Raw genomic sequence first — 144,179 nt, 5'->3', positions numbered from 1 at the left:
TAAAGTCTTGCTGTTAATAAGAAACAAATAATTATTAATAGTAAAAGAAATAAACAAACATTTGAATTTCAGAATAAAAAGAATGTTAATAGTAAAAGTTACTTACAAAGGTCTTCCTAGACTTTTCATCAACAAACTGGCCAGTATCCTTTCAGATATGGGTTTGTTGAACTAATTTCGGATCTGGGTTAGTAGACCTGGAATAGAAAGAAATAATTTTCAATGTTGATAATGAACCAACTCTTCCTTGCTAATTTCTGAATTTTGTTTAAATAGTTTTCTTTGTTATTGAAAAATTTGAAAAATAAACTATTTAAAACACACATAGTGTAAATAGAATATTCACATATACCTGATTTTTTAGATAACAAAATATCTTTATAAACAACTTTTTTGGTAAAATTTTCATCTTATCCTTCAAGGTGTCCCTCTTTAATAAGAATTTTTGTTGAAGCTTAAGAAACACTTTTTGATAATGTAACATATAATTGACCATGAGAGGTACATATAATTGATCACATAAGGAACTTTCGTGTTGTACATATTAACGTTGGCCTTGAGGGGTGCGTTTGGTGGCGGTACGATCGAAAAAGACGATGAAATCCTTAACGATGTGGTGTTCGGAGTAATCGAAGTGATCTTCATTGTCTGAAGCGTTCGCGAGAATCATGGGATCATAACTTCCACCTGTGCATCTAAGCACCAACAACGATGTGTGATCTTCATTGTTTTTTTTTTCTCTCTCTAGATTTTTTTTCTCTCACTCCCTCTGAAAAAAAAAACTCAGTAAAAGTTCAAAGAGAATATATCAAAAACAAAAAATTACACAAAATATTCAGATGTATACTCGCATGATATTGACAAGAAAACAAACATAGGGAGAATGAAAAAGAGAGGGAAAAAAGTGCACAAAAATACGAAAGAACAAATGTGCAAAGAAAAGAAGAAAAAATTTGCAGAGAAAAGAGAGGAGAAATGAGAGACGAATAAATATAATGATAAATAATATATAATCATAAAAAGTGTAACAAAGAAGTTGGGTAAAGTGAAGAAGAAAATGTGCATACCTAAGAAGAATGAAAGAGTTCTTTTTGTTGAATGCATAAAACTTTCTTATTCTTTTTTCCTTCATCGTTACACACTATTACACTTTTGGAAAAAATGGTTCACTTCTTAGATCCAACTTTAATTGAGAAAGTTACATGTTTAATGACATTGCGGAGAGAGGTTCTTGGATGATGTAAGTGGTTTTTCTCAACCATAAAAAAAGAAAGGGAGAAGAATGGGGTTTGAAGGAAAATGTTTGGTTGAATAAGTGAAAAAATGAGTAACTCAAAACATTTTGAATTATGTTTACAATTACTCCATAATTCATAATTCAAAATTTAAAATTCAAAGTTCAAAATTTAGTTTTTAAAAATAAAGAAGTTACAAAATGACAAATATCTCCTCTCATATATTTTTAAAATAATAAAATAAAATATAAGGATAAGGATAAAATTGAAATAAAATAAAATGGAAGTTAAAAGAGAAATCTCTTTATATATAGGTATAGATTATTAATATAATTTATATTATTAAAATAATTAATAATATTAATAATATTAATATTGTTAATATCATTTATATTATTAATATTATTAAATATTGTTAATATTATTAAATATTGTTAATATTATTAAATATTGTTAATATTATTAAATATTAATATTATTAAATATTTTTAGTATTATTAAATATTTTTAGTATTATTAAATATTTTTAACATTATTAATATTATTAAATATTAATATTATTAATATAATTTATATCATTAATATTATTAATATCGTTAATATAATTTATGTCATTAATATAATTAATATAATTAATATTGTTAATATTATTAAATATTTTTAATATTATTAAAATTGTAAATATTATTAATATTATAAAAATTATTAATATTATTAAGTATTATTAATATTATAAAAATTATTAATATTATTAAATATTATTAATATTATAAAAAATATTAATATTATAAAGATTATAAATATTATTAATATTAATAATATTAAAATTTTTATTAATATTAATAATATTATTAAATATTGTTGATATTATTAAGTATTGTTAATATTATTAAATATTATAATAATAATAATTATTATTATTAATATCATCATTAATATTACTATTAATATTGATATGATTAATATTAATATCAATATTATTATTATTATAATTATTAAAAATATTAAGTATGTTATATTTTATGTGCGGACAATCCGTATATAATTATTCCCCCTTCATAAGCTTTATGCAACACTTAATTTTATTTTTAGTTTTTTAAAGAATTACAACTTACATGACCCAATTTGAAAAATGGTGTTATAATTATAATGAGATTTAGATGGAGAAAATCAATATGAAATATTATTATTGATATTAATATTATTTATTTATTTATTTATTTATTTATTTTAATATTATAAATTTTTCTTTAATTAAATTAAAAAATAATTAAACTCTAATTATTTTTCTAATTTAATTTTAACAACATAATAAATCTTAAAATTACTTCAATTCCCCATAACCTTCTTTTATATTTTCATTTTTTTTTTATTTTAGTTTGTTCATTACTTTGAACTCCCATAAAAAATTATATGAATCCAAATTCGTATGTAAAAATTTGTATGTAATGCTCACTTTACATGCGGATCTGGATCTGTATGTAAAAATCGATATGTAACACTTACTTTACATACGGATCTGGATCCGTATGTAATGCTCACTTTACATACAGATCAAAATTCGTATGTAATACTCACTTTATATATGAATCTGAATCCGTATGTAATAATCGGTATGTAAATAACAAATTTTTTGTAGTGATAAACATGCAATGTATTACAGTCATAGAACACAATTTCAAAAATCCTAACTTATTTACGGTTAACTCAACGCAATCAATATACCTTTGCTATTCTGTCACAATACGCAGGAAAATACGATCAACTTTCCAGACTTAACCAACTCACAATCAAACCATCACGGTCATGTCTAATTGTGTTTAAATATTTTCCCGCGAGATTTTAGTATGAGAAGACAATGCCAAAATAAAGAATGATAATGCCTAAATCAGGTTAGGACTGACAAATGTGGTGATTTTGACTGCGAAAATGAAGTGTGCACTGATGGTGTCACGACCTAGAAATCAAGGAAGAAGAAGAACGCAAAAATTTTAAAGTTCATGAATTTGGGAAAAGTGAAAACGAAATGTTCCAATGCTTGTCTTCTTGAACATATTAGTGATACGTCACTACGTCATGAAGAATAGAATCCAAGTCACCCAAGACAAAGGGAAAACGTGTTTATACATCAATATTTAATTTTTTTTATTTTTTAAAAATTGGGTATAATGCACGACAAATTGAATCCACATCACCAACAAAAATGAAAAACGTGTTTATATCTTTTTTTTAATTTTAAACATTTGGATCTATTGATAATACATTCTTCTCGACGAATTTATTTTCTTCGATAATATACCATCGGTAAATCCCAATTTTCTTATAGTGACTTTGGACATAATTATGAATGTTTTATCAAGATCAATGCTTTGTCAATAAAATTTTTGTTTTTGGTTTTTTTTTTATGTAATTTAGTCACATTTTATCATATATATATATATATGTTAGTTTTATTTCATCACCTAAGGTTCAAGAAATCAACATGAATTTTAGATAAAACCCAACATGAAAAAATATAAATATATTCCATATATAAGGTTCAAGAAAAAAGAGATTCATGACTTGTGTACTTAATTTTTCACCAACTTTTCTTTAATTCAACTTCCTTCTTTAATAACTTAGATGTGTGTGGTTCCACCACATATGTGAAAAGATATAATTGTAGAGGAAATTATAGTATGTGACCACATACATGTTATGTCCACATAAGTGACATAAATGTGAAAAGCACATGTATAGAAAATTACACCCAATATTCAATCAGTCATAAAATATGGAAAATGTACAAATAATATATGTTTAACTATAATAATGTAGTTGTGTCAATAAGAATAAGAAGGTGAGAAATATACTTACATAGAAATTTGCATCTAAGATTCAATTATAAAAAATGTAATTATATTCATAGAAATTTGTATCAAAAGTTAAACTATAAAAATCTAATTATATCCACTGCATATGTGTGAGATATTTTTATAACAAACTACATTAGAAGTTTCTTTTATATATATATATATATATATATATATATATATAATTAATCATGCACGACTTTTGATATTTTTTTTTTTGTCTACCCACGCTGTTAGAATAATTTCCTAGAAATTTTGTAATTGCTAGTTGGAAAATAAGCCTTCTTTTTTGAAACTAATATTCGTTTACCAAGACCAATGATGGAGCTTGACCAAAAACATTTACAACAGTGAAAATAATTAGTTTATAATATTAAAATTAAATATAATATTTTTTCTGAATATTACTTCTGACCAACAATATAAAATTTCAATAATATTATGCAACTATTAATTCTGTGTAAGATATTATCCTTTTTTTTTTTATCAATAACACTCTTTTTTTTTTAATGATCTTTATACCTTTTTTTGTTGCTAAATATAAAAGTTTTTGTTTATTTGTAAGATAAACTATGTTACTTTCTACATTTAAGAAGACACCTAAAACACTAAAATAGTTGTTAGACTTTTCAACAATTTAAGAAAATTGATAGAAAATGACAAAAGCTATATAGAAGACTCTGTATAAAATACTTATAAGAAAAAATTAAAAGCAAGAGAATTTTACAAGATGAAGTTAATTATATATAAACTTTTCTATGCAAAGGGATGTATAGAAGTCATGAAAAATAGTATGAAAGGAAGTTAATGAATAAAAAGTTATGTAAGAAAAGTATTACTTTATATATATATATATATATATATATATATATATATATATATATATATATATTATCTTCATCTTTCGAAGCTCCATCGTTATTTGTGAGAAGTTTCTGTCGGTGATGAATTTTCTCAAACCTAAAATTGTAAAGATTACTCAGTTTGGTCAAATGATTAATTATATATTTTCTTGTAGGGAAAAAAAAGTTATCACAGTCCTTTTAAAAATCACTTATTGATAACTAGACGTAGCACTGTCCCAATTTCTGATATATTTGTTATAAATTTTTAAGTTATTTTTCAATTAAATTATTTTATCTTTTAATAAATAAAAATAATTTTATACAGTTTTTTAAAAATGATTTTATAACTGTTAAAGCCATATTATTTTGATATAATTGAAATACGAATAGATGTGCATGCTTATTACTTTCTCTTTTAATTTTCTACATTTAATGTGCTTGTGTGTTTTGAAGTATAAATGTTGATATCTTTTTTTAGTTTCCGGTATAAATAATATAACAAATAAATTAAAAACAAGGTAATACATTTTCTAATTACAAAAATTAAAATAAAATAATGAAAATAAAAGTAGAAAATGAAAAAAAGTAAGAAGTTATTAAATAATATCCATATTTTGATTTAAATATAATATTACGAAAGTGGACTTTAAGCCTAACTCAACTCCATAAAACCGATTCATGAGGTTGAGGTTTGCACCCACTTATATACAATGAAAGACTCTAATCTCTAGTCGATGTGGGATCTCCAACATATAAATCATAAATTTCTATTTAATTTTATTTGATGTGAAATTAAACATGATTTTGTGGTATTCAGAAACTTTAGTTATTATACTTCTAGAAGTTAAGTCAAGCCTCTAAATGCATGAACTTCCTTGAAAGTATATGAGAATTTTAAGGATGCATTTTCTTTTGGAATAGTGACTTTCAATTAAAGACAAAAAGTTTATCTTCAGAAGGATGTTTTCATGTATTGCAAGCAGACGAGCCATTTGGGAAAAAGTCGAGACTAATAAATTAAGGTTTATGATTTTAGAATTTATTGCACGTAATATATATTTATTAATTTTTTTATCAGCAAGAAAATATATAATAAATGTGATTCACTTTATGGGTGATCCAACCTTCTTAATATATATATATCTCAAGAAAACTCTGACTGTCTATCTTGCCACAACTAACTAAAAACGACTTAAATTCAAAGATCAACTTCGTCACTCTATCAGCAACTATTAATTGAGTACATACATACCAGGGTTTCTAGGCACCAATCAAAAAACGAAAAACTCGCTGAAGAGACCTTTGATGAGATCTAAGACCAAATCTTAACTTATGCTAAGGAGAAGACTTCAAAATAGTCTATCACTCATCCGTTGAATAAACAATTATTCCTATGTCTCTAAATCTCGCTTACTAACGCAATCCAAACATTATCCAAAATAATATTAACTCAAGTAGTCTTATCAAGCATTTTAAACTACTTGAAAAGTGACTCAGGAGAGAGAATATTTAACGAACAAACTCCTAATCAAGCGTAACAAAGATTCCAAGCTAGTCAACCGACTTTGTAACCAAAGAACAAATGACTTGTCGACTCCTCTGACACCTTACACAAACAACAAAGATTACTCTCAACCTGAACCCCTTTTCTCTCCAGGTTGACTAAGTAACGTCAATCTTAAAAACTTTTAACCATAGAATATATCACTAAAAAAAATATTAAATAGAAAACAATTTTTAGAAAAAAATAATTAGTTTCTATATTAATTACATTATATATTATTTTATAGATTAATAAAATTATTGGTTTCTAACTTAATTTTTATTATTGATAAATTTTAAAATTGGTATATAATTGGTTACTAAAGTTTTTGCTACCAACTTTAAAATTTAAGGTAGCTAAAATCTTGGTAGATAGTTAGATAACACTTTAAAAATTATTTATCAATAATAGAAACTATTTTAGATTTAGTCTAAGTATAATATATAATTTAATCAATATAGTAACTAATTATTTTTTATTTTTAAAATTAATTTTTATTTAATAATTTTAGTAAGTGACGGAGTTAACAAATATGTTATCACTTGGGAAAATATTTGAATCTACTTCCTTAACTAGAAATCAAAAGAATATAAAAGACTTCGAAAAAGTTTGTAGAAAAATAATAAAGTGAATATGGCGAATCTAAAGTTAAGATACTTAGCCTTGTATAAATTTCTTTTTTTAACAACATAAAATTCTAACTTGAAATTCTCAACAAATAGTTAAGTGAATTGAAATTACAATAGAAAGAAGTCATTGAATTTTTATCTTAAGTAAAAAAAAAATGTCAATAGCATATATATGGTGCAAGACATGCAGATTTTACTCTGTTTAGGAGGTTTATAATAAGTTTGATTTATTAATTTCTAACATATATAATTTTCAAATTTAATGATTATTTCCTTATTATATTTTAGATGCCAAATTGATATATGTCAAAAACTATTCTACCATTTTTGTGATTTTTTCTACTCAACCAATTTGGTAATTTTGAACATTATAATTGAGTGACATTACCAGAAAATCATGAAATAAAGATCAATTTTTAGAGACAAATTATTTAGATTCCAAATTTGGTAGCAAAAACCTTGGTGGTTAATTAGACACCAGTTTAGAAACCATTTAACAATAATATAAACTAATTTAGAAATCAAATATTTTTTAATCTTCAAAATGGTCTCTAATTTAATCACTATAACTAGTTTCTAATGGATGATCTTCTTGTAGTTGTAGTGTGATTATTACAATTTCAAGTACTAATTGTTTTTTTTTATGGAAAAATTTATAAAATATTATTAAATAAATATTAAAATAATTTATTTTAATAGATCATGGATCCAAATTAATCAGGGTGAATCACCCCGTAATCATCCTCATAAGAGGCACCTATGAGAGTTAAACAAATATGGGTTAGGTCAACGGTTTTCCATTGCCTCATTCTTCTAGTTTTGTTGACTGGTTCTTATTTAATCATCCTTCAAATATTATTTCTTACTAAATTTCCCTTTTAATAATGATTGCAACCTTCAGGGAAGAAGACATGGAATTTTCCAAGAACTTAATGTCTAACTATAATGAATATTAATTAATAAATGAATAAATTAATTACTACTACTTAGATATGCTGAAGAACTATATATATATAATCATCACAGAACCTCTCCTTTTTCCTTAACTTACCTGTATATAAATCCAACAGTGGAAAATATATAAAACATTCGTGATGAATGTTCGTGGGGTACACTTGAGTGTAGATTGTGTTCTTATGATCATAGTGTTGCTGATAATATCCTTGCTAGGGTTTCTTTTCTGGCTAGAAAACAAGTTATCCAATCATAGTTCCAGTGAGAACAATGATTTCAAAGAACACATGCAGATCAATGATGATGAAAGAAGCAACTATCCATTCTGTGAACAGGATTCTGCACACTATGCTTGCTCCTTCTGTGGAAGATTAAGCAGCACAGTTACAGCATGTTCACGCTGCAAAACTGCCATATATTGGTAATGAACCCTCAAATTTTCATTCACCCTTTTGTTTTTACATGCATAGATGCTGTTACAAACATTTGTTAAATCATAAAACCACAAGCAAAATCAGTTTTCGATCCAATACACTTCAGAAAGCTGCAAAAAGAATACAACTATTAGTAGCATTTTTTGGCAAAAGTTTTGTTGCAGCTTTGTAAGATTCCCCCCAAAACATGGGATCATTACTGAATTCCCATGTTGTGTTTCATTACACTGTTTAACTCAATTGATTTTCATTTGTTTCTCTCTATATCTATCTATATATATATATATATATACATGCAGTTCAAAAGGAAACAACAAAGTTATCTCATTTTGATAACTTGCTGGTTTTCTGGTTTTGGAAATTCTTGCTTTAGAGTAGTCTAGTTAGTATTTTGTTAACTAGTGAGTTCTATAAAAGTTGTTTCATCTGATCCATATTTATTTAATCTCAATACAGATATATAAGTTTTGATATTTTGATTGGTTTTGATGGATTTCATTACTGATATGTTATCAGCTCAAACACATGCAATTTTAAGCACTGGGGGCTTGGCCATAAATATGAATGCATTGAGATTGAAGGGTCAGAAGATCAGCAAGAATCACCTTCTCATGGAAGCCATTGTCTTCTCATGGTGCTTCTGCTCAATTATTTTCAGTCCATGTTATAATATGTGGGGGTTTTTGAAGAAAACATCACAAGTTGTGGAGTGTATGTAAAGCAACCCTACCAAAAAAAATATTGGAAGGGAATGATTGGTTTGATTAAGATATTATAAACATGATGCCATACTCTTTTTTCTCTATAGTTTTTAGATAGCTGTGTTACAACTATGAATTATTTATTCACTTTCTCAATGACTAACTTTCTTAGAAAAACCTGGTCAACCATATTTAGTGGAGCCTCTCTTTCAACCCTATGTCAGATCTCAAATTTGAGATTTTTGTTTAGGAAAAATCAAAGAACTTATTATGTGTTCGAGTACTTGATTTAACTATCTGCAGGAATGTGTTGGATCCTTAGCTGATTGAGTGTTTGTTGGATCCTTAACTGATTGGGTGTCTGTTGGATCCTTAATTGATTGCGTGTTAGAAAATTGGAATTGAATATACTGAAGTGTCTCATTTTATTTTATTTATTTTTTATTGATAGAAAAAATTATGTGCAGGATAAATACTCATCAGATGAAGTTGAGGAGAGAATATATGAAGGAGATGTTTACTATATTGAAGGAGGAGAAAAGAGTGAAGAAAGATCATTGATGTGTGGAAATGGCATTGTGAATGGAAACGAAGGGTGTGCAGTGTGTGGTAATCCAAGCTCCAAAGTATGTTCAAGATGCAAAGCCATAAAATATTGGTGAGTTTCTTATTATCTAACCCTACTCTAAAGTCAACCTAACCAAACATCTCAAGTCAATGCTTTGTTTCCATGATTTTTTTAAGTTAATGTTTCATTCCTCTATGAGCTTAATATATGATGCATATCTTTCTTTTCTAAGCAAATATATATATAGTATTCATGCCACATTTCAATGTTCTTTAACAAATGTTTTAACACCAAGTCTTCGGATTCTTAACACTATCTTAATATATCTTAGGGCAAGTTAGTTAGGAAGATCACAAGTGTGAAGAAAGTTGTCTAAATCAAAGAAAACAAAAATTTAGATAGATTAACTATGTGTTGTTATTATAATTGAAATTTAGATACTACTTTATAAATTACAAAATTATTGGTATATAAAGTAGTTTTATTAAAGTAGTATATAAAATAGTTTCTAAATTGATATTTAACATTAATTATTAACATTTTAACTACTAAATATTTTAGATTCTAAATTAATATCTAATTCATAATTAAAGACTAATTTAAAATCTAAAGTAAGTAGTAACTAAAATTTTAGTAGTTAATGTTAGATACCAATTTAGAAACTACTTTGTAAATCTTTATTAATAATAAAAATTATTTTAAATATCAGTTGTTTTGTAGTTTATAAAATAGTATCTAACATTATAAAAAATTCATTGAATAAAAACCAATTTTTGAGGTAAAAAATAATTAGTTACTATATTGACTAAATTAGATATTATTTTAGAGACTAAAAAAATTATTGATATCTAGACTAATTTTTATTATTGATAAATAATTTTTAAATTGGTATCTAATTAGCTATCAATTTTAACATCTAAATAATTGGTATCTAAAAGCTCGATAGTTAATTAAATATAAATTTAGAGATTATTTATCAATAGAAACTAATTTAGATATCAATAATATTTTTAGTCTCTAAAACCGTATGTAATTTAATTAATATAACAAATAATTATTTTTTAATGACTAATTATTCTTAGTCACTATATTAGTTTCTATTTAATGATTTTTTGGTAGTATTTTATAAAATTTAAAATTCTTATTATATAAGAGGAAAAAAAGTCAAGATATATAGTTTACCTAAAAGAAGCACATACTTATTTCTTTTCAACGTTTCATAAGTGAGAAAATGTTTGATTGAACTATTCTTTAATTAAAAATTATTATTTGCTATGATTTTGTAAGTTATTGCGTAAACTGTAAAGTTAGTTAGAAAAGTCAATGCTTTATAATTTTCTCTGAAAGATATACAAAAATCTAAATAAAAGGGTTTTGACTAGTTGTTAGTTAAATGAGTGAAATAGTAAGCTGTTGTAAAAGTCAATATTTTTAAGAATTTTTTTTTTTTGTTCATTTTGTTTAACATTTGAAAACTCAACTCATATTTTTTTAACAACACACTGGTTTATGGTTTTCAAAAATCCAATTATTGCTATCTTCAATTAATATCTTTTTTTAATTTTAGTATTTATATATACATTTTTTGTGTTTACGCGTCATTTGTTAAAATTATTTATTCTTAATTGAGTGGTGTTGAAGAAAAATATTTATAAATTTAATACTGAAATTTGACACTTAGAGTTTTTTTTTTTCAGCATTATTTGACACTTACAGTATCATAGTAAACATTAGAGATCATTTTCATAAATCTTTTTGTTAATGTAACTTGGTATTAAAATAGAAGTTTTAACAAATATAAAATATAGAAATTATATTTAATAAATATAAAGGATCTTTTTTTAAATCTATAGCATGTATCATCAATTTGACTCACACAAATATAAAACCAATGATAAAGCATTCACTCTTTCTCACATCATATCGTTAATTAGTCTTAATTAAGGTAATATTACTTAAAATAATATTATAATTAGTTTGTAACTTTGTATCTTCATTTATCATAATACAATTCATTAAAAAAAAAAATCTCTAACCAAGAGAAATTGAAAAATAAATAAATCTGTTTATCATTAATTGAAATGCAAGTATTATTTCTTTTAAAACTAATTTACCTCCTAATCACTTGACTTATACATAATTTACCTCTATATATGTGAATGACGACTTAATATTTTAAATGCACAAAAACTATACAAGTTGCAACAATAATCCAAGTATATATTAGCATATATAATTTTTTTTTTCATCGGCAAAAAATAATATATTGAATGAAATTACTTGAAATACTCTAATTCTTTTACAAAATAAAATTACACAAATGAGATTTTTTTTTTTTTTAAAAAGGGTAGATTTAGAATTAACATCTTAATTAGTAAGTCAAACTTTTCACTATACTTCTATAGTATGACATGACTTCTTTTAAAACACTTTGTTTGGTTGAATATTAAGAACCATCGTATTCGTACAATTGATGATGGAAAAGTACATAACATAACTTTTATTTAGTATCTCTGTGTGTGAAATTATCATCAGTATGACTTTTCATACACTTTGATTCGAAAATTCAATAAATTTATATACTCTATAACTATATTATTAGGTTACATGTAACTTATTTTCTCTAATATTTTGTATAAATTAAAGAAAATATTAAAAAAAGAGAAAAAGTAATAAAAAATGATATTATTTGGATTCAAAAAAGAGTAAAAATGAATGAAAGTATTATAGGAAATGTGATTAATAAAATAAAATAAATTTGTATATATTAATATATTTAGAAAATAATTAATAAAATAAAATTGTTAAAATTTAAATTATTATTTTTATTTTACTTTTATTATTTGAATATTTTTATTTAATTATTAATCTAGACAGTTTAATTATGAATAAAAAAATCAATCTGTCTAATCAATTATATAGATACTTTTCTTCCAAATGTTTTTGAATCAACATTATTTTACCTTTTGGTGAATATTCAACTTCATTTTCTGTTTTCTACTCATTTTTTTTTCATATAGAATAAATCAACGTTTACTGGGTTTATTGTTTATGTCATCAACATTTTTATTATTGTTATTCTTTTTTATCAGCTCAAGAACATGCCAACATTTCGATTGGAGATCAGGGCATAAGTTTCAATGTCATGTTGAGAAGGAAAATTCAAATCAGGTAATTTTTTTATTCTCAGCAAATCCTAAAGAACCAATTAGAAAAACTGAATTTATTGATTTATAAGTTCATTATTCAAGGTACAAGCATTATAAATCAGTCAAATTATAAAATAAATATATATAATATCTATGTTAAGAATGTTAATTATTTTTTCTCTTCACAGGTTGTGAATCCTGAGAATTCATATGAACTGGAAGATAATGTTCATTCATCTAGTCCTCTTTGCTTGGAATTTTACTCAGGTCTGTAACATTTTATCCATCTTGGTCTTCTTCATAAGCTTTATCAATGTTCATTTGTTTTGTTTCATTCTCAACTTTCTGCTGATTTATCTGAAAATCTATATCAGGATTATAGTTAATTGTATTATGTTTTTGTTTGGTTGATATATGCAACAGGAAGCAGCAGTTCCAGGGCCCTGATTCCTACTTCTTTGTCTCAGGTGTGATTGGGAACTGAACTTTGATGCATGAAATGAAATGGTTATAGTTGTGATCTCATCTTCCATTGTAATGCAGGAAGAAACCAAGAATAGCAACCAGAAGGAGGTTGAAGAACAATTGAGAAGCCTGAAAGAAGAACTGACAAAGATTAAGTACAGTTGTAGCAATAGTTATATACAATTCTCAGTCACTTTTCAATATTTTTCCTTGAATACAAATGGAGAAACAAGTTTCATTTTGTTGTCTCTTATATTTTTGTCTTAGTTTGAAGCCTCACATCTGAATTCAACATGGTTGTGTAGGTATATATCTTTGAATTCTTAAGAAAATGTTCAATCCCATTTGAGTTTAGTGCATAATAGTATTAATTAGAAACAACACACAATAAAGTAGCCAAACACATTCAAGCTTTAGCATGTTGGGAAACTTATGTGTGATTAGATATTTCGTCGGTTGTCCCTTCACACTTACTCACATTTTCTGCAGTTGGTCAATTTAGATATGAGAAATATTTGGATTGCGGTGGTTAGTGTGATTAGAGTTTTTGATCTTTCTGATATATTTTTTTTGGCTTAAATGAATGTTTGGTCTTGGATCGTTTCTAGATTCTTCTCTGCTTGTGTTTTCTTTTTTTTGATTGGTGTCTTGATTATTTGATTTCTCTTTCTTCGCTTTAACATATTGACGATAGTTGTTTTTCGCAAGGTTGTTTTTAGAGTAGTTTTCTGGAAGAATTTGTGTTGTTAGGTTGTTCTTGTTTTTTTTATATGGGTTGGATAACCTCTAAAGTCATTCATATGTATATATTGTTTATTGCTGATAAATTTTTTTTAGTGGAACTTATGAACAGTGGTAATAAGTATTGATGTCAAAATATTTTATGGTTTTGTCAGGGACGAGAACAAATGGCTACAATCAGAGCGTGACGAATGGGAAGTGAGAACTAGGAATTCTATAGATAGACTTTACAGCTTCAGGAAAGAAAATGAACACCAGGTGATTGCATGACAATGCAAATTTGAAGTGAACTTGTGCAATTTGCAGTAATATTTTGATGATTTCATAACACTGTGTTCTCCATTTTCAGCTGTTTATTTTGAAGCATGAAAATGAGTTGATGTCAAATGCTGAGAAGAAAGCAACTCAAATGGTTAATAGTTTATCTCAGAGGGTACAGTGCTTGCAGATTGCAGTGGAAAGTGGAGTTGAAGAGAGGCAAAAACAAGAAGAATATATACATATGCTGCAGGTAATCTTCTTAATTGCAGCTCTTCAAAGGACTAATTGTTTGCAGGGAAAAATTACAGTGTAATTCTAAGGTTCTTTTCTTCAAGTAATTATTCAGTGACAATTGTATCTGCAGAATGATTGTGCTAAACTTAAGATAGAGCTACAAGAACAGAAAAAGTGTGTGAAAAGGCTTACATTGGAGCTTGATAAGACTAAACTTCCAGTGAGAGTAACAGAAGACACAAGGCAAAAGTTAGTCAATGCTTCCACTGAATTTGCAGCTGTTGAATCCAATGCTGCAGCTGCTGAGGTATTATATCAGATATCCTCCATCACTTCTATTAAAAAAAGAAAATGCTCGATTATATATATATTACAAGAAAATTATTAAATAAAAATTGATTTTAAAGATTAAAATAGTTATTTATTATTTGAGTAAATTAAAAATGTTATAAACTTAAAAACATTATTGATATTAAATGTAGTTTATATTATTAATACAAATTTTGAAAAATAGTTTTAAATAGTATTTAACTAGTTATAAAAATTTTAGTCATTAATTATTTTATATTTTAAATTAATCTCTATTTAATATTTTAGAGATTAATTTAGAATATAAAAATATTAGTAGTTAAAACTTTAGTATTAATTTAGATATTAATTTATAAATTATTTTAATTTTTTATTAATTATAAAAATTATTTTAAATATTAATGTTTTTTATTTTATAAAATAATATTCTGATAAATCAATATCATAATTAATTATTTTTTATTTTTAAATTTAATTGTTATTTAATGATTTTTTTTATTATAATGATTATATAAACTATGTTAATCCTTATCCTACTTACTTACTTTGGACTTGGAGGTTTTAGGTCTCTCATCTCTAAATTTTGCACAGGTGTCCCAGCCAATTAGTTTGAGCAGAAACCCAACCTTTACAAGACAGGTAATTAGAAAAAAATAAAATATATTTATATTTATAATAATAATAATAATAATAATAGAATTTTTTATCTTCATGTTCAAGGAAAAGAAATACTGTGAAAAACATAAACAATATATTTCAGAATCTAATTGAGAAAAAAATATATGATATTTTTTAATACAACATTCATCAGCTTCTTCACACAAGATTTATTCAACGTCTTTGTAACTTATTTCATGGTAGTTCTTGTACCAATTTAATATAATATTTTTCTGATATTTTTGCCATGGAAAGCTTACTCAAGAGAACTGAAGTTATTTCTAAACTAATTATGTAGGGTTGTATGATTTGCCTAGCCAATGAGAAGAACATGGCCTTTGGTTGTGGACACATGGTAAACTCCAAAAACACTATCATTTTCATGTTTTGTTTACATGCAATGATGATTGGTAAATGGTTCAAATGCAGACATGTTTTGAGTGTGGATCAAAAATTCGCAAGTGTCATATATGTCGAAGGAAGATTACCAATCGTATCAAGTTGTTTCCTGATTAATTGAGGGAAGAGTGCACCATCATTAGACATGTTTTTTGTTTTTTTCATTTCGGCTACATGTTTAGTAATAAGAGAAAATTTAGATTTTACAATGATAAGGGGAGATTATTGATCACATAAAGGTCATTTGGCCATGTGTATACATGTCTACGTATTTGTGTGCTCACAAGTGTATGTATATACGTATCGGTGTGAATATATCAAAAATTTTGTACAGTAATATTTTGTTGATATGAATTCTGAATAGCAAACCATGACAAGAGTTATAAGAGACTGGGTCATCAATGAAACTTGTGTATGTTATGCTCGATGTTGGTTTGAATTGTCATGTAGTTTTACTCACCAAATTCATTAGTAATAAGCGTCATTGGATAGTTGTGGTTCCAGGACAAATTTTGAGTGGGAGTGGTCTTTGGGGTGGAGAAGAAACCTTTTTTATTGGGAGCAGGTATAGCTAAAGAAGCTCCTTGAGGAAGTGCACAACTAGTGCCCTCTCTTGAAGAAAGCTGACAGGTGGATTTGGATAAAAGATTTAAGTCACGGGTCTCAGTTAGTTCGGCTTATAGGATTATGAGAGGTGGTCGAGGAGAGGAATGGTTTGTGATGTTTAATTTCTTTTGGAGGATTAAGGCTTTGCCCTCGGCCCAGTTGACCGCGTGGAGAGTGTTGGGAAATAAGATGGCAACCAAGGTTAATTTACTCAGGCGCGAGGTTGCGGTCAGAAACAGTTTGTGCAGTTTTTGCGGTGAAAAAGAGGAGGAATATTTCCATTTGTTTTTTTACTGTAGGTTATCTTGGTTGACGTGGAACCTTTGTTATGCATGGTTAGGTATTACGACGGTTGTTCCTTTTCATGCTTTTTCTCACTTTTTGCAGTTCAGGTCAAGTAATGCTCCGAAGCCGGTAAATCTTGGCTTGGGTAATATTTGGATAGCAATGGTCAGTGAAATCTGACGTCATAGAAATAAAATAGATTTTAATGAGGGAGTTCTAGACTTGTCTAGAATCTTTTCTTTGGCTCAGTTGAAGGTTTGAGCTTGGTTCACCTCTAAATTTCTCTCAGCTAGTTTTTCGTTTTCTGCTTGGTGTATTTCCCTTTTGGTTTGTTTGTATTTGCTTTAGTGGGATGTCGGAGGAAATTTCTGTCAGGTTTTGTTAGGTTTTGTTAGGAGGTGCTTTGTTTTTTAGATGGTTCAAAGGTGTTATGCAGTTAGACTGCTCATACCTTTTTGTATAAGGGTTGAATCACCCCTGAAGTGGTTCTTGTGTATATATATTCTTGATTGCTGATAAAAAAAATGTTTATAAAATTATTAGATAATTTCTAACATCACATTGAGTTTTTGAAAAAAAAAGTTTTTCTCAGTGTTTTATTAACTCTATTCAATAAAGCTAATATGTTTCTTCACTAAAATATATATGATTTGGGATATGAAATGATCAATTTTCTTGGATATGTGTTTAATGATAGGTTGAGAAAGTTAACTAGAGGTGAATGGTTGTTTGTTTTTAAGAGTAATCTCAAATTTGTATGATGCAATAACCTTTTTAATTAATTAAACAGTTTATTAGAATAAAACTTTCTATTTTGGTTCCTTGTTTTGGTTTTTTGGTTTTTTTTTTTTAAATTGCAACCAACCATACAAGTGTTTCTAATGCAACAATGAGAGAATCAGTTAAGTGATCCAAGTTCCCTTCCTTCCATTAACATCTTTTATTCAACCCTTGTGCCCTTAAAATTAGTATGCATTTCCTCTAGATGAATCACTTTTGTTATGGTAAAACTAAGAAAAAGAAGAGTTAACAATTGTATCAAGTCTCTCTACACTTTACGAAGGGAGGTCATTCACCCATAGAGGATGAGTCCATTACATAGGAAAGGAAAAATAGTGCGTCTCTGGGTTGTAGTGTGCGTCTCCAAGCCTTGGAACAAGTGTAAGGTTAGAATCTCTTAATCTTAAACTTAACAATTTAATCTCAGATAGTTGATAAGCGTCTAATTTCAGTAATATTTCATATTAAAATATATGCACTTGTGAATATTAATTTCTAAATTACATATAAAACAATCCCTAATTTATGAATTTATACATTTTTACATATTTTATGATCTTTATTTGAATAAGAACATTTTATTCCCAAATTTGGTGTTAATTTCAAGTTTTTAGGGAAGAATGAAGATGATTGGGCTAAAGAAGAATAATATAATCTAAAAGGAGAAAACTGGAAGGCCTAGAACGCACAAGTGCACAAAAAAACCTAATTGCGTCATGCAAGAAGTCACTTAACCCTAGTAAATTAGGTTAAATAGGGGACTTGAGGCACAACCCTAATGTGTAGGATTGAGAGGAAAACACCATTGAGTGACTTGTAACCCAATTGGGAGAATAAAAGGTGTTAGAAGATGTGTGGCTAATTCTACCATGTGGATTTGGGAGTAATCTGTTCAACCTCTTATGTATTGAGGTGATATATGAATATAATATTCTATTCTTGATTGATTATTGATATTATTTTTTTGCTTCTAATTCTTGATCTAGAATCTTAAATCTGTCTGGAAAGTATTTTTATGGTTCTAACCTAAGCAATAATACTTAACATATTTGAGTGTTAGGAATAGACTTGAAATGTTAATTGTTATCAACGTCTGAGCTAGATAGTAAGTTGTTTTTATAAATATGCAAGAAATTGATATTTAGGAAGCATCTTAATAATTTTATATGCGAGGAATTGATGTAAATGATTTTTATACGGGCATCAATATTAATCAAAGGTCATAATTTATCAAGACTAATCAAAATACAAAAGAGTGAGAAAGATGAAACTCAATTCCTATTTTTTCAATTGAAGCAACAAATCTTTGCTTTGTTTTCTTGTTAATCATTGTCATCCCAACAAACTTTTATTATTCTGTTTTATATTTAGCGAATCTTTTACTTGAATATTCAACTATTCCTTGTGGGTTTGATATCTGTCATGAGGAACACATTATTATTTCTGACAAAGCAGTGCACTTGCCGTAAAAAGTCATCAATAATGTTGTAAGGAACTGTAATAGGTTATTCTGGCTAAAAAACGAGAATTTTGAGGCTGTGAGGTTATGGAATTTGGGCATCGAGATGGGATTTACATTTGAAGGGGAGGAAGATATTGTTATTAAGAAGATAGGGCTGTTAGAGGTAAGGGATAAAAGTTTGTTTAATGATGAAGATAATTAGTATTAATATAAGGAGTCTAGGAGGAAGTGTAAAGCGTAAATATTTAAAGGACATTATTTGGAATGAGCAGACTGAAATGATGTGCATTTAGAAAACTAAAAGCAAGAATTTGGAGTTGGAAACACTTTCTCTGTTGTGGGGAACTAATGACATTGGGTGGGTGGAGAACGAGGCAATCCAAAGTGTTGGGGTATAGTAACTATGTGGAGATATAATTGTTTTGAAATGATCAGTTATATCAATGGAGCAAATTATAGTATTATTGAAGGTGTGTGGTGTATGAATCTGGTACCTTACTTGAGAAGTCAAAGGTTTGGCAAAAAATAATGGATGCCAGAGTAAACCAAGCTTCGAAACCATGATGTGTGTTGGTGGATTTTAACGTAATTCGGACGAGCGAGGAAAGAAGAGGTGTAGGTAATAAGACAACATATGGCTAAGAAATCACAAGGTTTAATGCATTTATTTTGCAAGCTGGGTTATTAGATATTCCCGTGATCGGGAGGAAGTACACTTGGTATAAACTGAATGGTACAACAAAGAGTAGAATTGACAGGATTTTGGTGTCGAGAGAATGGTTGGATTGTTGGTCGGGTTCTAAACAATATGTTTTGGAAAGAACGGTGTAAGATCACTGCACGTTGATTCTAAAAAATGTGAATGTTGACTGGAGGTCGAAGCTAACATATTTTATTCTATTTTTTTGTTTATATTTTATTTTATTAAATATGAGAGATTTTACGAGATTTTTTTTTAAATTACTCTCGTTAGCGTTGGCCAAACCAACATAATTTAAATTAATATTAAAAAGCCGATGATAAATTAAATAACTTTTACAGTAAAAAAAAATAATCTCAGTTAAGCCGACACTAAATTAAATAAATTTTATGGTTGATGCTAAATTAAATAAATTTTAAAATAAAAAATATTAGTGTTGGTCAAGCCAACACTACTTTAATTAAAAATTAGTGATAAATTAATATCGGTAAGTTGGTCTTCAAAATTCGACCCTATTAAATTAGCGTCAACAATTTTAAAATTACATGCACATATGACACAAATCCGATTCTATTAATTATTTAACATCGATTTTTACTTGTTATCGGAGAGTTTTAGTCGATACTAAACAATTATTTTCTTGTAGTATTTATAAACATTTTTTCCAAGAGAGATATATTGTTTGTTACCTTTCATTCATTTTTACTTTATTCTTTTAGGAGTTTCCTTAGTATATTTTTTAACACATTTTTTATTGATTTGATTCATTGACTTAAAGTACTTTATAATTAAGTTTTTAATTAGTTAATTAATTAATTGTCCTTTTTTTTTCATAAAATACAATTACCGTAATAAATATTAATTGATTCCTTTACATTACTGTCCTTAACACAATTGATTTATTTTAATTCTTATTTTGACTCATTCATAACTATGTCAATATTGAAAAACTAAAAGTATCTTAGTGAAAAAGCTTATAAATATTGCTAAGGAAATGGAGATTGTAAAAAGAATTAAATATGATAAGTACTAACATTCCTATAAACTACACAACAAATCATAACTAATCATGTAGATATTATAAGAATTATGCTTGTCTTGTTAAGAGTTTTTTCTAATCACAAAATCATTGAATAATCCAATGTAACTTTTGCTGATTTGAAAATTTCTCACACACTATTTATTGTTATGAATCATAGATTTTGTGATCATATCATTTAGCATGTTATATTCTCCACTCTAAGTTGGTTTTGTGGTCATGGATTTTCCCACTTGAACACTATGTCTCTCTTTGGTGCCTCTCTGCTAAATTTATCCCCTTCTGTGTACCCTTCTACACCTTCTTTGGTCACATACCAATCACAATGATGTGTGCACCTATCATTATCCCTTCTATTCTTGTAGATAACATAGGACCCTTCTCCCTCTGCCCATGAAAAGTGGCAAAAGAACAACGTTGTACCCCAGATGTTAGGTCGGAATCGCCACCTGAAACTTTGGTTGTTGTAAATGACATGATTCTGCAGATCATCGTTTTTGGATTTGCAGTGAAGACAGAGAGGTAGGTTGTCGCCAAGATTGTTGACAATACGCATATGCACGATGCTCATTCCAATGAGAGGGTGTTTTTGTTCTCCTAATCTTTGTGTGGTAGGGTTTGTGGATGTAGCGGGATCATAGGTAGCCATCAGAAAAAGCAGAAACAAAAGGGGTTTGCTAAAGGATCCCATGATGTTGTTATTCTCTTGGTGGAGATTCAAGAGAAAGACAACGTTGTGTGTTTATATAGGTTGCATGAGATTTTGAGTTCTTTGCATTGGTTTTCTTGTACCCTTTGCGTCCAAAACTGAAACCAATATAACAACTGAATTTGGAGTTTGGAAATGCTTTTGTTTGTGAAATGCAAAGTACATGCAAAACTAACATCAAGTAAAGTGGGAAGAAAGGTTTATCTTTCATAGTTTTTAGCATAAAAAACAATCATAAGAGAGTTCTGATACGTAGAGAACTGTAGAAAACCAATTAACATTTTTCGTGGCCCATATATTAGTATTTGATCTATAGTTTTATTTTTAACATAATCTAGTGTCGTTGTGTGGAGTAGATGGTTGAACCCCTTTCATGAAGAGTTCTTAAGGCCACCAGTCGTATAGTATCACTATCAATACATTACAAGAGAAGAGAATAGTTAAATTTTAGTCTTTAAAATAATAACTAATTTAATTAATATAGTAACTAAATATTATTTTTTTTTTAAATTGATTTTTATTTGATAATTTTCTTGTAGTGATATATAATTCACATTGACTATTGATCTGAGTGACTCCTTATGTTAAGGTAAGTCTAATACCCCAAAGTTTTAATTAATGCTTAAAATAGTCAAGTATAAAATATTATCACACTTCGTCTATAAGACGATAGTGCTATAAAAATAACATCATGTAAGACACAAGTGAAGGTTTTGTTCATCCTGCAGATAAGGATTCTTAGGATTTTTTCATTCTACCAATACCAAACAATTAAGTGATCACTTCATTCATCTATTTCAAAGGAGAGGAGATTGTTTTGTTTTCTCTCTCACTCAATCTTCAAGTCATCATTTGAGTTATAAAGACTATCACTTAAGCATCAATGTTGACACTTGAGAGATAGTGAATGGTGCATGTAATCATAATTCACTCCTTTGATGTCACTTGAGCCATAGTCAACCAATATTATTAAGGAAATAATAATTATCAAATTATATGCAATTATTGTATATAATATTTGACAATATTGTACCCAATTATATGCAATTAATTTAATAATTATAGAATCTCATGATTAGTATCCTACATAATTAGATTGTAATTTGGGGGAGAGAAACTCCCTATATATTTCCTATACATAAAGTGATGTAATATACACATAAGAGAATAAGAAACATATCTTCTTCTTACCATTTTTTATCATTTTCTTATATGTATCAGAGCACCGATCTTGGTGCCCTGACAGCCTCTCCATTTTTATCCCCTAAATAAAAAATCATGTCTGGCAAACAAGGCACCAGTAACGAGTCCGATAGAAACCTCGTATCAGTATCGAGCAAATTCAGCAATTGGCAAGGGCTAAAAGTGACACGTTTGTTAGCTCTGCAGGTTTGCTTGCCCATAACTCCTCTTCTAATTCTGCTTTTACGAAACCATGGATTTTGCATAGCGGAGCAACCGATCACATTGCATCTGATTCACAATTTTTCACACACACTTCATCATCATTTATTTCAAATGTTAATTTGCCCACAGGCTCAACTGCACCCATCTCATCTACAGGCACAATTAAATTCAATGACAAAATCACTCTTTGTGTTCCTTCTTTTAATTTAAATCTCATGTCCATTAGGAAGATAACCAATTCACTAAATTGTTGTGTCGTTTTTACTCCACATGGTTGCGTTTTACAGGACTTGGCTACGGGGAGGATGATTGGCTCGGGTAAACAACACGCAGGCTTATACTACATGTCCCCTCTTCCAAACCAAGCCCACGCATCTCAAATATCGATCGATCCTAATTTATGGCACAAGCGCCTTGGACATCCTTCTCCGGCGTGTCTACAACTTGTATCTTCCTTACTACCTATCCCTATCAGTAAAAATCTCATTCTCATTCATAATAATTGTACTATTTGTCCCAAAGCTAAACAGACAAGGCTACCCTTTCCTTTAAGCACAATAAAATCTCATTCTCCATTTAATCTATTGCATTGTGACATTTGGGGTCCTCATAAAATCCCAACTCATTTTGGAAAACGTTTTTTTCTCATTATAGTCGATAACTATACTAGATATACTTGGCTATTTCTTATGAATCACAAATCTGAAACCCAACATCTCTTAGAGTCATTCATTACATTTGCACAAAATCAATTCCAGGCATCTATTAAAACCATCCGTGTTGACAACGGACTGGAATTTATTTCAATGTATGATTTACACTCCTCAACAAAATGGAGTAGTAGAACGCAAACATAGACATGTTTTAAACACAGCACGAGCCCTCCTATTTCAGTCCAATTTACCATTAGAATTTTGGGGAGAATGCGTTTTAACCGCCACATATATCATTAATCGTCCATCACCTTTACTAAAAAATAAATCACCTTTTGAGCTACTATATAATCAACCACCTTCACTTTCTCACCTAAAAACTTTTGGTTGCCTCTGTTACGCAACTGTGGTTTCACCTAAACAAAAATTTGATCCGCGCACCCGACAATGCATCTTCATTGGTTATCCTCACTGTCAAAAAGCATACAAATTATTTGATATAGATGCAAACACTTTTTTTACAAGTCGGGATGTCATCTTCCATGAAAGTGTTTTCCCATTCTACCAACAGTCACAGACACAATCCTCACCTCCATTACAAGGTATTTTGCTCACTATTGACATTGACTTACCCACTCTTGTCCAACATTCACTCGATCAACCTTCTTTTCTTACTCATCACAATGCACCTGAACCTCCATCAAACCAACCTTCTTCTCCTACTCGTCACAATACACCTGAACCTCCATCAAACCAACTTTCTTCTCCTACTCGTCACAATGCACCTGAACCTCCATCAAACCAACCTTCTTCTCCTACTCGTCATAATACACCTGAACCTCTAGTAGACCAACCTTTTTCTCCCATGCCAAGAAGTTTAGCACCCATTACCAAACCTTCTCCAACCGATCTTCCTGTTTGACGATCCAGTCGCACATCAACCCAACCTTCCTGCCTTCAAGACTACGTAACGGGATCCCAAGCCAATCATTCGACCACTGCCCAAGACCGACCGAATGGAACCAGGTATCCTATGCATCATTTTCTTTCTAATTCACGATTTTCTTCTACACATAGTGCATATCTTGCTAACATCACAGCCACCAAAGAACCTCACACTTATGCTCAAGCTATCCTTGATCCAAATTGGCAAAAAGCAATGGACGAAGAGCTTTCCGCCTTGTAGCTAAATCAAACATGGACCTTGACACCGTTATCCGCTGGGCAGAAACTCATCGGATGCAAATGGGTCTATAAAATAAAGTACAACTCAGATGGTAGCGTCGACAGATAAAAGGCGCGCCTTGTCGCAAAGGGGTACACTCAGATTGAAGGTGTCGACTATTCTGAAACTTTTTCACCAATAGCAAAATTAACAACTTTGAGGTGTCTCCTCACCATTGCAGCAACCAGAAATTGGTTTACTCACCAGCTAGATGTTCAAAATGCCTTCTTACATGGTACATTGCATGAAATTATTTACATGGACTTGTCACCCGGGCATCATCGACAGGGGAGAACATTGTATGTCGACTCAACAAATCCCTTTATGATCTCAAACAAGCATCTCGAACATGGTTTTCAACATTTTCTCATGTGATTAAATCTGTAGGATTTCAACAGTCCAAGACAGATTACTCTCTATTCACAAGACAGAATAACTCATCATTTACTGTCCTTTTAATTTATGTGGATGATATTCTTTTGACAGGAAATGATTTGACAGAAATTCAGCGTGTTAAAGATTGTTTATTACAACAATTTCGCATTAAAGATCTTGGAGACCTAAAATATTTTCTAGGGATTGAATTTTCCCGTTCCAAAGCTGGTATTTACATGTCCCAAAGAAAATATGCGCTTGATATTTTGCAGGATACGGGACTCACAGGTGCTCGTCCAGACAAATTTCCAATGGAACAATACCTAAAACTCACACCAGACGATGGAGAGTTATTAAAGGATCCAGTCAAATATAGGTGACTCGTGGGACGACTGATATACCTCACGGTTACTCGGCCTGACATAGCATTTTCGGTTCAGACCCTAAGTCAATATATACAGGATCCACGGAAACCTCATTGGGATGCCGCAATTCGAGTACTAAAGTACATCAAAGGATCACTAAGACAAGGATTGCTATTGCCATCCGAAAACAATCTGACATTGACAGCTTATTGTGACTCAGACTGGGGAGGTTGTCAGACAACTCGGAGATCAGTATATAAGAAACAGCTCTGATATCATGTTAAGAAGTAGGCTTTAAGCCTAACTCAACCTCATAAAACCGGCTCAATGAGGTGAGGTTTGCACCCACTTATATACTATGAAAGACTCTAATCTCTAGTCGATGTGGGATTTCCAACACACCCCCTCACGTCGAGGCTACCAACTCGTGCGTGGAGATATATGTTATGGGTGGTCCGATAACGGCCCGATGGCGGGTGGTCTGATAAACCCAACAAAGACTCGAAATGGATCTGATACCATGTTAAGAAGTGGGCTTTAAACTTAACTCAACCTCATAAAACCAGCTCAATGAGGTGAGGTTTGCACCCACTTATATATTATGAAAGGCTCTAATCTCTAGTCGATGTGGGATTTCCAACAAATATCATTTTAGAAATAGATTTTACAAAAGAACACATGTAACATATATCAAAACACTACCAATTATCCCTTTCTTCTTACATTGAAACCCCATAATTCAGCAAAAATCACCATCTTAGCACACATCATGTAATTACTAAAAATGCACTTAGATTTCCAACAACAAAGCACACCCATGGATATTCATATTTCAATAGATACTTTACAAAAAAAAAAATCATGAAATAAAAACTAATTTTAGAGACAAAACACTACAAGAAAACAAGCTATTAGCTTCCAAATATTTGCGTGGGTCAGCAACGGACGCTAATATCGTCGGCTAAAATGATGCAAAACCCACGCAAAATAGCATTCGACGCAAAACGGACGCACTTGTGGATTTAATTTTTCTTTTAAAAAAAATCAGTTTGCGTCGGTCGCGACCCACGCATGTTTCACGTTCCCCACATTAATAATAATAATAAGTATAATACAAATCATATAATGACAAAAGAATTTGTTTGGTGAAGTAGTTAAAGTTTCTTTGTCACTAAGAGGACTTGGGTTTGAGTCTCACCCACCCGAGTTTGCGGCTAATATTAAATTTGCATTACATATGAATTTTTTTTTCATCCTTTATGCGTCGGCCTTGGCCCACGCAAAATTCGACGCATATGTGTCGTCCATTTTGCGTGGGCTTGGCCCACGCAACCTGCGTCCAACTCACTGGCCCACGCTATTGCTTCCAAGGTTTTTGCATCTGTTTTTGACTCACTCTAGATTCTTGTTTTCTTGTAGTAAAAAAATTGCTACCAAATTTAGAATCTAAATAAGCATAATCTATTTATAAGTATAATCTTTCCTTATGCAATTTTAGAATTTTCTACAATATATTTGATAATCCAATAATCAAATCCTATATATATCTTCTCTTAACCAAACATCCAAAGAAAAGAAGGAAAAATGTTGAATCCTTAAATAAGAAATTAATTACTTATTCAGACGAAGAGTCTAAACTTAATTATCCGACGTGCTACCTTCTCATATGTATTTTATCAATACAACAATGTTTTGGTTATCTTTAAAAGTTAGAGGTTTTAGAGACTAAGTTTTAAATAGATAAATTTTCTACTAAAATAAAAAAAGAAATGCTTATAACTTATTTACAATTTTTTTTATCTACTTAAAATTTATCTTTATTAAAACATTGAGTCTTCCTATTATTGTTGTTCTTGAACACATAATTAGTTAAAATATCTCTTATAATCACTACTAGAAAATTATTAAATAAAAACTAATTTTAGAGACAAAAAATAATTAATTAATACATTGACTAAATTAGATACTATTTTAGAGAAAAAAAAATTATTAATTTCTAAATAATTTCTATTATTAATAAATAATTTTTAAATTAGTATATAATTAACTTTAGAGATTCTAACTATCAAGGTTTTATATTATAAAATTGGTAGTTAAAATATTGATAGCTAATTAGATATGATTTAAAAATTACTTATTAATAATAAAAATTACTTTAAATATCAATAATTTTTTTAGTCTCTAAAATATTATCTAATTTAGTCCGTATAATAAGTATCTATTTTTTCTTTAAAATTAATTTATATTTAATTACTTTTTAAAGGCGCAAAATAAAAATTTTAACTCTTTAAAAAAAAAGTATAAGTACTAAAATAAAATTTACTAATTTTAGAAAAAAAAATATTTTAATAAGTCAAATTTTGAGGAATCCTATTCTAGCTTTTGCTCCTCTTAGGTTCTTAGGTGAACCATAGAATGGATCTTATTAAAGGTTCCTCACATCTTCGTTACAATTCTATACGACTCGTCACTCTCATTCTCCATATTCTCTTCTTTTTTTCATCTTTTCATTTTTTTTTCTTAATTACACTTAAAAAAAATAATAAAATAAAAACCAATTTTAGAGACAAAAAATAATTAGTTGTTATAGTAACTAAATTAAGATATCAATTTAAAAATCATTTAACAATAATATAAATTAATTTAGAAATCATTTTTTTTTAATTTATAAAATAGTCTCTAATTTAATTACTATTGCAACTAATTATTTTAGTATCTAAAAATTAGTTTATATTTGATTATTTTCTTGTAGTGTTACATCCAATTCGAGTAAACTAGCTCAATAAACTTTAAAAAATTAATAGAACTAATTTGTGGTTTGTAGCATGTAGTTCATTATTAAATCAATAATTTAAAATATTTTAATTAAACATACCAAATTATATATATATATATATATATATATATATTTAAATTGTAATAAAATGTCTTTATTTGTTTTAATTTAGTCAACAACTAATGAATATCCATGCCACAGTTTTATACTACATGTTTCTTTGAGAACCATGTTATTTAAACTACGTTTTTTATTGCATTTGTGAAAAATTATAAAAATGTGATGACAATTGTAGTCGTGAAATAATCGTGCAGATTTTCTACATTTACGTATAAGTATACATTTTTTTTTGCTAAATATATTCGAAGTTTTTCCCTTTCAAAAAAAAACTGACTTTTAGTTTTTTATAATTTTTTATTTTTTTTACTGAAAAAGGTATTTTTTTCTTGAAAATACGTATCATTAGTTCTTATCATATATTTTACAAATCGACTAATTCCTACATAAATAAATTTACGGTGTATTTGAACTAACTCATCCATATAAATACTTGAAAAAAAAAAAGAATTTGTTATCTCTATAAATCAAAATTAATTTATGTATAAATTAAAAATAATAATAGAAAAAAAAATTAAAATTTAAAATTAACTTATGAAAACACTAGTTTTAAGAGACAAATTTTTTTGTTGAAGTACTTGTGATTTGTCCAAATATATTCTAAAATAAAAGTAACTTTTTTTTTCAGAAGAAGAAAAAACGTAAATTTTTTAGAGAAAATGTATAATTATTCCTTTTTAGGTAAATAATTGAATTATACTGTGAACATATAATTGGTAAAGTGGGGAGAAAAATTATGTTATTCGAAAGGAATATAAGAGAGAAAAGGAGTTAAAAGGGAGAGTTAAAGATAGATACTCTTTGTCTGCCTCAACCATCATCTTCTAGGAACTTCATGCAAAAGAATATGATCAATGGTGTACCTCTTGGCTTAAAAATCACTTAGAGTAACACAAAATTGATTCTTCTATCTTCCAACTTTTTCATTAATGAAGGTCAAACTTATCTTTATTTTTTATTCAAAATACAAAAAAGTGTTAGATAATTTAATAAGAATTAATTAAGTTCTAAGTACTTTTATAAATTTTTGAGTATTTTTAATTGAGTTTTTATTACATTTTTTTTTTGTCTACTAGATACTCAATTTTTATATTGTCTAATATAGTTCATATAATTTAATTTATTCGTTAATTAGATAATACGATTATTTTTTCATATTATTTTGCTTATTTATCTCCGAAATAAGAGATTTTGTGAATAATACAAAATGATATTAAAAAAAATAAAGAAAAATAAATTAAATGACAACATTGAAATATGTAAAAAAAAATTAAATATTCAATAGAATAAAAAAATGATTAGAAATTCAATTGAAAATATCTAAGTTTATGAAAGAATTAAAATTTAATTAAGTCTTTTAGTAATATTAAATATTAATTTATCTTCAAACTCTTTGTAATTAACTAGTACTATACTTTAACACTACTACAAGAAAAAATGGTTTTAGTGGAATTTGTTTTTACATTATTAAAGGTTAAAAACTCTATTAAGTCATTTACTCAGGATCGTAGTTCCCCGCTAAATCATTTATGAGGAACATGTTTCTCGAGGGTTTTTTTATATTTCAGGAAAAGTCTTTCAGAACCTCTGTTAAATACCATGAGTTTAAAAACCTCGTAAAATAAACTTTTGGAATTTAACAAAGGTTAAAAAAACCTCCGTTATTTTGCTAAGATTTTAAAATAAACATTTAGAATTTAACAAAGGTTAAAAATAAACATTTAAATTTTGAAATTCAACGAAAGTTAAAAAAACCTATGTTATTTTGTCGAGGTTTTAGAATAACCTTTTTAAACTTAATGAAAGTTAAAAAAAGCCTCCATTAATTAAATCAATTCCTAGGATTATATTAACCTCCGCTAAATAATCTCCATTAAAATATTTTTCTTGTAATGTAAACTATTAATATTTTTTTTTGTAATATATGGTGTTTTTTTTAAGAGATGGTTTTAAAAGAATAAATGTCAAAATTTTAAATTATGTTTAAGAATATAAATTAGAACTTTAATTATTTATTTACTAATAATTTTAAAAATCTATCATTTTTTATATATTTTTTCTTTGTATTCTCTCTATGTTTAGAAAGTTGGCTGTCGTCCTTTTTCTTATCAGATCACACCAATTAGATGGAGAATGAGACTTCATCTAAACCAATCCTATCCGTTTATATAATTTGCTTTGAAGTAAGTATATAATTACATTAAATCCTTTCTTCATTTTCCTCTGTAGTTTTATTTGTGATTTTTACAAATTTAATCATTAAGAATGTTTTTTTTATTGGACTAATTTCTTATTATTATATTATTGCTTAGGTGGTGTAACTTAGGATTTTTGGAGATTTTGAGGGTTTCCATTTCTTCCTCTTAGTGTGGAGTTCTTATTTTGGGAAGGAAGCAACTGCTAGGTAAGGGAAGTTGGAACTTTGCTTAGAAATTGTTTGGAATGGTTTAAGATTATATGAATTTGTATGTTGTTTTTTTTTTTTTATAATTAATGGTTTATTTGAGTTTGAGTAATTGTTGGATATATTGTTTGGATGATTTTAAGAGTTGGTAGACCATATTTTAAATTAGTGATAGAAGTGGTTTTTTGTGGTACCAGTTGGTTAGAATTAAGTTTGTAAGTATAATTTATTCTATAAGGAAGGTTGAATGGAGCATGGACTCTTTTTTACAACAGATAAAGATAAATTATCTAATAATAGACTATTTAATCCGATCATCTATATAGCATAATCGTCTAGATAGACCGTCTAATAGATCGTTTAACAAGAAGAATAAAGAAAACAACAAAGAATGAGAAAGAACAAGAATAATGAGAGATCAACATATAATAATTTATTTTGGTTCACCCAAATTCAGGTTACATCTAGTCTCCTTAAGAAACTATTCAAGAGTTTTCACTAACCAACACACTTGGTTACGATGAGTATTCTCACCTCTCCAGGATATAACGAGTATTCTCACCTCTCCAAGTTACAACAAGTATTCGTTCTTCTCCATGTTGTACCTTCTTAACCTCTCCCTAAGAATAAGAAATCTCAATAAAACAAAGAACATTCTCAAAGAAAGTACAAAGAAAACTCACATGGGTATAACTTCACAATAAGAAGAATTACAATGGTTTACACCCAATCCAAAATACTAGATGTTCTAACAACTTGATTAGACGCTTAATATAATTCATGTATTTTCAGCAATATTACTTGAATAGCTTGACTTGCTCTTACTTTTGTTCTTCACCTTATATAGCTTTTCAAAGTTGTCATTTGATACTTGAATTGGTTATGTTTGGATTTTGTAATATCTTTATCTTTTTTGTATTACATGCTCAAAACAAAAAGCTTGGATTTGTAATCTTAAAATTTGTTTCACTTTGAATCTATTTAAGAAACTAATTTGAAAGTATTTATAATCTAATATAGATTAGTAAAAACAAATCAAAACATAATCTTAAGTCTTTTCATTCCAAGTAATACGTGATGCTAAAAACATAGTACTTGAAATTTTCAATTTTAAAATTCGTTTCTGTTTAAAAAAAATTTATAGATAATCGCAATATATCACATCTAATAAAATTTGTTTAAGTGAGATAATTATGAAAGAGATATTGTTTCCTAAAAACAAACTGTTAATATCATTTTAAAACTGGCTGATAAAATCTTCTTTTTATATAATATCTCTTTGGTTGAACGTGCTTATAGTATATATATGATTCAAAAGATTTTTTTAACTATTATAGTAAAAAGAATTGTTACTTGTTCAATACGTTTATCAAATTGTCTAGCATGAACAAAACAGTAGACCCTTAGAGGATTTATTGTATATTGCAACTTTCACTAGCCATTATTAGATAATTTACTACGAATGATGAAAGTAATAACTAAAGTGATATTACTATGATAAACATATAGGTATTAAGTTAGAGGATTTTATGAGATATCTACACAAATAGACAAAAGTATCATGTGGTGAGATTTGATAGAGGTTGTTGGCATCAATTTTGGTGGTGAAAAGTCAACAAGTCTATTATTTTAAAGACACTAAAGGTCCTAATTGGCTAGTGATAGTGGAAACAAAACCATGAGATTAGTATGATACGTTGAAGGAATCTATAAATGAGGTATGTCAAGATGAACACATTGACTCAATCTCATTTATATCTAATGTGGCAGATAATAAGCATGAATATTTATTGGATAGAAATTACATAGCCCAATCCACAACGAACAAAAATTTAACGATTCCTTAAGAAGTTATTGATGATGAAGAAAGTGATGATCAAAGTATTACTTTAACAATAAAGAAAACAATGATATTGGTAAAGATGATATAGCAATTATAATTAAATATTGCTTTAAGAGAGAAAAAGAGTGAAAGAGAGAAAGTTAGACGCTTTAAATTTTATATGTTAAATAAGAATTTAAATTTTAAATGAATATAAGTATAAATATATGAATAGATAGAAAATTTAATGTCTTAGAAAAATAAATATTGTAATTGTAAGATGACTTAGTGGAAGTAGAGTCTTGAATTGAAGGCCATGAAATAAAAAAGTAAATCAAAGTTTTTATTTTTTTAACAATTATTATTGATATAATAATAATGAAAATTAATATTATATGATTATTATTAATTTATAAATATCAAATAATTTGTTATTACTTATATTTTTATTGAAAAAATAATTATATCATATGATATTTTATATTGATGAGTAGTTATCTCTAAAATATATATTTTATCATTTCTAGTGATAAATTAAAAATTAATCGTAAACAATATAAAAATATTTATCATTATTAATTACATTATAAAAAATAAAAATAATGCTGAATTATTTAAAAAATCATAAATTCAAATTTAAAATAATACAAATTTGTGATGCATTATTATTGATCCAAGTAATTTAGTATTGCAATGATTAATAGTTTGTCACAAATAATAAATAAACATTAATTTATAAATATTTATTAAATTTTATATTAATTATATTCTTATTATGAGAAAATTAATTTTATTTATATAACACTTTTTAGTAATTATTTATTAATTTTTTAATATAATTATTGTGACATCTTTGAATTTTGTCCTTATTATAAATAATATTTATGATAAATATAAAAATTGTCACAAATAATACATAAAAATTAATAAAAAATTATATTTATTATTAATATTTTATCATAAAATTTATATTTCTTGTGGTGAGATATTAAATATTTTGAAGAAGTGTGTTAAGATTAGTTTTCAGAGAAAAGTAATGAGAGTTAAGAGATCCCAAAAAAAAGAAATAGAGGAAACACTATCATCAAAAATAGAGATGGAAAAAAAATACTCTCCAATAAAATCCGTCACAAATAGAAAATTAGTAGTTTTAACTTATAGGACCTATTACCATATATACTTTATATATAATAAAATGTCTTTTATTGAATTATAATTTTTGAAAATTAATCCTTTGATTGAAAGTTTCAATATATGTATAAAATCTTATATTAGTCTAAAATTGTTATTTAAAAAAAAAACAATCAAAATGAAAAAAAAAGTAAATATAAAAGAGTAAAACAAATTATTGTTATTATTCTATACATAAATGAGGCAGAGGAAATTTGATATGAAAATAAAATTAGAAGAATATAGTGCTTAATAGTGACGCAAAGAATGTTGTTTCTCTATCAAATTATTCCTTCGATTGAAAAAGAGATACACTATATTTTCTCTCACTTTAAATTCATATGTAAACTACACGAAGAAAACGCTTAATAGCGACGCAAAGAATGTTCTTCACACTCAAAAAGAAAAGGGTTGGAATATATATAAAAAAAATATTGAGATGTGATTCAATAATTTTTTTTACAAATACTTATAAGAAAAATAAAATAAAATATTTTTTAGAAGTTAATATTAGTTTATATACAAACTCAAAAGTAAATTTTTTTAAAAAAAAATATGAGAGAATTTCTACAAATTACTTAATATATAAATTGATTTTAACTTTAAAACTTCATTTTTTAATTCTTATAGAAATTTTGTCCAAATATATTTCATTTTTTATTGCTTAAAATGTTGGAGATTCCATATCCTTTAGAGATCAAGATATTTCATAATATACAAGTGGATGCAAACTAGGGGTAACAATGTGGGTTGACCCGCCCCGTATAGCTCCGTCCCGTATAAATCAGCCTCGCGTTTAACCCGCAAAATACGAGTCAGATTGGCCCGTACCATCAAGATATTTCATAGTATATAAGTGGATGCAAACTAAGGGTAACAATGCGGGTTGACCCACCCCGTATAGGTCTGCCCCACATAGGCCAACCCCGCGTTTAACCCGCAAAATACGGGTCGGGTTGGCTCGTACTTTACAAGGAGTGCAGACGCATTTTAGTAGTCCGTCCCACGTAAGAGGTAGCTCGCGGGCTGGTCCTTGTTAAAAAGAATATTTCTGCTACTGAAAAACATAAGCATAAGAAAAACATTTTTTTAAAAATTAAAACTTAATTATAAAAGAATATTTCTGCTACTGAAAAAATAAAGTTTCATCCTTGTTTTAGTTCTTTCAATTAAGATAAAAAAAAACTTATAAAGGTATTCAAGTACGAGGGTTGTTAGAAGGTTTGATTAAAAATAATTAAAGTTTTGTTTTACATATATTTTCCTTCTATATGTATGTAAATGTAATAGAGTATTTTATCAAAGTTTTGCTATAAAATATTTTAATGAAATCTCTTCTTTATATTATTTTCTATTAACAAATTTTAAATGTAAAACTTTACTTAAAACTAAATTCACTCTTATTTTTAATATTAACTTCTTTAGATGATTAAAATAAAACATACTTTTTTTATTTATTTATGCGGGCCAGCGAACCAGCGGGCCAACCCGCCCCGTCCAGCTTTGGCCTGTGTGGGCTGCAGGTTATGCAGGGCGGGCCTAAGCTGGTCAGCGGGTTAAATTAGTGAGTTCGTTCCGCGCTTTTTAGTAACGGACCGCCATCCAGCCCGCATGGCCCACCCGACATTGTCACTCCTAATGCAAACCTCACCTTATAAGCCGATTTTATAAGGTTGAGTTAGGCTTAAAGGGAACTTCTTAACATGGTATCGAAATCATTTAGAACATATCCTAGTAAGAATTTGTTGGATTTATTAGGTCACTAATTATCAGACCGTTATCAGACCACCAATAGATATATAGTCCTATGCACGAGTTGTCATTCTCGACGTGATGGGTGTGTGTTGGAGAACTTTAAAAAAAATTAATTTAATTTCTACATAAACTAATTTGTAAAAAATCTCTTATATTAAATTTTAAAAACTATTTTAATTAATTATATGTATATACATGCACACCAATTAATATATAATTAATGTTAACAAAATTCAATATTAAATCATCCACCAAAATTGTACAATGTTAGATTTAAGAACATATAGGAGAAAGTTCTTCTTGAAGTACAATATAATGAGACTTTTGTTTGCCATGCAAAGGCTTTATATAAACAATAGCTCTTTGGAGGAAGTAACCTTTGTATCAACTGCTCATCTCTAACAACCAATTCAAAACCCTACATTGCATACCAACTTGTAGTTAATTACATAAGTAAGGAAATTATTGGTTAAGGATTAAGTAAGATTTTGGTATCTCTCCATTTTTTTTTCATTTTTTTTATATCAATAATTTAATAAATATGTTAATCTAAAGTATGACAAGTTATTTTTGTTACTATTATATTAGGTAGACAGATTCATTTTGATACAATTATATCAATATATCTACCACTAGAATAATTATATGTCAATACCATTAATTAAAAGTAATAAATTACTCTCATAACTAAATTAATCTATTAATTAAATTTTGGGCATAAAAAAAGAACTATTCATTTAAATGAGATTAATTTGAAGGTTTATTTCACCTTAGATTATTAATTTTATTTATATATTTAAACAAGTTTTACCTTTTATTTGTATTACTTAAAATCATTTTCGTTCTTATATATGATATTTTTATTCTCTCTTTTTAGTTATAAATTTGGACATGTAAGAACTAAAAGAGATTGAAATTGATAAGTGCATAAATTAAAAGAAATTGAAACTATATATATGTATACTAAATAAAAATGAAATTATACATATAAACTAAAATAAATTATTTTTAACTATATAAACCAAAAAAAAAGTTATCTCTTTTAATTCTAATTCATATTATTTGTAATCTCTTTATGAATTAAAACGTCACATAATAAATAAGTCTCTTTTCTAGTCTTATTATTTAGATATTTTACTTAATTTGCTCTTATTATTAATAAAAAAAGTTTATCAATTTTTAATTAATTTTAAAATGCAATAATGTTTCATTAAAAGAGAGGCTTAATCAAATCTTAAAAGATCAAATTATTATATTTTAAAAACTAAAACACTTGATTAATTAAGTATTTTATTAATAAAATGATTAAATTGAACAAATTAAACAAACCATATAAACCAAAATATTAAAATTGTACTTATGAGAACTAAAAAAAACTAAAATGCATGTGATACTATAATAAATGCATAATTAAAAAGTAAAACTTGTGGAGTAAATAAGAAATTAAACCTTAATTATATATGATTATGATCCAAAAGGGTGATTGTACCTTGTGTGATGGAAGTAGCATTGATCATAGGACTATTATTCCTTTCTGGTTGAAGTGGTGATCTTTGTGGTGATGGCCTTTCTAGCTTCAAAGAAGCATCAAATTTCTTGTGATTACCTACACTTTCTCCATGGAGTACCATCAATGGCTTTGTGTCATAGATCTCTGACATGGGATCACTATCCATTGATGGTGGTGAAATCTGAACCTTGTTGTGATGATGATGATGGTGATGATCACCTTTGAAAGGGTCCTCTTCAGGGCTAATGCATGATGAAGTTGTTCCCAGATCTTGAAGCCTGAGATCATCACACCAGATCAATGGACTCTTCCCACTTCCACTGTAGGGGTAAAGCCTCTTCTTTCCCTCAAACACACCCTCATTGTTTGATCCCATAAACCCTTCAAGTTGCTCACCACCACCACCACCATACAAGTTAAGATCTTGAAAAGAAGGGTAGTTCATAGGACAAAAGTCTTTCATCACCCCCATCTCACTGCTTCCTTGAGCTCCTCCCATACCCTTCATGCTTGTGCCCATGTTTTCACCTGCAAGTGTGTGATAAGCCTTCTCCAATATGCTCTGCATGTACTTTCCTTGAGCCTCAATCCTCAGCTGAAGGTTTTTCTGAACCTGATCACAATTCATAAACCTATGTTAAACCTGTTATGGCTCAATTGAAGGTGTCTTCATCAATAGTTTGCACGTTTTCGATGAAAAATAAGTGATTTATTTTAAGTTGGTCAGGTGTTTGTTTAGTTATTTGTGAGAAAATATCGCTTTTATTGTGTTGAATTAAATGTTAGATGTTCAAGATGTATAAGGTTAGATCATACTGGAAGTGATTCAAATTTATTTATTTTTTTCTTACTGATAAAAAAAAACATGTTATCACAAACTTAGAAATATAAGCTTATTTCAAGGTTTAATATTTTTCTCTTCAAACTAATTGAAAAGTAAAACCTATTTAGAACTCAAATTTGTCTAAATTGATCAAACCTTAGGTTGAATACATTAAGTGTGTTCAAATCCTTGGTTTTTCAAAGTTTAAATATTACATTCAACATTAATACTATAAGAACATTATCCTGTTGAACAGCTTTAGCTAATTTTTAAGAAAAATCTAAAATTTATTTAAAAAGTGTGAGAAAGAAAAAAAAATGAACATAATCATTGGGGGAAGTAATTTTTATTCTTATGAAAATGTAAGATACTTACCTTTCATGTGATAGTAAGAAATTAAACAAGAATGAGTATATTTTTCGAGAAAATGTTTTAAAAACTAATATATAATACAAATATGAGAATGTGATATAATTATATATGCTCACTTTTTTTAAAAATGATTTATGATAAAGTAAAACAAGCACACAATTAAACAGTCATGTTTTACCTCTAATTGTTCATGCAGTCTTCTCTGCACTTCCATTTGCATCCTATGTATTGCATCCAAAAACCCAATTAAAAAAACAAAAGAAAAAATTAATGCATGTTATTTTGTAGAAACAATCTGCATATAAGAACTGCTTTTTCTTCTACATAAACACACACATAATGTATTAATAAACAAACAAAAATTATAAGGACATTGAAATAATAGAGAAGATGGTGGAAAACCAATTCTCTTGAAATAATAGAAGTGTGAAGTAAGCATACTCGTTCATGTTGCGACCAATCATGGCAGAAGAGGAGCCAATGTTTCTCTGAAGTTCTAAAGCAGAAGCTGCAAGTATAAAAAGATGTTATGAGTATAGCAGAAGAAACTCAATGAAAGTGATAAGCTAGAAAAAGAGTAAGCAACACCTCTCATGCCATCCTTAATAGAGTGTTCATTGAAATCCTTGTGGGGCTGCTTTCCAAGTCTGAATTTCTACGAATTTCAAAGAACAAATTAGCATAAAGGAAAAGGGAAAAAGGAAAAAAGAGATGCAACAAGATAGCCAGAGAAATCCAGTGTCACAAAAGTGTTCTAAATGAAAGCAAAAGTGCTGTGGAATTGAACAAGGCTTGTGTTCAAAACCTGAAGGTGGCTCTTTAGGTGGTAAAGGGTGAGACCCTTCACACCCATAACCCTCATGATTGTCTTAGGAGTGGCCTCTGCAAATCACACAACACAAAAGAGAGTAACTCAGTAAACAACGTATCAGCCTAACTGAAATGTCAAGTTGTATAGTGATGTCTAATATGAAAAAGAGACTCACTGAGTAAACATATCTATATACAACGTATCAACCTAGCTAAGATACCAAGTTGTATCGTGATATCTAACATGAAAGATTTAAAAATAACATGTCTATATACAAATAGAAAATCTTTGTTTGATTCCACCATGTATAAAAGCTTGTTACACCAGCAATCTTCATTATATATGAAGAGTAAAGTTGGAGAAAGTTGTGACAGTAGTTAATATGATTATAGTATGAATTGGAAGTAGAAATTGGGACATGAATGCAAAGAAGATAGGTTGCAGGAAAAGAGAGAAAAGAATCAAAAGGGGTGTTGAGAATAGTACTATCAGGTCCTCCAAGCTGAGCAACAGCATCAACAAAGCGTTCATGCAGTTCAACAGTCCAACGAAGACGTGGCTTAGGGTCTGTGGTGAGGACAAGCCCTGAGTCACCTTGAACACACATGGGTCTGTCATGGGAATTCATAGTTGAAGGCTTCTTAGGAGGGAACATTCTTTCCATCTCTCTCTCTCTTTCTCTGTGTGTGTGATGAGAAGATCAGCTAAAGAAATTGTGAAGAACAAATTCGATGATGCAAAGAGGGATGAATATGATTCAAGAGGAAATGAAGATGTGAAAGGCTTTGGCAATAGCTGCTGCTACCTCCTCTAAAGTGCAGAGAATAAGGGAAGAGCTACCCTTGCTTAAAAAGAATGTATTAAATAAAAAGATTTGTTTTTTTATGTTAAAAAAAGAATAAAGCATTCCTATTCTAACATGCAACCCTTCCTTTCAAAAAGTCACTCTCTTTCTATCTCATTCCATCCTTTGATTATTACTAAATGATTTCTCATACCAATCATATAATTATTCATTTTTTTATATCTTATAATATATATAGATAGATAGATTGATATGTAGAGAGAGAAAAAGAGTGTGGATTAGAGTTTAATCAAAATTCTTTATTAGGACAATTATTGATTAGTGATAGATTTTTTTGAGGAGAATATATGGAAGAAATTGACATCAATAAAGTATAAGTTAAACTTTTATATAGGATTGATATTATTTTTAATTCAAAATCTTAAGATAAGAGTTAGTTGGATGCATATATGTATATGATGAAAAAGTTAATTTTTTAAAATGTTCTGTTTCCATAAACTCATAAAATTTATAAACTTTAATTTATTTGTATTATGATTTCTAATTCATTTCATTGTATCGAGGAATATATATATATATATGGTAAGATTAGATATTTATAAATAATTCAATATAATATCCCTATAATATTCCTATAATAGACTTTAAAATGTTAAAATTCTATATTAATAAGTAAGTTTATATCTAACTTAATTTTTTAAAATTTGTTTGCGTGATTATATCTAATTTAACTTTTTAAAATTTGTTTGCGTAATTTTATTTCACTTATATATTATAATTTTTGTTTGCGTAATTTTATTTCACTTATATATTATAATTCAACTTTATTCATAGTTAATGTAGAATCTTCAAACGTATCATGCAAATTTTATATTACAATTATCAGTGTTGTGTTAAGTTTAAAATTCATTTTTTAAGATAATGTCATAAACTGTTCTAGCAAAATTTGTTAAGAACTATTATGTCACTCATTATTAATTACTCTTAAATATTTATTCTCATGATATATTCATTTTTTAATTAGCAAAATTTTACATATCATTACTTAAACTAGTATATTTAACTTTGTATTTTTTTTAGCATCAAATGTCAATAAAATTAAATGGGTCAACTTTAAAGGTAGTCCAATTCTTATACAGAAAATTTAACTTTGTATTCCTACTAATCATCCTAAAACAACTTGTAACTATTTATATTTTCTAAATGTCTTTCATATATATTCATTGATTATCTATTGATTATCTATGTATAAGAGTGTAAATAAAATCAATTTTAATATGCAAGTAGATGTACAAATTTCTTCTTAAAACTATATTAAATATAGATAATTCTCAAATTTTCTTATACCTTTGATGATGGACAATGTGTAATTCACTTTTTCGTCGTTTATGTTTGCATGGTGGTTTCGTGGTACGACAACCTTTTCAGCATAATGATTAGTATGAACCCATCAACGACCTCTTAGATACAATGGAAAATAACAGTTTTATATATGCATCTCATCTTTTAAGAATAACTAGTCAATATTTTTCTCTTTTATTCTATTAAAATGTGTTTTAAAAATAAAATGTTGGCTAATTTATGATTTATTCATAGATAATCCTTTTATTTGTATAATAGACTTTTATTTAGTTTGTTTTTAGAATTCTTTATTAATAAGTATAATCTACCTATGTATCGTTTTTGTATCGTTTTTGTTAACCTATAACTTTTGTTATAGTCTTTCCATATTTTTGTATTTATATATATATATATATATATATATATATTAATAATACGTTTTTCATGTAACAACAAATGATTGTTGTTACTTGAGGTGTCAGTCTAGTTGAGATGTCAAGTAGAAGTGATACTTAATATGAAAACTTTTTATAAAATAAAGTGAAATCTAATTAATGTTAAAGTAGAGGATTTTTAGTAAATTGATGAAGTTAAGATTAGAGATACACCATATAAAATATATGATTTTTTAAATAACATGAAAAAAAGTTTTGTGTTGATCTTTAACTGTACCCAGAAGAATCTTGTACCTAATTTAATTTTTCAATGTTCTTCCCATACTTTTCGGCTATTCAACATATTAAAATTTAATAGTTCTACTGGAATTTGTATTAAAGAAATTAAAATAATACTAAAATATATTATTTCATAATTTTCTGATGTTGAAAACTAATATAAAACACCAATTTATAACATTTTAATATTGAAAATACATTTAGAAGTTTAAATAAAACATGTATTTCCTATTTAAATTAAAATTCCAATAATATACATTAGTAATAGGAAAAAAAAACTACATGTGGAATAAAAAATATTTTAAATTGATTTTTTTAAAATGTTATTTAATAATTTCTTTTTATTGAAACCAGTTTTGTTCATTATTGTATCACAATTAAACCAGATAAAGGATGAGTTTCATTCAGATTTGACCGATTTAACTAATTGGTTTGATATAATTTTGAGAACCATATACAGATTACTAGTTATTATTAAAAAATTATTAAATAAAAAATAATTTTAAATATAAAAAATAATTAATTATTAATTAAAATTAAATACTTGATTATAAATTAAAAAATTATTAATATTTAAAATAATTTTAAATTTATAAACTAGTTTTTAAATTATTAGCACCAATGTTTTAGTTAATAATTTTAAAATTTATAGTAATTGGTAACTATTTTAAAAAAATTTTATCATAAAACTATACTAATATAATAATTAGTTATTTTTTATCTTTAATTTAGTATATATTTAATGATTTTTTTAGTGTATATAGTTGAGATAATCTATAATAGTTTCATATGATTAGGTTTTGGAGAAATTAGTATAATTACCACCAAAGTATAAGTAAACTAATGTCTCAATTAATGATTTTGAGTTGAAACTTTAGTGTTTAACTACATAAAATGTTTAGTAGAAAGATTATTTTCCTAGAATATTATGATGATTTGAGGACAAATTTTGAATTTATGCTATAATTGGTATTATTTGTAGATGTAAATGTCATTGCAATCATATGGAGGACCTTCTACATATAAAGTATTATAAGATTCAAAGCTTTTGTGTTCATGAAGTTTCTCTTCCATGCATCTTAAACCTTGAATACATATTATATAAATTTCAAATTCAATTTTCTTGCATTAAGAAATGATGATGGTGATAAATATTAAAAAGAAAACAGAAAGAAATAAAATGGGGTGATTCTTCCAAATCGAATGAGAATAAATGCTTTCTTTTTTGACAATCAAAGGAAGATTCCACTTCGAAATGTATAAAAGTTAATGCTTATATAATATTTTGGAAATCTTCTTTATAAAAATCGTTCCCACCTACGTGATTAGCATGTTTTCATTAGTTTTTTTTTTCTTTGCTGATAAAAAAAATAAGATAAAAAAATAAAATTGATTTATATTAGCACAATTGATTTTCTTTTGTGTTTTTCCCTTTTTTTTATTATTAACATCTCGGTATATCATTTTTTTTAAATATAGAAGTTTCATAATATTATCAGTATATTAACTCAATATTTATTTTAAATGGAGAAAAGAAATTGGTGGGAAAGTTAATTTTTTTTCACATTGTTTGAAAAGAAAAATGGAAAAGAAGCAATGCTAGAAAAAAAAAAGGCTTTAATAACAATTTTATGTGCAAATCATCGTTGTATATCGCTTATAACAAGGATTTTGATTATCAATTATAGTTATAAGTGTTATATACAACGACTATTTTTGTTAAAAAAATTAAGAAAATAAAAATTAAGGTATTAATTAGACGATGGTTTTAGTTAAAATTATGGTCGAATGTGTCATGTGATAATGGTGGTGGGTGTAATTGTTGTTGTATGCTATATTTTTTTAAAAATGTTCATTTGTTTTGTGATATTTATATCAATTTAACAACTTGTGTATATAAAAAAAATGTTAAACAAGTAGTTAAATTAACAATATCATATGGAAAACATAAATCATCAATATATAAATCAAAGAAAAAATAATATAATGAATGAAATGAAGTACATAAAAAAATTGTAAATAAGTATTGCAAATGTGAAGAATTTTAAAACATAAAAGGTACAAGTTTAAAGAAAATTCAAAAACAAACTTAAGAAACTATTCTAATATCTTTTGGTCTAATATGTTGTAGAAATTGGTAAGATAAGTTACCCGTGTTGATTTAATATAGCCAATAACACATGGATGTTCATTTCTCTTCTACCTGGTGTTAAAACAATTTGTTGTAAGTGGATGTTTAAAAATAAATATAATGTTAATGGATCGTTTCAAAGGTATAAAGCCAAACTCATAGCCAAAGAATTTTATCAGAAGGATTTGATTACTTTAAAAAATTTATTCTAATAATTAAACCCACCATTATTTGTATCATTCTTACTATTGCTTTGCCTCATCAATGGCCTATTAATCAGATTGACATCAAGAATGCTTTCTTGTTTGGGAATCTCGATGAAATCATTTACATGTTACAACCTCTAAGATTTAATGGGGACAATCATGCTTTTGTTTTTCAACCCCATAAAGATATATACAAACTCAAACAAACTCCCAAATCATGGTTTCAAAAGCTAAGTTCCACTCTTATATCCTTTAGTTTTTCCTCTACTAGAAGTGATTGTTCTTTATTTGTAAAATTTGATACTTCTATTGTATTATTCATTATAATTTATGTTGATGATATAATTATCACTTGTAACTTTTCTCATGTTTTTTTTTTATCGGCAATAAAAAATAAATAAATAAGAACCACTTCAGGGGTGGTTCAACCCTTATACACGGTACCCAACTACCGATTCCTGCCTAAAGCCTCTCAAACTAACAAAAACTTACCTTGCCCAAGTTATATCTAACACACTTACGTAATTAACCTCATGCACAACAAAGGTTCTAGACACCAATCGGAAAAGGAAAACGAGGCTGATCTGAAATTTAAAGAGACCCAAGACCAAACCCTTACTTGCACCAAAGAAAATACTTCGCACGCATCCGCTACTCCTCTTTTGAAAATTAAGCTATTCCTGTGATTCCATATTTTGCTAACCACCCCTACCCAGATTGTGTTCCAAACACTATTAACCGTCTCTGAAGCAGGGCACATCCTAAAATGGTCAAAGTTATTCTTCGGCTCAAAGTGTGACACGACTAGAACCCTAAGCCATCTATAACATAGACTCCAAACTTGCCGGGCAAAGTTGCAGTCGAAGAACAAATGTCTGCAAGTTTCTTCCTCCTTCCCACACAAACTACACATCGGATATCCACCAATACCCCTCTTCTACTCAAATTTACCTTAGTAGCAAGTTTGTTTTCCATCAACCTCCAAGCTAAAAGCATTGCAGAGGGCACTGCCTTGCACCTCCACAACTTTCAATAAATTGGCGAAAAGTTCACCTCCAAATCCTTCCTAACAAGATTGTAGGCAGAATTGACTCAAAAAGTATGAAAACTCCCCTCCTTCCAAATCCAACTATCCATCTCTCTCGAGGCTACCCAAGCCTTAAGCAAAAGCTGACTTAACTGATCCACCAACGACTTCTCCCACTCAAAAAAGGTCTTCTCCAAGCAAGCTGCCAAACCCAAACATCGTTCGACCAAAAACCAAGCTCCGCTAGCTTTGCGTCTTTGGTAAAACTAGTAGAGAACAACCTTGGAAAGACATTCTTCAAGGACTCGCCGTTCAGCCAACTGTCCTTCCAGAAATAAATATCCTTCCCGTGGCCAACTTTCCACTTGAAACCATCTTCAAAATTTCTCCCCCACCCCTCCGAAGACCACACCTCTTTCAAATCTTTCCACCAGAGGGAGCACCTCCTACCTTTTCCTTCCTCTCCCAAACTTCTCCACCCTTCATATTTAGAAAAAAGAATCTCTTTCCAGAGGCCGCCCTCCACCGATCCCAGCCTCCAAATCCACTTCCCCAATAAAGCTAGGTTGAACAACTTTAAATCTATGATCCCAAGCCCCCCATATTCGCGAGGCTTACAGACCATTCTCCAGGAAGCCCATGCAATCTTCCTTCCTTTTGCACCCCATCCCCAGAGAAAATTTCTTTGTATCCTAATCAGCTTTTTAGCCACACCCGAAGGCAGTTTGAATAAAGACATAAAGAAAAGCGGAATAAAAGAGAGCACGGACTTGATCAAACATATCCTCCCAGCCATCGTCAAACATCTTCCCTTCCACCTGCTTAATCTAGCCTGAACTTTCTCAATCACCCCATTCCAAAAGTCCCCTCGCTTATGACACCCACCTACTGGCATACCCAAGTAAATAAAAGGAGCAACCATCGTTTCGCAGTTCAGAATAGCTGCGAACTGCTGAAGCACCACCTGGTCCAACCCCATCCCGCCAATCCTACTCTTCACAAAATTAACCCTTAACCCGGAAGCGAGCTCAAAACATTGCAGAATCGCTTTAATGTTAAACACACTTTTGGTATTACCTTCGCAGAGGAACAAAGTATCGTCTGCATATTGTAACATATTTACCTTTACTTTATTTTTTCCAACCTCCAAACTGTCAATCAACTTCTTTTCTTCTGCTACCCTTGCCACCCCAGCTAGCCCTTCTGCCACGATGAGGAAGAGAAAAGGAGCAAGTGGATCACCCTGACAGAGACCCTTTCTAGGAAAGAACTCTCTGGTTGGACTCCCATTAACAAGGACTGAAACCGAAGCCGACTCTAAACAACCCTTTATCCACCGAATCCAACGTTCACAGAATCCCAACCTCTTAAACATATAAAAAATGAAATCCCAATTCACCGAGTCATAAGACTTCTCATAATCAACTTTGAAGAACACGCAACTCTTTCTCTTTCTCTTGTATTCTTCCAGAACCTCATTCGCAACAAGCACACTGTCCAATAAACCTCTTCCTTCTAGAAAAGTCGACTGTCTAGCATCTATTACTTTTCCGATCACCTTTTTCAAACGCAAGGAGAGCGCTTTAGAGATGATCTTGTACAAGCAACCTACTAATGAAATAGGTCTAAATTCCCCTAACTGTTGAGGATTTTCTACTTTTGGTATCAAACAAAGAAACGACGCATTCGAACCTCTCGGCCATTTGCCAGTATCTGCGAAATCCTTAACAGCCGCCACCACATCCCTCTCAAAGATGTCCCAACAAGATTTTATAAACCCAAAGTTAAAACCATCAGGATCGGGGCTCTTTGAACTATCACATCCCCAAATCGCAATTCTCACCTCTTCTTCCGAAAATTCACCAATTAGCATCTCGTTGTCGGATTCTGATAAGGAATTAAATTCCACCTTATCCAGTCTGACCTGACAAGCATCATTCCTAGCAAACCTCTCTTCAAAAAACTCACAAACCTTATTCTTTACCTCCTCCTTATTGTCACACCAAGTGTTATTGACAAAAAGCCCGTGCAACTGATTTCTTGCCCTCCTCCATTTTACCGAAGAATGGAAGAACTTTGTATTGAGGTCCCCCTGCTTAATCCAACTCTGTCTTGCTTTCTGAAATAAAATCGCCTCTTATTTAGACTTATACACTGAAAGCTTAGCAAAGAGGGATGTTCTCTCTTCCCTTTCTGACTCGTCTAGCCCATCTTCTTCATCTCGAAGGTCTAATTCGTCTAACCTCAGTTGTAATTCCTTGCTAGCCTGATTCACATCACCGAAGACTTCCTTGTTCCATACCTTTAAGTCTGCTTTTAACTTTTTTAGCTTTTCTTTAAACACAAAAATTCCTCTTCCCTCCACCTTGTAAGAACTCCAACTCGACCTCACAAACTCTTTAAACATGCTATCTTTTTGCCACACGTCCAAACACCTAAAAGGTTTTGGTCCCCAATCCACTGAAACTTCCTTCAGAATAATTGCACAATGATCCGAGACAGCCCTACTTAGAACAAACTGTTGGCTGTTAGGCCAGAAGTCCAACCATTCCTTAGACACTAACACCCTGTCTATTCTGCTTTTAACCAAACCATTGGGTTTGTACCATGTAAACTTCCTGCCCACCAAAGGAATATCTAACAATTCTGATCCTTCAATGAAATCATTGAACCCCTTTATTTCTCTAGAGTAGTCAGAAATCGAAATCTCACTCTTCCTTTCCTCCTTCCTTCTAATGGAATTAAAATCCCCAATAACACACCAAGCCTTTGAAAGTTGACCCTGTCTAAAACCACCTACCACGTTCCACATCTCTTTCTTTTCCCTTAAAGAGCCAGAACAGTAGATATTCACAATAGTTACATGTGCTCCATTGCCTCTCTTCCAAAACCCCTCTAACACAGTATAATTTCTCCCATTTACAAAACTGGATAAATGAAACGACTTATTACTCCACATCGTAAGCACTCCCCCTGCACTATTTATAGCTTTGTTTTCCACCCATTCTACTTCGTTGGTTCCCCAAAGTAGACACACCTTCTCCCTACTAAAATCCGAACACTTTGTCTCCTGTAAACACACCATATCCACTTGTTCTCTGCTAATCAAATCCCTTACATACTTCCTTTTTACGACACCTCCTACCCCTCTGATATTCAGACTAACTATCTTCATTGATAACCTTTCTCCTTTCCTTCCACATCTTTCTTGTGGTTACACCTCCCTGATTAGACAACGAACAAATACTATTTAAAACCATATCTTCTTGACCTGGGAACGAAAACCCAGCTTCTTTCCCTACTCCCCAAACACTGGAAGCCACATTCTTACCGGACCTCACCCAGAAAATTCTATTACAGTTCTCAATTGCACTGTCCAAAGTGAATAAAGAATTTGACTCACTACCTGCTTGATGAACCAAAAAACTTGGTCCACCGTAATTTGCTTTCCAGTATTGTTTCCGGCTAAAGCCGACATCCTTTCCTTCGAAGAGCCTCCTTTACCACCAACTTCCTCACACCTCTCCAAGTCCTCCCGCAAACCCGACTTCTCCCCTTGTGTCGAGGACGACCTCCCGCTCACCCTCATAGGTGGCTCCACCATCCTCTGAACTTTCTCCGCTTCTTCTAACTTATTACCTTTTGAAGACCCACTAACCGCCGATCCAGAGATTAATGTACCTGAGATCGGATGCTCTAACGCTCCCACTTCCTCCATCCTAACTCCATCATGTTCCGCTTCTTCCAATAACGGTCCAGACCTAAAAGAGTCTTCTACCCAACTCATACAACCCACATGATCCAATGTAAATTCATCTGCAAAAGCCTCGTAAATCTCATCACTTTGGTGGCAAAATGTCGCTGCCTTCCCATCTACCTCTTTAATTACCATCTGTTGTGCACCTTGTACCTCGTTAACTACCCCGCCAACTGCTTTCCCACTCACTTCTATTCTTTCCATGCATCCAATACGTGGATAACCATCCATTATCCCTTTAGAGTAAGAAGTGGGCCCACGGCCTGCATGTTCCCCAACAATATCCCCCTCCACGTGCACACCAACCCTTTCTTTAAACCTTCCATTTAATTCAACCTCTTCGCTCCTAACCCCACGTTCTTCAATGCCAACATTCACTGCTTCGATACTCCTCCCTTCCCTTTCACTTGCCTTATTGGGAATAAATAGTTCATCATTAAAAGTTGTTTTCACATTCTCCACCTTTGAAAATCCTAAGGAACCGTTCACATTCACTGCACCGTTTAATTGTTCTTGAGAATTGGTCTCGTCCATACCGAGGGGAATTGATTCCACCCTACCCTGGACCAACTCCTCGTTCTCCACTCTTCCTCCACCAACGACGCCTACCCTTCCACTTCCGGCCACCGCGAGCTCCGAATCCACTGAGTCACAAATGCTTGCTCCTAAGCTACCTTCCTCTGAACTTGCTTCAGTATCTACTTCTGAACCTCCTCCATCCCACCTGCCAAACAGATTTTTGAAAGCTAAGTCCGGGATGCACCCCTCTTCTTCAAAAGACACCTTAAACAAAACTCCATTGATACGAAAATCCTTCACCCTCCTGACTACACTGGTAACCGAGATTTTAACCCGAAAACGCGCAAACTCCGGAGTTTCTCTCTTCTCTGTTGCTTCGTCGATCTCCACCACCTCCCCCACCACAGCCCCAACTCTGGTAAAACACTGATTGCACCACAACTGAAGAGGGACGCCTCTGCAACGTATCCAAACTAGTCTTTCTTTCACTACGAAAGAATCATCCCAAGGAATGATCAACACGAACACTTCGTCGAACCAGGCTTTATTATCGACGATAATCTTACTCAACCCTTCTCCTTCATCGCATGAGAGCAAAACATACCTTTCCCCAAGGTACCTTAGTCTAACTCGGTTGAATCCTCCCATGATAAAGCTCTCCTTAATCGATTGCATGCAAGGAGCCTCCTTAAGACAACCAACATAACTCCCTTCTAGCCAGGAAAACTGCTCGGAATCCACTGTAAGCTGGATAACTTCGTCCCCCTGTGAACCACTAGCGTTCCCACTAGTCCCGCTCTGGGCTACTACACCCGAAACCACTTGAGCAAACGAGAGTTGCTCCGTCTGCTCCCCCTTCGGGTTCCAGACTCCCCTTGGTCGCGTCGCGCTCTTCTTAGAATTCCAGCCGAACCTAAGACCCTCGTTTCTCTGCGTCCTTGGAACCTCCTTCCTCTGATACTTTGGAAGGTTCACCTGCAGCTTCCAAGTACCAATCCAAATTGCATCTAACTCTCTTTCCAGAGAGATAACGTCGTTCACTCCCTGAAACCTTACAAATTCGAACTTACGATTCCTTGCGTTGAGCTTAGGGATGCCAAAGCAGGGCGGGCCGGCCCGCGACCCGCTGGTAAAAAATGCGGGGCGGGCTGACCTTTTCAACCCGTTAACCCGCATTAGCCCGCGGCCCGCGCGGGCCAGCAGCGATGCGGGGCGGGCTGACCCGCTAACCCGCAAGAAAAAAAAATGGATGAAAATTTTTCTAAAGCGGCATCCAATGTTATTGAAATGAAAGAATGTCAATAATGTTTATGTTTAATGTTTATGTTTATGTTTAATGTTTTGGAATTAGGTATTTTTAATGTTTTGGAAGTGGAAGAGTAGTGATATTTGATATTTATCTTAATGTTTAATGTTTTGATGTTTGAAAAGGAAGAAAACAAAGTTTAGGTTTGATAGTAACAAATATATAGTTTAATTTGACAATTTTTTAAGAACAAAATGTAAAAAAAAAAAAAAAGAACGCAGGCTGGCCCGCAAACCCGCAGGCCAGCTCTTATGCGGGGCGGGTCGGGAATTCTAGCCCGCAATAACTTTGCGGGACGGACCAACCCGCCCCGCATTTTTGTGGGCCAAGCGTGGGGCGGGCTGGCCCGCTTTGCCACCCCTAGTTGAGCTTTCTTGAGACGAAAACATCCAAGACTCTTCCCCACCTTTGAAAAACCCTCCAAAGATCTCTCTCTCGAAAATGTTCGGGAAAGTTAGTGAAGAAAAAAGAAGTGTCCGCCATCCTTACTTCTGTAAACAGAACCTTGTGTGGATACAAATCACTGTATCAGTCCCACAAACGTAGAGAAGAACCTAGGGTTCTTCCTCATAACCTCTTCTGCTCTCAGTGGCTTGCTGTGAACCTCAATACGACTGCATGTGCTTGTGAGAATCAATGCATGGATTCAATGCAAACACTTTCACGCCAATAGTTTCGCCAATGAGTGCAAGACTGCAAGATTCCAAGGCAATTTCTTCTTCTAACTTTTCTCATGTTACTCAACAACTTATTCATTCCCTTCGTAAACACTTTGGTTTAAAATATCTTGGCAAACAACACTACTTTCTAGGCATCAAAGTCTCATGGACAACTAATGGTCATCTTCATCTCTCTCAAACGATGTATATAATTGATCTCCTACACAAAGCAAATATGCATACTGTCAAACCTCAACCTACACCAATGGTTTTGTCTGTAGCACTTACGCATGATGGTTCTACCATCATTGAAGATCAAGCTCTCTACCACTCATTTGTAGGTTCTCACCAATATCTTCTCATCACACGACTAAACAGGTTGTAAATTATTATACTTTGGAAGTTTATGACAATTAAAGGATGCACATGACTGGAACATATTATAAGCAAAAGATTAAGCTAATCTAAGATAATTTAACTGATTAAAGTGAAGCAAAACTCAATAAGATTGAAAAGCACACAAAGAAACAACAAGAACCTAAGAAAAAAATTTGGATGGTTTAAGAAAAATAATGGAGTTTAAACTGAACAAAAGTGAAAAATCAACAAAAAAATCGATGGAATTACTTCAAAACATGTAAAAGAATATGTAAACAACACGAAAATGGAGAGGAAAATTTGTTTCCAGTGATGTACTTAGCTGGAACAGCAAGAACCATGCTCTGATCACTTGATGGAGACTTGCTTAGCCTTCATGCATTCTGTAGAGTTTGGATGAAGAATGGAGAATGATTTGCAACAAAAGAAATTTTGAAGAGATGCAATGGAGGATTGGCAGATGGATCCTTGATTGGAAGGTGAGCAATGAGAGGTTAGGCCAACTCCTACTCGGTGCCTAAGTAGCATTCTCTTGTAAGAGTTATCCTAAAAAAGAGACTCAAAGAGTAGATGATTTTAAAATTTGACAAAAATTCATTACATAATATTCAAGTCTGCATTGTCCAAGAAAATTAACCCAATTTATAACCTAGGAGACTTGCATGAGAAGTCTCTCAAACCTTAACCCTAACCCTAACTTGTGGAGCAAGCTTCTTAAAGAAGTAGCTTGCAACTCAAGCTTCAAGGCAAGCACAAACTTAGCGTCCAAGCTAGGTCATTTACCCTGTTGTGATGCTAACCTTCTCTCTTAGGGTTATATAACTTACCCTAAGTTATTCATGGCCAAAATACAAGGCCAAGATAATATTTTACTTTACTTAGTCCAAAATAATTGGCCCAAAAATTATCCTACACTAATTTTGTACAAATATTTACAAGACTTTGAAGAAAGAAGACTGGAGATTAGATGTTTTCCTCAATAATGTTTCATCTTCTCTGATCTTCTGAACTTATGATGTGGTGACTTGGATGAACCTTCATCATGACTAGTATCTAAAGTAGACATAATCATACCACTAAGAGTAGTCGACCATGAGCTGTTCATCCATAACATTCATGGTAGAAAATAAAAAGTTATTGGAATGAATGCGAAAAATTCACCTCCCATACCATATAAAGAAAAAAAGAAATAAAATAATTCATTGAATCAATATGTGTATATTTACATAAAAGAGAATACTATGTATATTAGTAAGCATACTAACAAGCTTAACTGAAAAAGGAAAATAACTAATTATATTTTATTATAATAAAATATAAACTTTCTAAAAGTAAAACAATTTAATTTACCGAAGATCGAACATCCTTGAACTCAATACTAATATGTTCAAACATTAACATAAACAACAATCATAATCTAGTCAAATTATGATTCAAAATTGAGAACATAATTAAAAACAATCACCAAATGCATAAGAATATTTAAAAAAAGTTAAAAGTAAGAGATAAACCAATTTCAATTGTCAAGCGATTGTCTATGGTGGTAGGAGGTGGTGATAGCAACAGTGAGTAGAGAAGATGCAAAGAAAAACAACATTGGAACAATAACAACACAAAGAGAAAATGAGAAAATATTAAAACATACCCATTTAAATTAGGGATATGACAACAATTTACATTCCATTTCTATTGTATAGTTACTAGAATTAAAAAAAATGTTATTGGTCAAACAATTACATTTTCTATGAAAATGTCATCAAATTTAATTGTGGGTTTAGTATTATTTTCATGAGACCATAGAAAATATTTTCCTTTTAAAGTGAAATAAAATGGGAAAAATTTAATTTTATAAATTTATGAAATATTCTTTTTAAAAAATAATCTTATGCTAAGAAGAAATTCTATTGAAAAAATATATTTTCAGTTATTATTTACTAATTCGTGTTGTTCTTACCAAAAATAAGTTAAATCGTTCGATGTAGATGAATGAGATGTTTAGGCGAGTTAACCTCTTCGTTGAAAGGTTGTATGATGAATAATAAGTGGTGATTCACCTGCTGAAGATTCTTCAATGCTCAAGTTAGTAAGAGCTTAAAGAGATATAATAATATTTAAGTGAGTATATAATATTGAGTATATACTTCCTAAAAAATAAAGTTATCTTTGTATGCTTTTTAACCTAGTAAAATATCCAATAAGGTGATTATCAAATATTGGAATGATTAGTCTATTATCAAATATTAGGTTATTTTTGTTGTAATAGAAATCAATTTTTAATTTGCAGACTGTGGGGCTCAACTATCTCAAAGGGTATTATATTCCTAATATTTTGATATTAGGTGTACATAGTGTACTTGTGCAATTCGTGGAAAATTATGACCTAGTAAATTTTATACAAGTATATTGAATTATTTTTCTTAAAAAAGAGTTATTAATATGTAAAAGAGATATTAATATTATCATTACTTTATTTTTCATAGTACAATCACTACAACATTTTTTACTTTAAGTAACACTAAAATAGGCCACGAGTACAAAAATTGTTTCCTAAACATAGTAAAGACCATGGTCATAAAAATTTTGATACTTTAGGTCATCGTTATAAATGCGTTAACACTTTAAGCCACAATTATTTATTTGTGGCCTTTTGGGTTAAAAAAATCTAAAATAAAATATAAACAAAATTCAATTTTGTGGGAATTTTTTTTCTTTTTCCGTCTCTCGTGATTGAAAAAACACACCTTTAATTTAATTGGTCTCCCTCTCACTTCTTAGAGTGCTTCTTACTAACTTCTTAGAAATTTTATACTCTTTGAGAGATATTTGACTTTGAAGCTTTCAAATTTCCTACAACCCGCTAATAACTCTGATCTCTTATAATGTCTATCAAAATTAGTGCCTCGTATTTCAAACTTAATATGATACATGGAAGAAATTGAACCTTTGCCACCAACATAATTTGATAGCCAAATTAATTTAATAGTGATTGGTAGGTTTGGGAATTTCTTTCTATGCATTTGGATCATAGAATGGACACTAGTTTTAAAGTGACACATAATTCCTCAATTTTTTGGTTTTATCTTGTTTTTGTAAATTGTCTTTTACTGATTATATTAAAAGTTATTTGATTGATCAATTTTTAAATAAAGTATTTTTTATGCTTTAGGTGACGGCTTTTATGTTTTAAGTCACAATTTTTATGTTTTAAGTCATAATTTAGACATCAAATTTTAAATGATAATATGTATAAAGAAAAATTACATATACTTTATTTGTGATAAATGTAAAAACTGAAAAATAAAACCATTAAAAATCAAATTACCTAACTTACTCATGATTAAAGTCAAATTTAAAAAATAAAACCATAAATAAATCTATTTTATTTCTCCCTTGTTTTTTTTGTTCCTATTTGTTTTCTCTCTGTTTCACTTTAAATTTTCCCCTATTGATAAATTCTTATGTTTTTTTTTTTTCATTTTTATGTGAAACAAAGATGCAACACAAATCCCTTTAAAATGGAGAAAGCACTATATCAATAATTTGCATATATTTCATTTGGAAACTTAATGTGTATTGTCTTGTCCGAAAGGTTGAGTGAAAGGTAAAAAATAAATAAATAATATTAAATTAACTATTGTATCAAAGCTCACAAAATAGGCTCAAATGTGTAGGTGTGTGTTTAATAATTATTAGGTACAAAAAGAAAAGACTCAAACAGGTTCTGAACCCAATAAGAGAGCATTATAAATAGATGGTCAACCCAAGAGATAAGTAGAGTAAATTTATCTAATGATTAACTGATACCAATTTTGATTTTGGTATCGAAGCACCTTGCAGGTACACACACCCATCCATGAGAGGAGATCGAGACCGAAAACCGAGAGATCCCGTTGATCTAGCCCAGAGAAACGAGAGTCCTCAAATCATCCAAATCCAAAATAGAAAGTATGAAACCTAAAGCCGAAAGCCCAAACCGAGATCTCGCAGGAAGAAAGAAGACCAAGAAATTAATCAATCAAGGAAGAAAAAGTTTGCTTATAGGACTTCCAAGAACATAATACAAACATTATTTAAGAATCACATGTGCAGCATATCTTATATCTTTTTAAGGGTTTGTAACTAAAAGAAACTTTAAGAAAGAAGCCATGACTTCAAAACTTGAGATGATTAAAGGTTAGTAATTAATCTGTAATTGGTTATTACTATCTAATGTTGCTAAATGCATTAGACTACATGAAGGAATAAGGGAGAAATTTTTAATGTATATGTAAATAAGAATGGAAAATGGAAAATGGCAATTATACAATTATATATTAACACTACAATAAAATTATCAAATTACAATTACTTTTAGAGAACAAAATAATTAGTTATTATTAGATTAAATTAGAAACTATTTTAAAGACTAAAAAAATTATTGGCATCTAAAGTAATTTTTATTACTACTACAAATTTATAAAGTAGTTTTTAAATTGGTATCTAACCATTAGTTACCAAGGTTTTATCTACTAATATTTTAAATTCTAAATTACTCTCTAAAAGACTAATTGAGACCAATTTAGAAGCTAAAATATTAATAGTTAAAACCTTGGTAGCTAATTTAGATACCAATTTAGAAATCATTTTATAATTTTTTATTAATAATAGAAACCACTTTAGATACTAATAATATTTCCGTCTCTAAAATAATATCTAATTTACTAAATATAGTGACTAATTCTTTTTAGTTTCTAAATTTAGTTGTTATAAAATAGTATCTAATTTAGTTAATATAGTGACTAATTCTTTTTTTTTCTAAATTTAGTTGTTATTTAATGAATTTTTTGTAGTGTAATTTTAATGGTATAATTAATAGTTTTAGCAAAAATAAATTTTAATACTTTTTATAAGATCAAGTGGTTAATATTAATTACAAATATAGATTGATATAATTAAAAATTAATATCATGTCTCTTAAATATGTAACCATATAAAACATCTTTTTGCAATTAAAAAAAATCTTATTATAGATTCGATTTCCAATTTTGTATATATGAAAAAGCATACAAACATTTTTGAGAGATACTTCCTTCAATGGATTTTCAAGTTTTAAGTCACTAAACTTCACAGTACCCTAAAGTTTATCTAAAAAATTGTTAATATTAATTATCACACATTTTACACTTTCCCTCAATAATATAAACGTCAGTATATATATGTATAAAATGTATAGACTAGTTTATGTGAATTTTAATTAGTTTGTATATATATATATATATATAATTTATTTGTTCAATTTATATGCAACTCATATTTTCTAATTAAGGATTGTTTCGATAAGAAGACTTCAATATATAGAAAAAATAAGAATTTTTTTAACATAAATTAAAAAAATTAGTTTATATTAAATTAAAAAAATTATATAACACTACGAGAAAATCATAAAATAGAAATCAATTTTAGAGACAAAAAAATAATTAATTGTCATAGTGACTAAATTAAAGATCTGAGACAAAAAAAATTGATTTCTAAATTAGTTTCTATTATTGTTAAATAGTTTCTAAATTAGTATTTAATTAGCTATCAAGGTTTTAACTACCAATTATTTAGATTCTAAATTTGATAACAAAAACATTGGTTGCTAATTAGATACCAATTTAAAAACTATTTAACAATAACAGAAACTAATTTAAAAACCAAAAATATTTTTAGTCTCTAGAATGGTCTCTAATTTACTCACGGTAACAACTAATTATTTTTAGTTTCTAAAATTGATTTTTATTTCATGATTTTCTTGTATAAATATCTGCATAAATTAAAAATTTTAATAAGCTCACTCTATTATTTTATTTTATTTATTCAATTTTATTTTTTTTGAGAAGTTTGTCTAAACTAGACTTTTTAAAGAGATTAGTATTATCTGCATGGCTTTTTGATAAGCAAGGAAAGTACGAAGATTCACTTTTTAGAAGTGCTTTTATAAAAAATCATAAAACGTAGGTTCGGTTTAGGGTTTTGTGTGCTATAGGGCATGTTTGCTTTTGTTTAACGCATCTTTGTGGCCTACAAATGAATATATTCCTTCAATTGAATATATTCCTTTTCAATGTAAACTTCAAGGTCCCAAAGCATTTTTTTTTTAATTTTTCTAATAAATTAAAACATGGTATGCTAGAAAAAGAAAAAAGCATGTGTTTAAAAATATGTGTTTATTTATGGTGTTATTTTCTTTTGAGCAATTAAGGGTGTTACTATTAAAACTTTTGTTATGTTTAAATAAACATAATTATTTCATAGAATGGGATTTTATTTTATATTCTAAAATATATATTTTGTTCTTGCCGATTGACTTGTTCATCGGTTAACTTTGAAGACAAGCTCTAGTTCCGTCTGTCTCTTCACGAATCTGTCATATCCCCTGCTGCTCTGGAACGTAGCTCCGTTGATACAGAGGAACCCTAGCTGTTGATTGCACTCCAACGATCAAGTCAGTAAAGGGCTTGCTAGAATGTAAGAAGTATTTAGTTTCAGTCTTAGAAACAACGTCCCTTTACCTGAGGTCTCAAACCCCTTTTATACCTTACCTCTTGTAACAACTTTCTATCACGAGAATCTAATATCAACTAAAGGCATACTCAACATACTCAACAGAAGAAATACATTTTGTTCAGGGACGTCTTTTCTCAAGGTGCTACCACAGAAGAGAATCTTATCTCTAAGGAGTGCATAAAATAATAATAGAATAATCACCAGGGCACCAACTCATGCGCCAACATCAGGGATACTCAGACCCCATACGCACTAAGCACACCCCTAGGTCCACAAATATCCTTTGTTAACCGTCTTGCCTTTACAAAAGGTTACCTTAATTACACAAAACGGGTTTACTTGTCCAACAGGGGTCAAACACTTGACCCATTATATTGGTCCAACAGTCAAGTTAACCTGCTTGCACCATGCATCAAGATCTGACCACCGAGCATTGAGTCCTGAACGCTCTAGTCCAGTACATATTTTAAATAGATAAACAGTAAATTAGTTTATGAAATTAAAGAAAATCTACATAAGTTCTTATTTATTATTATTTTTAATCCTTAAATATATGCTACACTTAGGGAGAGTTTGGTAGACGAAAAAATTTAGTCTCATCAGATCTGAGTTTGAGAAACGCATCCTCCATATTTTGTTTACATTCTAAAATTTAACATTCTCAGAAGACAATATTTTTCAGGAATATTTTTTTATTAAGTTTATCATGAAAAACAATGGAAATCTAACTTTCTGAATTGAAATATTTTTTTTAATAAAAATGCTAAGCTATTCTTATTAAAATATTTAGTATAACTGCTCTTTAATTTTTAGAAACGAACATATCTAAGTATTTTCAAGAATATTTTATACTAATTAAATAGAATTTAATTATACTTACCAATCATAATTTCCACATTATTGAAATCATGATTATGAAAAAAAATTATCTTATACAAAATGTCTCCTTACAAATTTTAGAATAATATTATTGGTGAATTATACTTTTGTTAAGCATTAAAATAATTATTTAATTATTATTTATTCATGTTAAAGTTTTTTATTTATTTATTTATAAGTTAAGTTATAAAGAGTATAAGCAATGAGAAAGTAAATATGAATATTGAAAAAAAAATGAGAGTTAATGTTGAAACATTGATGGAGTGTTTTGGAATATAAAGGGGACTTCAAAAGCCACTTTTATTTCTTAGCCATTGGCTCGAGAATTTCTTTTGGTATGGTAAAAAATCTTACATTACTTAGAAATTGGAGTAAAAGGTAACTTATATATACCATCCTCCTTAATCTATTAAAACTTTTTTTAAAAGCGAAATCATGAAACATTAAGTTCTAAAATTAACAATAATATATATATATATATATGATGTTTAACCCTAAAGAAATTTCAGTATACTTGGGTTTGTAACTTTGTCTTACAAACTTGAAGTCAAAACATTGGTGTCACATATAAAAACAAATATATAAAGGGTTCTAGTCACTCCTACCCCTTAGTCCTCGACTTAGGAATTTATTCATGTATGCTTAAAAGTCTTACATTACTTAAGAATTAAGGCCAATGATAGTTTATTAAGATCATTCTTTCTTAACCCATTGCTTTGTATTTTAAGAACAAAATCGTGGTGAAAGTATTGAACTCCAAAATAAACAATATCTTAAATATACTAATTGACTCCCTTGATTTTATCTTAATACACTTGAGATTGGAATATTATCCTATGACTTGATGTTAGCTTAGAATTTTCTTTAAACTTTAGAAAACTTTATTTCAAAGTTCGTAAGTTTTAATTTTTTTAAAAATTGCGACGGTTGAAGCTTTGAATTGAATTAACTTATGTTTCAAGAAATTGAATTTCATCTTTTTGTTTCTTTCTCCAAACCCAAATGCTATTTTTTTTTCAAATCATTAATTAATTGGTATTTTCTTAATTCATAAAGTCAATGTATCAATTTTGACTTTAAAAGAGTATGTCACTTTAGTTTCGTCATTTTGGGACATGTAACATGACAATGAAAGGAGAATATCGCTATCAAAGAGATGTAGAAGATCTTACTATTTTCTTTTTCTTAAGGTTGCCATATTTCTTTTAATAAAGAAGATCAGTGGAAGATTTTTTTAAAAAATGGGAGAAGTGTGGGAGACCTCCAAATCAAAACAATGAAGCAGGGTAATGGTTTGGTTATGTTAGGTTTAAATGTGTAAGAAATGAAGGAGAAATGGAGAAACAACTTGATAAGTAATTGGGAACTCTAAAATGCTAGTAAATATCCCAAAACAAAATAGAAGTATGGAAATCAAGATCAAAGGTATTTAGTTAAACAAATCCATAAGGAGAGGGGCGATCAAACACATAACAAACATTTTCAACACCTATCTCACAATCTCGTTAGCTATGCCCACACACACAATCAACACGTTGGAGGTATGTCATATGCAACAAAAATGAGAAATCAAGTAACTTAATAGAAACATGAAATGGGATTAAGTTCTTTGGTACATAATCAAGGAGATTAACATCCAACGAGTCATGACTCAACCCATATAAGAGACTTAAAGTCACCTCTAACATAAAACTTTAAGGTAATTAGTTTATGAGTCTTTTTCTTATATATTGTTTATCTCACTCATCTCTAATTAATGTGGGACTCTCAACTTCACACTTAAATTATGCACAAATACTAATGTGGAAGATAAGAAATAGTTGTTTGAAACTTAGGTGGGAAGGACATCAAACCCATTAATGTTTGATAAAATTCACTTGGAAAGGATCAAAGGAGACATTGATAGAAATAATGGTATCTCTTTCATATTTAGGGAATGATTTGGTCTTAATCTCATAAGGAAAACTTTTTCATGTGGTGAATTCTCCTTGCACCTATCCTTTGGGATCCATAAAAAAGATGTCATGTTCTATTTTCATTTCTTTCCTTAATACATTTTATATTTCTTTCTATTACTTGTTTTTGTTTGCATATTGTATTTCTGGAGTTAAAATTATAAACTAACCAGGGGAGATGCCTCCTCCATTATTTCTTGTTCTTCCTTGTAGTTTTTCTTCTCTAACACTTCTTAAGTTGATTGAGATTATCTCATCCTTGTAAGGAATACATCAAATAGTGTCCACAAGCTACTCCAGATGTGCCATGCATTGAATTCCTTATGTCTATTATATCTAAGGAGAAGAAACACTAAGGCACTATCTTCTTCTTACTACAATATTGTTTCTTCCATCACCTTACTGCCCCAACTTGGGAACTGGTGTTTATCAGTGCTTTATATATCCTAAATAATTTCATTATCTGTCAGATGTAGCCTTCAAAGCCATGTGTTGGCTACGAGGGCTTCAAAGATTGCAAGAACATATTGCAAGGAAAAATTAATTTTATCACTTCTCACTTTCACAGTGAATTAATTATTGGATGTATTTTAAAATAAAGGTTTTGATTTAAAATATTTCAAAATTGTGAGAATTAAATATTAACAATTATAACTAAAACTAAAATTGTACATAAAATTTATACGTACATCAAAAGCTAAAGCAAAATAAGTCGGGTTTTTTGAAGTATGAGCTCGTAACAAAAAAAACTAGGAATTATATAAACCAACTACCACCAATCATAATAAATATGCACATATTGTTGAACTACTTATTATCCGAAATTAGTTGTTGAAAGACTTATTATCCAAGGTTATTTTTTCTAAGATTTTAAAATAAATTTTTGAAACTTTAGAAAACTTATTTGTAATGTAAAGTTACACTTTCAAAAGTTTAGAGAATTTAGTTATAAAATATATTAAAACTATATAGTTTTTAATTATTTATTTATAAATAAATTTAATTACATTTATTTATTGAAGTTTGAAAAAATCTGTTGTGTTTTATTGAGGTTATACAATAAATCTTTGAAATTTAACGAAAGTTAAAAAAACTCCATTATTTTGCTGAGAGTTTAGAATAAACCTTTAAAATTTAACAAAGGTTAAACAAACCTCCATGATTTTGCTGAGGTTTTAGAATAAACCTTTAGAATTTAACGAAGATTAAAAAAACCTCCATTATTTTGTGGAGGTTTTAAAATAAACTTTTGAAATTTAACGAAGGTTAAAAAAACCTCTGATATTTTGCTGGGGTTTTAAAATAAACCTTTGAAATTTAACAAAGGTTAAAAAAACTTCATTGTGTTTTGCTGAGGTTTTAGAATAACCTTTGGAACTTAACGAAGGTTACAAAATCTCCTTTAATTAAATCAATTCCTAGGATTATATTGACCTCTATTAAAAAAAAATTTCTTGTAGTGAGATAGGACACGTTTAAACGAGACATGGTCACTTAAATGATCTTCTTCCCTAGGAGAGAGAATTAACACTTAGTTTACCTCATTCAAGCTACAAATCAATGCTTTACTAGTATAAAATGTTGCTTGGGGGTGATAATTATTTGGAAGAAAGACTATTGATTGAGCTTTTCCTTACTTGAGCGTCCAAACAATAATTTGAATGACTAAACTCTTGGAGGAAAGATAATTAATTAGGCTTCTTCCTCAATTGAACATCCAAATGAGCATTTGAGCACCCAAAATTTTAGAGGAGAGAAAATCAATTTAACATCTTTCTCGCTCAATCTATCACCTCAACAACAAAATGAATGATTAATAATGTTCTACCATAACATTAATGGCTACCACTTGAAGCTCATTCAAGATGTATTCTTGTTGTTTGAGTGGCATAACTTAAAAAGTAAGCATAGTTTATTTCCAATTGAATTTAGACAAATTTTCTTTTATTTTCCAAACATATCTTCCCTGATATAATTCAAAATATATTTGTCTCAATTAAATTGGATTCAAATACTTAAATCATTCATTAACAACATATAAAGTTTAAATACTAACTAATCATTCTTACCAAACAATTACATCATCTAAGAATTATATAACCATATTTGCTCCTCAATACAAACCAATATCCAAAAGACAATATTTTGTATACTCGAATCTCATCAATACAACTCCAACTGTTCTTGTATACGGGCCGAGACAGTAACGATAACCAGTTGAACAATTGATTATTCCTCTTCGGTCATCCTTCACTTTTTCCTTCCTTCGCTCCTAAGTCTCAAGTTTTGACTTTCGGTTGGGAGTGTACCTACAAAAGGTACACTGGTGCAGAAAGGCAAAACGAGTGAGGTTATTTTAAATTTATAAGGGTGGTTGTATAGCCGCATTTGATCAGCACATACTTGTAAATCGAAGAGATTGTAAATACCATTTATAAGTGCAGTTATTTCTTATAGTCGCACTTGTATATGCCAAAACATTAAAAAAAATTCAAAAAATTTAAAACATCACCAATCTTGTGTGAAGGCAACGTTGATGAAGAGTGGCACGGGAGCGCCAGCAACGGCGGCGACAGCGGAAGTGTCGGCGGATAGGGAAGCAGCGACGGAGCAAACCAAAAAATCTACAAGAACCCACAAAGGCAATGAAAGAGTACTGAGCAATGCAAGAAACCAAACAATGTAAGAAAAACGAAAAAGATTTATACATGAAGAGTGGCACGGGAGCGCCAGCAACGGCGACGGATAGGGAAGCAACGACGGAGTAACGAATGTCAGCCAATGAAATAGTGCTTCGAGACCACCAATGCAAGGAAAAAAACATATATAAGAAAAACGAAAACATCTATGCATATATTTGTGAAGATGAAGAGGAAGAAAGAGAGCTCAAAAAACTTACATTGGCATAAATGGAATGCAGATGCAGTAGAAGGAGATGAACTCAGAGCGTAAACGCGAAACGAAAGCAAAGACAAGAAAGAAAGTATGAAATTGTGTGTGGCGCGCTTCAAAATTTAGGGTAAAAAAGGATTTACGAATGCGGCTAAAGGTAAAACCGCATTCGTAAATCAAAACGCTTTCATTTACAAGTGCGGTTATACAAATAGCCGCATTTGTAAATCAAGCGCTTTGATTTACAAGTGCGGCTATACAAATAGCCGCATTCGTAAATCAAAATAATTTAAAAAATGTCACCGCGTTTTTTACGAAAGCGGGTAGCGCAAAAGTCACACTAAATAAAGAGTACCCTTTTTTTTCTTTTTGCACTAGTGGTAGTCTGATGCTCAAGTAAGTGTTCGATTTAGATGTATAATGAGTGTTATATTGATTACATATCTTTACTTTGTCTAATGTGTTTATTTATATAATTTGTTATAGATTATATTATTGATGAGCTATATTTAATGTGTATAATTGTAAGAATCGACAACCTTCAATAATAATTATTATAATCGTTGCCCTACCTATACATCAAGATTTCAAATTTAACTTTCTTGTCAAACTCAAATATTCCAGAATATCCTTTTATTCTAACAAAATTATACATAACAATACAATATACAACAATTCACCAAATTACCTAACCTAGAGTTTATAATTCATCTCAATTATTTATGACTTTGTTAACTTCTTATTTACACATGCTTCTTCAAACCACTTACACTACAAACAAATATGTCATTACAAACTTAGATTAATCAATATTTTTTTTCTTTTTTTCAATAATACTACGCATACATATAAAAATCCAACCCCGTGCACAATAAGGCAAAGATCTCAAAAATTTTAGGAAAAATGAAGACCGTCTCATTAAAACTTTGATTAGTTAAACAAATATTATTTTTAAATGTCTCAAATCAAATCTGAGACGATTATTTATGTAAGAATTTTATGAAAAAAAGTCAAAGAAAATAAGCTTTTGAAAGATAAAACTTTTAAATAAGTAAAAAAATTATTTTATTTTATAATATATATATATATATATAAATTCTTAACTTTAGAATAGTAAAATATTCTTTCTTCATATTTTAAATCCTTTAGTCTAAACTTAAAAAAAATATTAATATATATTTAGAGATGAAATTAATAATAAATAACCAATCATAAAAAAACTATTTTTAAAAAATTTTAAATACCCCTCCTTTATTCCATTTTATTATAAGACACATTTTAAAAGAAAATATTATTTTTGACAACACTTTTTATATTATTCTTATACATCTTTATTTTTTTTTTTGTTTACTTTTGAGTTATATATTAGTACACACCAAAAATGAGAATTTAAAAATGTCAAGTTTTTAGTTTATTTTAATACATTGATAATATGTTTTAAAAGGTCCTAAATTATTTATTTTTTTCATTGTTTATTTAAGGACAATAATATTTTGTTTACTTTTAGAGAGAGAATAGTAGAATTTGAAGATTTGAAATGTTGAGGAATGGAAGAAATGATATATAATAAAATATGAATTTTATTACATTGAAGTTTGCCTTCTGGAAGATTTGAAAAACCAAAATTAGAAAGAAAAAGAAGAAAAAAAAGATTGAATTAATTTTATTTTTTTTGACACAATAGCCCATAACATGAGCAGTTGAATTGAATGGAAGAAAGCGTGTGAATTTGTTTGTTTATATGTATATTTGTATTTCTTTGACTGGTCTTTGCTCTCTCTCTCTCCTTTCTCTGTTCTTTCTTTGAAGAGAGAGAGAGGGAGAGAGAGAAAGGGTCACCGGCCGCCCCCGCCAAACGTACCCTCCTCGCTTCTTCCTTCTACGATAAAAGTCAATTTTCCTGACCACCTGCCCAACCGGTAACCGGTCCCGTTCGTCCACTATGCGATTATATTGACCCCTTTTTTTTTTCTCTCTCAAATTTCAATCTTCAATTGTTGATTTCTTCATCTCTGGCCTTAATTCTCATCTGGGTATACGAGTTTTCGGAAAAGGTTTAGTTTTTTTATTGAATAGGATTTTGGCCATGTCTTCGTCCACCGCTGGAGGTGCTGGATCCAATGATTCCAATGCTGCCCGGAGACAAAGCAAGAGACCCAAGTGTAATTATTCTCTTATGGGTTGTCATTTATTTTTTTTGGCTTTTTGGTTTGATTTTGGTGGGTTTTCTTGTGTTTGTCGCTTGAGTTTTTGGATTTTTTTTTTCTATAGGGGAGGGTTGATGGTTTTGTTGAGGCTATTTTCTCAAAGGAGGATGGAGTTTTTCTCTTGAGACCCTTTTTATTAGACTTTGTTAAGCAAGCATTACCCCTTTTTTAATTTTTTTGTAAGGAAATGTTTTTGACATGGATTTTTGTTGTTGAGCTAGTTGAGGATCATTTTTTTTTTGTAAGTTAGATGGCTTGTTTTGATTCAACAAACTATTGCGTTTGTGTTCTTTGTTGTTTCTAATTGCACAGAACTTTGGTGACTTAAGTTATTTGAAATTCTTCAAGTTAGACAGTATGCTTTGATTTATCAACAATTGTGTGTGTCCGGTTAATTTGTTTTGAAGAATTGCTTTTGACATTTGTTGAGCTAGTTGTAGAGTTTTATTGTTGAGCTAAATGAGGAAGTTATACATCAAGTTTTGATTTATCAACAATTGTGTTGTGCCTGTGTTCTTTGTTGCTTCTACTAACTTGAACATTTTTTTCCTCCCAGACTCAAAGTTTACACAACAAGAACTACCAGCGTGCAAGCCTATTCTAACACCACGAGCAGTAGGTCTTCCTGTTTGGATATGTTGTCAGTGATTTTCTTCATGTTTTTAGAAGTCATGATTTACATGGTGTATTACTTTTCCATGCAGGTTATTTCAGCATTCTTGATTGTCACCATTGTGTTCATTCCCATCGGAGTTGCTTCGTTGATTGCTTCGCATGATGTAAGTGCAATACTTTTTGAACTTTGCTTACCAGTTCTGTATATTATAATTTATAAGTACTGCTGAGTGCTGATTTTGATTGTATCTATCAGGTTGTTGAAATTATTGATAGGTATGACTCGCAGTGCATTCCGGCAAATGTAACAGACAAGGTGTCATACATTCAGACTCCTGGAGAAAAGCCATGCAACAGGGAGCTACATGTAAGTTTTCTTGATGCTGATTTCTCTAATTGATGTTTAACCATTATTTTTATATTAACTCTGCTCCCATAATTGATGAATTGTGGATTTCAAATTTTGATGGTTGCTTCATTTGTTTGTTTTCTAATACAATTGATCTTGGGAATAGGTGGACAAGCATATGAAGTCTCCTATCTATGTGTACTACCAGCTTGACAACTTTTACCAGAATCATCGGCGGTATATACTCCCTTTTATTTCTTGTGAAGTACACAATTCTATCATCACTTTGAATTTCGTGATTACCAGCCAATGAGAATTTTATTGTTATTTAATAAGGATTCAAGTATTCAACAATGATTTATGGTTGGCTGCAAAATATCTTACACAATCCTCTCTTTCATGTGCATGTTGCTAACGAAAGTTGTTGAGTTGCACTAAACTTCAGATTTGGTGTCATGCTCTCCTGTTAGTCTGCCACAATTTTACAATGAAAGTAGAGAAATAACTAGTTTGACATCTGGCATGAAATTCATTTAAAAGCTATCATGTATAATGCAAAAAATATTTTAACAAATAATAATTGTAAATCTTTGAGTTGTAAGCTATGACTCTTCTTTAACTTGAAGAAGTTTACAGAATTACATCAGATATAAAAGTTTAAGAGGCAATGATATGAAATTATGAACTTCTTTATTTTTCATGCATTCATCTTATATTCTGAATGGTCTATCACCTCTATGTCTTTAGTGACTGGTTCCTTCAGTTTCAAAATTTGTTTGATTAATAGTGGAATCTAATACAGATAGTTCTTTTTTATAATTATTATAAATGTTATTTGGTAATTTAGGTATGTTAAAAGCCGAAATGATGAGCAGCTGAGGGATTCTAAAAATGAAAACTCAACAAGTGGTTGTGATCCTGAGAATCAGGCAAATGGAATGCCAATTGTACCCTGTGGTCTTATAGCTTGGAGCTTGTTCAACGATACATACAGCTTCTCACGCAACAGCGTTAATTTGACTGTGAACAAGACAGAAATCTCATGGAAAAGTGATAGGGATCACAAATTTGGAAGTGATGTTTTTCCTAAAAATTTCCAAAATGGTTCTTTAGTAGGCGGTGGTCATCTCGATGAACACACACCTGTAAGTCGTTCTTTGAACTCAAATTTTGATTGGTTAAAAGCATCAATGTGTATAATTCTTGTTTTTCACAAAGCCCAGAATAGTAAATAGAGGTTGATATGTGCGGCAGTCTTTTGTAAGCCCATGTTCAAAACATATGCTTGCAACTTTTGGTTTAATGTTGTTTTGTTGCTACTTAATTATACTTCAGGCTGTCTAATAGTAATGATTGGTACGCATAATGTGTGCACACATAGGTTTTGTATTCTTTTGATCTTTATGTTTTTCTTACTAAAGTTGTTCTCTAAACCACTTTTTGACTTTAAGAACTGAAACTACCAATATAGTTATCATGCTAAAGTTTGGAATAGAAATATCTGGTTTACTATTTGAGTTGAATGTAACTGGCTGAAACAACTCAGATAATCAAACCGAAGACAGGAAAATTAATATGTCTTCTGTAAATTCCCAAAGTGTGGAAGCATATATACAATTGAACAACCCGTCATGTTGTTATTGTGGCAAGGATTGAGCTATTGACCGATTTCTGTATTCAGAATTCCTATTGGGCATGTCATTTTCGCTAGTCCAATGTCCTTGTCCAAATCTAATAAAGTTGTTGAATTTCTAATTATGATCTGAGAGTAGAGTCCGAGAGTGGATATGATACTGTAATTCTAGACACCTTTTGGTATGAACAAATTTTCCTATCCAAGTTTTGAGACCTTTGATGCTCCCAATTTTTATTGATTCCTGACATTGAATAGACAAATGATGATGAATCAGCTGGTGAACAAAATGGCATGTCGAGTTGTGCACTGAAATGACTATCTTCTGTATGGTAGTAAATTAGTAATGGTCCATTCTGCACCATGTCCGATTCAATCATTTGTGTTACTTGTGCTGAGAGGCTAATCTTGAAATAGTTCAGTCAGTCATTGTGTTTTCTCACCTTTTTATAATTTCCAATCTATTTCATTGTTCATCTTGTGATTGTCTTGCCATTCTCTATTTGCTTGCATCAATGAGAAAAGTTGCTCACTTTTTGAATGTTTATGCAACAGTTGAGTCAGCAAGAGGATCTTATTGTTTGGATGCGGACTGCAGCTTTGCCAACTTTTAGGAAGTTGTATGGAAGGATTGAGGTGGATTTGCAGAAAGGTGATGTCATACAAGTGGATTTGAAAAATAACTACAACACATACAGTTTTAATGGCAAGAAGAAGCTTGTTCTGTCTACTACTTCCTGGCTCGGTGGGAAGAATGACTTCCTTGGCATTGCTTATCTAACTGTTGGAGGATTGAGCTTCTTTCTGTCCATGGCCTTTACTGTTGTATATCTTGTCAAGCCAAGGTAATGAAATCCCCTACTGCTTTCTACGTTAGTAGTCTCTTAGGACTCTAGTCTGGACATGGCATAGCATAGTGCTCTTTCTTATTTTTATATTAAGAAGTTTAAGTTTAAATCAACCTCACAAAACCGGCTTGTCGGCTTGTAAGGTGAGGTTTGTTCTACTTATATACTGTAAATCGGCTATATTTATAGTCAATGTAGAATCTCTAACATAAAATATGTATTTGACCAGAAATGGTGTTCAATGCCCTTAATGTCAAACTTAAGTTCTCCCATACCAGGACTTTTTCATTTGCTAACTATTGATCATTACCCCATTAATCAATTTGATTAGAAGCTACATATTGTGTTTCAAGTGTATTGCAAATTAATTGTGTAGTTCATTATGAGAGAGTTTTCATCTGGCATGTAAAGATGGAACAGATGAAAAGAAAATGGCATTATTTTTACTAGAAACTTGTATATATAAATGGCAAAAGCCAAAATATGAGGAGGACATGATGCATGTTGTTTCCCTTCTAATATACTCAACTCTATATCCATTGAAATTGCTAAGTGGTTTCTTGTTTTGTCTGAAGTTCATATGTTTCAACAGCCATGCACAATTGCACAATGGTAGTTGTGAATATAATTAGCTCCTAATATGATCATTGTCTCTTTCTTTAGGCAACTTGGAGATCCCTCTTATCTGTCATGGAATAGGAACCCTGGAGGGCAATGAGCAAAGAAACAAATTGTGCATGATCTTCACAGATTTACACGGCTTGTGCATTATACAAACTACAGTGGCGGTTGTAATTTTGTACATCATCAATATTCACACATGCTAATAAGAATAACCAATCAGATGTTAGGTGTTGTTATTATTCCCTACCCCACAAAAATTCTTTTATTGCCTTTCGGTTTTCTTCCTCAGAATCTGAATATCTTGTATTTTATGATGAATAGTGTTTCAATATATGAGCTAGTTACTTTCATACAATTTCAGAGACATAGGAAAGTTCCTGCTAACTATACCTTTTGGCCTTTTTCTGGAGTGAAAACAGTGGTTGTTTTGTTTAAACGTGTAGGACTCATTCTTCAATGATGTGATGTTAATCTGTACTCAAAGATTGATGTTAAAATGAAAATGAACAAATAATACACATTAAGAAACAATTAGAAGAGACAACTACTCTTTTTTGTTGAACTGAAGTTTGTTAGTTTTGTTGTATCTTTGAATGGATGTACTATTGATTATAATGTTCATTGTATTTTCATACATCTAATAGTTATCATAATAATATTAATAATGGTAATAATATTTATAATGGAAAAAAAATTGGTTGTAATTATTTTAACATTTTCATCTAATAATTCTCATGTTAATAATTCCAGTGATGAAGATTGGTATTGATTATTAAGATGAAACTTCAAAAATTTTAATTGAACAAAAAAATAAATAAATATATATATACTTAAATTATTGTATCTAATTTTTGTTAAAATATTATAACTAAGTAATATTAATGATAATTGCCAGCTCAAGAATTATAATACTAATTTTGAAGTTTTCTTTGTTGATTTAAAAATTTTATCAAATTTAATAATTCAACCTAATCTAATTATAATTGAATCAAATTGCTGAATAACGGTAAACTCAATTCTGCCATGGCTAACATTTTTTGTTTGGGAAATTTGACATGATACTAAAAGCAATCCCAATATATTAAAATCTATTTAGACAATTTTTTTCATAATAATTTCTATGAGAGAAATTAAAAGAAATAGAATAAATTTCTTTATAAATTAAAGTTCATTTGTACACAAGTTAAAAAAATATAAACTTCAAAAATTATAAGAGAATTTTTATAAATTAGTTTATTCATAAATTAATTTTAACTTACAGAAAAAAAAAATCATTTTATTTTTACTTACCTTTCCTTTTAAGAGTTTTCGAAAAAGGCTTATACAAATAGAACCTTGGTCCAAAACACTTCATATTCAATCTAGACAAGATTTTCTTTTTCATGAAAAAATACACTCTAAAACCAACTTCACAAGTAGATTCTATCTTTTAGATTTGTAAATTAAAAATGTAGGTAAGTTAAATCCCTGAAATTCACCAAAGATTAAAGAAAGTATGTTTCAAAACTCAAGATATTCAAATTATCCACCAACAAGATCATCACATATAAAGCTACTCACATTTTCGTGAGATAAAGTTTAATTCTTACTAACTAGATCAACCTTTAATGGCTTCAAACATAGATATACCCTGCAATAAAAAAAAAATCCTTTCAACTCAAGACTTCTCTTGCAATGAAATATTTGGAGACATCTTTGAGATAGCATCAATGTTCAGAAGGTTTCATTCTGATTTTCATCCCTTGTTCTTGTAAAACTGTGGCTAACCATTTCACATTTCATGCTTTAGGCAAAAAAAGCAAACAAGAGGGGCTTTCAATATGAATGATAAAATTCAGTATGACAGTAACAAAGACAAACATATCACCATTTTTCTTTTTTCTTTCTACTGATGTTGAAAGCATATGTTTTCACTGATTCTGGTGTGAGGATATTTTGCAGAGTTGCATTAAAATATATAACTAAATGGAAAAAACTTAAATGAATGAAATCACTTAAATGCATTACTCATGAAACTCTCAAAAGAATGTTGGTTAGGTATGCTCCTTCAGGGTATGATGGATCAATAGGATGATCACATGCTGCTCCAGACTGTCTGAGAACAGTGATTCTCCTGCCTGCCATAGATGCTGCACCCTAATAAAAACAAAGAACAGTAAAAGCAACTTCAGAGTTGAGAATGCAATTGGAACTAATGGATTCTTAGAGTTTTTATAGAATTTGTTTACAAGTATATACATCCAAGGTTGCTTAACCATTTAAAAGAAATCAAGTTAAAATGAAGGTTCTTGAGTGAGTAAAGAATTAGTAAGTATTCTTTAGTCCTATGTGATCCCAAAGCCACAAAAATTTCTCATCAAAATAGAACCATTAATTTGTTATAATTAATTACAGTCCAAATAAGTTCATGCATTACTAAAAATGATGAGAAAATAATCTATTTTGTTCAAATAGTATAATTAAATCACTTTTAGTAGATTATGAAAAGGATGCCTAGTTATTTATTTCTATTAATTATATTTGTATTTTATTTTAACATCAAAACTTGTTGAAATGTTCATTTCTTTCATAGTAGAGGTGAATGTCTATTTAAAAACTAGAAAGAATGTTAATGTCATTTTATTACAAACACAAGAGAGGTGAGTGTTTATTTTAAAACTAAAGAGAATTTGAATGTTGTTTAGCATAACTTCATACAAGGGAAGTGCAATTTCTTCTAAAACAAAGACTTAATTTTTCACTGAACATTTCCTTTTATTGTTCAAAATTATCCACTGTCTGTTGATAAAACAAGGACATAAAACTAGGATTGTTAAACTCAGTGACCTTCAAAAATCATTTGAAAAACAAAAAGTCTTGGCTGATGAACTCAGGTTTTAGATCTAAAGCATATTAATTTACCTGAAGGATACGTAGGAATATCCCACTTTGTGTCACAGCTCCAGAACAGGAACATGTCATCAGAAGACCACCTCTTTTTGTTAGCTGCATGGCAAGCGAATTCAAATTCCTGTACATGCCAGATGCATTATGTAGAGCCTGTAAGGTGATAGAACATTCAAAGAGAGAAAACTCAGTGAGTTGAAGAAACAATGGTCCTGCCAATTGTAAAATTCTGGAGACAACACCAGATCAAACAAGAATTTGCAAGATCTATTGTTTTCAGTTTCAAGTAATTTAAGTAAAGCACACAGTTTCCACAAGTACATAGTTTGAGATTTAATGACTGAAAAGCAAAACCATGGCTTAATCTTATCCTTGTTTCCAATCAAATATTCAACGTGGTAAGTATTTCTATGTGCATCACATATACAAGTACGAGTTCCCTTTGTTACTGTTTCAAAATCAACAACAAATGCAAATAGGTTCAAAATTGGAACCAAATAATCATTCAAAAGATTTGTTTTTCTTTGATTAAAAATAGTTCACCAAGACCAAGAGGAACAATAAATTAGAGATGTGATGATAAGGAATTCCCCCAAACAGAAAACAATATAATAAAAAAGAGAAACATTTGTGGTACGAAGTTACAACGAATTAGAATAAAAAATCTGTCTGCTCAACACAAAGCCCTTCTGACTTTCAAAAGTAATATCACCAAACATTTCAATCAGACAGAAGGAGAGTATATGTATCTGTGATGAATCTGATTATTTCACAACAGAGCCTGTAATCACTAACTCTTAACAGATCTATCTTAATCAAGTATTATAGTAGAATTACTAAACTCTATTGTTCTTTTATAATATTTGTTTTCCAAACAGAGTGGGTTTAAACTTCAATCCTTTACTAGTAGCAAATCAGTAAACTGAAGACAAGCAATGCAAGTACCACTTAATATCGCTAGATTCATTATGAAATATATAAATAACATATATATAAATAACATTTTTAAGATAGTTACATGTTTTGGGGAATAAAAAGGGTATTTAAGTAGCATTAGACCAACTTATGTGAAGATCTTCAAGAAAGTGTCACAAAGAAAGTTGTTGAGAATTTACAAAACTAACTATCAGAGTTGTTAGACCGTAGAAGAAACTGTTGCACCCTGTGGAAACACAAGATAAACTCACCAACAAAGATAACAGAATCACAGACACATATACAAGTACAACCACAACAACCAATCTTATAATATTAGTTAATAACAGAATGTTAATGGACATATTAGAAAATGAAAGAAAAAATAAACCAAAAACATAAACCATATCATAAACAAGTGCTGAGCAAAAAAAATAAAAAAAAATAAAAAATATCATAAACAAGCAAAGAAGACCTCCATTACTGGAAACATAACCATTCATTATATGCAAAAAGACATGTTACAAATTATCTTAAAGATTCATTTTGGTGAGAGTAGGCTGTTTGCAATTTACACACATCGGAAAGTAGGATTAACACACTCATTTGCATCCACAAGCATTTCATTCAATAAACCCAACTCAAGATTAAACTAAAACTAATTAGCATCGCTTTGACCTCTAACCCTCTTCCTTAGTCACCTAAAACCCAAGTGTAAAATTATGGTGTAACATAACAATATGTATGCTGTCATAATTGATACCTTTTTTGTTGGTGCCAGTTTAGGAGGATCAATGATGACAATATCCCAAGATTCATTTCTCAAGAGAGCACCCTTCATAAATTCAGTTGCATCTTCCTTCAAAAAGGATATTCTTTCAGGATCAATGCTGTTGAGTAGAACATTTTCTTTAGCAAGCTCCAAAGCTAGCAGTGATGTGTCAATACCTAACAAAATTGTTGACATAATCAGTCTTGTTAAATCAGATCAGTAGCCACAATATAATACTGATCAAATAAACTATCACTGTATATATTTGTTTCCTGCAAAGACTTTTTAGAAGATTATTATGATATCAAAAGAAAATTCTCCATTGCTACTGATGAATGTCAAATCTACTTTTGAAGACTAGTAGTATTTCAAGCCAGGGAAAAGAAATTCACCTACTTTAAAAAAAATCCTATCAGCAGTGATACAGAATAGTTCTTAGGTTATTATGACTTATTGGGGTGAGCCTATATATAGTATAGGGAGACAAACAATACAGAGTCAGTCATTCCCACTCTTAACTTTTCATTCCCATTCTTAATCTTCTTCTCTAACAAACAGGATGAGTCACAGCTGATATACAAATGATCTGCAGGCAATTGGATGACTGAAAGCCTTTCAGAACAATGGTCCATAATAGTGGTAGACTCTTGCTTGATTAATATTAATAAGTTTAACTGTTAAAATTTACCATTAAATGTTATAAGTTTAGTTCCAAATTTGCATTCGAGTTACTTAACATCACTAGCTCAATGATAGTAAGGTGTATGCATACTTCCTTTCCAAATTTCAAGCATGAGACAGTAAAACAGCCAAAGTATCAACAGCATTATAATGTCAATCGTAAGCAAAGATACTTGCTAGAAAAAAATGAGAACCAACAACATATAACATACCAGTGACATTTAAAGCACCTCCACGCACCGCATTTAGAGCAAAACCGCCACTATAGCAGCAAAGATCAAGAACCTTTAGACCATCTGAAATTCTTGATATAAACTGCCGATTTTCACGCTGATCTGCATAGAATCCTGTCTTCTGTCCCTTAAGTGAAATTGTGTATACAATTCCATTTTCCACAATCTGACAGATGGGAACAACATACCCCAAAATCAGAAAAGCAGTAAATTTCTCATCTTCATGAGTATAATTCCCCCCCCCCCAACTGTAGTAGGTAGTACAACCCCCCCTCCCGTGTCCCATCTCACAGTGACACAAAGAAAGAAAAGATTTTAAGAAGTGAATATGCAGGTCATATTTTTCAGATCCTTAGTTATGGACAATTTATATGACTATAACACATTGTAGAGCAAAAATATACAATTGATGCGCATAACACAAGAATAACAAAACACATAAGAATATATTATGTTCACTCAATACAGAAATTCCAGGGTGTGTTTTCGCCCTTCAGTAAAAATATCACAGTTTCCATTTAACAAGTTCTGTTCAATTACATCTTCGTTAGATATATACATGTTATAAAGTCCGTTCAGTGGTTCTTCAAACTTTGTGATTAACCTTATGGAGCACTTATTATTTATTGTGGCTATTTATCTTGTGTCACACATCGATTTGATGACTCAGAAGAAATCTGTGAAGAAAATAGTAAGGCTGTTGTCTATGCAGAATACCTGTTCCTTTACTAAGATCAAACTCAGGCTTAGCCTTTCTCATACAAAACAATGTATACCCTGCCCCCAAGGTTTGCATTGTTGATGAAGCATTGCATACCTTTGTTCTTTCTGGACATGTAGATGAATGCATTTCTTTTAAATCAGATTCATTCACCCCATCTTCCTTCAAAATATCAACAGACGGCCTCCAATTTATATGATTGATATAATTGATTTTCCTGAGGCATGCCTCTATCTCTGATTTGTATTTCTCAACCCAAGCAGCAGATGATGCTACTACAGCTACATCTCCAAAGACATCAATTATCAATCCTGATAATCTGTAGGGAACAGTCAAACCCAATTCAAAATCATGCAATCTTCTTGATTAGACCTAATTTGCATTTGAAGCTGTAAGGATAGAAATTCAAATAAAAAGAGATATGAATCTGGCAAAATATGTACCACATATTAATACCATGTACTGTTGGTACTTGGTAGAACTATGCATAACTACATTATTGTTAACAACATCGCAAGAAAAAGTGTTGAAAATAAAGATAAATATCATGTATTTATTGCATAGCAATTCTATAGAGATATATTATCTGATATAGAGGGAAATGAGTATTCTCATTATGTGTAATTAATATAACTAGCCTATATAAATCAACTCCACATCATTCAAACACGTGGTCTCAGAACTATTTGTCTCAGTTTTCTTTCCCATTTAACAAAATCAAGAAGATAAAATACATTAATTTATAAAGTGATGAGTAGCCATAATGGTAAATGTAAGCATGCTATGTGTATTATTAAAGAAAATCATGAAATGAAGTTTAACATATAGCATACTTAACTCTAATAATCCAAGTTAGATGAGAATCACTCACACCCAGAGGCTCCACCAAAAACACACCCAATGACTCCCTGCCATTTCCCCAAATTTCCCTCCCCTTTATCTTTGCCACTCTAACCATTTCCCCCTCCTTCAAATCCATCTTCTGACTCATATTTTTTAGCTTAAATGAGCACCTGATAGGGTACATTAAAGTTGACAATTTGAAACATAAAAAAGAAAAGTTCAAACCTTCATCTCTCACCTGTCACCCTCACTGTTGATTAGACGGTATGCATTTGTGTGGACTGATGGAAGACCCAACCTTCTACGCACTTCAACAGCTGCATCAATTCTTGTTTCAATCAGTTTCTCCATATTCAGTGCACAATTTGAATCGCTGTTTCATCAAGAATTAATGATCAGAGGTCAGGTGATGTCAATGGAAAAGCAATTTTACGAATTATTCTGTTATTTAGGAATTATTGCAATTCTTATAAAATTTAGGAAAATATATTTAGGTAAATATTATCATGTTAAGATTTTTTATTTGATCAGAATTTCATAGCTTAGGCAAATCACGTTTTGGCTATGTTATTAGAACTTATCTAGAACTTTATTATCTATGGGTTTGTAAGATCCAATTGCAATGTATAGGAGTTGAGTCCAATATTGCAAATCTGGCATTCTAGTGTGGGGTTTGAGCTCTCTAATCACAATAGTTAGCTTTTCTGGTGTGGTTTCCCCAAGGAACTTCTTATCAATTAGTATTAGAGTTACTTTTTGTATCTAAGAAAGGGCTACAAAGGAGGGTTTTTATTAGGAAGTGAGTTTAAATTTAACTCATCTTCACAAAACCGGCTTGAAAGGTGGGGATTGTCCTCCTGTAAATTAGTGAATTGTTCCACAAAGAGTATTCAAGTGTTTGACTCTTCCCCTTTAACAGTAATCTTTGAAGGGTGAGTTCCTCGAGTGTTTTGATAATTATCAATCAATATCAAAGCCTTTTCCACCATGTCTCATATCTGCAAATGAGTGCAGTAGCTGGTGACGCATGCACTACAATGGTCAACCAGGACTAGTCAAAGGGCTAGTGTACAGCCAACTTGCATGAGCACCAAGGCTGCAGAGCATAGTGGAATGTTAGAATCCAAGTGCAAGGTATAGGACTTGAGTCCTACACTGAAAGAGTAGGATTTTAATGTGGGGCTTTTAATTCTAAACCTTGGACTCTCCAATTACAACAGCAAGCTTTTGTGGTTTTGTTCTCCCAAGGTTCTTATCAGAGTTCTTTGTACCCTTTAGATTCTTATCTTGGTTTTATCAAGGTAGCCCCTTGCCAAGAAACACACTACATACACACACACACACATATATATAATATACAAACCTGGTAGCTTCATCTTGAAGCTGCATGAGCCGAACACAGAACATAGAAACCGAGTTATACAAGCCCCATCCAATTGGTTTCTCAGTCCCATCTGCTACAAGAACAACATCTCCAGTCTTAGGAGGTGGCCGCCCAATTATTCTATCAACAGCTCCACTGTACACCATTGGGTTGCCATCCTTAAAGATTTGTGTCTTCCCCTTTTTCAGTACAACCTTTGCAACACCTACCAAACCCAAACTATTCATAAAATAATTCAGTGAGTTTAAAAGAATATGACTTTCCCATTTATGACTGTTGAACTAATCCATAGCACCTCCTGCTTTCTCTGTAAAACATTATTAATCCATAATCATTCCTTAAAAAAGTTACACATTTTCCTTAAAAAAGTTACATTTTTTAGCCCATAAATATGAGTACAAAACTCTCTGTAACTGCATGAACAACATTTGCCCATAATTTCCCGCAACTTCGATTTACAAAAACTACAACTTAAAACCCCCATTCAGGTACCCTTCTCTTCAACAAGCATTTTAATTTAAAAAAGTTGTTAAATTTAACTAGTGAACCACTCCATACCCAACATCACAAAAATCTCACTCTCTCACTGAGGAACAAAAAAACCCAAATACATGCATAACACGCGCAGAGAGAGAGAGAGAAAAATGAAACCTTTTGGTTGATGGAGAGCAATTTGTTGAAGGGTGGCTGTGGAAGCTGGTAGAGAACAAACAGAGAGTGACTTCATCAGCAACGTTGGAAGCTGCTTCATTTCTTCTTCCGAGTTCTTCTCCAGCGATTGGTTAGTATGCAAGAAAATAAGAAAACTCAACAATTATATTTTATTTAAAAATAAAACAATTAAATATATTATTTATTATATATTAGAATTATATTGTGAAAAGAAAAACTGATAATAAAGTTAAATATTCTTATCATTGTATTTAGAATATGGATAGTTATTCTTTTTAATATAAGTGGAATCCTTTTTTCATTATCTATTAGTTTATTTTTCATTTTATTTTTTGTTTTATTGTGTTTATTTAACTTTTGTATTTTTTTATCGGTGTTTTTTTGAATTTTTATATTATAAAAATAAAATAGCAAAATAATTACTTATACTGAATAGAAAATCTAGTTAAATATTGTTAACATAAACACCTATATTTATCCACATCTCTATTAAAACAATATACTTTAAAAAAAATAAAAGATTAAAATTAAATAGTTATTTTATAGTTTAGAGATTATAATTTTATTGTTATATAAATATTATATCATTATGTATTTTACTACTATTTTGATTTAATAAAAAGTGAAATATCCAAAATAGTTACAAAATGTTATAACAAAAGTACATATCATAGACATTTTAACTTTGGTGGTGTATAATTTGGATATGTGTAAAACGTAAAAAGTACATAAGTAAAACGTAAAAAGATACTATTTTAACAAGATAAAAATAAAGGATGGAAGATATAAAATAAAAAATGAAAATAGATGGTTTGGTAAGTACAAATAACTAAAAGTATTTTAAAAAATGTAAACCACAAATCTAACTATTTTATTGAAAAATACTTTCTAAAAAATATATAACTATATACAAATTTATATATAATATGACCACTCTTTCTTTTTCTCTTTTTACAGTTTTTAGTTTTATAAGAAGTATGTAATTTAATTATTTTTGTTAAATTTTTATCAAGAACAATAATTGTTAATTGTTAATGATGTGGCAAGTGCAAGTGACACTTTTATTATGTTTTATGTGAAGTCTCCTCATCAATTTCAATCCTAAACCTTTTTCTCTTCTCTTTCTCTCCTAACTCTAACCAACTTCTTTCTATCACTTTTGCAACAATGATTTTTTCTTCATCATTTTATCATATCTTGCATCACAGTAAAAAAACAATTTCCTCCTCATTTTTTAACCCTCAAATTCACCCTTTTATTTCTCTCTTTCTTCAATCCTCCTTCTTTATTTTTAACCACAATTTGAATTCACAATTTTTACATTGAGGGTATTGCCGAAGCTTTTGGAAACACTGAAGCTTTTGGAAACACTGAAAGTATTGGAAAACATTATGAATTTGATTTTAGAAGTATTATAGAACATTCAATAGAATAGAAGAAAAGATTAAAAAAGATAAATAACAGTAAAGTTATGAGTGGTCAAAGACTCAGCAGCACATCCTGTGACAATTTGACAGAAGAGACCAAATTATATATTTTTAAAAAAATTATTGAAACCAAATTAACTTTTTTAAAAACCATTATAATAAATTTAATATTAATCCTAAATATAAGGATAAAAATGTAAATTATACCTTAATTTTATTATCAAATAACTTGAACAAAACTCATTCCGTCGAAAAATATATAAGTAACTACAAACAAATTTATTCAGTCAATTATAACGACTTTTCATTTTTTTCTCCTTTTACAGTTTTTAGTTTTATAATAACTATAATAATAAAGATAAAAAATAGTAATGATTTTTAATTTTAATATCAAATAACTTAAAAAATATTTTCCTTCCATTTCTTTATTTTCATTTTTCATTAATATTTTTCTATATGTTGAAAGAATGTTTAGAAAATCTTGTTCACTGAATTGATAAAAAAATCAACCTGTAATTTATTTAACAAAAATTAAGTAGTTTAGGTGATTGCTACATTTGATGCCACTACTAATAATTCAATGAATAGTTTTTTTCAATAAATATAAATCATTTCTATTGTAAATGAATTATCCAAATAAATTCATCAACTTCCATTTCATGATAAACGGGTGAATGTCTCTTTAAACTGAAAAGATAATAATAGATATTCCATATAGATTGAACTTACAAGAACATTAACAGTAATATATCACAGCTTCTTTGTTTCTCATAAGAACAAAAGTACCCAATTACAACTAGAACCAAGGTTGTTAACAAAAAAACCTCGACCAAAATAAAACCTCGAGATTTTTTCGAATTTAATTCCTATGTTAAGAAATGCTATATGCCAAGAGTGTTCATAGGAATACCATATATTACAGATGTATAACTAGAGCACTGTTCAAATCACAGAGGAAATACATCCAACGGTTTCCCTGATGCAACCCTATCTTAATGCATGTTTATATGCCAAGAGAATTTATAGGAATACCAAGCACAGTTCAAATCACATGGGAAGAACGTCCAAAGGTTTCACTGCAGCAACCTTACCGAGTTCTGGTCTAGAGTACTTTTCATATGCAACTGTCAACTTTCCAACCCCAGCAGCTTTGTGGAACTTCAGAATCATTTCCGCACAATCCCTACAACAAGTGTTTTACACAGTCAGCATAAAAATAGAATTCATCTCAAACTAATTTGAAAGTGACAAAGAAAAGTTAGAGTAAATGCCTGAGCTGTGAAACTTCATAACGCGCATGCTTGTGAAGTAATGGGGTCCATGGTGGAGTTATTTGCAAAGTACACCGTGCAGCATACAGAGCTGATGCAGAAAGTAATGAAGGCTTGAATGCTAAAGCGTCGTATTCAACTAAGCACAGGTCAACCAGAAAGAATGCCATGTGTTCAATCTGGAAAAATAAATTGAAGACAAAATGTTAGAAATCAAACTTGATGTCTACCTGCAAAGACTGATGATTTCTCATATCCAAATTGATTTTTCAACCATAACGCCTAGATGCAATGATAAACTAAATTTGTACAATCAAGAGTATGCAAGTAATGCAGTAAGACCATGCATGCTGAATTACATACCTTTTTATTTGATTGTCCAGCCTTCAAAAACCGCACCAAAAAAACATAATGAGTAGGAGCATTGAGACGGAACTTTAATTTTCTAAGAATAAGTTTTTCCTGTACAGAGAACCATACAACAAATTAGAATAAAAACTTTAAGTAATTGAACAAAGGGAAAAATTTAGAATTTATCAATTGGTATAAACTTCCTCGTTTTCATTTTTTCAACAAAATAAATAGTGCGATCAATTCGTATTATCTGAATGAAAACTTCACCAATTTGCTAAGCCATTCATTATATGCTATGAAATATATCAAGATTCAAGTTCACTCTTAAACATGAGGATGAAAGGGAGAAGTGCAATCAGAAATGCTTAATAATATGCACTGCTCACCATTCCAAGCATTTGATCTCTAGTATACCCAGCAGAGATGCTGATTAAATCTTTGACCTGGAACAAATGCAACAAAAAAAATGAGCCAGATAAAGCATGCCATCTTTTCTTCAAAAGTAATGCTCAAAATATGGCTTCTTACCCTAGGATGCCAAAAATCCTCATACTTTGAAGCCAGCAAAAGTGCTGTAAGACCAACTAACTGCATATCAGTCTTTTTGATAGTCACCAGGGAGAGATATTGATCAAGCAACGTAACAGTAAGATACAGTGTTTCTGGCATCAGATCAAATTTGAAGTGTACCTACAATAGCCAATAATGATAGACAAAGAAAATAACTATGATAAGTCATCGGTAGAACAAGAAAAAGGAAACAACATGCTGAGAGGAAAGCCATCTTGAAGGATGAGGGAAATCCTTTACTTCAATTAGCCAGTTGATCAAAATGCCCCGCAAACTAGGTGTAATGTCCGTCTGAATTGACATGTAATTTGCTAGAGCTGGATTACGTGCCTGCAGTTGAAAGCAAATTTTAATTAGATAAAAACATTACTTCATACCAGAGAATATTGATAAAAGGTAAAATATAAATTCATATAGATGAGCCCAGTGGTATCATGATTACACCAAAAAGGAAGTGACAAAATCAGTTAAACAATGTCATTTGGACGATGACAGATGTTGAACAAGGTTGCATCATCTCTTTCTGTTAATGTAATAAAGTACTTATCCAAGAACATGGGGGGAAGAAGAGTAAAACATCAAAATATAAATTTGCAATTGAATCAAGACCTCCATATAAAAGGATTTTTAAATAAATAAAAAACTGTAGATATGAAATGATTGTATTGAATGTCAGTGTGCGTATAGGCAGTGCTGATGATGATAGTTGCTGCAAGATTGTTAAATTTAAATTATATTCAATGCAGTTAAGTTTGGGAAATGCTTATGTTGGGTACACCATTAGAGTAAAAAATAATAAGTCAGCAGCCAAAATAAGAAAAGAGTAAAAAGGAATAAAAGAACCTCAAGATAAATAATTTCTCTAAGTAAATTATTACAGGAAGACTTTGGGATGATTTAAAGGATCCACCAAAGCTTCTATATGTAGGCAGTGGGGCACATCACAAAGTAAAATGTTTACTACTTACATCCGACGTGGGATTTTATTCCTAAATGCATAGTCCTTGGAAGCTTACAATCTAAAATGTTTGTTGTAGAAAATTATTTACTAATTCCAACACTTGGTGGTGCTATTAAAGCCTACAGTGGAATGGGAGGGAAATAGAAAGAAAGAGACAAGCATGTTCTTAAGAAAATAAATTTACTCAACTATAAAAAGAAAATTATTTCTCTACAGTAACAAGTAACAAAGTTTAAATCTTAAAAAATAGCTGAATCGTAGACATGATGCAGCTGGAACTATTCTGGAAGAAGAATCAAGGTTAAAAAAAGTAAGGAAGATATGTTGGAAAATTCAATGCACGCAGAGACTAATGATTATGAGATGAGATGTTCTAAAAGTAAAAAATCACAGTAGATCAAAATTTCAAGAAGAATTTCAAAAACTACAACTGTGACATGAGTGCACTTGGAGAAAGATTGTTAGCAAAAGAATAGAACAAGCATCAACCTCTCATGGTTGTTACAAGTATCAAACTCTCAACCATCCATGTTCTATTATCAACCTCTCAAATACATCTAAGAACATCAAAGAAGAAATTTACTAAACTAGAAAAAGAAAAGTATATTCTAGAGTAATGAGTAACAAAGAGGATAACATAAAAAAGAGCTGACATCATAGGCACGATGAGTATTACCTCAGTAACCCAATAGTACTGATATATGTCATCAATGTATTCAGAAACTTCAAGTTGATTGCCTTTATTATCTATATTGGGTAGGTTATCTTGCTCTCTAACTTCACTTTCCTTGAGAAACTGCAAAATAAGGGCTAAGTGTCATTTAAATTTATGGAAACTAAACTAGTAGTTTCGTTTGAGCATCAAAACCTTAGATCCCTCAATTAATGAAGTTGTATATGATTTTCGGCGGCTGGATTTTTTCCTTGGAATAAGCTCTGAAAAATCTGTTCTTAGATTGCTCTCTCCAGATGGAAGATGAAGATGTCTTTGATTTGCATCATCAGAAACTGTTGAACCATTCCCAGGAAGAGACAAAGAAACTGTTTCTTTTTCCTGAGATAAGGTTGCACTAGTTGATTCTAATTTGTTCTGAGCTGATATGGGTTTGTTCTGAGATGAAGTTGCAATAGTTGATTCTAATTTTCTCTGAGCTGATATGGACTGAGATTTTGATGTCCTTTGCGCAATGGAAGCCTTGAGTATGGTCTTAACAATTGGCTGTAACGAACAAGGTAAAACTCAAGTTCACACTCAACAGATCTTCAATTACTTCTCACAAAGTTGAGAAACAAAATCAAAATGTCGAGGAAATTACTGACTGAGAAGACAGTTCCTTACGCCATTAAATGAACCAAGCATAATATTAGAGCATGAACATCAATGCATGTATCAATCATATCATATACATGTATAAATTAAAAGGTTTTCTGCTATATTTTACTTCAACAAACTACATTATACTGTTCAGCCTTATCAATTATACAAGCATCAGAGAATTTCCAAGTAAAATGCAAAATAAACACAACAGTTATAAATTCCAAGGAACCACTGCTGTACTAGTCAAACAAGTAAAGAAACTACAGACAACAGAGTGCAGCCAACATACCTTGGCAGACTTCCTTGAGGATGCATGCAAAACATTAGGCTGAACCCTGTATCACAGGTGAATTGCATGAAATTAATTATTAATAATTACAAGTATCATCTATCAATTGATAACTAATCTTTTATTAAGAATAATTAGTTGTTAACGATGAGCATAAACAGGCCTTCAGCTATAATTTAAATAACAATAATGATTTCCTATTTTATAGATACACATGTAAATATAAAATATCATCCATCTGTATCTCAGCACATACTAGGGTGGTGAGCCCGTGCATTGAATATGTTGCAAGGCCACTGTTTTAATTTGAGGGGACATGTTAAGAACTTTTAAATGTAGTAATACGGGCAGTTATGGCTAATATTGTTAGAAAGTAGAAGTAATTCGATATCAGAATGTTTAAAATTGTCAATAGCAGTTACTTAATATCGGAAAATGTTCAATATTAGTTGTCACGGTGACAGTTCACAGCAGACATTTAGGAGCAATTACATTTTCTTTTTAATAGAAAGATATATTTATTGTCTTCTAGTTTGCACAAAGAACTTGTCTCTATGAGTTTGTGAGTTAGGGACAGCAAATACAGCAGTATTACAAGTATTTTGCGATTTAAAAATACTACTTAATTGACATTCCCTAAAATACTCATGTTCCTTCACGAAACAGCTTAAACATTTGACAGATACTGTGGATGCATTACATAGTCAAAAAGATCAACAACGTTGTAGAATATGGATTAGTTAAAAAGGGGGTAATCATAAATATCACTGCTTTCATGTGCCTCCTTTTTTGGCCCATCAGAATGCACGGTGTCATCAATGCAGCTAATTAGTATCAGTTTTCTAGACATCATCTCATAATTAAATAGGCTTACTAGCTAGATTCCCCATTTCAGCAACTTCAAGCTAATCAAACAGATAAAATGTACCAGAAGTGCATAATTTACACAGAGGAAGCAGGAACTAAGCTAATGATATGATTAATTATCACTTACGTTAGAACAAAACCATCACTCACTCGATTCTTCCATAAATGGCTTCTTGCATTAATCAGTTGGGAACTATCTCTTCTGTTTGTTGTTGTCTTAGCTGAAATCAATAGCATATTAAGTTTAATTAACATTGTACATGTCAGTTCATTGACATTTACAAAGTGCTTATCTATGCCACAACTGCTTACAGGGAAGACCACTTTGGCCTTTTGCCGTTTGGGAACTTCTAACATTTTCCTGCAAGGAAGCAAAGTGGAAGTATAAGAAAGGGAAAAGGATTTTGAAAATAAAAATGAAAAATATGGCAATCTGAGTAAGCACAGCTATATTTATTGCAACTCTCTACCACCAGAAAAGACAAACAATAACAAGATTATATTACCTTTGTTTTATTCGTATCTTCTCTGATTACCCTCCTTGGTACTGGTAAAGACTTCCTTGAACTGCTTGGAAGAGACAAAGAATATAGTGGTTTCAGTTCACGTTACTCATAAAACTCACTTGAACCAATAAAATGAAAGATTAAAAAAACCTTGTAGCTGTAGTCTTCCATGTAAACCTGCAAAATATAAAATAAAAGGCAATATAATTTCTGTAATGAAGTGCTTAGAAGCATAAAAACCAACCATTTATAACTTTAATATCCTATGAAATGTGAGATAAACAAAAGACAGTATCCTAAGTACCTGTCCTTTGTGGAAAAAACCGACTGGCCTCCTTTTGTATTATTCTTCTGATCATCTGAAGGGAGAAAAACATCTAAATGACATTCTAAACATACAAAATACAATAAAAATATTTATGGGGTAATCAGTCACCTTTATTGAGAGAATCTAACTGAACATCAGTTTTACTTGTATTTCTTTGCACTCTTCCCTAATTTAAACAAGAAAAATTATCAATGCTTCATAATAGTGTAGAGCCAATAGATTGCACAGCCAAAATTTCATGATTGGGTCATTTTGGCATATTGAGTTTTTAACTAACACGAGTAAAAGGAGTACTCCTTTACATAAAGGACTTGTCAAGTTAAAAAAAAAAAAGATGCGCTTAACAGAAAAATGGAAAAATTAGAGAAGTGGTTAACATACCACGATGGACTTCCTCAAAGATACACCCACTATTTTGGTACTAGAACCTGCTGAAACCCTATAAAGGCACATAAGATATACAAAATCAAATAATGAAGCAAGCATTAGAGGAAATAAAGACAGAATTAATATACTATCGTATTCAAGCAATTGTAGAGAATATTGCATCAATGTCTGCTTGAGAAAAACCAATATCACAGAATCAAATTCTATTACGTGAAGCATCATCATAAGATCAATTTCTATTAAGTGAAGAGTCTAGAGATTGAATTCTTTTTAATGCCAAAGTCCATGTGACAAAAAAATATGAAAGCTATTAACCAATCGTTTTTGGCCCAATTCTTCTAGGGGAATATTAAGCTTCAATCTGATAAGACGGGTCTCTGTACATTGTCCACTTATCAAGAACAAAGATCTCTTGTGTGAGAAGGTATGCTAAGTTACTTAATTATAACATATTCATGTGATTTTACCCATCAGCTTAAGTGTTTTTAAAATATAGGATATAGATAGAAGGAAAAAGAAAGAACAAGCTGATTAATAATCTAAACTTAACATGATTTAATGTGATTTCAAGACTAGGTGTGTTTGATAGAGAGAAAAGAAATAGAAGAGGAAGAGGGTAGGTGAGAAAAGAGAAGAGAAATAGGTGAAAAATGGGATGGAAATAGAAGTTGTTTAGTTCAAAACAGAGAAAATGAAAAATAAACTTTAAAAATAATGTGGTACTATTTATAATAATAATAATATTATTATTAATACTATTAATTTTATTTTCATTTATTTGTTTATATTATTATTATTATAAGTTTGTAAAAAAGAATAAGAAAAGGGAGGGGCGCTGCATTATCAAAAGTATATCCAGCTGATGCTGTTCACAGAGTGTTTCATGAAACACAATTTTCTTGTTCCTCTTTCTTCTTCTGTGCAGAAATTTATTCGGGTGCATTCACCAAACAACTTGAGTAGTTAATTTTTGACATTTTGTTGAAATTGAAGGATTGAGATAGGAAGAACAAAGAGAGGTAAACTACTCAAAATCTAAAACAGACATGACTTGATGATATAAAAAAAATATAAACACTAACCCCCTACTTATATGCTAATATAGACTCCTAATCCTAAGGGATCATTTAACATACTATGAAATATAAATCACTCCTAAGGGATCATTTAATATACTAAAAACAAATTTAAGATACAATATATAAGATATTTGCTGGCCCCTCAAAAGCCAAAGCTAACTACTAAGTTTGTTGTTACATTTAACAAGAAAAGAAAATTAAAAATGATGCGCCAAAATGGAGCAGAACTGGATTTGGACTACATTTGAGACAGAAGCAGGACAAAATCAGGATTAAGCTAGATATTGTCTAGGAACAAACATTGGATAGAAGTAATGACAAGACTGACAAGAAAGAATATATGGATATCACCATATGGGACAAGTGGGTTGGATATAACCGGATATAACTAGGGCAAACATGTTCCAGCATGGATGAGAAAGGTTGACTCTTGATGTGATATGACGTGAGACAAAATGCTTTCATAAACCACTATTTTCTACTAATACTAGACTCTCAATCCTAATTAAATAAGTAAAAAATCCACGAAACATGAAATTGAAAACCATGACCACTCCTAAGAGATATTAATACACTCTAAGATACAGTAAAAATATTATGAGAAGTTTTCTAGATATTCTAACAAAATCAAAGGTGAAAAATGTTGAGGCTGCCACTTTATATTATCGAGCAATCCATCAGAAAATCCAAAACAAAACATATCACAAAAGAATGACATTAATAGTTGGACTAAATAGGTTGATATGTGAGAAAAAATATATATGAAATTTTCATATAACTATACAAGATAAGTATCCAAAAATAAGTTGCAAATATTCTATTTAAACAGTGCAATACTACGACCTCCCTTCTAACTTTCTTTCTATCCACCATAAATAAGATTCTTACTTCATTTTTGAGTTAGTATGTCCAACAGCTGCAGTGAATTTTTCTTGAACATTGCTAACATCAGCCAATGCCTTTCTGACAGCTGTATTTGCTATTACAAGCCAAAATATGTGAAAATGAGAAGTGTGTTATTCCACATAATTTTAACGCAAAATGAGTTCAGTTAATACTTACAAGAAGTACCATATTTGCCACTACTTTTATCCATACTCTTTTTGAGACCACCCTTCACCATCAAAGTTGCATAATAGTTAGACATATGGAGTGTAACCAAGGAAAGACTCAAGAATACAAAATATTTAGACCTCAAAAAGTATTAGAAGTTCAGAATGTTTATTACCTTTAGATTACTGGTACTATTAAGAATAACCCCTTTGCTAGCTACCCCGGTACTCCTTCTGCATAAATTGCAAAGGTCATATAGATAGATCACTACAGTGCTTTTACATATTTCAAGCATATAAGAACATCTACAAGAAATGAATATCATTCTGCAATATGTTGCATAGTTTCACTAAAAACAACTGTTTCAGACAACGACAAAAAAACACAAAACAAGGTAGCAGATTCAGACTTCATATGAACCGTATAAAAGACACAATCTTGAGACAAGCCCGTCCAATTTGAACTACAGGAGGCAGTTAAAAACAAGTTGAATTCTCAAAGCCCAGCTATCTAAAACCCCTTTCAGTAGAGGGCTTCCTTATCTATCTGATATCTCATAAAAACAAACAATTAATCAAAATCATTTTGACAACATTAGATTTCTACAGCTGTTCATGATTTCAGCACCTAAAAATAACCCATGGAGCAGAAAGCACATCATTTGAAGTCAACTAAGGCACCATACCTTGGATTTGCACCTGTTCCTCTAGCAGAAGTCCTACAGAAACAATCAAAATTAGTTCTACAAAATACTTACATATACATATTCACTATAAATTCTCAATCACAAAAAAAAATAAAAAACACTCACGTATTCCCGTCACCAGCTTTAGTCCTGTCAATTTCAGAAAACACCTTGAAATTCTTACCACCCACTGCTCGATATACATACAAAACACCAACCAAAAACACATAAACATTTCGAGAATAACAAAAATTAACAGAAAAAAAAAATCAAACGAAATACATATATACCGCTCGGCCGAGATTGGGCAGCACCGACCACAGAGGCTCGAGTTGAGCCCAGTCTGGTCTTTCCCTGAAGCATGCAAGAACGAAACAAGAATTAGGATTCAGAGGCAGAATCGATGATGAAAACCTAAGAAAAACGATAACAGGATTTGCGAGAATTGAAAATTGCAGAGTGAAATAATCGAAAGGTAAAGATTGGAATGGTGAAAATTGGAGAGTGAAACCCTTACCGTGAGAGAAACCATTGAGGTGTTGGTTTGAAGTGTTGCAGAGCTTCGATGCCGCAGAAAGGCAGAGAAAGCCGTTGAAGCGAGTGAAATTTGAATCAGAAAGTCACGCCCCTTGTCTTTAGATTTTTGAATTCACGTGCTTTTACTTTGATACCCTTCACCTTTTCACAAACAAAAGAAATAAAATAAATAGGAATTTTTTATTATTGTTTTTAATTATATTAAATATGTTTCAAATCTATGCAAATACTATATTGACTTATTATGATTAACGTGTTTTATAGAAGAATTATTTTTAATTCTTAAATTGGATTTTTTTTCCATATTTGGTATATATTTTATAAAAAAATTAACATTTGTAGAAAATAAGTACTTTAGTGAAACTAGCAAAAACACATCTCCTTCCACAGATGTGTATTCACTTTAAGATAATTTTTCATAAAATATGATACTAAAAAGAGTTATTAGGTTATTTTTATTAAATTATTTATTATGGTAAAAACAATATATTATCTTATTAATTTTATAAATATTTTGTATAAATAATTTTGATAATATTGACTCATGGAGCTTTATTCATTTCTAATAATCCTAATTTTCTTATTCATGATTCCATCAATCATGATTTTTTTGTCATGAAAAAGAGCTTCCTTTTTTTATCAATATTTAGTGTAGTGCTAAAATTAAAAATATTAAAATAATTAAGTTGATAAAAAATAGTTTAATTTAAGATGATTAGATTATTTTTAACTTCAAAATTAATTCATTACTGTTTTTAAAATAATTTAATTACATGTGACTGGTTTTAATAATTATTTTAATTATAATTTATTATCAAGAGTGTTTTTTATTGTTTCTAATACTACTCTTATTTTGTTCAATAATTTACTTTTAGTAGTGAAAACATTGTTTTTTAATCTTATGTTAAACTTGGTTTTAGTTTTACACTTTTAAATAAACTTGTTTGGTCATTAAAACTTGAAAGATGTGTAAATTTAGTTGCTCCCTTTGGTAAATCTAGCATTATTAATGAACCTAAAGAAATAAACAATTTAAACTACACTTTTTTTAAATAATTGTAAACTACATGAAATATTTCTTATAATATCATAAACTTAAATAAGTTTTAGGTATTTAATACATGATAGATTTTTATTTACTTTAAGTATCAATTATTTTTTAAATTAGGTTGCATAACATTACAAAGACTATGAAAGGAAGAGAAGAAGGAGGTAGTTAGTATGAATATGTACTCATCATGTGAGATAGAAGCAAAGGAGAGGTTATGGGAGGAATCTAAGGTTCAAAAGACAAGGTAGCAATGTTGTCCTATAATGTCTTTATGTGACTTTAATTGTGTTAAAAACAATAATGGGCAAAGGGGGTGAATAGGAAGAATTCCAAAGAGATGAAAAAGTATGAAATTCAATCAATTTGTGGTTAAAATGGAGTGGAAGATATTCCAATGTAGAAAGAAAGTTTACTTAGTATAGAAGGAAATGAAAGATAAAAATTAAGTTGGATAGGGTTTTGGTGACAAAAGATTGGTCAAAAGGAGATATATGAACAAGGACCAAATTTAGGATCCTACATAAAAAAATACAGAATTGTGTCAAAAAAAATTGGAAGAATATGCAAGTACAATAGGAAAGAGATTATGTACTAAAAGAAAAACTGAAAAAAAGTTAAGTTAGGTTAAAGAATGGAATAAGAATCATTATGGGATTATTGATGACAAACTTAAGGATACAGTAAACAAAATAATGAATTGATGAATAATACAATTTGGAAGAGGATGCCAAATGTAAAAAAAAAAAAAAAATAGCTACAACAATAGTTTTGGGAAGTAATGACTAACAAGTAACTTCTACTTAGGAAAACATCTAGAATTAAGTGGTTTAGAAATGGGGTCTTAAATAGAAATTTTTTTCATCAAGTGGTTAATTGAAAAAGGAAGAAAAATAAGTTGTAGAATGAAAAGGTGAATATATTGTATTTTCTTGAAAAAATTTATCTACATGAGAAATTTTCTAAGAGGGGAAACCCTTTACTAATTACACTTATACTAAAATAAGAAAACTCATAAGGATTAAGAGAGTTTAGATTTATCTCCTTAATAAGACATAGGTATAAAGTGGTGATAAAAGTTTAAGTCAATAGGCTAGACTGAGTGCTCGATGGAGTTATTGGCTAGTTACTGATAATTGTCAAATTTAAGTAATATTTTATATTAAAATATAGGCACTTATGGGTATTAATTACTAAAATAAGTATAAAATAACCCATAATTTATGAAATTATACTTTTTTACATATTTTATGATTTTGATTTAAATAAGAACGATTTATTCTCAAATTTGTGTTAATCTCAAGTTTCTAGGGAAGAATGGAGATAATTGGGCAAAAGGAAAATATATAAAGATGGAATGCATCAACACTCCTCTAAACATAATATTTTATTCTTGATTGATTATTGGTATTATTGTTTTGCTTCTAATTCTTGATCTAGAATCTTAAATTTGATTGAAAAGTATTTTTAGAGTTCTGACCTAAACAATAATACTTAACATATTTGAGTGCTAAGAATAGAATTGAAATGTTAATGGTTATGTAAGCTTAATAATAAGTTGTTTTTATAAATATGCAAGAAATCGATATTTAGGAAACATCTTAATAATTTTATAAGTGAGGAATCGATATAATTATTTTTATACGAGCATCAATATCAATCACTAGAAACAATATTATCATTACTAATCAGAATACAAAAGAGTGAGAAAGATGAAACTCAATCCCTATTTTCCAATTGAAGCAACAACTCTTTGCCTTGTTTTCTTGTTAATCATGCCATCACAACAAATTCCAACAAACTTTTTTATTATTTTGTTTTATATTTAGTTAATATTGTACTCGATTATTCAACGGTTCCTGGTGAGTTCGATATCCGTCTTTAGGGACACATTATTAGTTCTAACAATACGGTGCACTTGCCGTAAAAATTCATCAAAGTACTTATAAGGTTCTGACCTAAACGATAATATTTAACATGTTTGAATGTTAGGAATAGATTTGAAATGTTAATTGCTATCAACTTTGATCTTAAGGATAAGTTGTTTTTATAAATATGCAAAAATTTGATATTTAGGAAACATCTTAATAATTTTATATGCGAGGAATCGATATAAATGATTTTTATACGGGTATCAATATCGATCAAAGGACACAATATTGTCATGCTAATCAAAATACAAAAGCGTGACAAAGATGAAACCCAATCCCTTCCAATTGAAGCAACAACTCTTTGTCTTGTTTTCTTTTTAATCATTGTCAACATAACAAATTCCAACAAACTTTTATTATTCTGTTTTATATTTAGTGAATATTTTACTTAATTATTCAACTGTTCATTATGTGTTCGATATCCGTCCTTAGGAACAAAATATTACTTCTTACAACACAATGCACTTGCAATAAAAAAAATCATTAGTTACAAAGTGTATTTTATTGGGGAAGGAATCTCTTATAAAGTGGTCTTATACCTAATGAGATAATAGATGCATTTAGAAGGAAAAATGACTTGTGTGTATTTTTTAAGGTGGACAAAAAAGCATAAGACGCAATAAGTTAGAGCTTTTTGTTTTATATCCTTACTCACTTAGGCTTTTGGCTTTTGTGAAAAATGAGTATCATAGATTCGTGGATGTATAAAATCAAGCAAAGTATCAATTTTGGATAATAAGAGTCCAACATAAGAGTTTTTCATGGAAAATGGATGGCAATTGCTTCCTGCACCATATCACTACACTCTATTTCAGTGAAAAAGACGAAAATGCCTTTAAAAAAATAGGATACATATAAAAATACATTCCGAATCCCCTTTTTCAGAATATGTTTCTGGATTTTTTTTTTCAAAATAATTTTTTTGTATTATGGATTTTCCTATCCGGAATGGACTTTTGATTTTTGTTTCTAGATTTTCATTTCCGGAACACAATAATCTCTCTTCTGGATCTACTTTTTTAGAATGTATTATTTTCAATTCCAGATTATTTTATCTGAAATGGAATTTTGATTTTTGTTTATGGATTTTTATTTCCGAAACACAATAACCTCTTCCAGATTTATTTTTTCATAATGAATTATTTTCAATTCCAGATTTTTATTTTTGGAATAAAAGGTATTTTTGGAAATTAAGAAAATATGTAGGTTGGGAGTTAAAAATGATTGGGTATAGGAAGAATTTGCTTTTTGAGGTGGGGAGACTCACTTGCTCCTTTCCTGTCTTTAGTGGTTGGAGAAGGGATGAGTGGTTTGATAATGGAAGAAAAAACAAAGCAATTATTCTAGGGTTTTATGTTAGCAATTATTTCATAATTTTTGTTGTTAAAAAATTATATTTAGTACTTAATAAATTGAATATTCTGGTTTAAGTACATTATGTTACATGTGTTACTTGAAACATGTCTCATGTGATTAAAAATGTTAAAGAATGATGTATATAAATATATGTCGTTATAATAAAAAAAATCAAGAAACTAAAAGAGAAATAAGAAAACTTTGATATTAATTAAAATAAACAAAAAATGAGATAAATATTTTTTAAGAACTTCAATCATTTTTTAATAATTTAGTTAATGTGTCTATACACTCAATAGTCTCATATCGCTTAGGAGTAGATGCCAAAGACAATTTAAAATATATCTTCAGCTCTTAACCTCTTGAGACATCTAAAGACAAACTCATGACGATATCGGAATATTTAGTATTCAAATTCAATGTTTCACCCATTAGGATAAAGATATTTAGAAGTTGTTTTAGATGTTTTGGAATGGAATAAATTCACTTAAACTAGTTATGAAAAATTCATGTTTACTTAACTAGAACAAATCAATACACCCACAATCATGAAATCAATTTCCCACATCTCAAGAATCAAAACACTTATACACTAAGCTTGGAAAGATGTGTTCAAGTGGTCTTTAAAATTTTACTATGAATTTTCACAATAGGATTCTTCATATTTGAACTTCTATATTTTTTTTATTATGCACTTTCCAAACTTATTATAAAGATGATTCAAATGAGAGGTATAAACACTTAAATTTTTATCTTTGAATATCAACCAATTCAACTAAAGTAGTTTATACTTAGAAAAGTTCACAGTTTAGTCTAAGAAAATAGAAATAAAGACTTAAGAACCTAAGAAACATATAGAACCAAAGACTCAAATGAACAAAAGACTCAAATGAACAAAAGGTAGACTCTAAAGATAATTTAAACCAATGAACAACATCATCATCATAAACATGCAAATTTTAGAGCACAATAATATCATTCTTTGATCAAAGTATCCTAGATTTAATGAATACAATTAGCTACGAAACTATCGACATAAATTGGCAACGAGAATTTAAACTAGTGACAAAAACTCAAAACAACAATGGAAAACAACTAGCTATGAAAAATAGCAACCGAATTTGTGATGGAATATTGATAGAGGCAAATTTATAAAATTGTTTTGGATTTTCAACTTTTGAATTAAAACAAACTAATTCATATAATTTCACTCAACTTCAAGCAACAATTAACATCAACCTTGATCTAAATATCACATTATACAAGTTGAAATTGTACACAAGTTTTTCTTCAAACAATTTAGGGTGACAATTTATAAGAAAATTAGATGTTTCAGAGGGACATGAAAGGAACTCAATAAAATTTGTCACTTGACACAAATTTAATTCAAATGAATTGTATAAGTGTGAACATGCTCTTCTTTGAGGTAAGTCTTATCTTGATTGTTAATTCGAGTGGCGACTCCAATCCTCACTCATCTGGAAGTCTCCTCTAAGTGGCATAGTCTCCTTCATCCTTCCATATAAGTCTTCTTCCCTTCCATGCTTCTCTTTCCTAGTTCTTCCTAATTTGTCTATATTTCTCTTATGTTTTTCTATCCGCCATGGTTTTTAGTTTGTGTTGTTGTTTGCTTTCTTTATTCACATTCTTTGAAGAGCGCTTTCACACTTATATAGTCTATTCAAATTAAATTTGTGTCAAGGGGTAATATTCATTGAGTTCCTTTCATGACATTCCAAAACATCTAAATTTCTTATAACTTCTCACGAACCTAATTGTTTGAAGAAAAACTTGTATGTACAATTTCAACTCGTATCAACATCTTTGTCACTGTGAATGGCATCTAGATTCATGCAATTCGTTGTGGAAAAATGTCTTCCCTAATTTGTGATATGGGTCTCAAATAGTTGAACTTGAAAACCTAAGAAAGTATATCTGATTTTGTAACATCTTTCTTCACATTTGTAAGTCATACTTGAGTAGAAGCCATTACTTCTAAAGTTTTTCTCCAAAGCTCCAGGTTAACATCTCTCTTTGATTCCTAAATGAGATGCATTTAGGAATAATCTTTTATTTGTACATGGTGATAACTCACAATACTAGATTAAACAATTAAGGATTGAAGGTTGGACCTAATGTTAACCTATCCTCATAAAAAGTTTTCCATAAAAAAAAGTATGCTGAGAGAGTATAGCATATCTAGGCATAAAAAATGTTGATAGTATACTTAGTGTTCTACTAAGGACCAATGATTCTACAAGATCATGATATCTCCTATTTTTGTGCTTTTATGTCTTCTTCTTAGATGAGATGTCTTTTATTTTTTTATCGATATATACCCTTCAGTATATCCTCATAAGATTATAATATATAAGTCAGGTGCAATACTCTCCTTATAAGTCGGTTTTGTGACCTACTAAGATAATATGGGAGTTATTCAAACTCACCTCACCTACTAAACCAATACAAATATATAAATATGCACAGAATTAACTACAGGGAAACTATGTTACAAGTAGGCTGAAAGAGAGTATAAAAATGTATCTGTTTCAAATATGTTCAATCCTTAAACAATTATATGAGAGAAAAACATGATATGATTTCATTCTGTAACAGAATCAAAACAATTCTAAATTATAAAATTCTGATTATAGCATATAGATATATCTCATCCGTGAAAACTCACCAGATATAAAAACATTCATTTCCTCCAACATCAGAAAGGGCAACTTGTACTCTTCTGCTTCATTGCCTATATCTATGTACACTTTGTCCTTTGAGAAAAACTATTTATGCTATTGACCAAATTTCATCATATCTAACCAATCTTTTACAATCTATAGTATATAATATATCATCTATGGAACAGTTTATACTAAGTGGTCATCATGAACATGTAGCCATACAATCTTGTGGTAGCAACCCCTCTTCTTGATCCAATGTGTCCTTAACAGCTTGATAAAACTCTATCCATGAAGAAGAGTTGGAATCCACAGAACCCCAAGAAAATGTTAGGTTTGGACTTGCAGGGCAGGCAGTGACCAAATCCAAAACTGAAATTGGTTTGAGGGTCTGTGGAAAATTGAATGCTAAATTATCAACTTTGTGTTCATAAATTTTCCCATTTCTGTCCAATTTGTACCGTGAAGTGCCTTGAAACTCCCCTTTGGCCTCCCATGGAACCCGAGGCACACCCCTGAGGTTCCACCTAATCAATATCACATTTTCTGAAGGCTGCCATATCCTATACACATCCAGAGCAATCTCACGGAACAAAATTTTACCATGAAACCTCAATGCCCAGAAGATCAATTTGTACTTCTCAATACCAGTAAATGTATTCAAAGGGTCCTTGAATGTTATATCATCCCTGAAATAATCAAAATTCAACCTTAAAATACTCATTTCCCCCTCTATGAAACATCTTTAATCAAACAGAAAACCACACACACCAACACCTACCACAAAAGCACACATCTCAAAGATGAAAATTCAAATACTGAAATGATCAAATTCAACATTAAAAAGCCCATTTCCCCTGACAAGAATCATCTTAACCAACCAGAAAACCACACACACAAAAAACATAGATGAAAATTCAAACACTGAAATGAACAAATTCAATATTAAAAAACCCAGTTTTAGCCTGCGGGGAAGTTTGAAATCTAACAGAAAACCATACACGCTTGACACAAAAGCACACATCTCAAATACCATCTTAAATGTAACGGAAAATCACCCATCCACACAAAATCACCGAAGAAGAAAATTCATTTACTAGAACGATCAAATTCAACATTAAAAACCCATTTCCCCCTATATGAAACCTCTTAAATCTAACACAAACCACACAGAGATAACACCAAAATCACACATCTCAAGCATGAAAACTAAAACACCCAGATGAGAAAATCACCTGTAAATGTCATAATTGAGGTCTTTGACGAAGATCAAGGGCATGTCCTCTCGGAGGGTCCTCACAGCAAGGCCAAGATTGAGATAAAACTCATCCTTTTGCTGCTGATGCTCGTCTTTGGCACCAGTCGTTGGCGTGCTCCCCAGAGCAACCTGTGCGGTGGGAGTTTGGAGAGTGGAAAGCGAAGTAGAACATGAGGTGAAGAACGAAGAAGAACTACTGAGAGAAGTTGTTGGTTTTGCTGATGAAAGCGTTTGGGAAATGGAAAAGGGTTTTGATTTGGTTTGGGGAAGCAGAGAGGGTTTGAGGTTAGATAGAAGAAAAGCCATAGCCTTTAATGCTCAAAGGGTATCGAAGATTTTAGCCCTTCATTCGATTGATTGAGAGAGAAAAAGAGAGAGAGTTGTGTTGTTTTCGTCTCTTGCATTCGTGACGTGTGTGGTGCTCAAGCTAAATTTTCAGCCTTTCGTTGTGTCGTTGGTAACTATTTTGAGTGGCTTTGAGTGTGGCCATGAAATCAAAATCAAAATAAAGTCTTGGCCTTTCGCATGTTGCCACCTCCATTTTGCATCATTTTTCACCTTCATTCAATCACTCTTAGGGTAATTCCTTTCCCCAATAGCTTTTATGTGCACTTCATGCATGGTAACCCTAATTTTTTTTTCATCCATGAATGTAGACACATTGAGAAATATCTACAAAGTTTTTAAGGAATCACTCTCATTTTATCTCTTTTCGTTCTGTAAAGAAAGGAAGGATCCAACAAAGAATTAATCTTTCTTTTAGTTGTTAAACTCAAGAAAGAAAATATTACGCAATCTAAAATATTCTCAAATTATACAATTTGAAAGTTTTTTTATAAAAAATAATTTAAAAATTGTGTACTTTAGAAGTTTTGTTTCATGTAAAAAAATAGAGGAAGAATGAACTTAAAGAGTGGAAGCTGAGTGTGGAAACGACCGACCGACCGACCGAGAAGAGGAATAGATAATCATTTTCTATACCCCAATACCTATTCGAGAACATCTACGAAAGTCGAGACTTTCAAATTACACAATCTAAAAATTATTTTTCATTAACCAAAAGGTAGAGGATTTTCATATTTGTAAGGGGTGTAAAAAGAAATTTTGGGAGTGCAAAGAGTAACTCCCTTAGAGGCAAAATAGATTACTTTGGCTTGTTTTTACGGGTCAACATTTGACTGGTGTGGATTGACCTACATAGTTAGATGAACTTTGCTTCCTGCACTCCTATGATTACTAAATACACCTCATATGAAGAGAAGATAACAAAGATATTCTCCAAATACACCTATGTTCTCTATCCTCGTTACATTCATTGAGAAGAAGAATGAGAGAGAGAGTTGTTCTAAACATATTGTTTTGAAAGATATTATATATGTTTTAGAAAGTTTGTTCTAAAAATTATATATTAAAATGCATCTTATATGTTCTAGAAAAGTTATTTCAAAAAGTTTATTTTAAAATGTTTGTTCTGAAAATCTTATTTTAGAAAACTAGTTCTAGAATACATTTCATATATTGGAAAAGTCGTTTCATAAATCATGTTTCAAAAATTTCACAAAACTTATTCTGAATGATTTCCCAGACAGATAATCTAAAATTGTATTTATGAAGAATAAAATGGTCATTTTAAAAAATAATGGGGTGCGATTAGAAATTATGGGGTTACAGAATATATATATATATATATATAAACCTGTAATTAATTATATAAATAGTTTTGAAGTCTTTAAATGATTAATACATATTTATAATGGAGTGATTAAAAAAATATTATGTATTTATATGTTAGAATTGATAATTGAAACTTAATAATTTAAGTTATTATAAATATTATTACTTACTCTTGTCCTATAAACAATAACGGGTCTACAGTACAAGGTTAATGATATAATAAATTATGTCTTAACTATCTTAAACTAAAAAACCTTTTTGTAAATAGTATTTGAAATTATATTAAGTATTTTTCATTTATGGTATCTTGTTAGAATATTTAAATTAATATGTAAAGTAACTAGTAAAATATAGTAACATATAATTGTTTATGTAAAAAAAATTGAAATTATTGTAGCTTGTTTTTTAATTAACACTTTTAGATTTCTTTATTGTCGTGATTAAAATAATAAAGTTTAAAAAATGTGAAACAACTCACTATAACATAAAAGAATGAGGTAAATTAATTTACAATAATTATAAAAATATAAAGAAGATTAAATGTTTGTTTAGAATTTCAATACTTTATAGCTATTTTTCTGCATTTAGTACAAAATATTATAATATCCAATGTAATTTTTTTTAAGGAAAATCATTGGATTTTAAAAAAAATGTAAATATTCCTTTTTTTCTACTTTTTACCAAACTGGTTTTTTATACTATGAAAAATAGGATCTTAATTTAGAAAGAAATAAAATAAAATAAAAATTTACATCAAATTTGTAAAAGAAAAAAAAAATCAAATTACAATAATGTAAGTTGTAATGCCGAAAAGTGTAATAATTTAATCAATTAACATCAAATTGTAAATATATATATATATATATATATATATATATATATATATATATATATATATATATATATGAAATATCGTCAATAGAATAGAAAAAACTTAAAGGTTCAACTTCTACACCTTTTTTTGTTTTTTTTTAATTAGAATTTTCATTTTTCTTGCATTATATACATAATACAATAAAAATGAAAATAAAGAGTTATGAATCAAAGTAAACAAATGAATCAAATAAACAAATGAATCAAATAAGATAAGAACCTCCATAATCCTTCTTTTATTTGAACTGATCCAATTTCATAATATTTTTATTATGAAATCAAAAAAATCGAAGAAATTTGAGATGCACCTTTAGAGTGTCCATATGAGTACATTTATAATAGGTCAAACTTAATCAACAAATACAAAGCTACCAATAATAAATAAAAAAACACACATACACACATATCACACATATCACATTTCACTCAATTAAAGAAATAAATCATCCAAGCATACAATTATATAATTTATACATATAATCATACAACAACATAAAGTGTGTGTTCAGATAAACTACGAAAGACCACTTGAATATAGAATTTAGATAATATTTTTGTTCAAGTGAAAAAGTTTTGTTAAGTAATGGTATCAGATAAAGAACTTATTGGAGTGACTCAGACAATGCCTATACTAAAGCACATTTATCTTCATTGAGTGAGGGATATCAGACAAAACACTCACTGGAGTGACTTAATTGATACATTCACTTAAGCGTGTATGTTTTTACTGAACAAGGGTACCATATGAAACACTCATTGAAGTTACTCTAATGATACTCTCACTTAGTGACTCAGAAGAAACCTTGTGCATTACTTCAGAGACATGTCTTTAAATAAAACTGACTCATTAGAAGTTCAAAACACATTCCTATCGTGATTTCATAAGAATGTTCCTCCTAAAAACATCAAACTAAATATCTTACTTTTAAGACTTAAAAGAAAATGAAGACTTTATTTTGGCAAGTAAGGAAACACTAGCCCAACATTGTAAAGTAAGGACTCGAGACTCAATATGGACAAAGAGAACATCAATCATCTTCCATTGATTACCATTGTGAAGATGTGTTTTTTGAGTTGAATTTGAACTTCCTATTTCAGGAAAGCCTTAAAAAAAATGCATTACTCCATGAACATTTTGGAGATTTTTTTGTTGATATTGTTGTTCGTGGTTCGACTTCTTCCCATACCAATTATTACATTGTCCTTAGCCTTGGTAGTCTCTTCTAGGCCTCGACCTTAGTAACCACCTCTTCCTTGGTCTCTTCCCACATTGTCATTTTTGTATAAAGCGGGCAAATTAAGGATATGGATCATACAAGGTCTTCAACAATATCCTTACCTAAGTACACTTTTTTGTTGTGTGGTTAATGTTCTTATGGTACCGACAATCTTAGTTGGATCAACATGCACTAGTGAAGGGAGTGGTGGATGTCTAGTCTCTAATTCAAGATTAAAGGCTTCTTGAAGGAGTGTGTCGTGATTAATGTTTAGTGGCATATATACTCCATATTTGAATGTTCTACGACACTTAAAGTGTTCATGTGTATTAGTTGATGATGAACCAACCTCATTTTACAAACTCATTTTTCCTTATCCTTTTTCTCATTTCCATATTTTCTTCCAACATAATGTATTTGGAGTTTCATTCTCACAACTTGTCCATGACATGACTTATTATCTAAAACACGACATGACTTATGATGTAACCATCTAAAACATGACATGACTTATTTTCTTCCAACATGATCATTTTTACGTAACTATCTAAAACTCAACATGACTTATTATGTTTAGGTCAAATATCAGTTTGCCAAACTTGAGTAAAACATAGGACCTAACAAGGTCAACTACTTTTGTAGGACTACCATTCCGTCCGTGGAGCAGCTATATTCTTTTAAAGATCTTTGATGTAGACACTTTATTAGGAGATCTTCTTGTAAGAAATAAAGCGACAAACATTCTTTGCAAGCATATAATAAACATTTATAAGTGTTCAATTTTTGTACCATAAAATGCTTCGAAGTATGTGTACTTATTGTCCGTCTAAGTAACAAATTACTAGATGAAGTATACAAATAAAATGTTAAACACTTACATTTGTCGAGACTTGATGCTTATAAAATCAATATAAGGTGTATTGAACTTTTCTCTAACACTTCCATATGTGTTATGAGGATATTAATTAAGAAAGAAAGATTCATCTCATCATTAGATGCAAAGAAGATGCTAGTGTGACTTTTTGAAAGAACCATAAATTATGGTGACTTAGAATTTTTTTTTTTCTCAAAGCCCCCACATAGGTGGTGAATATTCCTATTCAAAAGTGGAACATCTTTACACAAGTTGTTAGAATGGTAAAATTTTTGTGTTGAGTTATGAACTATGAGGAAAAGAACTCTAAATGATAACGTTCAAATAATAAATACGAATCTATCTAAAAAAGACTTCCTAACGTTTAAGTTAATAAAATATTAAAAAATAATAATAGTTAGAGAACATGTATAAATTATGAGATGATAATATTTTTATGAAAAATGATTTATATAAACTTATCTAAATAAAAATAAATATCAATTAATTTGCTTAAAATATTCTAGTAGGTTGATATTATTCATGAGTAAGTAATTATACTTTGTTGGGTGATAACTAACCTATAAATATACTTTATATCTTATACAAACAAATATAACCAAAGTACAACCAAAAAAAACATGTTAATATAAAGTAGTTTACCCCAAGTCTTTCTCATCCTCATCCCCATCCCATTCCTTTTTCATCTCTTTTGCATAATGCACTCTTTAAACCCACTTTAATAGGAATCATTATATTATTTTTCATGAAAAAGTTGAAGAAGATCATAAACACGTCACCCATGAATGTTTGACCTATCATTTAGATTATTGAAGAAGGTTTTGCACACAAATTTGAACACACTTTAGTGTTAGTGGAGATTTGTTATAGCTTTAAGCCACTTGGTGGATAGATAGAGAGACATTACAACTACCAATTCACTATTCCACTATCTTGCATTATGCCACCACCAACTTTACATTTTTTTTGTTAAATATATAACATAAAACAGTCATAAAAAGTGTAAATCTTATCCATTTCACACTCAACACTAATTAGGATCAATTTAATATTTGATTGGAGTATCAATATGATCATGTTGTTCTCTATGTTGGGATGAATTTTTGGACTAATAAGTTTACAAAATTTAAATTTTATGAACATTTTCTTCATTTCTTTATCTTTATAAAATTTGCAACATATAAAGAATTTTTTTTACTAATTTTATATGAAAATTAAACATTAAATGTATACTTAGTTTAAATATATTATTTTGACCTACAAAATTATTAATAAAAAATTCGTCACTATTAATGGTATATGAATGATGAAAAAAAATTAATTAAAAATAAAAATATATTTAACCCAATTTGAAAACAAACAATCCTCCAACTAAAGAAAGTGTGGCTACATCCAATAATCATTCTTTACTTAGTTTGTATTATACACAGTTGTACTCCATAATCTTTCATGCAATCGTGCAACTTTTTTGTACAAAATCTTTCTATCCAAACCCTAAAAATTCAGAAAATGGTGCCACGTGTTATTCCACCACCCTCCTAAATTTCCCTATATAACAAGGAAAGCTCATTATTCAGTGAACAAATATTTGATTCAACAAAAAGGAAAAAAACCAACAGAAAAAGTGATGTCGGAGAGTGGTAGAAGACACGGCGGCGCCGCCGCTGAGACCGGCCGAGGTGAGCAGCTTCTGGCGGAGGAGGCCTCCGGAGAGTTGTCATCACTGTCGTGGAGACTGAATGTGAAGGAGTTTCAGTTGCCACGGCCAAGTCCAACCCATCATCACCATAATAACCTTACTTGCTTCACTTTTCATGGTCTTTTTCCCAAACCCAGTAAGAAAATTTCTCTCTTCATTTTCATCTTTTTTACGATTGAAGATCCGTATTTCATTCTTATTGCAAACTTCGTCTTATAAATTTAGTTTTATAAAATTGAATTAAACTTAAAATTCATTTATTAAGATAATATCAAAATCATTTAGTAAACACTAAAAAAAATTAAATAAAAAATAATTTTTAAAAATTAAAATAATTAATTGTTATAATGACTAAATTAGAGAAAATTTTAAGAACAAAATAAATTTTTATTTTTAAATTATTTTTTATTATTATTAAATGATTTCTAAATTTGTATCTAATTAGCCAACAAGATATTTTTACCAAATTTAAAATCCAAACAATTGATTAAAATCTTGGTGGTTGATTAGATACTTAAAAACTATTTAACAATAATAAAAACTAATTTAAAAACCATTTTTTTAGTTTTTAAAATGGTCTCTAATTTAATTACTATTACAACTAATTATTTTGATTTTTAAAAATTATTTTTTATTTAATGATTTTCTTGTAGTACAAGTTTCTACTTCTTAACAACTTCTTTTATTTTTGCAATTTTAAATCCATTGAAACTCAAAAAACTAAATCTCACATTAATTAGAAGTATAATTAAATTTAATTATACAAATTAATTTCAAAAGGGTAAATAAAGTTTTAAATTACTTTTTAAAATTAATCTTTTTAAAAAACTTTAAACATGGGGATCTTTCTTTCAGTCATGTTTTTTTTATTATGCATAAGAGTTTAACCAGGTTGTTATGGTATTTTAAAAAAATTCTTTTAAAGAATTAGCTTTTACAAAATAAGAATAAATGTAATTTATTAAAGTAATAATAAAGAAAAATAACTCACCGTGAGGATTATATACATCATGTCGTAGAATAAATATTTATAGGCAGTTTATTAATAATTTTATAATAAATTATACAATAAATTTAACAAATCTTATTATAATAAACCCTAATACTATATTAATTAATCTTAATTATAATACCATATACCGATTTATGAGAAAAGAAATTATATTTATTTTTATATATATATATATATATATTATTTGATCTTATTTATAATTGAGTTACTTCAATAATCACAAACACTTTTATTTACAGTTCAATTGGACCATGTATCATAAGTAATTACAAAATTATTAGTCACTATCAATTTTGTTTCGATATAATTATAAATTAAGTAACTAAAATAATTAAAACACCTACTTTTTCTCATCCATTTTTACTTACATTTAAAAAAAATAAAAATGAAGATAAGACATAGAGTGGTGGTCACAATTTTTCTAAAATATATATGAAAATGTATTTTTTTTTCCATCTCATTATCTTTCTTTTTGGAGTAATTGGTTGGTTTAATTTTGTTGGAATTACGTGTCTTATTGTTTGAAGTGAGTGAGGAATATAAGTAAAACTTTTCTTTTTATTATATTCTCTTTTATTTATTGCTTTTGTGATTGTTTTGGTAGAGTATTCTTTTTTTCCCTTTTTTTGAAAAAAGATAGGTTATAAAGTGATTCCTTGCGAGTAAGAGGATATACTAAGCATCTTGTGTTCATTTTAATTTTAATTTCTCATGAGTTACAAATATTAATTAAAAATATAACTAAATTATAATATATAAATTGGTATGAATATTATCTTATAAGTTAATTTAATGAAGTTAAATTAAATATAAAATTTACTTTTATAATATCAAAATTTATACTGATAAAATTTATTACACATGGACATATACAAATTTTATTTACGTTATATTATCAAAACTTAGTTGCTGAAGTTTCTCACACAAAAGTAAGGAGACAAGTTTTTTTTCTATATATGGAAATTGGGAATAATGTATAGGAAAATAATCTTTTGTAATACTTTTTTAGTGAATCAAAGCCTACAAGAATATTATCATTCAACATATAATTCTTCAACATATGATTCTTCTCATGGAACCTGTAAATTTTTATTATAAAATTTGCAAACCTTTTTAGTTTTTAGTAAAAAATGTAAAATCCTCTAGTGCAATTTACAAAATTGCAAATAAGAGTGACAATATAGGGTGTGCCGGTCTGCATCCCATTAACAAAAACTCGGCACAAGCTTAATATTTTGGTCCACCAACTAGGGGTGGCAAAGTGGGACGGGCCGTGCGGGTCGGTCCGTGATCCGTTGAAAAAAACGCGGGGCGGGTTGTTTATTTCAATCCGCTAGCCAGTTTAGGCCCGCTCCACATAACTCGCAGCCCGCGTGGGTCAAGTGCGGGGCGGGGCGGGTTGGTCCGCATAACTTTAAAATGTATAATTTTTTTTTCTACACCCCCATATTTTCTTCATGTAGCCTCATATTTTACATTCCGAAATTTTTAATAACATCTTATTACGCATGTTTCATGAAAATAATATTATGAGACTATCTACCTAATGCATCTAAATAAAAAAAAAATCAAAATTTGTATTTAAAAATTTATTTTTTTAATAAATATGTCTTATGCGGGCTGGCCCACAAGCCCGTAGGCCAATCCTTATACGGGGCGGGTTAGAAAAATCAACCTGCAAATTTTATGCGGGGCGGACCAACCCGACCCGCTTTTTGCAGGGCAAGTGCGGGGCGGGCCTATGCGGGGCGGGCCAGTCCGCATTGCCACCCTTACCGCCAACCCACTTAGGCCCTTTCTAACATAACATGCAACCTATGTGGGCCAGGTGCGAGGTGAACCAACACGCTAGCCACGTAAAAGTAAAAAAGGTTTTTTTTTCAACATTTTATCAAATATTTTTCAAAATCCCATCATATTTGAAAATCAGATTTTGGAAATCAAAATAATAGTTCTAGATTTTGAAAGATAAAATAATTGTTCGAAAAGGTTATTCTGAAAAAAAATTTCTTTTATAAATTTTTATTTTTGGAATTTACTTTTATATTATAGAAATTAAATTTTGAAATTGATGGGAGGTAGGAAGAAATTTGATGGGATGCAAGAAGAAACATCCTAATAAAAAAGTACAATTTTTTTTATAGTTGGCCCGTAGACCTGCAAGTCAGTGAAATAAGTCATTTTACGAGATATGTCAAATGTAAGGTGGACCATCTTAGTCTCTTATATACTTAAAGAAGCTTATTGAGTTATAGTAACAAGATTCATATAAAGTATTTATTTTTATATAAATTTCTTACTTTTTCTCTTATTATTCAATATGAGACTTTGTTGAATATTCTAAGATTCTAAAAGCTTAGATAGAAAAAATATTTCCTATTTTGTTCATTTAGATTTGTGGTTGAAGTTTACTTATCACTTCTAATACATTTTTTTTTCTTTTAACCATGTTTTTTTTTTCATTCATAAGATTGAAATCTAAAACTTTATTTTAAAAATCTGAATTTAGTTTTATCTTTATTTTGGACTCTAAGAAATGTAAATCTATTGAACTTATCACAACAAGTTCCTCTATTATAAGACTATGAACTAAAAGAGTTTTTTTCTGAAATAACTTTTCTTCTATCTTGCCATTATGCTATTATGAATATGTTTTAATAGTTTTAGTAAAATGCATAGCTCTATAATTCAGCTTTGTTTCTGAAGTGGTTTGTTTCCTAGTAATGTTATAGTTACCTTTTGTTTTAGAAAAGGAACGCAAGGTTGCAGAATACTACAAGAAACAGCAGAAGCTCCTTGAAGGGTATAATGACATGGATTCAATGACTGAAATGGGTTATTTCCCTGGAAGTCTCACTGAGGTTCATTCTTCTTTCACCATCATTCACTTCTCATTTTTTTTATCAGCAAAGAATAAATAAAATAAAAAGAGACACTTCAGGGTGTCTCAACCCTTATACAAAACCACAAATTACAAGATCCTAAAATTCTACCAACTAAGGATCCGACAAACATTGTACTACATATCAAGGTAAGAAACCAGACCAAGATATAGAAACCCACCAGATACATTTGTCTCATCCCACCAAAGAGGCCACACCCTCAAATAAAGACATGCATCCAACAACAAAACAAGATTATTGTCATCAAGCCGAAAGACCTTACCCAAAATCATTCACTTCTCATATGTGTCCTACACAAATTTTCTTAACAATTGCTCATTTTATCTTAATAAAGTGTTGTTGTTTCTTTAAATTCCAAAGGGTAATTTTAAAATTACTGATTTCTTCTTCTTCTTCTCAGGATGAAATGAAGCAGTTAGCAAGAAGTGAGAGACTGGCAGTGAATGTGTCAAATGCAGCTAACTTGGTGCTATTTGCAGCAAAGGTTTATACTTCCTTTGAGAGCAAATCATTAGCAGTCATAGCTTCCACCATGGATTCTCTCTTAGATCTCTTGTCTGGTTTCATATTGTGGTTCACTGCCTATGCCATGAGAAACCCAAACCAGTATCACTACCCCATTGGAAAGAAAAGGATGCAACCAGTGGTAAGCTGTTATATATATATTTAGTGTAAAACTATGAGTTCATTACTTCAAAATTTGGTTTTACTACCTACATAAATTTGATACAATAAATGCATGTTTTTGTTAAAATATATTCTCTAGGAACATGTTAAAATTCACACGGACTTACATCGACTAGACTAGAGATAAAGACACATTTAATAGTATATAAGTAGGTGCAAAATCTCATCTTATAAGTCGGTTTTATAAGTTGAGTTAGACTTAAAGTCAATTTCTTAATATAGTATCAGAGTCATTTAGAACTTATCTTAATAAGTGTTTGTGTTGGGTTTATTGTGTCATTCACTAGTTCATCCATAATACATAGTCACACGTAAGATGTGACAAACATCATTTTATAAATTGGTTTTATAAAGTTGATTTAGACTTAAATTTCACTTCTCAATAATTATAATCTCAAGAAGACATAGAAGGTGAACAAATGAGAATTCGAGTCTAGAATAGATTATGAGAATGATAACAATTGGATTTGTGTGGTTCAAAAGAATCATTGCATTGTTGAGAGACATAACATTTTCATTAAGACTTTCCATATATGCAGGGTATCATTGTTTTTGCATCTGCGATGGCAACTTTGGGATTGCAGATTTTGATTGAGTCTGGCAGACAAATCATTACGAAGGTAGTTGAAATCATAAATTCACTATTTTGTTTCATGTTTTGCATCTGATGAACTCCCTCTGTTAGATTCTAAATTGCTGTTTTATGCTTGCACTCCTTCAAAGTTCTTGAGTAATCTTACAAAAGTTAGGATCAAGTGATTGTAGGACAAAGTAAGAAAAAGATGAATAAGGAAAACTTTGATGTGTTTAAGTGAAGCAATGAGTGTTCTGCTTATAGATTTTGTTATCAGTTCACCTATTTTGAATCTCTTGCTTCATTCTTTATCTTGTAGTCTAAGCCTGAAATGGATCCCCAAGAGTTGAAATGGATGATTGGGATCATGGCATCTGTCACTGTAGTGAAGTTCATACTCATGATCTACTGCAGAAGGTTTAAGAATGAAATTGTGAGAGCTTATGCACAAGATCATTTTTTTGATGTTATTACTAACTCAGTTGGATTAGTTGCTGCTGTGCTTGCTGTGAAGTACTCTTGGTGGATTGATCCAATGGGAGCTATTATTGTGAGTTCATAACTACCACTACATGCTTCTTATTTTCCTTATCATTTCCCTTTGATAAAATGGATATTCTCATGTTCAAATTTCACCATCCTATCACATGAAAACCAAGTCTCCCTCTTTGTTCATACATGTTAAATAAGTTAGTTTCTCATCAAAGTTGATGAATGAGAGAAATAGATCAAAGTTTTCCCAATGACTAACTAAAATGTTGCAAGTTTATGCAGAGAGAAAAGTACCCAAATTCTTAAAATTTGACATGAGTTTTTAACATGAGAATCTGTAACAATTTTTTTTATTGGGGCTCATAATTTACATATTATACTTGTTCTATACATTATACTTAGACATGCTATGATTCTACAAGGATCATTCATCAAGATCTCACATTGACTAAACATAAGAATATTTCATAGTATATAAGTGGTGCAAATTTTATTTTATAAGTCAGTTTTATAAAGATAAGTTAGGCTTAAAGTCTATTTCTTATGATGGTACCAGAGCCATTTTTTTTTATAAGTGATAAAGCAATATATACAAGAGAATCACTTCAGGGGTGATCCAACCCATTTACATAGACAAAAATAACCTGGTCAAAATCATCATAACCTAACCTCAAAACACCTCTCAGCCATTTAAAATCTACTCTAATGAGATCTTTATTGCTCTTATCAGGCCATCCGCTATCAGACCTCTATTAGAATTTATCCGGTTAACCTTACACTACTAGAAAATCATTAGATAGAAACTAATTTTAAAGACAAAAAATAATTAGTCACTATATTGACTATATTAGATATTATTGTAAAGACTAAAAAAGTTATTCTATTTAATGATTTTCTTGTAGTGTTATCAGGCTCACTCACTACCATTTTTGTCCGCTATCGGAACACCCATAAATTATATATAAATGTCTTTCGCTATCGGACCATCCATAAATTATATATAAATATTTTTATCTTTAGTTAATGTGAAATCTCCAATATATACCCATATAATTTATTAATGAAAATTATTGAAAGCTTCATTCTTGCATGATTATTTTGTTACTATTTACATACAACAATAAACTAACTCATGATTGATCAACTTACTATGATATCCTGAATATCCAATGCAGATAGCATTGTACACAATTAACATATGGGCAAAGACAGTGATTGAGAATGTATGGTCTCTTATTGGAAGAACAGCACCACCAGATTTTCTAGCAAAGTTGACATATCTGATATGGAATCACCATGAAGAGGTGAAGCACATAGACACTGTGAGAGCATACACCTTTGGTGCTCATTACTTTGTTGAAGTAGATATTGTGTTGCCAGAAGACATGCCTCTCAATCAAGCACACAACATTGGTGAGACATTGCAGGAAAAATTGGAGCAACTTCCTCAAGTTGAAAGAGCTTTTGTTCACATTGATTTTGAGTTTACTCACAGACCTGAACATAAGATGATGGTATAACTATATATATGTCAAACTAAATCACTTGTAAAATGGGTTTAATGTCTGGCTAATAGAAATTTTTCAAAGGGTTCATTTTGTTTTGATAATCACTTTTATTTTGAATTAATGGTATTGAAATCTTAACTGTGATGCTGTTACAATATATATACTTACAAATATGTTTGACTAAGATGACAAAATTGTAGGTGTGGTTAATTTTAGAATAATAAAACTATGTTTGGACCGAAATAATATATTTTATTAAATGTTAAATATTAAATTTGTTTTAGAAATAGTAATTTTAACACAAAAAAATGTATTCCTTTTATAAAGATATAATGGTGGTAGTGAAAAGGAGAGTTTAAGCTTAAAAAAAAGGTGAAAATGGTACATTTAAAAAGATTACATAATTGAAATAATATGAAAAAGCTATAAACACAAAAATTTCAAGTCATAAAGATAAATAAAATTGTAAAAGTATGTCAAATGATTTGTTTGGATAGAGAATTTTAAAAGAAATTAAAGTCCATGAACTTTATTAAATTAATTGAATTATTTAAAATTAGATAATTTCAAATGTTATTTAAATGTAAGAGTTTGAAAATTTTCATATTCTCAAATTCATGTTTTTCTTTTCATAGTTTTTCCATAGTTCGATTTGTTGTGAAATTTTAAGTATTGCAAAAGACTACTCCTCTTTATAATCTTAACCCTCACCCAGGCAAAGAAATCAAAGAGGAACCCTAACTCTCTTTTCTGGCTTCATTGCATATCTCATGCGCCTCCTGAACGATACTCCTCTTCATTTGTAGACTTGGGGAACTGTCTTTCCTTCACCTATAAATATGTGTCTCTACTCATCTCCAAAAAAAACTTTCACTTGCTCTTTTCTCTTCTCCTACTTCTTTAGTCCTAGATTTTTTTACTCTTATGAACTTGCTTGCTAGTTTTGAGTTCCTCGATGTTACCCAAGAAGTTCCTGTTGTATCTTGGGTAGCTTGTGAAACACATCGCGAATAAGTCCTTAAAGGCAGTAACCATCCACACCTTAGGAAATAGGTCTATTTTGCATTCTCAACCTCATTTTGCTACAATCTTAAGGACTTATGGCTGAGGGCATGAACCTCAAATCCAAATTTACACTGGAAAAGCCAAATGGTGTTGTTGCAACTCATACTATCTTTGTGAAACCATTTTCGAATGTTTCAACAATTGAAGTTTTAACAAATGCTTGCATGTGTCTACTCTGTTAGACATGTATGGAGTGTTGATTTTGGCTTAATCCCAAGTCCCACATCGGTGGGTTCATTGTTTGGGAAGGAGGTTTGAGGGTTATAAATTAAGCTCTCCTCCTTCACTGTTATATATCCCAATTTGTAATATCTTCTCTCATAATAATAAAAGTGAGTTGTTTTTGCTGTGCTCGGAGATTAGGCTAAACAGGCCGAACTCCGTTAACAATTTTCGGGTGTGTTTTTCCTCTTTATCTCTTTTATTATTCCGCTTTATTTATTCAATATTATTTGTCGGGTAGCTTTGTTAGGGTTTTGTTTTAGTGGGAAAATTACCCGTTTTTCCCAACAAGTGGTATCAAGAGCCGAAGGTTCGCCTTGGGTTGTTTGAAATTATTTGTAATATTGAATATTATATTTTGAGTTTGTAATGGCAAATCAAGAAGAAGAAGCGAAGGATGTATCCAGAGTTTCGGGCTCTTCATGGTCGAGGTTCCCGGTGTCCACTTTGAAATTGGCGGTGGAAATATTTGATGGCACTGGACATTTTGGCATGTGGCAAGGAGAGGTCTTGGACTCTCTTTTTCAACAGGGTCTTGATATTGCTATTGAAGGAGAGAAACCAAAAGAGGTAGAGGAGAAAGACTGGAGTATCATCAACCGGTTAGCAAGCAGAACTATTCGATCCTGCCTGTCCAGAGAGCAGAAGTACGCTGTAAAAAACGAGACTTCTGCACACAAACTGTGGAAGGCATTGGAGGACAAGTTTCTGAAGAAGAGTTGCCAGAACAAGCTCCTGATGAAGAAAAGGTTGTTCCGATTTGACTACCAACAAGGTACTACTATGAATGCACACATCACTATGTTTAATCAATTAGTAGCAGACCTGTTGAATTTAGATGTGAAGTTTGAGGATGAGGATTTGGCTTTGATGTTGTTATCATCTCTTCCTGATGAATTTGAACATTTGGAGACTACGCTCCTTCACGGGAAGGAGAATGTGTCGTTAGATGCTGTTTGTTCTACTTTATATAGTCATGAATTGAGAAAGCAGGATAAGATGAAAACCAAATCAACGACATCAGAAGAAGCATTGGTGGCAAGAGGTCGTCAGCAAAGCCAAACAAAGGAGAGAAGAGGGATGTCTAAATCTAAAGGTCGAGCCGTTGCCAAAGATGAGTGTGCTTTCTGTCATGAGAAAGGACACTGGAAGAAAGACTGTCCAAAACTGCAGAAGAAAGAGAAGGTTCCGCAAGATGCAAATGTTGCAGAATGAAAAAGTGATGTGAAATCAGATATCTCTTTAATTGTCTCGCTTTCAGCATCATCGTATCCAGATGAGTGGATATTGGATTCAGGTTGTACTTATCATATGTGTCCCATTCGGGATTGGTTCTTTGAATTTCAAGAACTCGATGGCGGAGTTGTTTACATGGGAAATGATAATCCATGTAAGACAGTTGGGATAGGTTCAATCAAGCTGCGAATCATGATGGATCCACCAGAATTTTGCGAGATGTACGGTACGTGTCAAAGTTGAAGAAGAATCTCATCTCATTGGGGGCTTTAGAATCTAAAGGCCTAGTCGTGACGATGCGAGATGGAATTCTTAAAGCAACTTCAGGAGCACTGGTGATGTTGAAAGGCGTGATGAAGAACAATTTGTATTACTATCAAGGTAGTACAGTGGTGGGGACAGTAGCGACAACAACTTCTAGCTCTAAGAAGGATGCTGAGGCAACAAAGTTGTGGCATATGAGGTTGGGACATGCTGGAGAGAAATCTTTGCAAATTCTTACCAAGCAGGGATTGTTGAAAGGTACGAAGGCTTGCAAACTTGAATTTTGTGAGCATTGTGTTCTGGGAAAACAACGAAGAGTGAAGTTTGGCACTGCAATTCACAATACCAAGGGTATTCTGGATTATGTGCATTCAGATGTGTGGGGACCTGCCAAGACTCCGTCAATCGGAGGTAGGCATTATTTTGTCACTTTTGTGGATGATTTTTCCAGGAGAGTTTGGGTGTTTACTATGAAGAACAAAAATGATGTGCTTGAAATTTTCCTTAAGTGGAAAGCTGAAGTTGAAAACCAGACAGGAAGGAAGATTAAGGTTCTCCGAACAGACAATGGAGGAGAATACAAGAGTGATCCGTTCCTGAAGGTATGCCAAGATTGTGGCATAGTTCGGCACTTCACTGTTAGAAAAACACTACAACAGAATGGGGTGTCAGAGCGTATGAACAAGACATTTGTGGAGAAAGTTCGTTGTATGTTGTTTAATGCTGAGTTAGGCAGAGAGTTTTGGGCTGAGGCTGTGACATACGCTCAACATCTCGTCAATCGTTTGCCATCATCTGCTATAGATGGCAAAACCCCGTTAGAGGTATGGTCTGGAAAACCTGCAACCGATTATGATTCTTTGCATGTTTTTGGTTCTATTGCATATTATCATGTGATTGAATCAAAGTTGGATCCACGGGCAAAGAAAACTCTTTTCATGGGCTTTAGTCCTGGAGTGAAGGGATACCGTTTGTGGTTTCTAGAGGCAAAGAAGACAATTATCAGCAGGGATGTTACCTTTGATGAATCTGCCATGTTAAAGAAGGTAAATCCAGAAGGAGCTGATAGTACTCCACAACAAGTGGAGTATGCCCGGAAGCAGGTGGAGTTTGAGCAAACAGTGGTGATCCCAACATGAAATACCACAAGTGACTCTCCTATGGCAGAAGAAGATTCAAATGAGGAAGAGGTTCCTACCCAAGAATCTCAACAACAATCAGCGCCAATTGCAGTTAGAAGACAGAGACGAGATATTCAGAAGCCTGCTCGTTTCATGGATATGGTTGCCTATGCACTTCCAGTTGTTGATGACATTCCATCCACTTACCCAGAAGCCATTATGAGTTCAGAGAGTGGTAATTGGGCAGGTGCGATGGAAGAGGAGATGCAGTCTTTGAAGAAGAACAAGACGTGGAAGTTGGCACAATTACCAAAAGGTAAGAAGGCAATTGGATGCAAATGGGTATTTGCAAAGAAAGAAGAATTTTCTAATAAAGAAGATGTTCGCTACAAGGCAAGGTGGTTACAAGGGCCAAGTTTGAACACTGTTTAGACTTGGTTAATATCTTGCACATTTGAAGTTGGCGTCCGGAGGCACAAATTTGAAGCACTGTAAAGTTTGTTTTTGTTATGTTTTGAGAAGATTTGTTTTAGGTGGGACTTGAAATTAAGCCAAGGTGGAGATTTGTTGATTTTGGCTTAATCCCAAGTCCCACATCGGTGGGTTCATTGTTTGGGAAGGAGGTTTGAGGGTTATAAATTAAGCTCTCCTCCTTCACTGTTATATATCCCAATTTGTAATATCTTCTCTCATAATAATAAAAGTGAGTTGTTTTTGCTGTGCTCGGAGATTAGGCTAAACAGGCCGAACTCCGTTAACAATTTTCGGGTGTGTTTTTCCTCTTTATCTCTTTTATTATTCCGCTTTATTTATTCAATATTATTTGTCGGGTAGCTTTGTTAGGGTTTTGTTTTAGTGGGAAAATTACCCGTTTTTCCCAACATGGAGTTGTTGCTTTTACGACTTCCAAACCAGACTCTAAAACTCCTACAAAAAAAAAAATAAAGATTGGACTCATGCAAATAACGTATGTTGTCACACTTTGCTCAATGCATTATCGAACAATTTGTTTAATGTGTATTACTCTTAAAAGGAAACAAAATATATTTGAGATTCTCTTATTCTCATATATTGTCAAAGATGTCATTAGACAAAGGTTCATTAACGAAAACTATCATTGGGAGATGATAAAAGACAAGGACATAAAGCCCAAATCAACAAATAACACAAACTTCTTGAAGATATTAAAGTTGAGAACATATCCTTACCTAATGAACTTGTTTTAGAACTTTTTATTGGAAAACTTTTGCAGTCTTAGACTGACTACAAACAACAATTGAAGCACATACACATACAAAATGTCACTATTAAATCTCATCACTCAGACCATCATTAAAGACATAATAGAAAGGAATATAATGTTGCTAGCTAAAACTTTATCTACTAAGAAAAATATGATAGAACACAAACCAACTCCAAAAAGGTACGAGAAAAAACATGTTCACAAGAAAAAAAAAATATTTAAATTTTCTTGTCCCAATGGATTTAACCCTACCTTTAATTAGAAAGGGACTTGCTTTTTCTATGGAAAGTCGGGTCATCATGCACCTCATTGAAAACAGGGTCAGAAACAATAATTCTTCTAAGACAAGTATAGCGGACTAGGAAGATACAATTGAAGTGGTCATTTCACAAGTGAACCTTCTGATCAATGTGAGCAAATGAGTAGTGTGGACTATGGAACTACCACACACATTTCTGTAAACAAAAATATGATTTCCTCCTACACAAGTGGGAGGGTGAAGAAAAACAAGTTTATCTCGATGAATCCAAGACAACTCTCATTCTAGGAAAAGGAAAAATTCTTCTAAATCTCATATGAAAAGACTTTAACTTTAAGTGATGTGTTATACGTGTTGTCTATTGGAGTTAATTTGATCTCCATAGCACTGTTGGAAAATGTTGGGGTTGAAGTGTCATTGAATATGATAACATTGTTATCAAAAACAATAATGTGTTTGTGGGGGAAGATATATTGTGATCTAGGTCTCTTTGTACTTAACATTTTTTAAATTATCAATGATTCTGGATCTGGGTCTTCTACTTATATTGTTAATTCTTATGATTGTGTGGCATGCTATATTAAGACATGTACATTATTTGTACGTTATTAAATTGCAATAACTAAGATTAATTAATATGCATGACAAACAAAGTAGAAATTTTGTAGAATCTAAAGTAATAAAGAAAACTTGTCATTCTATAGAATGTTAAACTAAACTTCTAGATATAATTCATATGTTGTTGATTTAAAACAAATCATGTCTAGAGGTGGGAAAAACAATTTTATAACCTTTAAGATGATTATTTAAACACACCAAAGTGTACTTAATTAAACATAAGGATAAAGCTTTTGATATGTTTTTAACTTATAAGATGGAAGTAGAAAAACGATTAAATAGGAGAATTAAAAGAAATAGGTGAATTTAAGGTGGTGGATATTTTTTTAATAATTATTATGTTAAAAAGGTATTATTTATTAAGTAATATCACCGTATTTACCTAAATATATGAAGTAGATGGAAAAAATAAAACTTTAAAAAAATGATAAATATTATGCTTATTATAGTTTTAGTGTTCCTAACAATCTTTGGGATGAAGTAATTTCTAATATTTAGTTTCTAATTTATAATTTTAAATTAAAGATTACTCTAGAACCTAAAGCATTTAGTAATTAAAACTTTGGTAATTAATATTGGATATCAATTTAAAAATTATTTTATAATTTTTTATTAATAATAAAAATTATAATTGTAATTCTCTTTCCTTTTTTATTGATATATTAAAAATAAATATGAAAAAAAAAGAGTAAAATAGTGATGCATTTTATGAAACTTTGCATCTATTCTTCTTTCTTTTCTTTTACTACACATACATAACATAATTACGTGTATATATAAATGAAGAAATATTCATTATATATTATTTAAATAACTTATAATTTAATCATTTTATAGAAATATTACGAAGTGCGAAGTGGACTTTAAGCCTAACTCAACTCCATAAAACCGGCTCATGAGGTTGAGGTTTGCACCCATTTATATACTAGGCTCTCATCTCTAGTCGGTGTGGGATCTCCAACAAGAAATATTCTTTTAAGTGTTGGGATAACACATTACTTTTTTTAATATTTTTCTAAAAAAGTAAATTAAAAATCAATTTGTCTAGATAAAAATTAAAAATGGTTATAGTGTGAGCTATTGTATATAGCTTTGCAAGTAATAAATTTTTTTAATGCTAACAAAATACAGTTGAGAATAATTTCTAAAAAATGTGTGTACATCAATTAAAATAATTTCCTTTATTATTATTATTAATTGTTATCATTATTTTAAATACTATTATATATTGATGACTGAAAGAGATTGTTTCTTCAACAAGTTATATGTATTAATGAAGAAGATAGAGAATTTTTGTACTTACATTCCATATGAGATATTACTAATGTGCATCCTTGACTAGTGACTCATTAATCTGAGTTGTTAATATAAAATAAGATAGAAGATTAATTTAAAGTAATTCATTTTTTATGTATGTATTGTATTAACTATTAATTTTTCAATAATTAACTTCTAAATTTTCTCCTTAAATATTAATTCCTTTATTACTTGACATGAAAACTTATGTTAAGATTAGTGATATCAATAACTTAATTATTTAAACTATTTTTTCTAGATATTCAATTAAATAGGCCATTTATAACAAAAATGTAGAAACAAACTCTTTCCAATTTATTACTCACCTTTTTTTTAATGGAGAATTTTCTTTATACTATCATTATACAATGAGACACGTTTCCTTTAAGAAAAAAATTTAATACAAAAGTTCACAAAATTTAGAATTATTCACCTACTTCTCGTTCAATTCTAAATTTATTAGCAAAAACTTTAGTAGATAATTAGCTACCAATTTAGAAACCATTTAACTAATTTAGAAACCAAAAAAAAAATTTAGTTTCTAAAATGGTATCTAATTTAGTCACTATAGCAACTAATTAATTTTTATTTCATGATTTTCTTACATTGACAATTCAAACCAAAACATTAAAACAATAGATTTATAGGTTTCTTACAAGAAAAAAAAATAAAAATTAATTTTAAAAACTAAAATAATTAGTTATTATTTGATTAAATTAGAAATCACTTTATAAACTAAAAAGAGTATTAGTATTTAAAATAGTTTCTATTACTAATAAAAATGTATAGAATAGTTTTTATATTGGTATCGAACCATTAACTACCAAAATTTTAGTTAATTCTTGATGTTCTAAATTAGTCTTTATTAGACTATTAGAGACTAATTTATAATCTAAAATATTAGTCACTAAAACTTAGGTAGTTAATTTTGATACCAATTTAAAAATTATTTATTAATAATAGAAAAATTTTTAGATACCAAAAAATTTTAATCTCTAAAATAATATTTAATTTAGTTAATATAGTGACTAATTGTTTTCTTTCTCTAAATTTTGATTACTATTTAAAGATTTTCTTATAATGATTCTTTTATTTATATATCTTATTATTTTTACTCAATATAATTTTTTTATAACTCATCTACCGATAAAGAGATTAAGATTTCAGTTATGCAAAGACGTTTTTGCATACTTTTTAAGAAAACATAGACTCTAACTGAACAAATGTTGATATTTTCAAATAATAATTTGTGAATTCCAAGATCGTAAACATTTAACTATCTTTGCAAGAAAATTATTTAAATAATTAAATAAATGTACAGCATTGAAAAAAAGTCTTTGTATTTTGTAACGTGGGATGCATATAGTATTTTATTTAATAAATTCTCAAAAATAATAAATACGGTTTGACCAAAATCTCAAAATCATCAAACTAAATAATTCATCTTTGTTCCTTGTACAATATTTTATTCAATAACTTCATATAAATTAATCATTAATTTAATTAAAAGTTAATTTTAAATATAAAGTAATAAATAATTAAAACTTTGATAGTTAATATTAAATACCAATTCAAAAACTATTTTATAATTTTTTTTGATAATAAAAACTACTTTTTTTATAAAAACTTTCATGTTAGATATCACTGTTCAACTTGACATTTCAACTATGCTGACACCTCAAGTAACAACCATTATCTACCATCACATGAAAAAAGTATTACTATTAAAAAAAAGAAATAAAATACAAAAATATGAGAGGACTAGACCAAAACTCATGTGTTAACAAAAACTAGACTATACGAAGAACTCTAAGAACATACTAGATGAAAGTCTATTATATCAATAAAATGATTATCTGTAAAATAATAAAAACTACTTTAGATATAATAATGTTAACCTAATAATACAATTAATTTTTATTTTTAAATTAGTTGATATTTAATAATTTTGTTGTAGTGATATAAAAAATAATAAATGGGGTTTGACCAAAATGATAGAACCAAAACACCTTCTTCCTTTCTATAAATTGGGTGTGTTTGAGGTTTTGTATTCACAATCATTCAGAAAGCTTAGCAGAAAGCATTGATTCATATTCATATTTATCAGCATAAGCATCTGCATTTGTCTGCAAAAGAAAACAATGAGTGAACAAAGAAATGTTCCATGTGGGTTGTGTAGGTATCAACATAAACGTCACGATCTTAGCTGTGAATTTGGTCAGTATTTTCCCATTAATAGGTTAAGAGAGATTGAGAGTGCTAGCAAGTTTTTTGGTATGGCCAATTTGCTGAGATTGATGCGTGGTGCTGAACCCTCTCAAAGACAAGTTATGGCTAATTCCATTCTAAGGGAGGCTCAAATGTGGGCCAATGATCCCATTCATGGTGCCCTAGGTCATATTCTTACTCTCAGCAGTCACATCAAATCTGTTGGAAGAGAGTTAAAACTTGTAAACGCCATGCTTGCTCATTGCTCACATCAAGCAACTCCACAAATTGCAACCACAGTTCAGGTAAGAGTTCTTCTTTAATAATTAATGATATCTTGATACCAGTTTCATTTGTATTCGTTTGATTTGACTTATCTTTTCTTTTCAATTTTGAGGTTTGGTTTTGTGATTTATAGAGTCTGAAGTTTGTATTTAGGTCAGGTGTTGGATTGGTCTTGACCACTTTTTGTATAAGAGTTAGGATATTCCTGAAACGTCTTTTTGTATAAGGATTAAGATATCGGTTTCATTCGTTTGATGTGACCTACCTTTTTTTTTCAATTCTGAAGTTTGGTTTGGTGGTTTGTAGAGTTTGAAGTTTGTATGTAGGTCAGGTGTTGAACAGATTGGTCTTGACCACTTTCTATATAAGGGTTGGAACATCTCTGAAGTGTCTTATTTTATTTTTGCGGATAAAAAAAACTCAATTTCATTTCACAGTTGTAAAAATAGTTACTTTTTACTAGAGTATAAAAGAAACTTTATTTTTTATTTTTAACTTTGATGATAAGATTGATATTTATTTATTTTTAATGATTTTGTTATTAAATATTGATTTCTACTCAACCTCAACCTCCTTCTCTGCATCTCATGTAGGATAATCTTGTTGCTAGCTCTTCTAACCCAGCACAATCAAGGTATTGTTTTATTATGTTGTGAGATTTTTATTTTCTTTGGGTTATTTTAATCTTAATTTATAATATATATGTTTTCAAATTATGCAGTACTGTTGCATCTCAGGAGAAAGAGGGTGCTGCTGAGGAGAAAGATGCTGAGGTTAAGAGAAAGAATGGGAAAAGAAAACACTGATTTTAAAATGTGATGCTAGTAACTATTGTTCATGAAAGTTTATCTTTAATAAATGTACTTTTGTCATATTCTGATTATAAAGTAATTCAAGTTTTCATGATCTACCTTGTAATAATTATTTTACCATCATTAACTTTATCTAAATACCAAATAATCCTACATAAGAAATATACAATAATTCAAGTTTTCATATGCAAATTAAAAGCAAAAAATGTTGTTTGTTGTATAAATATAAGAATGGAATATTTTGTGTGATGCTATAGTAACTATTGTTAATAAATGCCAATATGACATTACACAAAACATTTACCATTATTGAATGTATATTTTGTTCCTCTATCACACTTGGCATTTATAAGTATAATGAATTAATTCAATTTCAATTAATGTTTACGTTTTATCCATACGTTATTTACGTTAAATTTTATCATCATAAATATAAGTCTACTTTGTTTTTAATAACTCTATTATATTAAAAAAGAATATTTTTTTATAATTATTACACTTAAATTTTAATCAATAGTTTTTATATTTTACAAAATTTCAATAATATTTTTATAGGTGACAATAAAAATAGTGATATAGAATCCCCACAATCAGATTTCGAAAAACTTGAAAGAAAGAGATAATCTTATGTGGTATATGCAGTGTGATTGTAACAGTAAGTTCTGTGGCCAAATCTAAATTAGTTTTTGCTTTTTGTTTCTATAACCAAGTTTGTTGACAAAGACTATTGGCTAATTACATATTAGGACATTCATAAACATGTGGTGGAATTCTATGACAATCTCTACAATGTAGATTTTGTAGTTACACCACAAAACACTCAACAATTTGGGGATAATATCATTTAAGGGTGGGGTAAAAAATATAAATTGTGAAATTCAATTCATAATTATTTAAATTTATATTATTTTTAATCTATTTAAATGAATTTATTTCAAATTCAAATTCATATTTTTGGATTTTAAGTCCAATTCATTTAATTGGATATGGATTAGATATACATTGAATACATTTTTGGATTATTCAATTTGGATTTTGGGTTGGATTTTGACTTGACCAGGTTCAGGTTGAGCCGAGTCAATCCGGACCCATATGGAGCTAAGTCGACCCGAACCCACGTCGAGTCGAATCGGCCCGAACCCATGTCAAGTCGAGTCGGCCTAAACCCATGTCGAGTCAAGTCGATCCAAGTCAAAGTCGAGTCGAGTTAACCTGGACCCAAGTCGAGTCGGCACTCGGACAAGGTCGAGTCGACACCAGGCCCATGTTGAGCCAAGTTGACCCAGGCTTATGTCGAGTCGAGTCGACCCGGGCCGATGTCGAGCCGAGCGACTTAGAGAGATATCAAGCTGAGTCGGCTAGGACCTATGTCGAGCTGAATCGACCCAAGTCGGCCACGATCGATGTCGAGCCGAGTGAACCAGACCGATATCGAGCTGAGTTCGTCGGGGCCGATGTCGAGCCCAGTCCCCCGAGCCGATGTCCAGCCGAGCGACCCAAGCCGATGTAGAGCCGAGCAACCCAGGCAGATGTCGAGCCGATTCGGCCTTGACATATGTCGAGCCGAATCAGCTTGGACCTATGTCGAGTTGAATTGGCCCAGGCCGATTTCAAGCAGAGTTGATCGGTCGATGTCGAGCCGAGTGACCCGAGCCAAACCTATGTCGAGTCGAGTCAGCCCTAACCTATGTCGAGTCGAGTCAACCGAGGCCGATTTTGATTCGATTCGACCTTGGCTGATGTCAAGCCATGTCGAGTCGAGTCAGCTCGGAATAATGTAGAGACGAGTCGGCCCGGATCGATGTCAGGCAGAGTCGGCCCAGATCATTTTCGAGTCGAGTTGACTTGGGCCGATGTCGAGTCGAGTTGACTTGGGCCGATGTCGAGTCGAGTTGACTTGGGCCGATGTCGAGTCGAGTGACTCGAGCCGATGTCTAGCCGAGTTGGCCTGGACCGATGTCTGGCTGAGTCAGCTCAGGCCAATTTCGAGTCGAGTTGACCTTGGCCGATGTCGATCCGAGTCGGCCCAGACCTATGTCGAGCCGAGTCCGCTCAGGCTGATATCTAGCCGAGTTAGCCCAGGCTGGACCGATGTCAAGCTGAGTTGGCCCGGACCGAACTGATGTCAAGTCGAGTCAATCCAGATCCATGTCGGTTGAGTCGTCTTGAGCCAAAGTTGAGTCGACACCAACCCCATGTAGATCTTGAAAACAAAATTGATGGTTTTGAATTTAAGGATAAAGTTAAGAACACTACTTATATATATATATATGGTTGTTAACAAATACCAAAATTTTACAGCCACCACACAGTAAAAAGACTAGTTTGTTAGAATGGATGGCTTTAAACTAGAGGGGGTGAATGATTTAAAGAGGGTTTTCGCAAACTTTTAATATAAGAATGAAATTATCTCAAGAAACAATTGATAAGAAATCCAGTTTGTCAAATCAACAAGCAAAAACAACAACACCAGAAAAACAATCGGTTGTTTCACAGAAACAATCGGTTGTTTATACCAACTTGCAAATATCAAAACTGAATTTAAAGAGTTTAAGGATAGAGAGAATGCACACAGATGTTTATACTGGTTCACTCTAAACCCAGAGCTACATCCAGTCTTCTCAGAAACCACTGAGGAATTCCACTAAGCAATCAAACCTAGATCACTTACAACACAACCAAGAAAGTGACCTTGATCCCCTCAAGACACACACTTCTCTTGGCCAACACACCAACACTAAGAATGTTGATCTTGATCCTCTCAAGAACACACAACACTTCTCAGCAAACACACAAACAAACTTGTTCAACAGAATACAAGGATTACACTTGTTACAGAAGCAAATCTGAAATCAATACAAGCAGAAATCCTATCTCACACTCTTTGATCAATCACAAACTCTAAGCAATCTCAGCTCTTTGAAAAACTCAAAAACTTGTATTCAAAAGATTGTTACTCAAATCTGTTTTTCTGAATTTATTCAAAGATATTGTTTGTTATCAAATCTTAACAAACTTATTCATTGCATTTAATGATTGATCAAAGCATTTAAAGACTGGAGCGTAAACAGTTAAAGCATTTAAAGCTCAGTCAAAGCTAAAACAGTTTTTCTGTTATGGTACCAAAACAAACAATCGGTTGTTTCATCGAATCAATCGGTTGTTTTGGTTTTAACAGCTCAACCATTTGAAAACAGTTTTCAATCTTTTCTAAAAACATCTAAGTATAAAACAATCGGTTGTTTTTCACTTAGTTTGAAAAACACTTTTTCTTTTAAAAGATTGAGAATGCTTATGTTATGGATTCAATCTAGAGTGGATTACAAAACTCAAACTACCCCAGATCCTAACTAAGACAGCTCAGCAACAGCAAGCACAGCCAAGCCTTCAACATCTTTCAAAGGGTTTGGATTCTTCAAAGCTTGAACACCACTTGGTTCAACATAGTTACTTCAACATACTCATTTGACCGAGTTAATTCATATAATAGATCAGACTAGTTATCTTTCAACATACTCATTTGTATGAACCTCCTTTGACTCTCATCACCCGATAATCTTCATCTGTATGATTCTAAAATATCAGTAGAGTCATGATACCTCCTTCTATACGAATCCCAAGTCAATGCACATCCTAACAATCTTTATCCGATATTTCCTTTCTTGAAAATATTATGTCTCAATCACATTCTCACATAACTCATATATCATATCATACATAAGAGTTTAGTGATGATCTTCGATTGACAGTCTGATGAAAGAGGTGACCAAAATCTTAGAGAGAAAACATATGAGAAAAAGAAAAAAAAATTTGGAGAGATTGTGGTTATATTAAAATAAAACATGAATAACTGATTTTTTTTATTTATATACATTTTTCACTTTAATAATAAAATATTTAAGTGTTATTTTATTTATATAATTATGAAACTATTTTCTAGATCCTTCACTAGTTTAATTTAAACAAAAGAGTAGCATCGAATTTATTTTAACAAAAAAATAGATCAAAATTAACATTTTAAAAGTTGAAGGATTAAGTTGAATTCTATAAACCGTCTCCAAAAAGTTAATTTACCCTAAAATAAACACAATGAATATTTTAATATTTATTTTAAATCACAAATAGAATAAGAGTATAAGTGCACTGTGGTATAGTATGAGAAAGATTTCAAAAGGCTCAGTTTTGTCACAGATATAGCAAAATGATTACAAAAGTGAATGCTGCATCCAAAGCAGAAACGTTGAAATTTATGTGACTTCAACAAATGATGATTGGAAGTTAATAATAAGTGTTGGGCAGTTATCAGTTAAGGTTTCTGTTATGTAACTATGTTAGGGTTTATGTAACTAAGTTAAGGAATCTGATTTAAGCAAGCGGTAGTAAACGCGGAGGAGATTTTTCAGAAGGTGTAACTTAAGACTTGGATGAAACATAAGATGCAATCCTTTAATCACTCCTTCGTTGACTGGTTCTCAACCCAAATATCTGCTTTAAAATCTGTAAGTAGGAAGGTGGTTGCAATAATTCCAGATGGAGAAGTGATAAGAAGAGTTTCTGGATGATGTTGTCTCGCTTGCATAGATTCGGATTGGTTCATCATTATGAGGGAGCAGGTTTGTAAGGGAGGGGGTTGGTGATCAAGAAATACAAGTCTGTCTGCAGTATTACTAAGGGTGCAGTAGCCTGGAAGCAACAGTTGCTCAATATAGGAAGCATTGGAGGCTTGGAGGTGCGGGTTAATTTTGAGGTGGGGTGTGTGATAGCAGTATGCTGAGGTTCTGTCTCAGCTACTATCTGGTCGAGCTGGTGAGTGTCAATCCTCCACGGAAGGTACCTTTCTCTTCTTATCTAGGTACTTGTTTGGCTAATTCCTCTGCAAAGTTGGCATGGCTATTGTCACATAGTAACTCAACTGCCAATGGGCGTAGTTGTTGGTTGTGGTAAAACTGGATGGAAAAGGCTTGTGTTTGGGGTGAGGGTGAAGGTACATTGGTAGTGCAGACGGTGGTTTGGACCTGTTCTGATGCAGGGTTGGGAGTGTGACCGTTGATGTCTCTGGAGGCATGTATGCTGAGAGCTTAAATCTCTGGGTGAAGCAAGGTGGCCTAATAAGTATAGGTCTGCTAGCTGGTGGGTCACTAGGCACATGGTTTTTTGTGGTTTTGTTGCTTTACCAATATGTCTGCAGCTTTAGTATTTTTTTGGTTTGTTGAATAGAAGGTGGGGTTGATCTATGCACGAAGATGTGATCTGTGTTGCTGCACTTGCTTATCAAAGTTTTTCATCATTTGTGGTGTTCTGTCTCTTGCGACAGCTTGAATCTGATGGTGCAAAAGGTCAATTCAAATGGAACTCAAGAGTGAGGGCAAGCAAGTTGGGAATTGTGTTACAAGGTAGTGAAATGGTCTTGGAAGCTGTTGGCAGCAGTGGCAAGGAATCTCCAAGGTTGATCTAGTGTGATTTATGCTGCTATGGTTGGTTATGTTGTAAAAGGAAGAGTGCATTTCTCTAACCCCAGTAGCAGCCCCTCTGCTGGTGTTTGTAGAAGTAGTAGCTTAGTTGGGATTAGAAGCCGTAATATGTTTGGACCTTGTGAGTCAAGTATGGCAGGGATGGTCCGGGTTAGTGTGAAGATGAAAGTGTGGCAGTTTGGAATGGGATGCTGGTTCAAGCAGCTGTTTATGGTTTGTTACTGGTTGGGTTAGGATGGTCTGGTATGGAAGTAGCTTACATCATGGTGTGTGGGTGGATCGGTGTTTAGGTGGTGCAAGGTTGGTCTGTTGAAGCATGGCACTGGAGCAGGGGTGTGCAATGGGAACATTAGAACTCACGTTGTGGAGTTGTCACACAGTCTGGCACGGCCATTTGCTTTGTGAATGAAGGCCTTATGGATCCAGAACAGCACTATATTGCTTTATGTAGCTCAAGAGTTGAAAATTGGAAAGAAATTTACAGGGTCATAGGTAATGTTGTATGGAATTGGAAGATAACTGATCCTGCAGGTGCCTCAAATGGTTTGCTGCATAATAGATTGGATACGATTCTAAGTTTGCAATTTCTGATATCTGCTGCATAATTTGCTGATGTTTATGGTTTGGTATGGTTGCTGCCACATACATATCAATTTCTGCGAAGCTGCAATTTGGATTTTCTTAGGATGCTACTCTATGTAGCTCTAGATATATGCTTTTTTCCTTCTCTAGGTTGTTTTGCATATGGGTTGAAGGTTATGATGGTGCTCATGAAATTATGTATAATTTTTGGGTTTGTTATGTCGTAGTTCAAGCCATATATGATTTGTGTTCTAAGAGTTAAGGAGGAGTAGCCTTGGTTTTTTTTATATGGGTTGGGATACCTCAACTATCCCTTTTAATTCAATTTATTTATTGTTGATAAAAAATAAAAAAAAAATTGTCTCATGCATGCATATATATATGTGTGCATGGAAGTGAAACAAACAACTCTTAGGAAGAATCAACAAAGAAAGAACGTAGGAATCGAATCCTCTTCTCTGCATTTTCATGGCACAGAAATGCAAAACTGGAGGCTCCACAGTGATATACCCGAGGAAGATACTCATTAAACTCGATGGTAAGAACTATTTTTCGTGGAGAGAGCAAGTTGATGCTAAACTCACTTCACACAATTTGAAGCAGTTCCTTGTAAATCATGCAATTCCCAACAGATACGCAAACGAAAGTGATCGTGCAGGTGGTATTGTAACCAAAGAGTATAAGCAATGGTTTCTTCAAGATCAAATGTTGGTGCCATGGCTGATACCGTCCATATCCATTGGCATTTTTCCTTCAGTGCTCCATTGCAGCCATTTATGGGAGGTTTGGGAGAGAGTGCACCAACACATGGGTTCTGACTTAACCTTGGTCAGGCACATTAGGTCAGAGCTAAAGAACACCAAGAAAAAGGAAACTCAATCAATCTCAGAGTACGTTGACAGCATCAGATATGTTGTTGATTGTTTAGCTGAAATGGGTGAATCTGTGTGTGAGCAAGAACACATTGAGGCCATTTTGGAAGGTTTGCCGGAGGAGTATGATGCCATGGCCAAGGTAATACGTACACGAGAGAATCCTTCAATCATTCTTGCTGAGTCCCTTCTGTTACTCAATGAAGCACAAACTCAGAAACAGAAAATTCCTGGTCGTGGTTCTAGCAGGTCTTTGTGATCTCTTTCTTGTATCACCATATATAGGTGAGTTTTGAATATGTTTTCCATTGACTTGTGGTTTCACAAATACTGTAACAAGATTCTGTGCTCACACTTTTCGTGCTGAATAAAACCCGTTTTACTCTTTGTTGTTGAATTCGGTTTGGTTGTGGACTATGTTGTGTGATTGTTAATGTTGTTTCAATTCATTGTCCACTTGCTGTAACTTCTGAAACCAAAGAAATGGAATAAACTTTTCATATTGCAGAAAAAGCTCTTTCATTCGGTTAGAGGAATTATAATGATAAAAAGTTTATTGGGAATGGTTCATCGTTTGACAAATCATCTAAGTGTATGAGCATTAATAGTGTTTTGTTGTCTGCTAGTTATTTCTTAAGACACTTTCTGTAAAACAAAGTTTGAAGATGACTGTGATATCAGAATATGAAGTTCATCTGAATCGATTCACATCACAATTCAAACATGCACGTACAGAGAGATTGAAAGTTTGACAGAAAATGAAATGTGCATCATACCCTTGTTCTAACTAATCATTAAGCAAACTACAAAACTTGTAATTATTGTCTTTAAGATTATTTACTACATTATAATATATATATATATACCATCTTTTACTGTAACTTAATTCTCCTAATAGGATTAGGAATAGTTGTCTGTAAATGTGTATCATTATTATGATGTAAAGTAAATTTTAAAATACTTAAATATGAGTATATAGTTTATTTAAAAGGCTATTTTTAAAAAAAGTAGTAACTATTTTAAAAAATAATGTAAAAGTTAATGTTCATAATTTATTAAAAAAATAAATTATATGTGATTATATTATATATATAAAATATTAAATATTAAGTAAATTATACATTAATTTAACCATAATCTAATTACTTTAATTAAGATGTTATACAAAAATTAATTATATTTAATAATTAATAATAAGGATTAAAAAATAACACTAAAAGAATCAAATATTTAAAGTAACAAAAAAAACCTATAAGAACTACAAGAAGAGAGAAAAAGTTGACTTCAGATATATTTCTTGGTCTCAGATAATGTCTAATGTCTTGCAAAACCAACACTTAAATACCAATTTCCATCATACATGTACCAAATAATGTTCATATATTTTCAGTAATCAATGTAAACCTTGGCACAGATCATATATATATATATAAGAATAGAATATTTGCCTGAGGTAGGAAAGTTTCTATGTACAATGGAACAAATAAAAACCATATATATTGTTTTGCAGATTTGTGAGTGCAGAGGTTGAGAAGTTCATAACTGTGTAAATATGATTTAGTGGAAGAAAAGTATAAAACTGAAAATAGAATTAAAGAAAAGCAAGGTGATAAATTGCGTTGGATGGATAGACCCGTTAACCTGTCATCATTTAAGTGGAACGGGTCAATCTTTTGAGTCTGTCAATTCGTATTGGTTTATCTTACCTAAATCTCAACTTGTCGTATCATAGGTGAGGCAGGACGGCCAGCACCAACAACATTTATTTGTGGTAAATAGTAATGTTATGTTTCTGAAATCAAAATTGGTGGTTGTTAAATTTTTATATGAAAATTTATTTACATTAATTTCTTTACATATCATTTCATTCATTAGAGTATTGTTTATATTTGTTTTATTTTGTTAAACGATATTAAACTTTATTTTATTAAAATATTAAAGTTTGATTAAAGTTGATCTGTGTTTCTTGCATTTTTATTGTCAAAAAAGTTATATCCAATTAAATAAATAGGTCCAAAACATGCAACTAGAAAGATGAAAAGTGTTGCGTATAAAAAGGATGTATTCGTTTCTCGTGTGCCAATCGATAAAAAACCAAAAAAATTAAAAGAAACTTACTTTAATCTTAACAAAATATTTTATTTTAAAATCCAGTTTTAATTTTTATAGTTGTCTTCCTATCACATAAACATAATCTTATTAGTGTATAGTATAAAAGATTTTCAAGATTTTAAGTTTTCATCCAACTTTTGTTTGTAAAAGTATATATCTCATTTGCAAGATTTTAACTTCCATTTTAGGTCCCACAGTAGATTTTAAACTGATTTCGTAAAAAAAATTACTATATATTTTTATTAATTATAGATTCTTACTATTATTATTAACAGGTGAAAATATCTTTAAAAAAGTAATAAATTAACAATCATTAACTAGCACCCTTTAATTTAATTTTATCTCTCATTTATTATATATATAAAGAAAAAAGAACTGTATTAGCATTTCTTGTACATTTCTTTCTTTTTTTTAACTTATTTTATTATCACAATTACATTTTTCATCATTACCGTTTCAATTTTATATTTTTTTATTAAAGATTTTAAATGATTTCGTCAAGATGTATTAATTAGACGCGTGTTTATTTAATATGTAACTAACTATTACCATTTTATTTTTATTATTATTATTATTATTATTATTATTGTGTGGCTTGAAATGATCATTTGATTAAATATTTTAAATTTAATTTGATGAGATCTTATTTAATGATGTTAGTTTGATATCATTATATTTTTATTTTTTAAGATTGTATCTTTTAATTTATTAACTATTTCATTTAATATTTTATTATATGTCATTAGATTTTGTTAACATGTAATTATGTTTATCTATATAGTATTTTTTCTAAATCATTCATTTTATTCCAATAGTGAAAATAGAAAAGTTTCAAACTCTTGAAGGAAAAATTAACTTGAATCTGATTTTCCTACTTACTGTGAGAGGTGGTTTCAATTAAGGAACTCTACAATCAAATAAGTGGGTTTAATCTCATGTTTTTCAATCTTTCTAATCCTTTTGTCCTCCGATCATTCTGTCTTGTCTTTGTTTCATGTGTTGTCACAAATTATGCAATTTCTTTATGTTTTGTTTGAAGTGTTTCTTTGAAGTTCATTATGATCATTTATGTAAAAACTAAAGCAAGATATATAGCTTATAGAATCATGGGTTTGTGAAATTGTTCAAATTCTTTGGTCTGTTTGTTTCTTAATTAATTTGCATTCGATCATCCAAATTGTGATATTTGTTCATCTTCTCAGTAACACCAATGGAAATGCAGTGGTCAATTGTAGATGATAGTTGTATCATTGATTTGATGGATTTGGGTCACCGCAACACCGCCAACAATGACATAAACACTGAATTTTTAAGATCAACTGAAGATGGTGGTGTTTATATCTTTGATTCCATGAACTTGGGTCAGAGCAACAACATGCACAACAATGGAAGTAGAACTTTAAGATCAACTCAAGATGGTGTTTTCATCTTTGATTCCATGCAAAACAACCACAATTCTTTTCAAAATCTTGAAAGGTTCAAAATTGAAAAAAAAAAACAGAAGAATCTTATTGCATCTGTCTTGGTGATTTTTCAATTGGTTCAAGAGCAATTCGCATGCCCCAACCATGTTCTCATATCTTTCATCAACATTGCATCACAGAGTGGCTCAACATCAGTCACACATGACCTTTGTGTCGCAGAAACATCTAGCTACACAATTTTTCAATCTATAATCTTTGTGCTTAGGTTTCTCAATGTTCATTTTCAATCACTTTGTCAATTGTAATATCCTATTATTCTTCGATAATAATAAAGATTTGAGTTTTAGTATTAAGTATGAGAAAACTTGATTCTCTTATTATTTGAATTTTTCATTTATAACATTTCTTGAATGTGTGATCCATACACTTTTTAATACATTCTAAAAAAACATTTTTTTCAAAAATACAATTTTTGTTTTAAAATGTTCTCATCCCTGTATATAAAGAAAACTCTAAAAAAGAAAATGAAAAGATTCATAAAAATTCATAAAAACCCTAAACCTTAAAGATTCATAAAATCAATTACTTGATTTGGTGAAGTGAGACTTAAATATCTGATCCAAAATCTATTCAGACAAATATGTTTAGTATTATTATTTATTGTTAATGTTTATTTCCTTACAAACTAATAAATATATATTAAAAATATAAGCAAATCAATTTTAATTAGATTCCACTAATAATGTCTAACTATTTGTTCATTACTTTAAAATAAATTATACATATCAAATTTAGATTTGAGTTTTTTTTAATGAATTCGAACCGTCTATAAAAAAAATCTTATAATTATTAATTGTTTTATAAAAAAAATAAGAAATATAATAAATCAAATATATTTGGTAACGATGCATATATCAAAATTTAGATTAACGATTGTATCAACAGAAAGTGTCTTAAGAAATAACTAGCAAGCCTGTCCCGCCTTGTTGTTGGCTTACGCGAACTGCGGGCTATGCGTGACAAGTCTAAGCAGGTCAGCGGGCTGGATTAGTCAATCCGCCTCGTGTGTTTGGTAGCGGGTTGCGGGTAGCCATAAATTTATTCTTTAATGTGGTTGATCACCCGATCAGTCGGTCAAATGTGATCAATAATGTCGAGTGATGTGGCCCATTCAGTTCTGACTGCTGCAATTAATATGTAAGATGAACGGTAATTAAAAAAAAAAAGAATTCTAATCTATCATATGATAGAAAGCTTAAAGAACAAAAAAACAAAATAATTTAGAAAAAGTTAATGAATCTTCTTTCAGCCTTTTTCACCTCCAAAAGTGTCTACATCCCTTCTACAAAGTTCATTATCATACCTCCATTTATTATAAAGTTTAATTAAAAATTAAATTAAATATTGTCATTCTTAAGTGCATTGAAGTTGTGTTGGAAATTTTAGGTTTTGAAAATATAAGATATATTATATGAAAAACCTGTGATTTATTTTATTCATATAATTTATAGGTTGTACAAAATATAACATATTATCAAATATTAACATTTTCTAAATCTTAACTTCCTAAATTTAAATAATAATTATAAATATATTTTATTTTTATATAAAAGATATTTTAGAAAACTAAAAGATTTCCTAAAAGTGAATTTAAATAAAATATGTTAAACGAATATTCTCAACATTTATCATTACCATAAATTTATTTATTTAAATTTCAAATTTTGGATTTAATTCTCATTCAATAGATATCTGGTCTCATTCTTTAGATACTTAGTGTGTAATTCTTATTTATCAATTTCCATGGCTTAATTAAAGGTCTGGTCCTGGGTAACCTTTAAAATCGCTTTTGCTTGTTTTTTTTTTCGACTATGTCTGATCTGTTTATATGTATTTAACTAAATATAAGTGATTTATTTAGGTTGGTTAGACTTTATTTGTTCTAGTAAGAAATTAGTGACAAACTTTTGAGAGAGGGATTGTTCTGCGATTTTGTACATAGGTTTGATCATCCCATAATTGTTCTTATTTACTTATTTTTATTATTGATAAAAAAAAAGTACTCTTTTTATCATCTTCCATTTTACAGTACATTTACAAATAATGATTAATGATATCAATATGAGATAAAGGGAATATTTAAAATTAGATTTTTAAAATTAAATTATCTTTAGTATTTTTTAACTCCTATAATTGTTTTTAAACTTTCAATTATCTTGAGTGGATAGGGTATCTCTACTTTCATTCTAAAAGCACTTATTCTGAGTCTAATATATTTTTGGTTATAAAGATTCAACAATGTCTTATCTTAACATTCACATTCACAAACTATGAGCATGGTCTCTCTTTTATTTTTATTTTTTTTTGTCTTGTATATGTTTTTAAGCTTTTAATTATTATTCTCAAAATTTAAATTAATTATTGTTAAGGCAATAACATCCTTTAGGACTATGCTAAACCTTAATTTACCCTATGGTAACCAAAATTGAACACTTCTGCATGAATCTGCACTCTCCACTATATTTGTTCTAATAGGAAATCAGTGGCAAACTTTTGAGAGAAGAGATTGTTCATTTTGTACGATTTGTACATGAGTTGGATCACACATAAAGTGATTCCTATTTATTTATTTTTATTACATATAAAAAAAATTATCTCCCTTAAATAATTAAAATAAAAGATTATATTTTTAGTATATTAAATTCAAAAATTTTAAAATAAAAAAAAATGTCACATCACAATAATAGATAAATGGGGTATAATTTTTTTTAAAAAAATAATAAAATAATTATTTTTTTATTTATGCGGCCAGCGGGCCAACCCGTCCCTCCTTGTTGTTGGTCTGCGCGACGCTGCGGGTTATGTGTGACAAGTCTAAGCGGGTCAGCGGACTGAATTAGTGAACCTGCCTCATGTTTTTGGTAGCGGGTTGCGAGCCACTCTAAATTTGTTCTTTAATGTGGTTGATCACCCGGTCAATCGACCAAATGCGATCAATAATGTCGAGTGATGTGGCCCATTCAATTTTGACTACTACAATAAATAAGTAAGATGATCTGTAATTAAAAAAAATAGAATTCTAATCTATCATAGTTATGATAGAAAGCTTAAAGGAAAATAACATCATAAAAAAAACAAAATAATTTAGAAGAAGTTGATGAATCTTCTTTCAGCCTTTTTCACCTCCAAAAGTGTTTACATCCTTCTACACGGTTCATTATCATACCTCCATCTAGGATAAAGTCTAATTAAAAATTAAATTAAATATTGTCATTCTTAAATACATTGAAGTTATGTTGGAACTTGTAGGTTTTAAAAATATAAGATATATTACAAGTTTTAAAAATATAAGATATATTATATGAAAAACTTATGATTTATTTTATTCATATAATTTATAGGTTGTACAAAATATAACATATTATCAAATATTAACATTTTCTAAATCTTAACTTCCTAAATTTAAATAATAATTAAAAATATATTTTATTTTTATATAAATTAGAAAACTAAAAGATTTCCTAAAAATAAATTTAAATAAAATATGTTAAACGAATATTCTCAACATTTATCATTATCATAAATTTATTTATTTGAATTTCAAATTTTAAATCTAATTCTCATTCATTAGATACTTGGTCTCGGTGTAATTTTTATTTATCTTTTTTTTAGTTGATAATTATTTTTTTAATTTTTTTAAAATGTAAATAAAAATATGTAACACTAAATAACGAATATCCATGAGTTTGATACTAGTATCAAACTTTTTAGAGAGTTATTTCTAAAATAAGTATTTAAGGGTAAGAGGAAAAATATCTCCCCTCCATTTTCTGATTAATTTGATTTCTTTAATACATATACACATAGAGGCAAAGTAGTTTATGACTAATTTAATTTCTTCAATAAATATTCACAAATTGACCAGAAAAAAAGGAGATATCAAAGTAATAAATAGTTAAATCAACAATACCATTATAAAATATACATTTTATAGAAAGTTATTAAAGATAAAATAATTAATTACATGAAATAACTATATAGTATAGTAAGTGTCTTACATAATATAATATGAAATAAGATAGAATTAATATAAATGTTGTAAATATCTATGTTAAAAAAAGGAACCCAGATTTTATATTTTGCGAATATATTTTCTAACTAAATTGTATTGGTCATCGTTAAGGATTAATTAATCTATTAATTACACTATTGGTCATACTTATATTGATGGTAATTTAGTTATAAATATTTGACTGTTTATATGATTTTGGTGGCATTAGTTATTATTTATAACATGGACAACTTATAAAGATAGTATTTAATCATTATACATATATAATAAATTTGATTTTATTAAATATATTATGCACTTATTACACTACATAAGATAAAAATATTTAAAAAATTATACTTGGATATATTTTTTCAAAAAAAATTTAAAAAATAAAATTAAAATGTAAACTCATAAAAATTAGTTTTAAACTATTATTCAAATAGAATTAAATAATAAAATATAAATATAAATACATTATTGTTTTAGTAAAAAAACTTAAATAAGTTGTACCGTAAAACGATAGTTTAAAGAAATGGGTCGGCCTTGAATCAGGTCCACAAAATTTATTTACAACTAATTATGCTAACTTTCTTTAGGTTCTTTTTCTTTGACTTTTGTTGACATGTATGTTACTCCAACAATGTTATGTGTACTAGTTCATACACAACAAATTATGATCTAGATTGTAGCTAAGAAATTTTTAAATAAAATTCAACCCTCCCTTGTGTTTTTCTTAGATTTCATAACTAATGCAATCAATGTATCCAAAAATCATGTCCAACACTCTAACTCTAAGCATATTGAGGTGAGGTATCTCTTCATTCCTGATTATATCTAGAAAAATATATTTGAACTAAAGTTTGTCAAGACAAATCATTAATGGGATGATCTTTTTACTAAGGGAGCGTTAATAGAGTGTTTTGATTTCATTAAAACAAAAATAAATATGGTAGATTTTACAAACTGTTTGACCAAACGGTGTTATCCTCTATGTAGTTAATACATTGATTAAGTTGTGTAGGATTATAAAAATCAAACATTGTGGGAATCAGTTATCCTATATTAAACTAAGGTCAATCTTTTTTATGGTCCTTAAGGGGAAGAAAAGGATAAACTTCGAAGAATAGAGTAGTTGTTGAGAGAAATGAAGAATAACTTTTAAAGAAGAGGAGAAAGAAAAAGTTCAAAACATATAGCTTAAGAAAATTATTGAAATTAAAAAAGAAGAAGATATTAATTTAGGGGGAGCTCTAAAAACATTATTTGTTTACCTGAACATATTCACTATGTGCAATAAATTTTTGTAATCATAAAACAATATTATATATTCCCGATATAATCAATCACAATAAAAATTCAATGATTAAAAGAAAATTGGAAATATTATATTTTCTGACATATATAAAAATTATAATTTAATGTTTTTTCTTTTATGGTATTAAACAAAATATCTATTTATTTTTGTTAATTGAAATTTATTTATATTTAAACGTACATTTCACACTACTCCATATTGATCCACTAAGAATAACTTGTATTATGTTCTAATGCATGCCCAAGTCGGCAATTCACTATTACAACAATGTTAAGTAATTTAAAATTGTGCATGCAACAACAATGAATTTATTTCCGCTTCTATCAAATAGTCAATGCTGTTGATTTGCACATGGGACAAACATTTTTCTCATGTAACCATCTCCTTATACAATTTGTATGGTATTCATGCCCGCATTGAAGAATTCCAATCTCCTCTTTGTTCTTATATTCATCCTATGAAATCATATCATATAATGCATAAGTATTTCAATTAGTAGGAGAAAGAGTAAAACAAGTTTATAATACTACATACTATAAAATAATACCTGGCATATTACGCAAAGATCAATTTCCTGTTCCTCCAAGTTATTAGGTAATAGATAAGTTTTTGTCTGCATTTGTCTTGCAATAATTTCTTCTAACAAACCCCTCCCTACATTGTCAATCTCTTCACCTAACGCAAGAAGTTCCTGTTGTGGAATTTCAAAGAGTTAGAAAATTAAAGTTTTCATCTCATACCCAATCCACATTCATATAATAGACTTGCCTCATATGACCTGTTGTCAATGTCCAACCGCATATCATTATGTTGGTCAAGGAATGAAGAATTTTCCTGCACAATTACATCATAGATCCCCTCGGGCAAATTTAAGGGGATGCCAATGCCAATTTCAGTGTGGCTTGCATTGGATGAAACTGAAACACCAATATCAAGATTAGTTTGGTCCTGAACTCCATGGTGTTGTGTCATCCCAGTATTTAGGAAGTAATGGGAATCTACACCAACTGCTCTCACTACAAATCTCGTCATATTAGGATCAGTGATGATTGTCCCTCTATAATCACTGCTCTCAGAATGAGAAGAGAGATGTCCTTGTTCATTCATTTTTTTCACTGAAAAAATAATAATTAAAAGTTTAAAATAAATTGTAAAGAGTTAAAGCAATACCAAAGATTTTCAAGATTTTCAATATTGCTTCATCTTTTAATTTCTCACTCTACTTGTATGTACAAAATGCACCTAGATCAAGATAGTACCTCAGATCGACAGTAACAATTGTTGTTAGTGTCAGTTGCTCTTCTCGTGACTCCTCCCTCACTTTGGGTCGTTCATCTTTCGAGTGCTTCAGTTCTTCAACTCTTCCACTCCTTCCGGTTTCAACCCTTCAAATTAAATATTATCATTCTTAAATACATTGAAGTTGTGTGAAAATCTTAGGTTTAGAAAATATAAGATATATTATATGAAAAACTTATGATTTATTTTATTCATATAATTTATAGGTTGTACAAAATATAACATATTATCAAATATTAACATTTTCTAAATCTTAACTTCCTAAATTTAAATAATAATTAAAAATATATTTTATTTTTATATAAAAGATATTTTAGAAAACTAAAAGATTTTCTAAAAGTGAATTTAAATAAAATATGTTAAACGAATATTCTCAACATTTATCATTACCATGAATTTATTTATTTGAATTTCAAATTTTGGATTTAATTCTCATTCATTAGATACTTGGTCTCATTATTTAGATACTTAGTGTGTAATTCTTATTTATCTTTCTTTTTAATTTTATTAATTATAAAAAAACTTATTCCTACTACTGAAAAAGTAAAATTTTATCCCTGTTTCGATTTATTCAATTAAGGTAAAAATATAAATTTAGGTATCAGGGTTGTTAGAAGGCTTCATATAATTAAAGTTTTGCTTTGCATATATTTTTCGTATATATGTACGTAAATGTATAAGAATATTTTATTAAAGTTTTGCTACAAAATATTTTAATAAATATAACTAATTTTTTAATTATCCTATTGACATCTCTTCATTATATTATTTTTTATTAACAAATTTTAAATATAAGACTTTACTTAAAACTAAATTCATTATCACTCTTCATACTAACTCCATGGCTCACTAAAGGTGTGGTCCTGGGTAACCTTTAAAGTCGCTTTTGCTTGTTTTTCTTTTTCTGACTATGTCTGGATCGATCCCTGTTTATATGCATTTAATTAAATATAAGTTATTTATTTAGGTTGATCAGACTTTCTTTGTTCTAGTAAGAAGTTAGTGGCAAACTTTTGAGAGAGGGATTGTTCTACAATTTTGTACTTGGGTTGGATCATCCCTTAATTGTTCTTATTTATTTATTTTTATTATTGATAAAAAAACCGTACTTTTTTTTATCATGTTCCATATTAAAGATTAATGATATCAAGAAATAATCATTAATGATATCAAGATGAGATAAAGTGAATATTTAAAATTAGATTTTTAAAATTAAATTATCTTTAGTATTTTTTAACACTAAAATTGTTTCTAAACTTTCAATTATTATATTTCCGGAGGAGGCTCAACCCGGGACTCTGACCGCGTGCCGGTTGAAGAATGAGCCGACGACTCATAGCAGCAATTGATTTTTTTTTATCAGCAAAGAATAAATAAAATAAAATGAGACACTTCAGGGGTGTCCCAACCCTTATAAAAAACACCCAGAACAAGTTTCCTAACACCCTACCAACACATGATACACTACAAATCAACCAAAATAAACCAGTCCGAGAAATAGAAACCCAACAAGTACAGATACATCAACCCACCATGAGCTCACACTCTCAAAATAAGGACATGTACCACACACCTAGACAGGATCTTTGCCAGCAGGCAAATGTGCCAAACAAAGTGCCAAAACTTGACACACCTAACCTACAAGGGGAACAAGTACACCAAAAAAAAAACACCAAACAGATTACACCCTTATTACAAGACACAACACCCAACATCAAACAGATTCTTTGTAGCATGCTGAAGAACACCAATAACCCAAGTGCCAAAACCAACCCATACATAACCAGAGAAAACCATCCAGACCTACAAGACTCAGTCATAACCATATAGACTTGCGCACACATCCAACACCTTCCAAGCGCCACCGCAGCCACACACCTCAATCCACCATTGCCAGAGAAGCGGACCCGATGAAACCTGCACCAAACACACCACTACTATTGGGCAAATTCATTAATGCAAAAAAAAATAGTTTTTCAAATATCTCATACAACAGTGAGGTTCCAAACACTAATCTGAATAGGAGAAAAAGACCAATTTTTCTTTTATTGTGACCCAAGACTAAGTCTTCCTTTGTACCACAGTAAACACTTCCACTAAGTCCACCCTCCCATTCTCAAACACAACCCTATTCCTGTGATTCCAAATTTCACTAACTATACCTACCCAAATGCCCCCCAGCACCTGATAAATGCGTGATTCAAACCTATAGGATTGAACATCCTAAAATGAATTTGTGCATTGCGATGTAGGACCGAAGACAACCCCAACCACTTGAGGCACATACCCCAAATTCTCCAAGAAATCCGACATTCAAAAAATAAATGTCTTACCGACTCTTCTTCCACACCACACAAAGGGCACCGATCGCTTATCAAAAGTAAACCACATCTCGAAAGATTGTCCTTAGTGGGGATGACATTACATAACACCCTCCAGGCCATAAATTGTGTCGAAGGTAAGGTCTTTAGATTCCAGAAACTCGCGAATACCTCCTCACCCTCAACATTCTCCTCCCCCAAGAGAACCAGATATGTTGCCTTCACATAAAATTCCATAGAATCCACATCCCTCCAGATCCATTTATCGGGCTTAACTCCACCCTCTCTTGTTAACCTCTTGTTTTCCAACGATTGCATCAAAAGATCAGCCAGACTGGATTCCCACACAAAGAGGTTCCTTCTCCACCGCATCGTCCACGACCAACAATTATAATACCAAGCCCCAGCTTGTCAGAGGGTACAACAAGTATCTAAGGAGATCGAATAAAGCCTAGGGAATTTATACGCTAAAGGAATATTGTCCAACCATTTATCCTCCCATAGCCTGATTTCTTTCCCATCCCCTACTTCCCATCGACCTCTGTCTTCAAAATCATTACCTCACCCCTCTAGGTACCATACCTTCCTAAGATCCCTCCACCACAACGACTCCTTACAAACCTAACCTTGAGATCTTAATCCCCTCCATCCGCCATACTTAGACTCTAGAATAACCTTCCATAAACTTCTCTCATCAGACTTAAGTCTCCAAATCCATTTCCCTAGAAGAGCCAAGTTAAACTTTCCTATATCAATGACCCCTAAGCCACCTTTATCTTTCGATTGACACACCTTATCTCACGCTACCCAAGCAATTTTCCTGTTCTCTGACCCCCAATCCCACAAAAAGTATTTACCACATGTTAATATAATCTTGGAAATAAATTTAATTAATGATTGTTTTTTAATTTTTGTTAAATGTAAGAGATATATATGATAGAACTCCAACAAAATATTCAAAATTGAAACAACTTTATTAAGTTTCAAAATTTGTCGTAGAGCTCTAATAAAATATTTAAGGTTTAAGAAAGTTAAATTAAGTTTCAAAGAAATCCTAATAAAATATTCATTTGAAAAACTTCTCTTAAATTTTAAAAGT

General features: G+C 30.2%; 8 protein-coding genes across 14 annotated transcripts; 4 read left to right on the top strand and 4 right to left on the bottom strand.

Annotated features, from left to right (window-relative positions):
- Nucleotides 1-8,148: 8,148 nt before the first annotated feature.
- LOC137810592 (uncharacterized) lies at nucleotides 8,149-16,347 on the top strand. The gene is made up of 13 exons (XM_068611949.1): nucleotides 8,149-8,479; nucleotides 9,009-9,126; nucleotides 9,661-9,851; nucleotides 12,854-12,932; nucleotides 13,099-13,177; nucleotides 13,334-13,377; nucleotides 13,454-13,530; nucleotides 14,272-14,374; nucleotides 14,466-14,627; nucleotides 14,742-14,918; nucleotides 15,512-15,559; nucleotides 15,876-15,932; nucleotides 16,007-16,347. Exons 1-13 carry the CDS (start codon nucleotides 8,199-8,201, stop codon nucleotides 16,091-16,093), a joined length of 1,503 nt encoding a protein of 500 aa, XP_068468050.1. The 5' UTR covers nucleotides 8,149-8,198; the 3' UTR covers nucleotides 16,094-16,347.
- Nucleotides 16,348-35,832: 19,485 nt separating this feature from the next.
- Nucleotides 35,833-40,004, bottom strand: LOC137827985 (myb family transcription factor IPN2-like). Its single transcript, XM_068634375.1, has 7 exons — nucleotides 39,629-40,004; nucleotides 39,137-39,213; nucleotides 38,920-38,986; nucleotides 38,773-38,839; nucleotides 38,510-38,552; nucleotides 37,116-37,749; nucleotides 35,833-36,044 (listed from the first exon to the last, which is right to left on the bottom strand). The coding sequence occupies exons 1-7, from the start codon at nucleotides 39,804-39,806 to the stop codon at nucleotides 36,037-36,039; spliced, it is 1,074 nt and encodes a 357-aa protein (XP_068490476.1). The 5' UTR covers nucleotides 39,807-40,004; the 3' UTR covers nucleotides 35,833-36,036.
- A 25,921-nt stretch (nucleotides 40,005-65,925) lies between these two features.
- Nucleotides 65,926-70,830, top strand: LOC137830080 (ALA-interacting subunit 3). Its single transcript, XM_068637200.1, has 9 exons — nucleotides 65,926-66,118; nucleotides 66,276-66,361; nucleotides 66,963-67,021; nucleotides 67,111-67,185; nucleotides 67,278-67,388; nucleotides 67,537-67,607; nucleotides 68,218-68,515; nucleotides 69,559-69,848; nucleotides 70,515-70,830. Exons 2-9 carry the CDS (start codon nucleotides 66,286-66,288, stop codon nucleotides 70,567-70,569), a joined length of 1,035 nt encoding a protein of 344 aa, XP_068493301.1. The 5' UTR covers nucleotides 65,926-66,118; nucleotides 66,276-66,285; the 3' UTR covers nucleotides 70,570-70,830.
- Nucleotides 67,823-79,711, bottom strand: LOC137830062 (uncharacterized). Of its 4 annotated transcripts, none has more exons than XM_068637172.1 (9): nucleotides 79,562-79,711; nucleotides 78,890-79,115; nucleotides 77,765-77,899; nucleotides 76,780-77,002; nucleotides 75,942-76,128; nucleotides 75,040-75,224; nucleotides 73,377-73,514; nucleotides 72,483-72,611; nucleotides 67,823-67,841 (listed from the first exon to the last, which is right to left on the bottom strand). In XM_068637172.1, the coding sequence occupies exons 1-8, from the start codon at nucleotides 79,659-79,661 to the stop codon at nucleotides 72,483-72,485; spliced, it is 1,323 nt and encodes a 440-aa protein (XP_068493273.1). In that variant the 5' UTR covers nucleotides 79,662-79,711; the 3' UTR covers nucleotides 67,823-67,841. The 4 variants fall into 4 exon arrangements, with proteins under 4 accessions (XP_068493273.1, XP_068493263.1, XP_068493291.1 ...); XM_068637162.1 differs by lacking the exon at nucleotides 67,823-67,841 and adding an exon at nucleotides 71,960-72,105; XM_068637190.1 differs by lacking the exon at nucleotides 67,823-67,841 and adding an exon at nucleotides 71,960-72,105 and having other exon boundaries at nucleotides 78,890-79,129; nucleotides 79,562-79,702.
- Nucleotides 79,712-81,690: 1,979 nt separating this feature from the next.
- Nucleotides 81,691-91,308, bottom strand: LOC137830047 (putative cyclin-B3-1). Of its 2 annotated transcripts, none has more exons than XM_068637150.1 (23): nucleotides 91,195-91,308; nucleotides 90,968-91,031; nucleotides 90,804-90,867; nucleotides 90,678-90,710; nucleotides 90,168-90,225; nucleotides 90,002-90,053; nucleotides 89,828-89,918; nucleotides 87,855-87,912; nucleotides 87,582-87,639; nucleotides 87,450-87,504; nucleotides 87,296-87,322; nucleotides 87,146-87,206; nucleotides 86,952-87,000; nucleotides 86,767-86,860; nucleotides 85,773-85,818; nucleotides 85,034-85,384; nucleotides 84,842-84,961; nucleotides 83,445-83,534; nucleotides 83,163-83,324; nucleotides 83,021-83,077; nucleotides 82,644-82,742; nucleotides 82,281-82,459; nucleotides 81,691-82,192 (listed from the first exon to the last, which is right to left on the bottom strand). In XM_068637150.1, exons 1-23 carry the CDS (start codon nucleotides 91,207-91,209, stop codon nucleotides 82,057-82,059), a joined length of 2,019 nt encoding a protein of 672 aa, XP_068493251.1. In that variant the 5' UTR covers nucleotides 91,210-91,308; the 3' UTR covers nucleotides 81,691-82,056. The 2 variants fall into 2 exon arrangements, with proteins under 2 accessions (XP_068493251.1, XP_068493243.1); XM_068637142.1 differs by having other exon boundaries at nucleotides 87,146-87,209; nucleotides 91,195-91,297.
- Nucleotides 91,309-98,176: 6,868 nt separating this feature from the next.
- LOC137821812 (uncharacterized) lies at nucleotides 98,177-100,015 on the bottom strand. The gene is made up of 2 exons (XM_068626576.1): nucleotides 99,466-100,015; nucleotides 98,177-98,919 (listed from the first exon to the last, which is right to left on the bottom strand). The coding sequence occupies exons 1-2, from the start codon at nucleotides 99,792-99,794 to the stop codon at nucleotides 98,436-98,438; spliced, it is 813 nt and encodes a 270-aa protein (XP_068482677.1). The 5' UTR covers nucleotides 99,795-100,015; the 3' UTR covers nucleotides 98,177-98,435.
- A 5,564-nt stretch (nucleotides 100,016-105,579) lies between these two features.
- LOC137824593 (metal tolerance protein 10-like) lies at nucleotides 105,580-113,102 on the top strand. 3 transcript variants are annotated; one of them, XM_068630258.1, is made up of 6 exons: nucleotides 105,580-105,961; nucleotides 109,586-109,698; nucleotides 110,141-110,386; nucleotides 110,967-111,047; nucleotides 111,321-111,551; nucleotides 112,669-113,102. In XM_068630258.1, exons 1-6 carry the CDS (start codon nucleotides 105,754-105,756, stop codon nucleotides 113,011-113,013), a joined length of 1,224 nt encoding a protein of 407 aa, XP_068486359.1. In that variant the 5' UTR covers nucleotides 105,580-105,753; the 3' UTR covers nucleotides 113,014-113,102. The 3 variants fall into 3 exon arrangements, with proteins under 3 accessions (XP_068486359.1, XP_068486372.1, XP_068486366.1); XM_068630271.1 differs by having other exon boundaries at nucleotides 105,695-105,961; nucleotides 109,591-109,698; XM_068630265.1 differs by having other exon boundaries at nucleotides 105,705-105,961; nucleotides 109,570-109,698.
- Nucleotides 113,103-122,466: 9,364 nt separating this feature from the next.
- On the top strand, nucleotides 122,467-123,624 carry LOC137809298 (LOB domain-containing protein 9-like). The gene is made up of 3 exons (XM_068610432.1): nucleotides 122,467-122,838; nucleotides 123,412-123,452; nucleotides 123,540-123,624. The coding sequence occupies exons 1-3, from the start codon at nucleotides 122,467-122,469 to the stop codon at nucleotides 123,622-123,624; spliced, it is 498 nt and encodes a 165-aa protein (XP_068466533.1).
- The last annotated feature ends 20,555 nt before the right edge of the window (nucleotides 123,625-144,179 follow it).

The sequence above is a fragment of the Phaseolus vulgaris genome, chromosome 11 (genome assembly GCF_000499845.2).
Source record: "Phaseolus vulgaris cultivar G19833 chromosome 11, P. vulgaris v2.0, whole genome shotgun sequence".
In the NCBI taxonomy this organism is placed as follows: domain Eukaryota; kingdom Viridiplantae; phylum Streptophyta; class Magnoliopsida; order Fabales; family Fabaceae; genus Phaseolus; species Phaseolus vulgaris.
This window is presented reverse-complemented; position numbering and strand designations above follow the sequence as displayed.

Coding starts and splice junctions, on each gene's coding strand:
- LOC137810592 (XM_068611949.1), top strand. CDS start 8,199: ATGAATGTTCGTGGGGTACACTTGAGTGTAGATTGTGTTCTTATGATC. Junction 9,127..9,660: donor GAAGCCATTGTCTTCTCATG/GTGCTTCTGCTC, acceptor AATTATGTGCAG/GATAAATACTCATCAGATGA. Junction 14,628..14,741: donor AATATATACATATGCTGCAG/GTAATCTTCTTA, acceptor TTGTATCTGCAG/AATGATTGTGCTAAACTTAA.
- LOC137827985 (XM_068634375.1), bottom strand. CDS start 39,806: ATGGAAAGAATGTTCCCTCCTAAGAAGCCTTCAACTATGAATTCCCAT. Junction 38,553..38,772: donor ATTGGTCGCAACATGAACGA/GTATGCTTACTT, acceptor TGCAATACATAG/GATGCAAATGGAAGTGCAGA. Junction 37,750..38,509: donor GACTGCATGAACAATTAGAG/GTAAAACATGAC, acceptor AATTGTGATCAG/GTTCAGAAAAACCTTCAGCT.
- LOC137830080 (XM_068637200.1), top strand. CDS start 66,286: ATGTCTTCGTCCACCGCTGGAGGTGCTGGATCCAATGATTCCAATGCT. Junction 67,608..68,217: donor TTTTACCAGAATCATCGGCG/GTATATACTCCC, acceptor TTGGTAATTTAG/GTATGTTAAAAGCCGAAATG. Junction 69,849..70,514: donor GTATATCTTGTCAAGCCAAG/GTAATGAAATCC, acceptor CTCTTTCTTTAG/GCAACTTGGAGATCCCTCTT.
- LOC137830062 (XM_068637172.1), bottom strand. CDS start 79,661: ATGAAGCAGCTTCCAACGTTGCTGATGAAGTCACTCTCTGTTTGTTCT. Junction 77,900..78,889: donor CTTCAAGATGAAGCTACCAG/GTTTGTATATTA, acceptor TTGATGAAACAG/CGATTCAAATTGTGCACTGA. Junction 77,003..77,764: donor ATCAACAGTGAGGGTGACAG/GTGAGAGATGAA, acceptor TGTTCCCTACAG/ATTATCAGGATTGATAATTG.
- LOC137830047 (XM_068637142.1), bottom strand. Junction 90,226..90,677: donor GGAACAGGTGCAAATCCAAG/GTATGGTGCCTT, acceptor CAATTTATGCAG/AAGGAGTACCGGGGTAGCTA. Junction 89,919..90,001: donor TGGCAAATATGGTACTTCTT/GTAAGTATTAAC, acceptor GGCTTGTAATAG/CAAATACAGCTGTCAGAAAG.
- LOC137821812 (XM_068626576.1), bottom strand. CDS start 99,794: ATGGCTTTTCTTCTATCTAACCTCAAACCCTCTCTGCTTCCCCAAACC. Junction 98,920..99,465: donor CTCAATTATGACATTTACAG/GTGATTTTCTCA, acceptor TGATTATTTCAG/GGATGATATAACATTCAAGG.
- LOC137824593 (XM_068630258.1), top strand. CDS start 105,754: ATGTCGGAGAGTGGTAGAAGACACGGCGGCGCCGCCGCTGAGACCGGC. Junction 105,962..109,585: donor TGGTCTTTTTCCCAAACCCA/GTAAGAAAATTT, acceptor CTTTTGTTTTAG/AAAAGGAACGCAAGGTTGCA. Junction 109,699..110,140: donor TCCCTGGAAGTCTCACTGAG/GTTCATTCTTCT, acceptor TCTTCTTCTCAG/GATGAAATGAAGCAGTTAGC.
- LOC137809298 (XM_068610432.1), top strand. CDS start 122,467: ATGAGTGAACAAAGAAATGTTCCATGTGGGTTGTGTAGGTATCAACAT. Junction 122,839..123,411: donor AAATTGCAACCACAGTTCAG/GTAAGAGTTCTT, acceptor CATCTCATGTAG/GATAATCTTGTTGCTAGCTC. Junction 123,453..123,539: donor TCTAACCCAGCACAATCAAG/GTATTGTTTTAT, acceptor CAAATTATGCAG/TACTGTTGCATCTCAGGAGA.